Source organism: Drosophila teissieri, chromosome 2R, assembly GCF_016746235.2.
Source record: "Drosophila teissieri strain GT53w chromosome 2R, Prin_Dtei_1.1, whole genome shotgun sequence".
NCBI classification, from domain to species: Eukaryota; Metazoa; Arthropoda; class Insecta; order Diptera; family Drosophilidae; genus Drosophila; species Drosophila teissieri.
In genome coordinates, this window is record NC_053030.1 from 22,795,741 (window position 1) to 22,923,435 (window position 127,695).

At 49.1% G+C, this 127,695-nt stretch overlaps 15 protein-coding genes and 1 non-coding gene across 29 annotated transcripts in view; 6 read left to right on the forward strand and 10 right to left on the reverse strand.

Annotated features, from left to right (window-relative positions):
* Positions 1-233: 233 nt before the first annotated feature.
* On the reverse strand, positions 234-779 carry LOC122614528. Its single transcript, XM_043789091.1, has one exon. The coding sequence runs from the start codon at positions 777-779 to the stop codon at positions 234-236; it is 546 nt and encodes a 181-aa protein (XP_043645026.1).
* Positions 780-4,515: 3,736 nt separating this feature from the next.
* LOC122614261 (tubulin beta-3 chain) lies at positions 4,516-12,037 on the forward strand. 2 transcript variants are annotated; one of them, XM_043788797.1, is made up of 4 exons: positions 4,516-4,808; positions 9,630-9,738; positions 9,800-10,044; positions 10,101-12,037. In XM_043788797.1, the coding sequence occupies exons 1-4, from the start codon at positions 4,752-4,754 to the stop codon at positions 11,052-11,054; spliced, it is 1,365 nt and encodes a 454-aa protein (XP_043644732.1). In that variant the 5' UTR covers positions 4,516-4,751; the 3' UTR covers positions 11,055-12,037. The 2 variants fall into 2 exon arrangements, with proteins under 2 accessions (XP_043644732.1, XP_043644733.1); XM_043788798.1 differs by having other exon boundaries at positions 9,803-10,044.
* Positions 12,038-31,626: 19,589 nt separating this feature from the next.
* On the reverse strand, positions 31,627-34,516 carry LOC122613363 (CCAAT/enhancer-binding protein). Its single transcript, XM_043787504.1, has one exon. The coding sequence runs from the start codon at positions 33,924-33,926 to the stop codon at positions 32,559-32,561; it is 1,368 nt and encodes a 455-aa protein (XP_043643439.1). The 5' UTR covers positions 33,927-34,516; the 3' UTR covers positions 31,627-32,558.
* A 9,764-nt stretch (positions 34,517-44,280) lies between these two features.
* Positions 44,281-70,219, forward strand: LOC122614041 (serum response factor homolog). The gene is made up of 4 exons (XM_043788501.1): positions 44,281-45,478; positions 49,091-49,339; positions 69,098-69,449; positions 69,516-70,219. Exons 1-4 carry the CDS (start codon positions 44,885-44,887, stop codon positions 69,683-69,685), a joined length of 1,365 nt encoding a protein of 454 aa, XP_043644436.1. The 5' UTR covers positions 44,281-44,884; the 3' UTR covers positions 69,686-70,219.
* LOC122612438 lies at positions 51,955-52,230 on the reverse strand. Its single transcript, XM_043786058.1, has one exon. It carries the CDS (start codon positions 52,228-52,230, stop codon positions 51,955-51,957), a length of 276 nt encoding a protein of 91 aa, XP_043641993.1.
* Trnan-guu lies at positions 67,672-67,745 on the forward strand. The gene has a single exon. It is a non-coding gene; the product is annotated as a tRNA-Asn (tRNA).
* Positions 70,220-71,725: 1,506 nt separating the features above from the next.
* Positions 71,726-73,853, forward strand: LOC122614212. The gene is made up of 2 exons (XM_043788740.1): positions 71,726-72,059; positions 72,115-73,853. Exons 1-2 carry the CDS (start codon positions 71,942-71,944, stop codon positions 72,432-72,434), a joined length of 438 nt encoding a protein of 145 aa, XP_043644675.1. The 5' UTR covers positions 71,726-71,941; the 3' UTR covers positions 72,435-73,853.
* A 208-nt stretch (positions 73,854-74,061) lies between these two features.
* Positions 74,062-83,766, reverse strand: LOC122613533 (muscarinic acetylcholine receptor DM1). The gene is made up of 5 exons (XM_043787747.1): positions 83,673-83,766; positions 77,961-79,078; positions 77,468-77,651; positions 77,273-77,409; positions 74,062-75,885 (listed from the first exon to the last, which is right to left on the reverse strand). The coding sequence occupies exons 2-5, from the start codon at positions 78,914-78,916 to the stop codon at positions 74,781-74,783; spliced, it is 2,382 nt and encodes a 793-aa protein (XP_043643682.1). The 5' UTR covers positions 78,917-79,078; positions 83,673-83,766; the 3' UTR covers positions 74,062-74,780.
* Positions 83,767-86,712: 2,946 nt separating this feature from the next.
* Positions 86,713-96,993, reverse strand: LOC122612135 (serine/threonine-protein kinase 10). Of its 7 annotated transcripts, XM_043785548.1 has the most exons (14): positions 96,837-96,993; positions 95,938-96,080; positions 95,321-95,760; positions 95,057-95,255; positions 94,686-94,996; positions 94,478-94,618; positions 93,384-93,459; positions 92,962-93,317; positions 90,668-92,899; positions 90,500-90,606; positions 90,310-90,442; positions 88,542-89,522; positions 87,628-87,729; positions 86,713-87,410 (listed from the first exon to the last, which is right to left on the reverse strand). In XM_043785548.1, the coding sequence occupies exons 3-14, from the start codon at positions 95,642-95,644 to the stop codon at positions 87,261-87,263; spliced, it is 5,112 nt and encodes a 1,703-aa protein (XP_043641483.1). In that variant the 5' UTR covers positions 95,645-95,760; positions 95,938-96,080; positions 96,837-96,993; the 3' UTR covers positions 86,713-87,260. The 7 variants fall into 7 exon arrangements, 3 of the variants coding, with proteins under 3 accessions (XP_043641483.1, XP_043641481.1, XP_043641482.1); XM_043785546.1 differs by lacking the exon at positions 88,542-89,522 and having other exon boundaries at positions 87,703-87,729; XR_006325592.1 differs by having other exon boundaries at positions 87,289-87,410; positions 87,703-89,522; positions 95,321-95,719.
* Positions 96,994-97,270: 277 nt separating this feature from the next.
* On the forward strand, positions 97,271-98,800 carry LOC122613346 (26S proteasome non-ATPase regulatory subunit 7). The gene is made up of 2 exons (XM_043787477.1): positions 97,271-97,631; positions 97,699-98,800. The coding sequence occupies exons 1-2, from the start codon at positions 97,457-97,459 to the stop codon at positions 98,538-98,540; spliced, it is 1,017 nt and encodes a 338-aa protein (XP_043643412.1). The 5' UTR covers positions 97,271-97,456; the 3' UTR covers positions 98,541-98,800.
* Positions 98,801-99,733: 933 nt separating this feature from the next.
* LOC122613013 (sodium-dependent serotonin transporter) lies at positions 99,734-105,133 on the reverse strand. 2 transcript variants are annotated; one of them, XM_043786970.1, is made up of 8 exons: positions 105,000-105,133; positions 103,690-104,193; positions 103,295-103,571; positions 101,746-101,956; positions 101,237-101,689; positions 100,841-101,135; positions 100,046-100,246; positions 99,734-99,980 (listed from the first exon to the last, which is right to left on the reverse strand). In XM_043786970.1, the coding sequence occupies exons 2-8, from the start codon at positions 103,873-103,875 to the stop codon at positions 99,735-99,737; spliced, it is 1,869 nt and encodes a 622-aa protein (XP_043642905.1). In that variant the 5' UTR covers positions 103,876-104,193; positions 105,000-105,133; the 3' UTR covers position 99,734. The 2 variants fall into 2 exon arrangements, with proteins under 2 accessions (XP_043642905.1, XP_043642906.1); XM_043786971.1 differs by having other exon boundaries at positions 104,982-105,008.
* Positions 105,134-106,505: 1,372 nt separating this feature from the next.
* LOC122615318 (GPI mannosyltransferase 4-like) lies at positions 106,506-109,997 on the forward strand. 4 transcript variants are annotated; one of them, XR_006325789.1, is made up of 3 exons: positions 106,506-106,738; positions 106,799-109,022; positions 109,083-109,390. XR_006325789.1 is itself a non-coding variant. In XM_043790357.1 (3 exons), the coding sequence occupies exons 1-3, from the start codon at positions 106,582-106,584 to the stop codon at positions 109,854-109,856; spliced, it is 2,505 nt and encodes an 834-aa protein (XP_043646292.1). In that variant the 5' UTR covers positions 106,506-106,581; the 3' UTR covers positions 109,857-109,997. The 4 variants fall into 4 exon arrangements, 2 of the variants coding, with proteins under 2 accessions (XP_043646292.1, XP_043646293.1); XR_006325788.1 differs by having other exon boundaries at positions 109,106-109,390; XM_043790357.1 differs by lacking the exon at positions 109,083-109,390 and adding an exon at positions 109,394-109,997 and having other exon boundaries at positions 106,799-108,683.
* A 144-nt stretch (positions 109,998-110,141) lies between these two features.
* On the reverse strand, positions 110,142-120,753 carry LOC122615317. Of its 3 annotated transcripts, XM_043790354.1 has the most exons (18): positions 120,468-120,753; positions 118,543-118,598; positions 118,251-118,483; positions 117,977-118,164; positions 117,691-117,786; positions 116,647-116,858; positions 116,068-116,224; positions 115,074-115,599; positions 113,682-113,973; positions 113,298-113,551; positions 112,064-112,492; positions 111,763-111,981; positions 111,563-111,703; positions 111,318-111,479; positions 111,049-111,234; positions 110,805-110,888; positions 110,498-110,563; positions 110,142-110,264 (listed from the first exon to the last, which is right to left on the reverse strand). In XM_043790354.1, exons 1-18 carry the CDS (start codon positions 120,751-120,753, stop codon positions 110,162-110,164), a joined length of 3,690 nt encoding a protein of 1,229 aa, XP_043646289.1. In that variant the 3' UTR covers positions 110,142-110,161. The 3 variants fall into 3 exon arrangements, with proteins under 3 accessions (XP_043646289.1, XP_043646290.1, XP_043646291.1); XM_043790355.1 differs by lacking the exon at positions 111,049-111,234; XM_043790356.1 differs by lacking the exons at positions 111,049-111,234; positions 111,318-111,479; positions 111,563-111,703.
* On the reverse strand, positions 118,739-119,904 carry LOC122615320 (NSFL1 cofactor p47). The gene has a single exon (XM_043790359.1). It carries the CDS (start codon positions 119,822-119,824, stop codon positions 118,772-118,774), a length of 1,053 nt encoding a protein of 350 aa, XP_043646294.1. The 5' UTR covers positions 119,825-119,904; the 3' UTR covers positions 118,739-118,771.
* A 3,551-nt stretch (positions 120,754-124,304) lies between the features above and the next one.
* LOC122614253 (chymotrypsin-2) lies at positions 124,305-125,425 on the reverse strand. The gene is made up of 3 exons (XM_043788788.1): positions 125,095-125,425; positions 124,760-125,036; positions 124,305-124,704 (listed from the first exon to the last, which is right to left on the reverse strand). Exons 1-3 carry the CDS (start codon positions 125,355-125,357, stop codon positions 124,351-124,353), a joined length of 894 nt encoding a protein of 297 aa, XP_043644723.1. The 5' UTR covers positions 125,358-125,425; the 3' UTR covers positions 124,305-124,350.
* An 849-nt stretch (positions 125,426-126,274) lies between these two features.
* The window catches only part of LOC122613993 (serine/threonine-protein phosphatase Pgam5, mitochondrial), a 1,433-nt gene continuing 12 nt past the window's right edge, over positions 126,275-127,695 (reverse strand). The window contains exon 1 of the mRNA XM_043788442.1: positions 126,275-127,695. This exon is cut by the window's right edge and continues 12 nt beyond it. Coding sequence (XP_043644377.1) covers positions 126,842-127,654 — 813 coding nt within the window. The 5' untranslated portion in view covers positions 127,655-127,695 and the 3' untranslated portion in view covers positions 126,275-126,841.

Consider the following 127,695-nt stretch of genomic DNA (forward strand, 5'->3'; position numbering starts at 1 on the left):
TAATGTTTATATGTAGGCGAGAAGCAACATCTACATATCCACGCAATCACACACATTACCTAATATGAAAATCCAGGAGGAGATAGGCAGCACCCTCGCCAGCTGATGGACCTTCGAATTACCTAGAAATGAGAGAAGAATCCTATAAGTTTTACCAACTATAAAGTGAGAAGTTCCCTTATTCATTTAGCGAACTTGGCTTCATTTGAGGGAGAATGACCATCCCACTCATACTACCCCGACTGCAGGGTATCTAGTCGAGAGCAACCTTTCCTCGCAGCGAACATTTTTTGTGCGCTCTGGGCGAAATTTGAATTTTTATTGCTGATCGAAGCCTGCAGCACATTATACGACACCGCCGCCCACTTGCCTCCCACTTGCCTCCCACTTGCCGCCCCCAAATTATGCGTATTAAGGTCGTTTTGAGGGGGAGGTGGGTGGCTGAGATATCCCAGTTGCCTGATAGCTTGTTGCTGACATAAATCTGCTGCTCCTTGGGCCGTCTGTTTGTGTAAATGTGCCAAATGCGCTGGAAGCAGCCGCCCCCTCCGCCTGCCAGTTGCTCCGATATTGAGTTGACCCTTCTGCTTTGTTGTCGCGCCTTTTATTATGCTAATATTTTTAGGGCATTGCCAAGATTTATTGAAATGGCTGCGGCGGTTCGTCGGTATATATATATATATATACATACATGTAGATATATTGAATATGCCCGATATTGTCTTCAGGCGGTGGAAAGGTGCAAGGAGTCCTCGGGCTGTTTGAGCCTGCGGCCACATGGCGTATGCGCGATTTCGGGGCCATAACAATTAAATTGTCATTTGGTTGGTTTCGGTGTCGCTCTGGTTGTTGGTGTCGGTGTCGGTGCAAACGCTTGTTGCTGCTTGTCCCGCCTCGTGTTGCATAATTGGCAACGTTTTTGCAATTAAAACAACTAATTGGCAGCAAAAACTATTCGGCAGCCAGAGCAGCAGATGTTAGCTGCTCGTTGCTGCGCAGGCAAATGCGGTGCTGCCATAAAAAACTATGCGAAAAATTAGTTGCATAAATTTCTGCTGAAAGTTGCAACTTTGCGGGGCTGGCTAATTGCAGGTGGGGTGGGCAAAGAGCTGAACTCTGTTTTTCCTTTCGGAAAAGTGTCCAGCAGCGGCGAACTGCGAACCAATATAAATCTGTTTTTGGTTTGACAACTATTTGGCTTTTCCCCAATTTCCACTACCGTTACTTTCGCACAAGTAGTGGAAATTTAAGGGATGCCAGCTCGCAACATGCCGCACTTTTTAAGGGAAAAGCTCGAAAAAGGGTTGAAAGCACAGGTGTTTATGCTTTGTTCGATTCTCGTAGGCCTCGGGATGAAAGTGTAGCTGCCGGCTTTCACTGCCCCCTGCCAACGTGAATTGTTATGATTTTACAACAATATTATTTTTCCATCAACAACATCAGCAAAAATCAATCAAGTTCAATTAAAATGCTGCCAACGGCCACAAAAAGAGCCGACAAAACTCAAAAAACTCGAAAAACACGAGAAGAGAAGAAGGGAAACTCAGGCAGCCAGAATGCAATTATCCAGAATTAATTTTACATAAAAATATAAAAAGTGTGTAGAACAAAAAGGTTTGTCAGCAGCAGAAATTAAAATGCCAATTACAAATTGCAATTAAGAGTCGAAAAGTAGGCAAGAAGTGAAAATATCGCATGTCCTGCCTGCAAATCAATCAAAACCAATTGCCTGCTTATGTGCGACTATGTAAACACGGTAATAACATTTGCACTGTTGCACACGCATATATATCTATATATATATAAATATACATATATATTAGTATGCAGAATCCGTGTTGTTTTTGCTGTTTGCGAATAAATTTAACTATGGCGATGCGCAAATACAAAAAACACAAAGACAAATGCTGGCTACATTTCGCATTGTACGCATATATTTACGAGTATGTATATATGTATATATTTTGCCCAAATGTGTGGCCCCTAGTGTGCGTGTGTGTGTGGGTGTTTTTTGTGCGTGTGCGAGCCGCATTTACACAAGTGCAAAAATTCCCAAAACACAAATCCTAAAAAAACATTTGTTACTTTTTGCGGGCGGCGGGGGGTGACCACACTCGCACACACCCAAATCCACACACACAAACACACACCCCCAGCACACAGAGAATGCAGGCCAGCGCTTTTCATTGGCATTAGTGGGCTTTGTGGAGATACGGCGGTGTGTTTCGTCACGAGCGTAGTGCTGCCCAGCGAGGGGTCCTTTTCGAAGGACGTAGCTTTGGTGTTATTGTTGCCGAACTTTAAGCTGCAAGGCCTCTTGGAAGGCAGCTTAGTGCCCCAGATTACAGTATTACTATTCCACATCTATCACTAAGTCTTGATGGTGTTGGCATGGTAGTTTAACCATTTGCATCCTGTTAACCACTCAGCTAGGATCATCTTGGCTGCAATGCTCACTTCTAGTGATTCTAGTGATCTTCTCCTCTAGCTCTTTTGTTCAAGTGCCTCTTTTCAATCGATTCAGTTAGTTTCGGCACTAATTCCCTCTGTAGCCACGCCCACTGACATTTCTAGTCGGCCGACCAACAATGCCAGCCACATTTGCATACATTGTCCGCTGGTCCAGAGACCTGTAAGTCGGAAGTTGGTAGTTGGAGGTTGGAGGTGGGAAGTTCTGGCCAAGAACTGCCGGCCTCCAGTACACGAGCCTGCAGATTGTTGTCCTCTTGTTGCGCATGAATGTACAACATTTTGTCTATTCGAGCTCGTAAATTCGAGATTATTTTGTGGCGCATTTAAATTTAGCAAACAGAGGCATAGAGATATGGATGCGATGCGTTGTAAGAGCTCCGATCCGCTGCGCCATGCTTGTTTTGCCATCGAATTTAAAGTGAATTTTGCGGTTTGACTGCCGCTGAATGGAAATAGGAAAAACAGACGCACTTGAGGAGTAGAAGTCCGAGTCCGATCTTCCTCCCCACTTAGCCCCGTTTAGGCCTGCTCTTGGTATTTCAACTTGAATGCAATTAGAAAGTAAAACGACTACAAATTGTCTTGCATTGGGGCACTGATTGATTTCCGAGGAAATGGGGAAAATGACGCCGCAGATCCAAATCCAAATCCCAATCCCAATCCACGAGCTGCGAGCTGCGAGTCGGGAAAGTCGGCAGCCGAGCGGAGCGGAGTCTGTCTAAAAATACCACGTTTTCCACACGGCATCTCGCTTTTCCTCTCCATTTCCATCTCCATCTCCATCTTCATCTGGATCTGCATCTGCATCTTCATTTCGTTTTCATTTCCATTCTGCCCGAGTGCATTAGGAGCTGCACAACGAGGGAAAAACACATGTAAGAGGACGAAACATTTCTAATGACTGCGGTGACACTTTTGTGGAAGTGCACACAGTCCGCACAGTCGGAAAATGCACACACACACACACACACACTCGCAGGACTGTGGGACTCTGAGATTCAGATACATATATTTAGATGCGGATACGGAGAAGTCGGGAGTCGGGAGTCGGGGAGTCGAGTTGCATACCTGTGCATTCTGCCGGATAAAATTAGAACGTGAAAGTCGCTGCAGTTGACAGCGTAAAAATGTGTGAACTTAGGAACAGGAAAGCGACGGCGGGGTGCCACTACTGCGAGTATGCTACTATATGCCATATGCGATATATGTGGGTTTCTCTGACTTTCTGCGATTCGAAACTAATAACGAATAACCGAAAGGCGGCTCCAAATTACACTTGCCACCAACTTGGGCATGGCAGGGAGCCCAACTCCTTTCGCCAAACTTTTGCCCAACTTCCGCCGATTGACGCATAAACTTTCGAATTACCGAACATGATTGGAGACCACCCCATGGCCACCACCCCTCCACTGGGGGAGGAACATACGAGTATTTTTAGCCCAGTCATAATACAGTCACTGTTTTATTTTCATTGGTACAAAACAACATGCACTAAGCGTGTTTCATGCCGAATTCTGGCATACGAAGATATGGAAAAGCTTAGTACTAGTTTATAAACATTTTTATTGAGTTTCAGCTTCAGTGCCTCAGTCAGTAATTTTTGAAAACAATAAACAATAATGCAAATGTACGATAAAGGCTCTTGAAGTAACTTAAAATATGTTAACTTGATAGTGAAAAGGAGTGTGTCACTGGCGAGATTAGTCTACTTGTGTTTGCTCACTAATGATTAATTTGGATTAAACATAATTTCCCGCGGAGTAACCAAGAGGATCGGTAATGATGAACAAGCTTTTTAAAGTAACTGGCTTACTTACGTAATGTGAATTCATACTGCCATGTGGCAGTAGCTGTGAGTTTTGAGCTGGTGGACTCCGCATTGGCCCCACTGTGCGCGCGTGTCTGTGTGCGTATCTGTGTGCCCGCCGCTGCCTCGGTGCCTCGGTGTGAGTGCGATCGGCCGTCTCGCTCTGGCACTCGAGTCGCCGTCGACTCAAAGTCACCAGAACATCGTCGACGGACTCGAGTTGGGTTCCGCCGATCAGTTGTGTCTTGTGCGTTGTGCGGTGAAGTTGCGCCTTCGTTCTGAAACCTGAAAAGCTGAGCACCAGAACCTCTGAACATCTGAACCTCTGAAAATCTGAACATCTGAACATCTGACCATCTGAACGTCTGCGAATCCAGCAGATACTCGGACCGTGCGGCGCATCCTTCTCCAGACTGAGAGCGAGATCCGATTCCAGCCTTAGCCTTCCACTCCACAAACCGCCACTTTCGAGATGAGAGAAATTGTTCACCTGCAGGCCGGCCAGTGTGGCAACCAGATCGGCGCTAAGGTAGGTTTCGTTACTAGTCTCTTTTGCAGCTCACATTTTCTCGAGTCGGTCGGCTGCTGATTTCGGTTGATTTCGGCTGATTTCTGGTGGCACTTAATTTATTCAGATTGCCCGAAAACGTTTTTCAATGAGTTTCCAAAATGATCGATGTCGCCGCCTTTTTCAGCGCATTCAGCAATTAAAGCGAAAGAAAATTAACAACAAAACAGCGCAAGCAACAAAAAATACGTTAAATAAAAAATGAAAAAATGCAAAGTGCAAAAAGTGGACGGGCAAAGAAACTTATTCAGAGTTCGTCTGGCACTCAAAATGCCCTTTCTGCTTCGCAAAAATCACAAAAACACTGAAATCGCAAAAAACGAAGAAAAGAAAACGGGTTGGGCCGGCTGCAGATCACGAAAAGTGATTCATGGCAAACCCTCCCCGGGGAAATTGGGAGGGGAAGTTGGGCTGAATAATTGGGAGAATTATGACTGAGGCGCAAATCGGCGAGAAAACTTCGGCACTTCTGCAATTTCCAGCGGACTTTGCAGTTGGCCAAGAAGGGAAATCTCTCGAATTATCTGACCGGAGAAATCTTTTCGCTTTGCTTGAGTTTCCTGCACTCCAGAGAAACCACAAACATTGCAATAAACGAAGTAATTGTACGCAAAGAAATCTTTATAGTCGGGCAATATAACTCACTGGAGTAGCAATGGCTGAAACCGTAGATAACCATGAATATAATATACACATTAATCCGATATATAGTTAATAAATAAATAAAAGCTTCCACCTAAGCTATATACAAATATTTATAGAGGGTTCCCCAATATCCCACCGACTCGCAGCTGTTTCAATCTTTCCCCAGAATTCCGCGTAGAGTAGAGTATCCGATGACTGATCAGCAAGTAGGCGACCATAATGCCAACTACTGGGCCTTTATCAATCGAAGTGAATGAGCAACGGAAATCCGAGAACTGCCAGCGAATCGCGGCAATTAGGTTCTGATTTCCAGTGGGGCACATACTCGTATGGGGCACATGTAGGATAGTGGATAGTCCACTCAATCAGCACGCCCGAAAAACAAAGTGCAGCTCTTCGCGAAAAGGAGGCAGGCGGCCAACCGGCTTTTGGCCAACTCGGCTGCTTTTTGGCAATACCAGTTTGGGATCGATGTTGCGGACAAGTGGACAAGTCCCCGCTGAGTGCATTTTTCTGCGGCATCAATGTCAATGCCACAGATTCGACCAATCGCCGAACTGCCGCTGCAAAGTGGGTCGCATTTGGAGCGCCGTGCTGATAAAAGCACATACCCGTAGTACACTCACGCAAGATAAGCCCGCGGATCTTAATCATTTGATATGAGTCAATTTGCGGAGAACACAGCAACGCAGCGACTAGTCAGCAGCTTCAGTTTGAAAGCAAACTCGCCTGCCTTCTCGGCTTCCCGGAATTTCGGTGTTTCGGTGTTTCGGCAATCGCAATGGGGCAGTTTTATGGGGCAGCGCTCGTAGGTATATAAGTACTTCAATGAGATATGATGGGAAGTTTGTCTGGTAATTTGAGCAGCGAACCACCTCCCTCCCCTCCCGGTAATGTGAGACCCAAAAAAACAGAGAAACTGACAAAAAACCAACAGCTGAGTGGGCAAGCGGTTTCTTGAATAAGAATGGCCCCCTGGCGGTGCCAAAACCGCACAAGTGCAGCGGCAGCAGCAGCAGAAGGAGGAAGGAAGTGACTCAGCGGACCTGTCCTGTATACGATTACAGGATACCACTGTGCGACTCCCCTTTTGGCCCGAGCCACGACGATAAATGCATACTAAGTGCGCGGCCTGCGAGATTAAGTGGACTCCGAATCCAAAAGGCCGTCCAGATCGCCGAAGTCAATAAACCCGCGGCTCTTTCTCCGTCGGAATCTTATCGCCTTCCTCCCTATTTTTTGACACTCTGCAGCAGCTGCGAGGCAAGACAAAAGTCAGGAGTGGGTGGTGTGGCATGGTGTGGGGGGTCTCAATTGAGGAATTTTCCCCGTCGGATGCCAAATGCTTTGTATCTTGTGAAAATAGCACTCCCCGTCACTCCGCCACTCTGCACAGTCAGCGATCCTCGGCGGCAAGAAGACTTGGAGCCCAAGTTCACGCCCGACTGATTCCCTCCTAGACCAAGTGCAGCAGTGTGGCAGTACTGCAGTGGAGGAGTGATGGAGTGGCGGAGTGGAGGAGTCTCTGGCTCCCAGACATGCAACACTTAATGAGGGCGTCTCGATTGCCAGTCGCCAGAAGATCGCATGCTAGAGGCGTGGCCAGGGGCGGCGGTCGCAACTCCAAAGGGGGCTTAGACCAGGCCAGTTGTCAGTTTATAGTCTCTAGTCCCTAGTCTCCAGCTGAAAGCCAATTGCACGAAGTGAAGATTGGACTTGCCAACGAAGCTGTTAGAACAGATGTTGGATGAGAGCCTGCAAAACTAATTGTCAGAGAGCTTCATTCATAATAGAGACACCTTATGAGGTAAAAGAAGCATATACTCCTTAGGACATACCATCATCTCAGCCCCATAAACCATCTAGCTTGAGGCTTTTCCAGCCCATTTCCATTTGAAGAAGCAATCAACCGTAAGTCCGATTCGGCATAGATTTTCTCCAGCAAATTGAATTCTCGCCACCGATCGTGTTTGCCCGAAATAAATCTGCCCGAAAAGCCATCAATCTATAATTGCAATCTAACTGTGCGTCCGTCCATTTGTACTGCCAACTGCCGTTCACCGAAAAGGCCGACGCTTTTCCGACAAAGCCATTATCCATTAACTGGCAAAGAAAATCCGAGTTGGAGCATTAGTCGAATGTAAAAGTAAAGCGATCAGCGATGATCGTGCCCAAAGTAGAGGGGAAATGGAAAAGGGGGGCCGTGAAAAACGACTTTTCACTTCAACAGTTTTGTGTGCTAATTCGGTTTTCATATCTGTTGCTGCCGCGTGTGGTTTTGTTTTCTGTTTGCTCGGCCTTCTGAGCCGAGCTTCGTTGCTGGAGCTTCATAATTGCAGCGGCCACACTCCAATTAAATTTGATGATCTTGCTAAGATTGCAGTTGGCTGAGATTCACTTCGTTGCTGTGCCTTAAATAAACAAAGAAATGCAGACGCCATGGGTAGCTCCACTCCTCCTTCCTTCTCCTTCTCTTTAGAGTCGGATCCCCATCCCCATCCCCATCTGCATGCCCATCCCCATCTCCATCCCCATCCACAGTTCGCAGTGCCTTTGTTTATAGTCGCACACGTCAAGTTCAAGTGCCAAAGGGAAACAACTCAGACTGCCGTCTGACATCGCTAACATTTTTATTATTTCCCCCGTTTCCCCTTCCACTTCACCCGACGAAGAATCTCGGGCACTGTTGCCAAGCCACAGAGCGTTTCGCTCCGGTGGAGAGCGATCCATGCTGATGCCCAAAACCGATCCCCAAATAGTCGCCCAATGATCTCCGAAAGGCGCCCAAATTTGGTTCTTGTTAAACGCAGCACAACAATTGCAGAGCACTTCCTCAATAAATCGCCGCGATGGCTGTGTATCCATGAGATACTTCTGGTAATTTATCGCATTTCGATTGGGTCACTGGAGGGGGAGTCTCGGGAGGTGGCCCCGTCTAATGGTGGGTCATTGGCCTGCAGTCTCTAATTCTTGGCCCCCGATGAGTCAGCAGGCAGCAGTCGGAGAAGTGTATCTCTATCCCATTCCGAATCCGAATCCAACCCATCCCAAAGAATCCCAACCCATCCCATTCTGCTCTGCTCTGCTCTGCTATTTTTAAATGCATTTCTCCCCAGGAGCGACGTGTCGTGGAAATTTTGTCCCATACAGTGAGAGGGGCAGTGTTTTTTTTGTATTTCATTTTTACCAGCCCCGGACGCATTCTTTAAATTTAGCACTAAATCAGGGCATGTTCGGATGTTGGATGTTCGGCGGCGTCCAAAACTGACGTTTGAAAAACTAAACATAAATTCGGTTTTCCCTTTTTTCGGGGCAATCTGTCTCACTTTTGACTGCGCCATCGTAGGCCCCCTATATGGCCATATGGACACATGGACATATGGCCATCCGCATCCGCATTTAGCCCATATATGTACTTGTGTACTTCTCCAAACCTCAAACTTTATGGGCTGCGGCTGCGCCTTGTTGTTTGTCACATTGTCACATTGCCTCATTGCCACATTGCCACATTGAGGCATCGGCGGAGGAGGCGGGAACAGAGATTGCTAGAATGGTTCTTCTGTGCCTCTCCAGATTTTTTTGGATTTCGGGCGGATTCTGTGGCCGCGGCCATATGTCAGCGCCCAACATGAACTCTGACATGGCTGGGTGGGCACAATTACTCAACTTGATGAACGACCCGGGAATATTTAGTGGGGCTTTGTGCCGGCTAAAGAGTCCGCAATCGCCAAGTGCGCCACTGCGTCCATAAAGACATCACATGGGTGGCTGATAAGGATGAAAGATCTCCGCTTGAGCGGCGGATGAGGAGCTGCCAAGATGCGGGCTGCAGCTTCTTATCTTGCAAGCACTCTTCTGCTACATACGTATATTTGCTTCTGAGAAAGATAGCCAGTTCTCTTTGAGTAAAACATTCTTCGGCGTTCAGCAGATTTGCTAATTGGTTTAATAGAGTGAAGCTGGAAGAACTCATGCTAATTACTCCTAATCAAAGCAGCCTAATGAAGCGGAATATGGAAAGTCAAAGTTTGCACATGTATCCAATAAATATGGCTTTCCTTTATAAGCAGTCTCAGGAGTTATGATGCCTTAAGTACACCTTGATATCAGACTATACTTACCCATTACTTCCCGCAGTTCTGGGAGATCATTTCCGAGGAGCACGGCATCGACAGCAATGGCATCTACGTGGGCGACAGCGACCTGCAGCTGGAGCGCGTCAGTGTCTACTACAACGAGGCATCGGGTAACACTTTGCCATGTCACAAGATGACCCAGTGGGTGTCACTAATCGGATCCTCTTTCAGCAGTCACGCGGTCGTCGGGCGGCAAGTACGTGCCCAGGGCCATCCTGCTCGATCTGGAGCCGGGAACCATGGAGTCGGTTCGCTCCGGTCCCTACGGCCAGCTCTTCCGGCCGGACAACTTCGTGTACGGACAGTCGGGAGCGGGCAACAACTGGGCCAAGGGTCACTACACCGAGGGCGCCGAGCTGGTGGACCATGTCCTCGACGTGGTCCGCAAGGAGTGCGAGAACTGCGACTGCCTGCAGGTTGGTACTCTTAGTCCTTGGACATAATACGATGCTGATTCCATATGATTCCTTAGGGCTTCCAACTGACGCACTCGCTGGGCGGCGGCACTGGCTCCGGAATGGGCACATTGCTGATCTCGAAGATCCGCGAGGAGTACCCCGACCGCATCATGAACACCTACTCGGTGGTGCCCTCGCCCAAGGTGTCGGACACCGTGGTGGAGCCCTACAACGCCACGCTGTCGATCCACCAGCTGGTGGAGAACACGGACGAGACGTACTGCATCGACAACGAGGCGCTGTACGACATCTGCTTCAGGACGCTGAAGGTGTCCAATCCCAGCTACGGAGACCTCAACCACCTGGTCTCGCTGACCATGTCCGGGGTGACCACCTGCCTGCGCTTCCCCGGCCAGCTGAACGCCGATCTGCGCAAGCTGGCGGTCAACATGGTACCATTCCCGCGCCTGCACTTCTTCATGCCCGGCTTCGCGCCGCTCACCTCGCGGGGATCGCAGCAGTACCGCGCCCTCACCGTCCCGGAGCTCACCCAGCAGATGTTCGACGCCAAGAACATGATGGCCGCCTGTGATCCGCGCCACGGTCGCTACCTCACGGTGGCCGCCGTCTTCCGGGGCCGCATGTCCATGAAGGAGGTGGACGAGCAGATGCTGGCGGTGCAGAACAAGAACAGCTCCTACTTCGTCGAGTGGATCCCGAACAACGTGAAGACGGCGGTGTGCGACATCCCGCCCAAGGGCCTGAAGATGTCCTCCACGTTCATCGGCAACACCACCGCCATCCAGGAGCTGTTCAAGCGCATCTCCGAGCAGTTCTCGGCCATGTTCCGGCGCAAGGCCTTCCTCCACTGGTACACCGGCGAGGGCATGGACGAGATGGAGTTCACCGAGGCGGAGAGCAACATGAACGACCTGGTCTCCGAGTACCAGCAGTACCAGGAGGCCACCGCCGACGACGAGTTCGACCCGGAGGTCAATCAGGAGGAGGTCGAGGGCGATTGTATTTAATGGTGTGGCCAGAGGAATGAGGGGCGTGCGTGACGGCGGGGGGCATAGGGATGTCCGCTTTCTGCGCGGCATGCGCCACCAGCTGGCGGCCAAGCACTGCAGCATCCTGTGACCCCGCCGTGGAACACACACACAACCACAACCACACACACACACACAGTCACAGCAGACGCAGACCACACACCACAATCATCACACACGGACACCGACACGGACACGGACAGGAAGGACATGCAGACGGACAGGAAGGTCAAGCGTAGTTAGAACATCAAACGGAAATGTTCCCAATGTTCCCAATGTTTCCGAGCCCATGCTTCCGCTGCTCCCCATCACCCAGCTCATCCATCATCATCTCATCTCGCATCTTCATCTCTTTGTTCATTTTCGGCACTTGTCACCTCCGCTGCGCTATATACTATATACTTTATACTCTACCATATATACCAAGTACACTTTACACGGAGGCACGTCTATCGCATTTCTCGCAGCCATTTTCACCCGCTTTCCACCCACCCACACACCCATCACTTCATTCACCACCCCCACTTTATACTACTATTTATCATATATCGCCACGTCAGCAGAGGGAACCGCAAGCATCTAGTATTTCAAAGGATATCGAATTTATGCAGAAATCTCACCTCGAGAATGTCCAGCGTCCAGGAAGTGAGCACTCGACTCACTGGCGACACATACATATGTACGTTTAGGGCTACACGATAAACGAGCTCATCCAAAGATAATCGAACGACAACTCTCATGAGATCGTCATGAGATCGATCCTCCATAAAAGGCAATTTCAAAAGCATCCGTAATTGTATTTACATATTACATAATCTTAGGGCACAAGCTATTCACTTTGTATTCGTGTGCAGTACTTCTCTTGTAGTTTTATATGAATAAAAACATTTGTACCCAATAAACGACTAATAATGGCAAACATTTCTGACAAGTAATAAATGGAATTTATTTCAAATTTTAAATCCTGTGTTTGTTTCTGCTTGTGATGTCAGTTTATGCGATCAAGAGGGAGTTTTTTATAGTTTGTATTATTTATTTTTTGCTCTGAAGTACACATTATGTATAATCCGTTAGCTATAATTAGTAAAACATTTTCAATAGATAACTTCACTGCAATTTTACACTACTTTTTAAACAGATCTTTTTTGTTACAGCAGAAAAGTATGTATACTACGTGTAAAATGTAAATTGTAAAAGTAAATAACGTGTAGAGTTCAAAGGCGCCACTTGGAAGTCGAATTGCAATATTTTTGAGCGCATGTGGCAACGCTGCGTGTAACTGTCACTTTGTTTAAAAATATTCCTAAGTTTATTAACTTCAGTCACAAAACCCAATAAACCAAAGAATTAATAAAAAATTAAAAGATAATTTCAAACTAGTTACTCGAATAACACGGTGTATATTCAGGAATATAAACTATAGAGCTTATAAAAATTAACAAGACATAGTTTTCAGTATTTGTTTTTAAAATGGAAAATTTGCTTAAAAGACGCGTTTAGGACTATTTATTATTTGGCATTTCAGATAAAGCCATCTTTCTCTTATACAAATATTACTGCATAATTTTCTCGAAAGATCCAACCACTTTACCGCATTTTTTCCACATAAAACTCTACTTGCCACACATAATACACGACAATCTCGAGCGGATCTCAGAGTCGCACAAACCCTGCCATTAACTGCCTCTCATATAGAACTCATATGCGACAAATTCGGCGGAATTAAAAGCCATTAAAGCCGCGTTAGCGGTCTCGTGACAAAAGCAAAGCTCTGCCCAGAAGCCAGCCAACAACAAAGTCGGCTAAGAACAAAACCCAGACACACGGAAAATAATGAAAAGAAGAGGCAAGTACGTAAGTGCGAGCGAGAACCAGTTTGGCTCGGCTTTCGATCGAAAGAGCCGGCCGGCTTTTCTGAATGACGGCCAGAACCGAGAACCGAGAACCGAGAACTTTTCCAAGCCAACCGGCCAAAAAACATCGAGCGAACCACTATAACACGTTCTTCCGCTCCGTCTGGCTTCTCAGTGGCTGAAGTGACTAGAGTGCGCTTAACCGTTAGTTATTAGTTATGTCACTCCGGCGGGTCAGCAAGGGTTAACCCGAGCGGAAGTTCCCCTTCCTGAGACTGCGGCTGAGAACCCGGCTCAGAAAAGTGGGCCAACTCCTCTGGCGGAGATATCATCATCCGTCTGCCAGGCTGCCAAACAGCAGCCAAAACGAGTTTTGCGTTTTCCAATTTATTCCTACAGATCTCAGCTGTTATTATTTTGAAGATACTTGAAGGAATGTTTAATATTGGAGATACTTTTAACCAAACTTGTATTTGCAACATGTATGCCATGTTGGTTACCTTTATCTTCAAGACATGCATCCCAAATGACCAACTTGCTGAGCATAGCTTCTTTTCTTGCCGTGCAGCTAGATCGCCGGGGAATAGGCAAATGAAAAAGCAATAAATAGTTGCCAACTTACACTCATTTGGCGCCGTCATCCAACATTCAACATCCAGCAGCCAACATCCACTATCCACTATCCACTATCCAAAGAGCCATATAGTCGCAGTCGTCCGGCAGACGGAGGCAAGAAAATCCAAAATGTTCAGTCCGAGATCAGCAGCATGGAGTGGGGAGTGAAGAGTGGGAGGTGGGGAGTGTGGAGTGGGGAGCGGGGAGCGAGGGAGGCGGCACTGCAGTGATTGACCCAGTTTCCCGAGACGACAACAACCTACCTACCCAGCTATCCATGTACTTGCCAACTCCTCACTCACTGGATCGCTTGGATCGCTTGGATCTCGTGGAGCTCTTGGGGCTCTTGGGGCTCTTGGAGCTCTTGGAGCTCTTGGATCTCGGTGCAGTGAGTCGGAGATGGAGATGGAGACTTTGCCCGGGGAAGTGCATTGCACTCTAGTACGGCAGAGGAAAATCGAGGAAAAATCTTGTTTTTGCTGCTAGTTGCCGATTCTTCGGAAAGCCAAAAAACGAAACCCGCTTGAGGTGGCAAAGTGGCAGGGGGCGGAGGGGCGTGGCGGGCAGAGGGAGGGGGCATGGGGGCATGCAAACAACACGTCAATGCTCTGTGGTAGCCAAAAGCCGCCGCAAACGCCTCGACTAGTTTAGATTGGACTTAGACAACCCGATCTGCGCCGCATTTTGATTTTCAGCCATCAGTTTTCCACCACCACCACCACCACCATCAGCATTTTTTTGTGGCGGCTCGCAGACGAACACGAGTAGAACAACAATAAGCAGACAAATTGCAGCTAGGAAAATGCGCGGAGCCAGAGACCCACACGAAAATACACGCTTGACTTGGTCATTGATGCGACCGCACGGGTCCAAAAAGCCAAAAAAGTCGAAGGAAAAACTGACGAACAAACGAATCCAAAAGCGAAAACCGCGGCTCACATGTTCATACTTAATATTTCTGTCTGGCAGACGTTCACTTGCGGCGTTGCCAAGTTTCTGTTGCCAGTGCTGCTGCAGTTGTATCTTTTGCTGTTTCTGTTTCTGGGCAACAACAAGTGGCTCACTAAGTGCAGCGGAAGTGCCTCAGGTGGGTCTCCCCAACCTGAGTATGCTGCGCTGGGCTGGGCCTCCTCCGAATGCTACTTGGCCTGGCTAACAGGCCTGGCTTTCCATTGGGCAGCCAGCGCCGTCATAAGCGAATAGCAAATGATATGCGAAAAGTTGGCCCAGTACATGCAAATTACTCGTGCAAATCAAGGCACTCGACGAATGCACCACGCACTCAAGGACGAATCGGGCTGTTTGGTAATAGGCTTTGGCCACTTCCATCGATCACTTTCCGCATTTTCCAATAGCGTGTGCATTTTATGTTTATAGTTGCAATCGTATTGCATACTAGTCTTCCTTTAGTAGGTGAACTTAAAGGATACCAGAGTATCTTGAAGATACGCTCCCAGTTCAGTTGTTCGTAGTTGGCCAACTGGCTGGCTTAGACTTGGACTAAAGACTTTTAATAGGCGACTCAGCCCATTCATTTATCAATCATTTCTGCATTTGCATGCCACTGGGTAAAATATCACCCGGGTGAAGTTGCATCACACTCACCTCCCAATCGGAGGAGTCAAGTGATCCGCGCAGAATAAGTAATGCCATTCCCGCGATTCATTTAGATGGTTAGTTGTTTAGTTGGTTGGTTGCTTAGTTGGCTGGCTGGGCGTCTTGGCCAATTTCACATCACGCCTGAGATTGATGCCACAAATTGGTTCACATGGCATGCTGGCTGCAACTCCTCTGCCAAGAAAAACACACATGCAGCTCCAATCTGCTTCTGTTGTAATCTTGCGACTTTAATTTCTGTTTTTCTTGGCTTTTCCATCGCTTTTCCTCTCCTCATCTCCTTTATTTTTTCTAATTTTATTTCGTACTTCGTATATTGTATTTTGTATTCGGTGTTTTGTGTTTTGGCTAATTTCGGTGCATTCTCGCGGTCTCCGAAGTGGCGACGTGTGTTTTGCGCTGCTTGCCAAGCTCTTTTTCCACCTGGTGCCTCGGCTTTTCTTTGCTTTAGTCGCTTGAACTAGGGTTTTGCATGTGTGCGTTGCCTGATTGTGTGTTAATTAACTTTGGCATCGAATGAGGGGCGGGGCGGGTCGGGGCGTGGCATTTGTGCCGTGGTTATTACAGTGGGCACTGCCAAAGTGGCCCATTCATTGACACGTTCGGCGAAGGCGAAGCAGATACTAAAGATACTTTCAGGATTCAGATACTTCTTAAGTGGCAGCTCAGAATGCCATTTCAAAGAGAGGACTTAGTGGGTACTTGGCATCTGCAGTCATAACTTAGATACCTTAGATCTGTAAGATACTTGAGAGTAGTAGTGCTTCTTCTCCGAGTGCATTGCATAATGGCCAAAACACTTGTAGTTGGCCACTAGCCACTGACCACTGGCCACTGGCCACTGGCCACTGTTTCACAGGCCGAGATCTTGTGCGGCGCTTTTTTATCGCCTGCCAATTCGTGGAATCTCGAGTGGGGTTTAATTTTGGGCCGGGTTGGTTAACCGTTGACATTTGCTGAACGCACGTAGCTCGGCGGCGGCCAACAGTTAGCTCCATTTAATTCGGAAGACGACATACTGAAGTGCTAAAGTGCTGGAAGTACTGAAGTACTGAAGTGCTGGCAGTGCCGTTATGGCACATTTTCATTATTTTACGAGTATATTCCCAGGAAAGGCTGCGTTGGCCGGGCAATCCGGCCCAGTTTTCTGGCTTTTCTGGCTTACAAAACGAAACAGCGGCGGACGGCGGACAGCGGCGAGTGGCGATACTTTTTCTTCTTTGGCCATTTGTAATTGCCATTGCTGCAAATCAATCCAATCGAAGTCGGGCAATTTGTCTAATGCGTTGTTGCCACAGCCTGCAAGTAGCCAAGTAAATAGGTGCTAATAACTACGAATGTTGCCAATTGAATGAAACGTACCCCATCTCCCCACCGACTTGCAGCAGATTTGCGGCACATTTGCAATGCGACCTGATGCAAATGCTAATTCGATTGTGTCGCCTGTCGCCTGATGGATTGCCTTGCTCAGATACATAGCTACCTAGTTCCCCATAGATGTGCAGACACATAGATACAGATACATAGATACATAGATACAGATGCGGCAGAACCCGGTCTGCACTCTCAATCGCACTGGAATTAATGTGCATTTCGATGAGGCCGAGTGCTAAAAGGAAGCAAGTTCCTAGGCTTATCGCAGTCGGCATATATTGAACTCCCGGCTGATAAACAAAGATACCCACAGAAGCCCACTGAAGCCCACAGAAGCCGAATCTGGTGCATATTTATGAGTGCGTCATTGTAAATTCTAAACAGTGCAAGGTAGCAGCTGTGACGAATTTCCAGAAGAAACGGCATGTTGTCGGTCCAAGTGATTCCGCAAATAGATAGATTGATATGGATATAGATAGATACTTTCAATTGGCGACTGATTCATGCAGCCAATCAAATGAATGACCAGGCGTTACACTTCAAATGGGTGTGATTAGTGTATAGATCTAACCAGATCTTATAGAGCAGTTAAATCTGGAACCTTCCTGAAGAGTCCCAATAGCCAGCTAAATAAAGCTACTAATGCCCACCTTTCCCATCACCGTTTTCACCTACCTCCTCCTGCGGCGAATGATTCACTTTAGGGCTCAAAGTTCCCACCTGGTCTTTGGTTTGGGGCTTTGACACTCGGGGCCACGTTCGTAAGCTCACGTACTCGTGGCTGCCAGCTGATTGCTTAGTGTTGTGAGTGTGGTGGGCTGCACTGTCTGCCACTTTTTGTGCTTATTATTTGTGTGTACTGCTGTGGCCTTTGTCTTAAGCCAAAAACATTTGACATTTTCATCAAGTTTAACTGCATGTAAACAGCTCGGCGCGCTCTCTTTTCCCCATGATTTAATGTTTTATGTTTAATGTGCTGGCTACGGATTTTTCACTCGGCCAACGAGGGGCATTAAGCCAAATATGTTGATATGTTGAGCACGAACATGAGCACATGGCTCTTGTTTTGCTTTATGTCATATGTAAAAATGTAAAATGGCCTTTTAACGGCAGCCAATGATGCAGCATTTTCGCTGCTCGCTGGCAATTGGGCACAATAACGGATTGGATCTGCTGTTCACCAGATAGTTAACCCAGATAATTGTTAATTGTTAATGCAAATATTAAGTGTTATCCAGTGCTGCACCTCTGCAGCTGAGGCCACTGGTTTTTGGTTGTAATTAAACAAAGAGGCAAATTACTACTCAGAAAGGCCCACAGACATGGCTTTCCAATCGAAGACCTAATGATTTTCCGGCACTCATCTATCTCGAAAGCTGAGAGCAGGCCCTCTGGGATGCGCCCAGATACAAATTGAATATTTATCAACAACTTTCCCATGGCTAATGGCTTGTTGTTATTTATAAACTGTTGACTCAAAGCCCAAGGACGATGCTTGTTTACCAATGTTTACTAGTCTGAATCAGCGCGGTGCGTTTCTCGAATGTTTCTACTCGAAGTTACCCCTGCATTTTAGTTTTACGATTTTCGTGTAAGCCAAATCCGCTCGCTGATTTCTTGTGTCATATTTTGGTATCTTAATATCCGACTTTTGGCGAGCTGAACGAAACATTTCACACGCAGCCCGAAAATTGGCGATTGTCTGTTACAGCAGAATGATAAAAGCCGTTCGAGTGCAAAAAACCAAAAAAAAAAAATTAAAAAGGGGGAAAAAAGCCAAATGAAATAAAAGACATTGTTGACTTTTCAGCCAGGCTTTTGTTAGTAACTAACACTTTCTTGTCAGGAGGGAAAAATAAAACGACACAGAGACAGCGCACAAAACTCGAATTTGGGTCAAACATTATTCAAATACAGCGAGCGGCGACGCTCAACTGAATGAATGAATAGTGAGAGTGGGGCGAAGACTCAGCGGGGACTGCGGATTGGGGATCGGTGATTGGGGACTGGGAGAGTGGGGACGGGAGAGGGAGGGAACCAAAGGGGGGCTCCAACGATTGGACAGCTGACCAGCCAAGCAACCAGTCGGCCACTCGGCCATTTAGCGCCGTTTGCTGTCCCGCCCGTCGCGTCGCGTCGCGTACCGCTTCCAAAATGCATAAAGCGCGCGCTCGGGCTTTTGGCTCGAACTGAAGACAGTGTGCACTGAAAGAAAACATTTGTTTAAAATATTTAAATTATCGAAAATACTGCTATCAGTAGCCAAGGAGGTTACAGCATGTATACCTCTTATAGGATGTGCAATGCCAAGTTCAGAAGATGAGACCAAGTATCATTCCATAAGCACTGCCCACCAAAGTTTCTCCCGGTGCATGTCTTGGCCACTGGAGGCTCCTAAGTCGGTCGGCTGGTCTATTGGTGTGCTGGTCGGCTGGTCGGCTGGAGCGACTCCAGCCAAGCGACCAAGCTGTTGACCATTTGGCTGCGGCACGTCGTAAGAGTGCTCGATGATATAACCAGGCCCGGGCCAAAAGCGCTAAACAAAACAAAACCCAGCTACTAGCAAATATGTATGCCAAACGGATCGGGGCTGGAGTGGCTTGGATGCGGACTCCGACTCGGATTCGTATTCGGACTCGGCTTGGAGCAGCATGGAGCGGCATGGAATGGAATGGTAGGGGTGGAGCAGAGGGGGAAGCTCGCATACCGCCCCACAGACTGAGTTAGTGACTTAGTAGCGCCTAGAGATGCAAGCGATTCGTCACGGGGGCGGCCAGTGGGTCGTGATTGGCGAGAAAGCAGTCACGCAGTCGCCAATTTGGGTCACAACTGTGGACCAGCTATTTGTCTGCAATTTGTCGGGCGATTCAATACGCCAAAAGCCAATCAAAGAGTTTATGCGGAAAATGGTAACAAGTCAGTCAGGCAGTTCAGTTGAGTCAGTCAGGATGTAAGAAGGTTATTAGCTCAGTTCCTTCTATAAATAGCGAAAAGAAAGCGAGAGTTATTGCAGAATTAGGAGCTAAGAAGTGATCCGTGTCACGGGTCCATCGCCAAACGGTGACTGCGACTGTGACTGCGACTTGGCTGGTCTGTGGAGTATCTTCGGGGCTTTCGCAACTGTTGGTTTTTGTGCATTTTTGCAGCGCTTCGCTGAGCTTAGCAGCCCAGCCAGTTAGTCCAGCGCTATATTGGTCGACGGTTGCTTCTTTGGGGCTGCAGTTCTGCCCACTCAGACACACAAACACAATCGCAGATACAGATACAGATACAGATACACAGCTATAGATGCACAGATACAGATACACAGACGCATCGCAGATTTGTTTGGCCTAATCAGGGGCCGTAATCTTCCACGCGCTTTCTTGTTTGGGCGTGGTTTTGTGGGTTGTGGGTTGTGGGCTGTGGGCTTTGGGGTGCCTATCCTTAACCGGTTGCATAGCTCGTTTGTGTGTTTTGGCGGGGGCTGCCTCCAAAACGGAATCCTACATGAGCGCCTCACCCCCACCGCGCACAGCTCACTCAAAAATGCGCTGACCATTTGGCCAGTGATTTTGGCCCAAAGGCTGCGACTTCAGCTTTGGCATCAGCTTTAGCTTCTCCTGCCGCCTCCCTTTCGCTTTGCCGATTGTAATTGCCTTGTCACGATTTTGATTGTGCTGCTATGGCAGCTAAATCGGGGGAATCGGGTGAATCGGGCACTTTTTTGATTCCCTTTGTACTGCCGTTGACATATTTATCTACTTGGCTTCCCTTGCATTTGTTTTTATTCGGGGCACATCAATTTATGGCCCTCTCAAAGGCAAACAGTCGCCAAACGTGCGCTAATTTCCACATGGAATGGATTTTCGGTACTTTTGGCCAGCCTCGAATACATTTTGCTATGTTGCTATAGGACCTGGCTGGATCGATTGTGCAATGTGTTGCCTAGACTAGTCACCGGTGGCATCTTGGATCCGCCAGCTTATCGAGGGTCTGAGGAGGCGGCTGCCATGGCGTATACGTAATGTCTTTGCATTTGGCAGATTATGCTTGTGATTAGGGATTTGGCAGCCATGCCATATCGATGCATATTTTAAACTGCTGTTTTAAACACTTTCCCTATCGCTTATTATCGTTTTTAAATTCCAGCGAGTCAGCATATCATTTTGGCCTAATCAAGGAGTTATAAAAACCTTAACGACCTGCCCAAATCCGAGACCTCTTCGCGCAGCCCACTTGATCCAAAGTGTGGTGTTATGTGATCTGTTTTGATTAATGCCTGCAAAGACCATTAAAATGTATAGTAATTGTTTTGACTTCGGTTGGCTTTGCTTTGGAAAGGGCCACCCAAAAGTGGAAAAAGGTTCGAAAGCAGCGCTTTTTATTATTTTCACCCATTTTGGCGACGTGCGTTTGATTTGTGCCTCCATTTCGTATGCCTCCCATTTATTTATTTACTTACTTATGCTCGCTCGCAGTGCCGCGTGCATAATTTTCCCTAAATTATAATTCATTTGCCCGCCGATCGCCCTTCTGCCTCTTCAAGTGGTTGTTGTTGTTGGTTGTTGCTGCTGGCGTCGCTGTCGACGGCGATTATGTGATTTTCTTGCCGCAGCTCGTTCGTCATAGCCATTTTATTGTCGTAGTCGCCGCTGCTGCTGCTTCGTTTTCACTTTCTATCGCTCCCCGCAGCAACAGCAGCAAAAGCAGCAACAACAGCGCAGCAGCAACAACACAACACAGCAGCAGCACCGCAGCAACTTACATGTGTGCATATATTTGTCGACACGCTGACCCAGTTTCTCATACCAACACCAATACCAATGCCCATACCCATACACATATCCATACCCATACACATACCAAGGCGATTGGAGGCGCACACTGGAATTAATATTATTATGGTTGGTTCGCTTCATTTTCTGGCCGCTTTTCGTGCCGCGGTCTTTCCTCCGTCCCCCCCCCTTTCTTGCAGCCAGCGATGCCCCCCTCCGCATCCAGACACACGTACTTCCATTATCAATTATCGACCGCCGATCGGCCGATCGCCCGATACGCGGCATTATGCAGCATGGCCCACATGCTGCCGCGCTGACAAATAGTTGAAACTGAAGCTAAAAAATTGAAATTGTAATTGAAATTGAACTGGGAGTTCGATCGGGAGCATCGGTTATGCATTTGCCTCCATTGCGCGCTCGTCGGAGATCCAAGCCGGCGAACGTGGAGCACATGGCAGCCGTAAGGACCGTGGAGCCCAGTCATCGTGGAGTTGGGGACCCACTTGATGGGGAGGGGGCAAGTGGGGGCACTGGGGGACTGGGGCCGACTTTCTGCTTCGCTGATTATGTCTGCAACAAAAGCTCTATTAACTACGGAGACGAGACGCTCGCTGGCGATATCGATCAGAATCACGAAAATGTAATGCACATTAACTAAGCATTTTGGACTGCACTGACTGAGGAGTCCATTGGCTTAGATGCACTTATCTGGTCATAATTTATGGGTTGGTACCATTAGCATCGTGTATGTTGGAAAAACCCTTGACTCATTGGGAAGCTAATCCGCGATCTTAAATCGCTGAAGATTTCTTTAGTAGCCCAGTCTGTTTTATGTGACTCACTCTGAATCACTGACTTGGTAATAGGGCTTACCGTGTTTGGTACTTTCAAAAGCTGTGTCCATCTATCCAACTTTTCAGTAAACTCTGCGCCTTAAGATAATCTCAGTGTAGTGTATGTACGTATTCGGTGCACTCTGCAGTTTCTGCTGGCCGCTTTGCTGTGGTTGGCTGCTGCTGTTGGTCTATTCAACTCTTCGACTATCCGACTATCTGACTAGCCGACTATCCGACCATTTGGTATCCAACTGCCATATTCCTGCCCTGCGTCTGAGCCACTTCACGCGTCAATGAAAGCGAAAGGAAAACTGAGTGTTGGAGGGAAAAGCCGGGCTGGCTCGGTGAGGAAATGGTAAATATTGGGCAAAACGCGGCTATTTGGCAACTGGCCAACACAGAACCACAGTCAGAGCGGCGTGACTTTTTCGGGGGGCAGGGGGGAGAAATTTGATTGAGCTGCTCCTCAAATTCCGCTGGAATCTCGGGGAAGAAATTAATTTATGCCCCTCGCCGAGTGCAAAAATTAATGTCATACGCATAACGGTGAAGTGATGTAACCGCTGTCAACTCAAAAAACTTATGAATTTAGGCGGATGGTCGGCGCTTCCCATTTGCATATACGTATACGACCGCACACACGCGCACTTGCAACCTGGCCAAAAGCGATTGTGTGTGTGTGTGTGTGTGAGTGTTTAATATGCGGGCAACAACAAAAAGCGGCACAACTATAAACAAGTTTGCCTATATATCTGTTTTTTTTGTTCGTTTAATAAATAAATGAAATTTGTTGCTGCCTTTGCGTTTGTTTTTTTAGGCGAAACATGTTAGCATGCAGTTACAAGTGTGTGGCTGTCGCTGGCCCACTCCCCATTCACCCCACTCACCCCCCTCCCCACTTTTCCACCCCTTTGGGTGTCCCGCCTGTAAGTTTGCCTGTCTCGCGGTTGTCGATGCTGTTGTCGTTGTTGTTGCTGTTGTTGTTGTTCCTGTTTGTTTGTTTGTTTGTTTGCTCAAGACAACACTTCAACACTTGAGTTCAAGTCTTTTTCTGTGGCGCTGGGTTTCCTTTCCACAATTTTCACACTGAGGCACTCCACGAAGTGCACTTTTCATCGGCTCCAGCGGGAGTTATCAACTGCAGAGTCTCGTATCCACAAGATATTAAATGGTGTGCATAGGAAAGCTTTTCCGAATATTAACTGATCATCGCAGTTTCCCAGTCCAGATATTACAAGTTGAAATCCAAGTTTCATCTGGCCCAAATCCAAATCCAAATCCAGATACGACCTACAACTTCCGCTTGTGCGCGGCGCATCCGTCAGATAAACTTGCCGATCGCGGTCGCAGTGCTAACGCTTTTCGAATCGGCTTACGTAACTGACCTAAGTCAGTCGCCGTTGCGTCGCCAACTGCTTAGCATGTCTTAGATAACCGCTAACTAACTGCCGTTAGCCGCTTGGCCCACTGAGCTGCATCCCATTCATGATTCTGGCCCAAACGCACCGCCAGTCACCACACATGGCTATAAAAGATACAGTATCTGCTGCTGGTTTGCTTGAGATACTTTATTTGTTTCTAATTTTATTCGACGTTCGACTTCCGTGCTGTGGGTCACATGCGTGACTCGCTGTCTTTCGCTGTCTTCGTGCCGCGCTTTTATTTTATTTTCTTTTTTTCCTTTTCTTCTTATTTTTATTTTTATTTTGTATTTTGGTTTTGTGTTTGTGTTTGTTTTTTGTTTCGACCGTATTGACAACGGTCGAAGCGTTTTGATTACGCGGCCTTGAAAGTGAAAAGGTGTCGACTTGGCCCGGCCACTTTCGCTTTTTTCTGTTTTTGTTCAGCCAAAGGCGAGGGAAATAAATCAAAACAAGACTTTCCGCCTTTCTGTTCCTCTGATTTCTGATTTCTGTCTTTCGGGTTTCTGCCTTGCTTTCAGTGCACTGACAAAGGGAACAAAGGGGTGATTGGTACTACGAATCAATCAAAGATATATTCTATAGATGTGTATCTTTCAAATTCCACTCTAAACATCCCAAAACTATCTTTCAAATTCCACTCTCAACATCCCAAAACTACTGCAGCTCGACTTGCTGTCCGCAATTACGAACTCAAACAGCAATTAAAGCCGAGTGCTGGTTCTGACGCCTTTCGGAGCTGTTGTTTTTCGGTTTTGGCCCTATCAAATGCCAAGTATCTCTGCCCACGCGACACCCACTGAAGTCGGTCTTGGGCTGATTTGCCTTGCTTCCTTTGGAGGGTAATGCTGTTTTGGAGGTGGCCCGCTCTTTGGGGGCTCATTTACATAAAAGTCCGGGCAAAAGGCCTGGCCAACTGCGAGTTAATTGTCGAGGCAACCTCATTTCATAAGCAGTTGCATTAACAGTTAAAAACACATTTTATTTGCCGCTGTTTTTTATTTTCCTTCGTTTTTCTCGTTGGCTGGCGGCAATTAAATAACACGGGGCAGTCATAGCTAACAGGGCGAGCGATACATAAGCGATACATAAGCGATATATAAGCGATTGTATAAGGCCTTAACTACCCCGAAAATATAATCGTAATAATATTATGTTACATACTCGACGCTTATGCATTTTCCTTTAGTTCGCCTCGATTGCAACAGCCACGCTTAATTGTTGTCTTTCCCCTTTTAGCCAGATGAAGTCAAATGAAATCAAATGAACTCAAATGAAATGAAATTTGGGTGCCCCGAACAGCAACTATTTCTCCTGCGGGTTCCGTGCAGTTTGCCAGTTCCGTTAACGGTTATTAACTACGCATAATGCCATTGCTGCCACAACAGGTGAGATGAGCTGGGATCCGCCGCTAAATGGTCTTTGGGCCCACTTCGCCGCTCTTCGCGTAATCACAAAGCCGAAAACCCGTCGTCGCCTGCGTCATCGGTGGCTGTGCCAGTTACATGGACTACATTTCGAGATGGGACCCCAAAACCACTCTCATCGGATCGGATCTCCATCGCCATCCAACCAGTTAGCCAGTTTGCTGGTGAGCCAGTGAGCCAGTCGTAAACCGGAACTGGCCCGCATAACGGTAAGCAGACAAAGCGCGATCTTCAGACCCACTGATACCTGGCCTCCCCTCCTCCGCCCCCCGTCGAAACTCTCACTCTCACTCTCACTCTTACCTGGGAGTCTCCTGCATTATTCATCCAAATTGGAGGCAGAGGCAGCAGCGGCAGCGGCAACATCCACGACCACATTGTTGGGGCATTTTCAAAGTCTTCCTCTTGACCTTGGACTCGACAACACGGCAACTTGTCGTCGTCGTCGCTGTCGGCATGTTGCAGCTGTATTGGTAGTGGTACTGGTGGTAGTAGTGGTGGTAGTGGTGGTGGTGGCGGCCACCCAAGCCAAAGTGGTTGGAAAGCAGCGCCAAAAGCGTGTGCCACAAAAGAAAGCCAAACCACTTTTACTTTCAAGCTCAAGCCGGCGAAATGAGGCAATGGCATTGCAAACTCGGCGGCTGCGGACTTATGATTTTGGCGCCAAAATCAAGTGCACACGAAGTAGGAAACGAAATAGGAAACGACTTGTTAACTTACTTACCAATCCTAATCGATTTCAACCACAGGTTGTAAGAACCTAAGAACATGCATAACCCTTTAAAGGGTATTCTAAAAGTAAGAGTCTGAATTACTTAGCATTAATTAGCACTCCTGCGCTGCAAATCGCAGAGTGGAGAAAGTGAAATCTTCAGGGACACGCCATCCTAATAAAGTGACTCAGTTTCACACCTGTGATTCACGCAGTGACTGCAAACTGCCTACAGGAAGCCATCGAGTAATTGACCCACTTACACTGCACAGAGTAAATAAGCCTTATTGTTCCCACAATCAGCCCTTTTTGTTATCGCAAACCACAATTCTCCCTTTACAATGTCCCAAGTTCCCAAGTTCCTCATCTCGGCAGCCGAAGAGCCCAAGAACACGCTCCACTTCCCCACTTCCCCAATCGCAGTGATATGAAGACTATTGTGATCTTGACATGTTTAAGCATAATATACAACACATGATTTCACGACTAGGTTGCAGATCTGAGTACATATACTAATTACAAATGTAATTCATTTTATTTCATTTCAGCTCACTTATTTATTTATTTGTTGGCAGCCCGCGGTCCCTGGCTTTCTGGCTTTCTGGCATTTTGGCGGCTGCTATGAGAAATGCGACGCAGAAAACCAGAAGCCACACATATTTATGCCCCATCCTATTGTTTTCTTCTCTGGGTCGCAAAGAACCTTTTTTTGGTGCTATTTTTAAGCGAAAACAAATGGGATGCCCTGTAGAGCCAAAGAGACAATGACAAATTCGTGAAATGGCCACAGATACGCATGCTCTAGGTATACGAGTATCTTTCGGATGCCTATGCTCGTTTGCAATTGAAGTTGAAACTAAGATACTTTACCCATGGTGCTCTTGATTTCAGGGGGTATATCCACATCTGACTCCAACATTTAATGGCTAACTCATCCAATTCCATTTTGTATATTCCACATATTCCTCTACTTGGTGTGTTTCTGGTAGAGATCCATCACGATGCCAGTGCTTTAAAGAATCATTTCCATTCCCATTCCCACTCCCAATTGTTTTATCTCCTTCCGCATGGAAAGACACATTTTATGAAGTTGCTGCTGCATTGTTTAGACATAAAGGCCCGAAAAGCGTTTCTTTTCGCCATTACTAGCCCAGAAGTTGCAACACACTGGGGCAAGCTGAAAGATACTTTTGCTTTTTCTTGTTTGCCAGCCTCATCGCTGCATCAGCTGCACATGATAATGAAAACTGCTCGTGGATCGGGCCATAAGTGCTGACCTACTTAACAGTGGGCCGCGGGTGGGCGAATGGCAAGGGGGGGGGCGGGGCAGGGTGGCCGGAGGGGGGAGGGAAAAGCTAAAGGAAAAGCGAAGGAGAAATAGACACCGTCTAAACAGCGTCAGATCGCAGATACACACATCCAGACACATTCCACTGCCGCAAATGCACAAACATTTCCCTCTTTTCCGACTTGATTGGCGCGGTGGGTGGGGGGAGGGGCAGGGTTTCTCAGGGGGCGGGGGGAGGCCCAGTCTGGTGGAGTCTATTTTACAGCTGCTGACCCACTTTTCCCAAAGTCAAGAAAATGTGTGTTGCTCTGTCTGCCGTTGTTCCTGCCGCATGGAACATAGAACATTTCTCTCCATGCGCCCAATCAAAAAGTGCCCGAAAATTGAAAGTGAATTCTGGTGTTGGGCTGCTGCAGCCCCTCCCCCAACCACCCAACCCCCCGCACCCCTTGCCACCCCCCTCACCACCCACCGGCGAAGAACTTAACAATGCCACTGAGCAAACAACAAACAGCACCAGCAACAACAATTAACAACAATTCAGTTTTAGGGGAGCATAACACACACACACTCACCCGCATTTACACGGAGAGAAAGGGGTTGGCACTTAGCAGAACTTACATCTCTATAATAATAGTTTACAGCTCTATAGAGATAGATAAGAGCCCAGCAAAGAGTATGAGTTTGTAGTGCCTTGTTTGTAAGATTTTCTCTGCGTGCACATATTTCTTTATGACTTCGGGCGCATATTTGGGTTTGTTTGTGTGCTTGTATTTGTATCTGTATCTGTGTGCAGTAAGGGAAAAATGTTCGAAATTGGGTCAATTGTTGTTGCTGCTCCGTTTTGCTCTTTTTTGTTTTTTTCTTTTTTTTGGTGGGGCGTTCTGCTTGCAACAAGTGTCTGGCCCTTCGCGGCGGCAGCCATCTCTTTCGCTCAGCGGACGCGGGTCTTGCCCTAAGATAAGTAACCCCTCCTCGTACCGCTCCCCCTGCCCCTCCCCCAACCCGTCTCCAACCCCCCGGCAGATTGATAAAGACGGCGACGCCAACGCGCAGCTGAAAATAGAAGAGCGCGCAGCTTTCTTGGAAGACTTCGTTTTTTCGACTTTTCGACTTTTTCGAAAAGGGCGCCCCTTGTAAATTTGGACGCACCAACACACAGATACGCGCTGATTAGCCATGTGTGCGTGTGTGTGTGTGTGTTGGCGTTGAGATTATTTTCTAGCATTTTTTATATTTTTATTGTTGTTGCTGCTGCTGGGCCTGTAAGAAAAGTAGGCCAATGGGTCTTTGGGTGAGTGGTTTAGATTTAGTTTTGTTGTGTCTCGCCCTCTTCCTCTTCCTCCTGCTCTCGCTTTCTTTTGATTTTGCTATTTTATTTGGGCGGCCTTTATTCTACTCACTTCGTATGCGTATTACTTACTTACTCAGTGCACCTGGTTGTTTTCGTGACTATCTTATAATGTTCCATTAACTATTTGATCTTCATTCATTGTAGGGGATTACCTTTAAGTTGCTATGCATTTCTGATCTGAATTACCCTGAAGATATTGCACTAAGTTCTTTCCGCAGTGAAGGTTTCTCGATACTGGCCAAGAATTAGGCTTTACTTCCAGTTAAGAGATACAGTAGTTAGTCAAGGGTAAGACTCCTTCGTTTTGAAGCCTTCCTTCCACTTCCACCCAGTAATACCCAGTGGTACCTAGTAGTGGACCAGGCAGGCCCATAAATTACTTTTAAATTCTCTAGGGTGGGCCACTTTTCCCCAAATACATACTTTGCATACTTTTACTACGCGCAGACTTACGAGTATTTCTCTTTAATGGAGCTGCGTAATTGTTTCAAATGGCGGTGCCGACTGATTGGACCGAGAAAAGGTAGATGGATGGATGGATAGCATTTCCACTCCGCAAGTTGCGTAAGGAGAGTTTGGGAAAGGGCGAAGAGGCGAAGGGGGGTGGGGTATCATTTTCGCTGTGGGTCACTGTGGCTGCACCATCTACTTGATGGTTTGCCATCTGGCCAACGCGGCAAATGTCTCTATTTCGCGTGGCTCGCTTGATTTATAACGGAAAATTCGTTTAGGCAAAACTGAAATGCTGAACAATTTTTGTGGGCCACGTTAATAAGCGCAACATAACGAACATAATATCTTAACTTGGTCATCAGGCAGAGCAGACAGCCCAACAAAAGAAAAGGCATCTTTAAAGCGGCAACAACAGCGCTCGGCTTGGCCCATTACATAACCCCCACACTCGGCCAAAAGAAACAGCTACAGCTACAGCTACAGATACAAATGCAGATACAGATACAGATACAGATACAGATACAGATACAAGCCGTGGCTACGCGAGTGGAGCCGAATCTCAGCCAGAGCCTCAGCTTTTGGACTCTGCTCAACTTGGGCCAACATGGCGTATGGCGCATGGCGTCGTCGAAAAGAAAATAGTCGATGTATTGTGGAAGGAAAACACAAAGCGCGAAGAAAAAGAGGTGAGCGCTACACTGCGAGAAGCGGGGATACTGTGAATATTTTTGCATACTTCAGCTGCTAAGCAAGTAAATCTCCAGGGTAAGATAACAGCTTCCTGGTGTACAGATGTTTTGGTTTAGCTATTGCAGTTCAAGGAGCATGGTATTTCGCTGAGTGCAGCTAGATGGCCCATTGTTGTTGCGGCGGCTGTATTAGATAGCAAAAGCAAAAGTCTGTCTGCCTCCAAGTCGGAGGCGAAGTCGGAGGCGAAGTAGAAGTCGGCATAGAAAGTGAAACCACCGCGTTGGCCACACGATCGTCGTTGGCAGGCGAGGCGAACGGCGGCGCAGAGGGGAGGGAACGAAGCCCGGCTCTAAGATATAAGCCAAACAACTAACTATTACTCAATCTGTGCTAAAAAGGAAAATGGAGATAGATGAATAGATGTAAAGTTGCTCTCTGCATCTCTCTCTCTCTCTTTCTGTCTCTCTCTCGCTTTTGCTTGTGGCACGAAAATAAAAGTGAAGTAACCCACTTTTTCCGTTATGGTTTTTAAAGTCGCTGCAGCTAAAGACGAGATGAGGAGCCGAGATGTTGGAGCCACAACAATGCGGAGCGGACAAAGTGGAACTGGAGTGTGAAAGATGGATTGGATGACAACGGCATCGAGATGGATCAAAACCGGGATCTGCAGCTGGAGATGGAGCTGTAGCTGGAGCTGGAGCTCATTGGAGATGCAATCTGCCAAGCTTTGGCTCGATCATGTAACCCATTGATATCCATTCACTGTGGCCTATGATTCAATAGATTCTGTTTGATTGTTTGAAAGCAGACGATAGATGGCCAGCATCTTTGTTAATTCTTTAATAAATTCAAAGTGCCCACCCATCGTTAAGTCTCGCAGCCTTCTTTCTTGGCGGCAATTAGCATTTATCAGGTGAGACAGAGAGAAGTGTGCTGGCTGCCTCGTCTGCCGTTGCAGTTGGAAGTTGCGAATTTATCACTTCTCGCGGCCGCCGCTCATAACTCATACGCCTCGTTGCCGCGGCGCCTAGTTGGGCAGTAATTGTGCGGCGATTTCTGAGCGCTTGCCAAAACGCCAATGCATTTGGCTGGGATGGATGCAGGGGGGGGCAACTTTCACTGTAAGCTGCTTAGAACCCTTATCAAAGTCAGGCTTAAATTGGGATTTTCGACTGTGGCTGTGGCTGTGGCAGTTGCTGTGTCTGCGGTTTGTGGCTACCGAGCGACACCCACGAGTTCGAAGCAATTTCACTTTTGGGCCCAGAGTGCATGCGCAATTAGCTTTCATCAATCAAAGTACTCAACAATGCAGCTAGACAAATTGGGCGCACGCAGCAGCAGCAGCAGCAGCAGTTGGCCAAGATACAGATACGAGCTACAGCTACAGCTACAGATACAGCTGCGGATACAGATACGGATGGAAAGAAAGTTTTGACCAAAAGGGCTTAGCCCGAGCCCAAATGTCTGTAAGTGATTATCTGCCCCAGGTCGGCATGCGTTTTTCTGTTTTTGGCTCTTGGCTCTGCGGCTTTTGTTTGGGCTTTCTCTGTGGCGCGTTAATTTGTCGGTTTCTCGAGTTGCATTAATTCTTTTTCGCTTTGTCGTTTATAAATTTGCTTTTCGTTTCGGGTTTGTCTTACTGTCAAATTGTGTCAACACGGCCGCCTTGCGATTGTCTGGGCTCCTCCACTTCTGCCCCTCTAATCGGCCAACTGTCGCGCCTGGCAGCCCCAAATGCATTGCCATGTCGTTTATGTCGCATCTGAAGACGGAGGACAGAGGACGGCGGGTAGAAGACAGTGACTAGAAGACAGCGGACAGAAGACAGCGGACAGAAGACAGCCCAGAAGAAAGACTGCCCTCCGTATGTCCCTCTGTCCCTTTCGGCCAATGGTGCGTCTCTTTCGGGCCTTCTGGTCTTCTGCGTTTGTCGCCTAAGGATGGCCGACATTTAATTAGGCATTTTTTGGCAGGGCTTTTACATCGAATTGTGGCTAGGAGCTGGCTAATTGCAGATTGGTAGCTAAACTGTGGAAATTAACGTGCAAGCTGAAAGCAGGAATCAAATCAAATCAAATCAAAAGGAAACGCAACTCAAATCGCTTTTGTGTATATGGTAAATTTTATTTAATTTATTTAGATTTGCTTTACAGTTTTCTTGGTTTGTGTATATTTAATTTACGAATATATAAATTAAAATGAGAACATTGCGTTGGCCTTACAACTAATAGCATTCATATCTTCTACGCTCTCGGCAGCGAACTCGTGGAATTCGCCAAAAACTATTTGATTTTGGGATGGACTCCTTTTGGGGCTGGTGCTGGTAAAGCGTTGCTTGATGCTCCGACTTAAGAACTAGAGATTTGCTAATGTTGTGTGTCAAGCGGGGCTGGGCGTTGGAGTGGAAGTGGGCGTGGCATCAATGAATCAATGCAGCAAGCCATCAAGGCATCAAGCAAAGGGCGAAGCCGCACACCATCGAGAAATGTACACATTTGAATTAGATGTATAAATAGTTAATAGGTTTGATGTTTGTATTTTCGTTCTTCTTTCCTGCGTGTTATTCTCTTTTTACATTATTATATTTTTAACATTTTTCTTTGGCTTAACTTTATGATAACGTATTATGGTAACGTATAAGATTATGTATAAAAAACGTGCGAAATATATGTTACAGTCGTTAAGAATTAAGTACAAAAATATGCTTTACAGTGATAACAAGAAATGGGGCTAGAGTAAATGTACAAAGGAATGCCAGAGCGATCGGCAGAAGAGTTTTGGCCGCCACACGATGCAGCGGCCCACCAACTGCGGCGACCGCTTCATCGTCTACGGCCAGAAGACTGAAGTCTGAAGACAGAAGACTCAAGACTGAAGAGCGAAGAGTGAAGAATGAAGAGCAGGAGGAGAATGGACTTACGAGCTACCCACACAGCATTTGAATCTTTGATTTAGCAGAGTCTCCTCGCACGCACACACTTGCGTGCTGGAGCACACACACTCGAGCAGTCACACACACACACAGAGATACACTCACACAGACACACATGCACACAGGACACAGGACACTAGCTGCGCGGCAGCTACAGCGAGTGCTCGTTGGTGTTGAGGAAGCTGCGGCAGACGCGACTGACTTCGGGATTGGCGTGGTTCATCAGCTGCATGTAGATCTGCTTGTGCAGCTGCAGCTCGTTGGTCATCTCGCCCAGCTGCCGGATGAGCGCGTCCTTCTCCTTCAGCAGGCTCTTCACCCGCTCCTCCACCTCGCGGGAGCGCACCTTGGCCTTCTCGCGGCTCTTGCGCACCGCAATGTTGTTGCGCTCCCGCCGCCTGCGGTACTCGTCCGTGCCCTTGTCCACGTGCTTGTTGCTGTGCTTGCGGTGCTGCTGCTGCTGCTGGTGCTGCTGGTGCTGCTGCTGCGCGTGCAGCTTGCTGTGCTGCTTCAGCAGGTTGTGTGCTCCTGCGGCGGCCGCCAGGTGGGGCAGGTTGTGGTGCGCCAGGACGTTGGCCGTGGTCAGGTTGGTGAACTGGCTGCCGTTGCTGCTGCCCGTGCTGCCGTTGCTCCCATTGCTGCTGGGCGTGGTGTTGCCCCCATTGAGTGGGTTGCCGCCTCCGGACAGCCCGTTCGTCCCCGATCCGTAGCCGTTGTAGAGGCCGCCGCCGTTGCCCATGAACGCGGCCTGCTGGCTGGCCGCCTCCTGCAGGTGGCGCCGGTACTCGGGATCGATGGGCTCCTCCTTGATCGTGCTGGAGTCGGAGCCCACGGAGCTGTTCTCGTCGCTGGAATTGTTGTAGGTGGCGTGCACGGGCTGCGGCATGTAGGCCAGCGCGCCTCCTGCCCCCCCGCCGCCGCCCCTGCCCCCGTAGCCGTGCTGGTTCCGCAGCGTCTGCTGCTGCAGGACCTTCGCCGCCGCCGAGACCATGCCGCTGGGCGGCAGAGTGGCGGAGAGGCCGCCCGGACTGGTCACCATGTCGCTGAAGATGCCCAGCGTTTCCGTGTCCCTGAACTGATCGTCGATCAGGTGCTGCAGGTCGAGCGTGATCTCCTGGGTGGTCAGCTCGTCCAGGTCCGTCTGGGTGGTGTACTGCTGCAGCATCTGCTTCTGCAGCAGGTTGTTGTTGCTGCCCAGGGCGGCGACCTGTTGCATCTGGTGCATGGCGTGCTGCTTGACCAGCAGTGCCGCGTCCTGGGACGTGTTGTTGTTCGCATCCGTGGTCTGCTGCTGTGGTTGCTGCTGTTGCTGCTGCTGCTGCTGTTGCTGCTGTTGTTGCTGCTGCTGCTGCTGTTGTTGCTGCTGCTGCTGTTGCTGCTGCTGCTGCGCCGTGGACATGGCCGTCAGGGTGATCTGGCCAATGGTGGCCTGCTGCAGCGGAGGCTCCTTCTTGAGGTCCAGCTGGGCCAATGTCTGAACGGCATCGGCGTACATCTGCGGCGACTCCATGTTCAGCATTTTCAGTTGCGCGAAGGAGGGTAGAATCTTGATGCCTTGTAGAGCGTTAATTTTGGCTGCTTTTTAGAGTTCTGATTTTGGAATAAACTTGATGGGTTTGGCGCCTAAAGCATTGCACTGAGGTAAGTGGGTCTTTGGAAATGTTCAACGCGGATATCTCGCTAATCCGTATTCGTATCCGTATCCGTATGCTTCATCTTAGGCTGCCTAAGTGGTCACTGCAGCCGAGCATCGTAGCTTCCGTAGTTTCCGACTTTACGAGTTTACGACTTTCCGACTTTTTGACTTTCCGATTCTTTGCGCAAAATATTCAGTTCAGTTCGGTTTATGTTCAGTTTAGTTTGTTTACTTTTGTTAGGTTTTTGTTAACTCGAAACTGCAAAACTGCACTTCTCGGGCCGCACGCGTTCGAACGACTGAAGTGCCGCAGCAGTGATGCAACAGATTTTATACGAGACGGCCTGACGACTGCCGTTCGCTGTGTGTGTGTACGTGTACGGGTGTGCGTGTGTTGGTGTTAGAAACGCTCCTGAAGAACCGTTAGCTGAGCGAGCTTTTCTTTGATTTTCTTGGCCAGCGGAGGAGAGCGCGCGTCCGTCGCCGACGAGTGGTAAATTGTAACTGTGACAAAACGCGAACGCGAACGCGGCAAAGTGAATAAGTGAAAAAGTCTTTGGCGCAGCGACGCAGGCGAAGAAAAAGAAAATGAGCGGCCAGCGCATGTAACACACACACACACACACACACCGCATACCGCACACCAGCACACGCTCGTACCGCTCCCCAGCGAAGCCGAAGCCCCAAAGCGCCGACGTCGCCGTTACAGCAAAAGCAGCACAGCTCCGCACAGCACGAGCAGAGCAAAAGCAAAGCAAGAGCAAAGCACAAGCACAAGCAAACAAGGCAACTACCTGTGGATGAGAGCGAGAGCCGCGATCAGGTAAAAAAGCAAGAGTTTTCCCAATCACTTTTACTCTCGTCGCAAGGCAGTTCACTTGGCCAAGTTCTTGTGTTTGCCGTTTGCTTTTCGCTTTTTACTTTTTGCTGCTGCGGGCCAAAAGCCCCACTGCAAGCCACTAACCAGGCAGCAATGTGCAGTTGGAGCCGAGGCATTCGTGATTTCTAGAGGTAATTCTTCAGTTTCTGGAACTTGATATTACAGGGATTTAATGAGAATTGGTTATAGAAACATAAATGTTATTATGTTTCTTATTTCACAGCTTAACTTTAAAAACAAATGCTGATCAAAAGGAGTTGCTTTATCCAGACGCTTTTTTAGCACTTGGTGCCAGTGATAAGCTGATGCACGCAGCGCATTTCGTGAAAAAACTCAATGCGATTCGCCGATCGCGTGACGTCACACAAAGGGAGCCCCCAACGGCACCCACACCCACACAAGCGCAAGCGAGCACACACACCAACAACGAGCGACGTCGGCAGCGCAGCCAGCGCTTTTTATTCCTTGGCTCTCGCTTTCATTTTCATTTTGGTGGCTTTTCGCTTTTCGCTTTTTGCTTTTTGGTTTTCGGTTTTAAGTTTTTGCTTTTTTGGGAGAAGAGCAGCAGCAGCAACAGCAGCAACAACACCACGCCCGCACACACCGGCACTGCGCTGCGTAGCCCCCCGTAACCCCCGACCCCCATGTATCCCCCAATTTGGGGCCTTGCCCACTCCGATTCGTGTTTGGGCTTCGCCTCGCTCTTTCGCCTTAGAAATACAGAAACGCAGAAACGCAGAAAAGCAGAGATACAGAAAAGCAGAAACACAGAAGTGCAGTTGACTTGGAGCTGGGGATTTGGGGATGGGGGGCTTGGGGATGGGAGATTGGGGCCTGTTTTTGGCGCGCATGCGTGACTTCGCAGTCGGAACGCAACGCATCGGGGAGCTTTCACGTAATAGGCAGCGATGTCTTATTAAAATTAAGACCGTGTTATGAAATTCATCAAAATTAGCACGCCTCGTAGTTTTGTTTATTTAAATGCAGCGATTTGTGAAGTCGCCTCCCTCGGCGCTCTTCTCCACTGGCGCTCTTTCTCTGCTCGCCTCCCGGGTTTTCGAGTCTGCAATTTGGGTCAAGTTGTCGTTTACTTGCCGAAGGTGCGCCCCTCTTTCGCCGCCTCTTTCGCTCCCCCTTTTTTCTGCCTGTGTATGTACCTTTTGTTTACCCGGACCTTATTAATCATACGCCCCGTGCGCCGATGCACGATAAGAGGGTATTCCGCCGTCGATGACAGGACAGCCTCTCTGCCGCGCTTATCAGTCATCAGCTATATCAGCTATTGCAGCGAATCGGATTCGAATATCGCCCATATCGATGACTCCATCGAGATTGTGCAAAAGTGCTTCCTTGTGCGTCCACAAAGATATTCGTATTTCAAAACGCTCTCAACTGCACCCTTATTGTTCTTGGGGGATTGCATTGTGGGGTGTTCTTGCCCAAGAACTGATTCCACATCGATTGATAGCGGCTCCGTCAGCTGGGAAAGGTGATGAAATCCGCCATTCAAATGAGGCAAGATCGATTCCTGTCCGCCTTATCTTATCAGATTGATTATGGGGAAACTACTGGTTTATTGGCTTTGGGATTAAAGCTTATTTACTGGCTCCCCTTATTAACTGAGAAGATCCAAGGTTCTTAAGCTACATAGATTTATGAAATTACAAAATATAAATGATTAGAATAGCAATTTTGAAGAAGTCCACAATCGTTTTTAAATCTGTATATGTAAGTTAAGATAAACACTTAAAATTAATAGTTTCTTTTAAAGATACAAGATAGTTTTTTTCCTTTAGGTGAATATGCCAAATATGAGCCGTGATAAGATTAGAAATGCAAATGCTATGCGCCCCCAGAAATTTCCCTTTGTTTAACTTGAGTAAGAAACCATAGATGCTGGCACAAATCATAAATATTTACCCATTGATACTAAACTGGGAGAAAGTCTAGCAGATAAAACACCTCTTTATCACCTTGATCTGTTTAAGCGCTCCCCCAGCTGGCAATCGTAGGCGTGTTTATCTGCCGTCGACAACGACCACGCGCAAAGTGCCTAAGAGTCTTATTTATACTCGTATATTTTGGCAAACGACTGATAAGGCGGCCAAGAGCCGCGAATTCGTAAACAAAACAAATACGAGGAGTAGCGGCCACAATTCACAATTCACAACTCACAGCCAACAGCAAAAAGCAAAAAGCCAACTGCCGTTCGTTGCACTCTGCAAAAAGTCGTCACAAAGTCGACACATGCGAAAATCCGAGTGAACTGTGTTTATAACTTGGGAGTTTTGGCCAATGATTTCTAGACGGCGTTGTGCTGTGCTGTGCTGCGTTTTGTTTTGATTTCATTTTATTCGCCAATATCAGTCACCTTATCTCGATGACGCGTAGCCAATTCTACAATTCTACGCTGCACTTCCTTAAATTCGAGCCCCAATCGAAGTGAACTCGAGTCTTTGGGTTTGGGGTTGGGTTACTCACTCGTTCTTTTCTCACGCCCCTGTTTATGAGAAAGACCATCCTATGAAGGTGGTTTGTTCTGCTGCATTTAGTTTTGATAGAATAGCTTTTCAGTTCCATGACTACGCTGCTGCATTGACTAACCGCCGCAGATGAGTTCATACTTTCGACAAAACCCAGTTAGCGAAAACTCCGGCGATTTCCACCTAATTGCAGTGTACTTAACACCATTTAAAGTGCAGCCAGTTCGACGACCCCAAACTCTTTTCCAAAAGGGGATTCTCGTGCTTTTGTGCTTCACCTCTGTAATTCTGACTCTACTTCCACTGAAAACGAGCCCGTTCCCTGTCACCGTGTGCTGATGAGTACAGAAATAAATAGCATTTAATGCTGATGCCAGGCGATTCGGCAATGAAAGTCGGCTCTTCGGCGAAAACTTTTCGCTGCCTGCTGCTTAGAAAAGTCTTCCCAATTAATAGGAGCGTGAGAATAAAGCCCGCGAGCCATCGAGCTCAACCAACGACTCTAAAATATTTCAATGAATAATATTTTTAAAAATAAACGTTTAAAAAGTAGCTTGTAAGTTTGTTTTATTTATCTTAGAAAATTTAAAAGTTAAAAATGATAGAATACTTCACATACGTTAGCTAACTGTGCTCTTGCTACTTTTGCTGCTAATTTTCGAAGCAATTTTCAAACTGTGCGTTAATAGGTAAATTGCGTTTGAAAACTTTAAATTTGAATTCAAAAAGCTGTTACAAACTCAACTAATCGATAGGCGTACAAGCATATTCAACTGCTTGCTAAGCAGGTTGTCCGATAGCTTGTGTGGCGCCATCTACGCAAGCAGTGTATATGCGGTGGTTTACTGCTTGCGAGAGGTTACCTGCTTGTCAGTTGGCGCCAATTCGTGCAATTCAAAATCAGAAAATATGGCGAGTAATATAAGAAATCATTCGCATTAGAAAAGTAATACTTAGTAAACAATAAATAAATACCAAAGTATTTTGTGCAGAATCGAAAGGAATTTGTAAAATTTCATAAGTAAATTGTAAGCTGAGCGTTGGTATTTATTGTTTGCCTCTCACCTTTGCGCCCATTTCCATGCCCATCGGCCGAAACTCGAAAATACGACGAAAAAGCATCCCGATGCCCAATGCCCAATGCCCGATGAGCCGACAACTCATCCTATGGGATGCCTAACTACCTTTGGCATGCGATCGATGGCCCGACGACAAACGCATTGATTGAAATAGTTTATTTGCGGGCCAGCGGAGCTCGGCTCTTGGGCCCTCGATTGTGCTGCCTTTTTGTGGCTTGCTCATATTATTTGTGATGTTGGCAGAGCGCAGAGATAATGATGACGAGCTGCCAGCCCGGCCAGAGGCTAAGGAGCCTGGCCAGGAGCTGGTCCACCACCCCCTTTCGCAGTCTGGTGGGGATCGGTGGGGCACGACTGATTGGGATGCCTGGTGAAGCGACGTGCGCAGAATTGACATTTTGTGTGTGCATTTGTGCATTTGTACATTTGTGCATTTGTGCACAGTGGGCGCGATAAGGTCGCACAGTCCGCTTCCAGGCGACTCCGTCCACTGCTCTGATTTCCAGGCAAAAGTCAAAGCCGGGCACAAATTAAAAATGCCCCACAATTGCCGGCGAACGCGAACGCGAGATCGAGATCGAGAACGAGATCGATCGATCGACAGCACTGGCCTCTGCCAGTGGAATTTTCATATGAGCGCTTGATTTCAGCAAAATTACATACTTGTAATTTTAAAATGCTGCCGAGTGCCGAGAGAGTTGAGCAGCAGCAGCACAAAAAACGCCAAGCCAAGCATCGCCAAGTCCAGGAATTTTAACCCCAAGTCGCACTGCCAGTCTGAATCTCAGTCCGAGTCCCCATCCCCATTCCCAACCCGATCCCGATCCACAGTCATCGTCTTCGAACTGATCACTTACGCACATTTTATCACAGCCAAACTGGAGACATCGCTGAGTGAGCCTCCTCCTCCTCCAACTCCTTCGGCTGGCTCCAATCCCGATCCCCTCATGCCCTCTTTGGCTTCTGCGCAGCTTGACAATAAGTGGCTCCCAGTCAGGTGGAGGGATGGGGATCGAATAGCGGCTACCTGTTAGTTTAAGGATCTTTACAAGTTGTTGCAGAATCCCAGCTCCAAACTTCTGCAGAATGAAGGACATATCACTGGAGTACTGATAGATACTTCGATATAGGCGATTTCTTCCAACTTTAAATGAGCATTGAAGTGTCATATTATTTATGTCCGGTCCAAGCTACCCCACATACCCTCTAGTTAGCGGGGAGGAAAAAATAAGTTACCGTTCTACGCGCTGAAATTTGTTGTGCCATCGACGATCCATCGACGAGCAGATCCCAAGCTGCTGTTCTCCACCGTTGGCAGTTGGCAGTTTGCAGTTTTCAGTTTGTTTTCCGTTCTGATGGCCTCAGCCTCAGTCCCAGCCTCAGCCTGGGACGGTCCTCCGTCTCCTTGTCTACCGTTGTTGTCAGTTGGAGACCGAGTACAAGCAGCCGTAGATCGCTGGCAATCGATCAAGTATTTCGCGTACATTATCCGAGATGCGTGGGATAATTCTGTTCTAATTTGTAGAGGCTCCGAGTGGCAGTTTGACTTTGGGCTTTGGTCTTTGGGGTTTGGTCTGGACTTGGGCCAAAAGCTGCTCCACCGAGAAGCCCACTTCCATGCGAGGCACGCACCAATCTGCGCAACCTGCCTTTTGATTTTCATAATTAATATTGGGTGAATTGAAATGCGCGGAAGGCGAGGAAGTTGGAGCTGCGCGGTGGTCGGGGGCGAAGAACTTCCTGCACTTGTCACTGGTCGCCGAGAAAAGACACACACCACGGCACCAGCTGCATGCAAATGAGGTGGACTACCGGACTACCGGTAATCAGGTGAAGCGGTCACGACCTGTTAATCGTTTTATGATTGTAGCGGTGCTTTTGTTTCCTGTGCGCGAACGGTACTTGCACTTCGGCCCAAAAGCACCTCTCGAAACCAAAACCAAAACCAAGACAGGGAACCGAAAACCGAAAAAGGGAACGGGGATCAGGGAACAGAGCACCAAGAACTGAAACCCGCAGCTTTTCCTTTTGTTTTCGCGCAGGCAGCCGCAATTTTATTTAAATTGTAACACAAGCGGCCAGACAATTGCCCCGAAGCCTCGATCCTGATTTCGATTCCGATTCCGTTGCCGATCCCGATGCCGATCCCAATACCGGTGCCGATGCCGATTCCCAGCCCAATCCTTACTCCCTACTCCTTATGCGTTATTCATGAGGCAAAAACATTGCGATCGCCTGTACCAATTGCCAATTGGTTCGACTTTTGAGCTGGCGTTGGCGGTTTTCTCTGCCGGCTTTGTCAATCTCTGGGCTTTGGCTTAGTGCGATGGAGTTGGAGCTCCAGTTGGAGTTGGAGCTGGCTTGGTTAAGTGGTTCATTGTCACCCCAGCGCCCAATTAGACACCTGAGCTGCTCAGCCACTCGCTTTCGGGCGATCATGCGTCGCACTCATGTGCCACGTTCTTGCATTCAATCAGATATACTCGTATTCATTGGCCCATCTGTATAAGGAGTGTGCTCGGTGGTTTGTAGGTAAAGTGTGTAAATCAACCAGCTTGCTGCGCAGATAATAGATATTCTATTTTAAATGATACCTGGGGAGTTTTACTTACTTTGCTGAGTTTGCTCATTACACTTCTATTTGGTATCTCAAGTGCATCTTAGTCAGTCATTCGAATGACTGTCAATACCAAATACCATGCCATCCGAATCTCAGTCTTCAATTCGAATCCTAACACAACATTTCGCAGATACTTTCCCACATGACCAAACTGAAAAAGACAAAACAGCAACAGAAATTTACATATTTCGACTATTTAAAACACTTTGGCTTTGGCTTAAGGCAAATGCCCAAGTAGCGCTATAAATAGTAAAAAAGTCTATATATATAAAGAAATACACATATGCGGCTATGGCTAGCTGCAAAATCAAAAGTTGTTCGAAATCGTAAATGGAACAAACCGTTCCTCTCGAGTTATAAATATATTTGGGAATGGGAATATACCTATGCCATCCCAGCGCCTAGATGATCTGTCCACCGTTTTGAAGGTGAACTCTGCAGGATTACATAATGCGGATTCCGAGGAGCAGGAGTATCTCCCTTATCCATCTCATCCCTACTTCACTCCTCTGGAATAAGTGCACGTAGAGCGGCAAGCGAGCGCTGGCAAATAATTAAGTATTAGAAATGTTCAGCTGAGGAGAATTCCGCGGAAAGTGCGATGGCAAAAACTACAGCATGTTGCAGTTGTTCCCAGCTGGCCAGCAGGCCTCCTGGCCAACAGTTCTCCTCCAGACAGGCTGACGATCGCCTAGAAAGACAGCCGCACTGGAGCCAGCGGACTGCCGACTGCAGACAGCCGACTGCGGAGGAGAAAGGGGCGGAGAAAGGGGTCTAGATGGCTGCAGACTCTGGAAACCCCAGCATCAGTCTCAGCATCAGCCTCAACCTCAACCTCAGCCAACTAACCAATTAGTAAGCGCTGCACAGAACGCGTCTACAATTGTGAGAACCTTAGACCAGGCTTGCAGGCCAAGAAGCCAACAAGCCAAGAAGCCAACAGCCAGCAGGCCGTGTGAGTATGATGAAATGTCAGCAGGACCAGGAGCTGCAGCGAACTGCACTCGGAGAAATACTTGGCAGTACCGAACTCATCCTCAGCTGGCAACTCACAACATAAATAAAAGACGAGGTAGAATATAATACAAATTACCAGTAGAATGGTTAAGAGCCAGAGATGCATATGTCAAATGGCTGTGATGAGCCATCCTTAACTCTAAGGCCTGTTGTGAGTGTGCTAGGTTTGGGGAAATCGGAATGCAAGTTGTTAAGATATATATATCCAAATCCCAGTGACCTAGGACATCCATAATTCGACTAGAACGAAAGCGGCTGCCGTTTTCCCTTAGTGTCTGCAGATCGGGTGCCCGCTGCGTGGATCGATCCTTATATGATCCGCTGGCAGCGGCAAACGTTCTATTTTGACAGTCATTATGATTAATTTAAATCATTAGGCAGCCCGGGCAGGTAGACAAACCATCGAGTTCCTATATTCCATCTAATTAAATGCGAGAGGAGCGGAGCAGCCGCTGGCTGTGGTCCTGCTCCTGGATCGGAGTCGGAGTGGGCCTCGTGGAGCTGGCCACGGGACCTGGACTGGTGGACTGGTGGACCAGTGGACTGGTGGACGGGAGCCGAAGACCTGGCTTATTCGCGGAAGAGACAAGCTGGCGACAACGACACCGATGGCTGGAAAAGGCAACGATGACCATTTGCAGCTGGGGAATGCATCATCTTCGATCGCGGATCGGGGCGCAGTGAGTGTATCGATTTATCTGCGCTACTACTGTATACTACTACTATATGTTATATCTGCTGCTATCTGCTAGTCGCTGCACGTGGCCATGCCCACTCCGCCACCGCGCCACACCGCCCCTTGCCCCTTGCCCCTTGCTCCATTCCGCGAACCTCTATTTAAGGACATGGCGAAATACTCGTGCTCCTGTGTACAAGTGGGCCCACCACGCAAATCCTCTAGAGCATTCTGACCATATTGGCGGGCCCAAGAAATTCCAGGCATAGTTCGAGTGTATCGCTTTTTGTTGCTTCGGCTGGGGACTCGAGATGCTGAGCAAAGCAGGGGCAGAGCCAGAGACACAATGTCGAAGAAGAAATTACAAAATCAGAAAATCAGAAAATCACAAATTAACTAAATTAACGGCGCTGATAAGCACGCAGTCCGCCCAAAAGGCCAGCCACGTAATCACCGAGCTCAGCCACGAGTTTCCAAGGGGAGGAGCCAGCAAGCCAACAAGCAAACAAGTCATCAAGCCACCCAGTCGTCTGAATCCCAAACCCACGATCTATGCGCATGCGCAGCGAATGGGTATGCATATGGGGGCGTGGCCATCTAATTAATTAAGCCATAAAGCCAGCAAAATGAACGACGGCAGCACGAAAACGATGGAGCGATGAACGGGGGGGCCTTATTTTTATATACTCCGCACTCTTTGGATGGGAGCGAAGAGAGCACAGTGCTCTTTCGAAAAGAGGAAACCGGTTCCCCAAGTTTGGAATATCGAGCGAACATCGTTGGTGGAAATACGCTGAAGTTTATTAGGTATTTGCACGCCATCTGAAGAACAACGAACGCCAGCTATCGATCGCAAGCGCAAGTTTAGACCGTCGAATCGTTTCGAATTCGTATTTGGAATGAACCACAATAAAATCGCCACAAATAAAGTAAACAGTCCAAACAAGTGCCTAGCGACATATAAGCAAACCAACTGCAACGCATACGGAACAAACAAAAACACAAATATTTCCCATAACTGCACCAAATCCACGAAGTCGAAACAAAGTTAAACGTTTTTTTTACGAGACAACTTAACAAATTTTCCAAAAAAACGGATATTAAAGCAATCACTTCGCGACAAGGAGACAACCAGAGGAAGACTTCAAGATCTGACAGCAACTCATAGAGGCCATAAAAAGGACAGCAGGAAGCAAAGGAATAAAGAAGAATAATCAACCAGATGAGAAGGGAACGTCTTCAATGATAAACTTTCGAAAACGTTTAGAAAATAACAAACATCCTAATACACCACAAAAATTACAAAAACGCGAGAAAGGATTTGGTAAACCATCCAAAACCTAATTAACAGCAGTTCGACAAACATAACATTTATAGTAAAAATTCAATAATACAACCCAAGTTTTAAAATCGCAACAATTTAATAAAAACATTCAAAACCATTCTTAAATAAAATAAAATAAAAGAACTGCAAGCAAACAATTAAACAGATTTAAATGAAAAGCCACAAAGAAACTTAAAGCCATTGGAAACCAGCCGTACAATCGATCCAGAACTCAAAACACAAGCACAAACCAAACAGCAACTCCACTCTTCGCCCAAAATTCAAATTCCCCGACAAGCGAGCACACTGCGCAACACTCGAGCGCTGCATCCCTGGACTTCCGCCGCATTCCAACACTGCAGGACTGTCAGCTGTCAGTTTTCCTGTGTGTGTGTGCGCGCGTGAGTGTGTGCGTGCACTTAAGAAACTTAAATTCGCGTTCTTGGCCAAAAAACCCGGGTTGTTAATAAGTTATAGCGTTTCCCTCGACTGAGAACTTGGCCCCCAGGCAGCCGGGCACGAAAACCGCCCCAGAAACGCGTCCGCCGCAGCCGAAAAGGCCCAAAACGCCAGCGAAACGCGCGCGTTGAGTGTTTTCTGTGTGGTTTTATTTTTGGAATATAAAGCGATCTGATCTGAAAAGTGTGCCGCGGCCGGATTCTAGATATTCAGATTCCCAGCACCCGAAACCCAAACGCAATAATAGACGCGCGCGGTGCCTTGGATCTCTACGGCTCCACGGTGGAGAACTTTTACCTCAGAATGGATCCGACGCGAGGTGACTCGCGGTACAATCTCAACTACTCGATGAGTAGCATCGGGCTGAGCCTGGCGGATCCGGCGGACATGTACGGCAACCCGGCCCTGGGGGCGGGCCGTCCGCCCTCCGGCGGCCTGCTCCAGAACATGGGCGGGGTTCCGCCGATGCAGCGCCCCAATCCCGCGGCAGGAGCTCCCCCTGCCCCCCAATGCCAAACGCTCCACAGCCCACAGCACGCCTCCCAGCAGCAGCAGCAACAGCAGCAGCAGCAGCAACAACAGCAGCAGCAACACCAGCAGCAGCAGCAACAGCAGCAGCATCCCCAGCAGCAACGCGGCCTCAAGCGCTCCGGCAGCGACTGCTACGAGGATCACCACCGCTCCTCCGGCGGCCTCACCCTCCAAGGACTGGACAGCGTGGCCAGCGGTGCCGTCGACGACAGCGTAGACAACTACAACCCGCTGCCCAACAAGAAGTCTCCGCCCGCCAACGGCAAAAAGACAAAGGGACGTGTCAAAATCAAAATGGAATACATCGACAACAAGCTGCGTCGCTACACGACCTTCTCCAAGCGCAAAACGGGCATCATGAAGAAGGTAAGATCGCTGGAGAACGCACCCCTAGCCATCCCCATCCCCATTCCCATCGATATACCCATTCCAACCCCAAAATCGAAACCGATCCCGGTGCCCATCCCCATACCAATCCCAATCCCAGCCACGATTGGCGCTGCAATTGGGATGTTGACATTGGGCCACGTTTCCAGCGCATGTGCAATTAATAAATGCTTCGGGGATTCGGCTGCGACGGAATCCAGAAGTTCCCCCACAGCTCTGGCATTGTTCTGCCTCCGTGAAGAGCGGGGATTTATTGCCAATTGGCCATCGGCACAGTGGTCGGGATAGCTGGCACAGGAGGAGCACTATCTCGGAATATCACTGCAAGTAGCCACTGATTAGAACTCTGGAGCGAGCAAAGACAATCCACAAGTTCCAAGTTGCTCATTGGACCATTACAAGTTCTAATTGGAAATTGCTTATAGGCTAGCTGTAGGTTGGAATCCTAAATGATTTGATTGGGAACTCCCTAAGTTCTATATTGTTCAGAGACTCCAGAACCCCAACCACTGTGCCCGCGAAGTTACCATGCTCATCTCCAGAACAGTAGCCTCCTCCGATCCTCTGCTTTTGGCCAGAACGCGTCTGTTTGGCCAACTGCTTGGCCAACTGTTGGGCCGCTTTGGCGGCGTTGTGTAAGCGCGGTAGCCCACGATTCCGCGTTGCCTTTGTTTTCGGCTTCATAAAATGTTAATTTGCCGCCGCAATTGCATTCAAAGGAGGCTCTCCTGCCCACGGAGCACTCCTCCCCCGACAGTGCACAATTGATGCGTGCTCCTTGTGGATTCCGGCCAACAAGTCTCGTTGCAACTGGCCGGCCACGTTGCCCCGTTGCCTTGGCATTTTCAAATGACCAATTTTCACACGCAAACTTACATAATGCCACTGCATTAGCTCCTGCCGCTTTCCATCGATCTGGGGGCCGCATATGAAATTTTTCACATTTCTCAAATAGACTTCCCTGGCCACTTGCAGCAGCACTTGGCCAAAACCAAGCCCCGATCAAAATCAGACAAAAAGCATCAACATCGCGGCGCTAAATCACGATCTCAGCACGATCTTTGCCCAAGACACAAAATCTTATGAAATATTTGACCCAAGCAGGCCAGAAACTGAGACGTTGCAGCTCGTAAATTTCAAAGGGGATATTTGAGAAAATGCTAAGCTTGATATACTCTAGAATGGCACTTAAAATCAAGACTAAAATACATCCATTTAGATTCTGGCAAAGCCACAAAGTAATTAAGTATGATTCCGTAGTTCAAAATGTCCTTGAGTTAATGCATCCCAGACTGGATTCTCTTATGAAAGCGATCAGTAGCCAATCTCATTTGGTGCCGGATTGGTGCTTGGTTATCGGTGAGGGTATCCAAAACATTTGACCCCTGGGACATGGGTTCTCGGGTTCTCGGGGGCCGAGCTTATGACAGGCGCACGCCCGGGACAAAAGGCCGCTTCCATAATGTACGTTCCAAAAAAAATATCGTTTTGGTGACTTTGATGCGGTCCCTCATCGATGTCCAGCCGGCGGACAGTTGACAGGCAGACAATGGGATTTTGGCTTGGCGCTACCAGCGGTAGCTGCAACAAGCGGTAGCGCAGCGGCGATGTGAGGCGATCTGCAATCGGCCATTCCCATCCCAATCCCAATCCCTACCAGCCAGGCGACCAACAAATTGCGGCCAATGAACTTGGCCCAGAGAGTTGTCGCGCCAACCTGCTGGCATGCTTTCCACTGGCCAATTTTGGTCATTTCGATCTGGCCGAGAGTCGGGGCTTGGATTGGGCGTGGGTGGCGGTGGTCAGAAGGCCAAAAAAGGCGACGAGAGTGAAAAGTGAGCTAATGTCCAGAAGTGATCTCATTTGTTGGCCAGCCTAATTGCGTGGGCCGCATCATCGATGGACTCGCAGCTTTCGCTTGTGACTTCTGGCTTCTGGCTTCTGCATAATGCACAGCCATCGAACAAGCCATCGACAAGTTCCCAACAATTGGCCATGGCTAAAAGGGCAGCCGGGCGCAAAATGCCGCCAAAAGGTGTTAAATTGAAATCACGAGGCCTGGGATTGGGATTGGGGACTGGGGATTGGGCCTGGGCTTGGGAATTGTTTGTTTCGGGGCCAGCTTGCAGCACGGAAGCTTAGCCCGCTGCCTCGTCGGCAGATTGTGCCCAGATAAGCCGCAGAAAGCCGGGCCAAGAGGCTCCACGTCGGCTCGCCTTTTGGCCACATGCAACAGGCTGTGGCCTCAGCCACATCGGGCAACAATCGGCTTCTAACAAATGACTCTCCATCTGGACGAAGCGGTCGCGGTCTCTGGGGCTGCCTTCTTGTCCTGTCAACGCGCTCGTACCCCAATCCTCGCCCGAATCCGAATCCGAGTCGTGTCCTTTTGTCTTTGTTCGAAATTCAAATTGACATGAATTGTTGGCCTGCGCGCGGTGCCCAAGTAGCCTTCCTAGCCACACAATCGACACCTACTCAGAACCAGAAGCAGCATCAGAATCGGAATCCGATTTCGAATCGGAATCAAAACGAGAATAATCGGAATCCGATTCAGATTCCGCTTTCGGACCGTGTCAATTGTTTGCATTTACACATGTTACACATAAAATTGGCAGCCAATCGATGTCTGCCAGGGTTCGGGGTTGGGGTAGCCCAATCCAATCCAATCCAATCCAGTGCGATCCTATCCGAGGCGATGCGATGCAATGCGATCCGCCGTATCCACTACCAATACCCAATTCGCATCGCAATCCAGGCAACAATGTGTACAACAATTTCATTAATATTAATAAATGTTCTCGCAGCGTTTGCTTCTCGGTCGGCCAGTTATTTATGCGCTGTGTTTTTCGACTCACACTCACGGCAGCAAAAGTGGCGGAAAAGTGGCAGAAAAGCAGCCGAAACTGTATCCAGCCAGACCGACTCGACTTTATCGCTTTTATAGTAATTACGAGCTGTTGATAGGCAGCTTAGGCTACCGTCTAATGTGCAGCAACACGGTCCGTGGCCCGGGGGCCTATCCACATCCAGCATGGAGCTCCGTCGCTCCATCGCGATGCTTGCGTGACTTTCGGGTCTTTTGCGTGGGCGTGCTGGTGGAAAAAGTAGGGAAAGAAGGGCCTGACTTGGCGATTTCTCTGGCAGAGTAGTCGAAATGGGTTGGCTGTGATCGGTCTGGTTTTATTGAAGATTAAAGATGTTTACAAAACGCACACGATTGCTTATGTGACGCCAGGCAGTAATATGGGTAACTAGGTAGTTAAGTAGTGCAACATTAAGTTATAGTAATAAATTGGCCTTTCTTTTGGTCAGAAGGGAGATTTGTGTTTGCATAATGGTAAAGTACGGAACCAACCTCTAGTTTAAGTGGCCAACTCACGCCGCCATCTCTGGTAATTTAAAGTCCGGCACATTCGGGATCCCGCTTAACGCGCCTTATCGCTGCAACATAATCGCATAGTTGGTGGGGAAATTTATGTGCCGCTCGGGGAACAGGCACACACGCTTCTCCAGTCCGCAGATACGCGATACGCGATACAGATAGCATCGAGTACTTACCACGATCCTCTGCTCTCCCTCCACTTTCAGGCCTACGAGCTGTCCACGCTGACCGGGACGCAGGTGATGCTGCTGGTGGCCAGCGAGACGGGCCACGTGTACACATTTGCCACGCGCAAGCTGCAGCCGATGATCACCTCGGAGGCGGGCAAGCAGCTCATCCAGACCTGCCTCAACTCGCCGGATCCGCCCAGCGTGGGCGGCGGCGACCAGCGGATGTCGGCCACCGGGTTCGAGGAGACGGAGCTCAGCTACAACATCGCCGACGAGGACTCGAAAGTAAGACAATTGATATACGGTCACCACGGGCACGCTCATCTGGGTCACCCGCCGGCGCCGCCCTCGCACTACAGCCTCGAGCAGAGCCTGATGCAGTCGGGCTACAGCGGCGGCCAGGCCTCGCCGCTTTCCCACGCCCAGTACGGCGGACACGGGCACCACGCCCACGTGCCGCACGTGCCGCCGCCGCATTCGACGCACTCGCACATGTCCCACACGCATGCGCAGCGCTAGGCTTCTGGCTAGGATTCCTAGGCAATATCCGGGACTTGGTTTTGTGCGGTGAGAGCGGAGGGGGTGCTGATCCCCTCCAGGCTACAGCTTTCTTCATCAGTTCCTCTAAGATAGGCTTCTAGGATGCTATGGTCCACTGGGCTTTGTATTCTGGCTCTTACTTTTCAAAAGTGAAATGAACGTTTGTAAAGTAACTGCTGGCTTACGAAGTTCGATTAGGATCACTCCAAAATGACTCCCTTTTGAAATTCTGCATAGTTTTCCCGGTTTTCCCGCACTAAAACCAAGCCCGTTTAGTTAGACAGCTCATAGACAGTTCATATGTTTAGCAGATCCAAAGTGCAGCAAATGGCTTGATCGAACTTCGATACTTCGTATTTCGTGTTTCGGATCCATGGCCAATACGATCTCGCCGCTCGTTTTGTTCTTGTTTACCGCAGATAGCAGTGTTTTGTGTTTATTAATGTGTATTTACATTTACATTTACATTTTTTGTATACTAGTCAAGACTCTACTTAAAGGCGACTGTGCCATAGCAAGCTACAGCCCCTCCCAGTACATCGTACACCCCATAGACCCCATAGACCCAATAGACCCAGTGCCCCCAGCTGCAGCTTCCAACCCAGTGCCATTCTACCGAACCACGAGACCACTAGACCACTAGACCACAAGGCCACTAGAAACACATCGAGACACAGCCGAGACTGCTTAGTTAGTCCTTAAAGTTAAGCCATAAGTGCAATACCACACACAACTTAGCAGAAGCAGGATACTTTCCGCAAGGATTTGCTGTACAGAGTCTAGAGAGTAAACAGCTACTGTGCGTTTACGAAACTTACACTTAGTTTAAACAAGTTGATAGCAAATAATACGAGTATATGTATGTTAAAGCAATGTCGAAGGCGCCGGCGGCCGACTTCCTGAGTGTGAGTGCGTGTGCGTGTGAGTGCGAGTGTGTGTGAAAGGGTGTGCGTGTGTGTGATGAGCGTGCTCCGTAGAGTTAAGCGTACTTTCCAGATGCGTTAGCCTAATGTTAGTTGTATTACCGCGCTATAGTTATGTTTATCTGATCGATCCGATTGGCTTTTACTGACCCTACTAACTGGAGTGTTGCATGAAGAATCGCTCTGAATCGCTCAAAAAGAACTAAGTTGCAAGTTGCTGCGTGCAACATGGCCACTTCCTACTCACATTTGAGCTGTTTGCTTTTCGCCTTTCTACTAATATTTATTGTACCTATACTTAAACCTAAATACCAAATTAAAACAGCTCAAAGCAAGTTCTCTCGTATCCGTTTTAATTGTATTTATAACTTTATGTTTACTTCGTTAGTGAAAATACTCAACCACACGTAATTTAAAAAACGAAACACACGTTTCTGTCAAACAGAAAGCCGAGTAATTTCTTAAATACTAGTTAAATTTATTATTTAATTGATCGTGCAATGCGCCGAAGCGGAGCAAAGCAAGCGACGTAAATCGAATAACCCTAAAGCAATTTACCCAGTAAGCCTAAGCCATCAACATATGTTTAAAGACACCACAAAATAGTATCTACATACCAGAAACATAAATATATATATTATTTAGCGCAATATTACGAAATAATAAACATAAAACGAACAAAACCCAAAACCGCAGAACCCCAACATGTTTCCAGCTGTTTCAAGAGCAAGGTTAAGAGCACCGCGATAAGACCGAACCTACCTCCAGCCTACCCAGTTGCCAGCCTGCCCACATCTCATCTAGCATCTATCAGCTAGCAGCTAGCAGCTAGCATCTATGTAGTAATAATCCAATCCCACTGGCGAGTGGGTCGTCGGCTCTTCATGAATGAATTCGTAACTGAATTTCTGTCCGTTTCGCTTTTCCTTCGATGTTGCAAAGAGCTTCCGCTTTGTGGCTTCCAATAAAAGAGTTTCGGCTGCGGGGGCTCTGTGACGTCATGACAAGCAAACCATGCTGGCGACGAGTTCATAAATCGATCAGAGCCACCACCACTGGCTCGTCATGCACCACCGGCCAAGTCAGTCAGTCACTCGCTCTCCTCCCCTCCCCGCTTGGCATGCAAATCGCGTTTCTGGCTCGTACTTTTCAATGCCAAAAGCTTGGCGTAGGCCCCACTGGCCTCTTGGCTGCCCCGATGACGTGTGCCACGATCCAAGCCCCCGCCCCTCAGTTCCCCCTCTTCCAATCCAGTCCGATCCAACCCAGCTCAACTCAACTCGACTCGGCTCAGTTTTTCCATTCAGCATGGGCCGATGAATGAAAGCCAAATGTTGTGGGTGTGACACCAACGCCGGCTCAGGTCATCAGTTGTTGCTCTACACACAAAGAAATGGCTGGCGTTTCCACCGAAAGTGAATGGGACTGGGAAATCGTTCAACTAAGCCCTTTCCACATGTAATGGCTCTTTGGAGCGTGGTCAGCACGAATGGCCAAGAAGTCCCTCATACATTCAGCATTTAAGACACAATCTCGTTCAAGTGGCCCCGAATTCTTGCAGTGTTGCCGTTGGTAGCTGCCTGCCAGCTGACTGATAAAACAAAATCCATAACTCGTACCGCTGCTGCTGTAGGTCGTTCTGCCGCCGCCAACTCTTTGTCCAGCCAAGGTTAATTGCCGACTTGCAGTGGGCCGCTCGCTGTTTGCCAGCATTTGCTGGCTCACTAGCTAGATACGTGCCTATGTAGCTGTGTGTATCTGATAGATATCTGTGTGTGTTTGTGTGTGTGTATCTGACTCCCATCGAGAGTGCGATCCATCAGTCTGCGCGGGTGTCTTGGCTACACGGATCGCCTTCTATGGTCGCTCACCTGCGCATCATCATCCCAGCCGCCCACGAAGCCGGAGCAGTAAGAAATGCGAGTTTGTTGGCTTCTACGACTCGTGTTTATTTCAAAACTTTATTCAAGATACATTACTTCAACTTTATTTGTGTGTATGCTTATTATACAAATGAAATTAGCCGCTTACTGCGCTACTAAATACTTCGTTGTGATGCTTTCTGCTCGAATCTAGTGCCGTGAACCTTGCCCCCCAATTCCTCATCATTAGGTATAGAGAAGCCAAGGAAGGAAACAAAGACCAAACCTCTGGCCCTGGCCTCCTCCTCCTCCACCTCCTCCTCGGCAGTGGAAGCGGGAGCACGGGTGCATATCAGTTTGAGAAATTAAAAGCATTTTGCGGTTTCGCTGACTATCGAAGCTGCGTGCCGCTCGAGCCTCTAACGACATTTCAATGATTTGCTGCTTGGCTCTGGCTGCAGTTGCTGCTGTTGCGGCTGCTGTTGCAGTTGCTGCTGCTGTTGCGGCTGCTGTTGCGGCTGCTGCGCCTGCAACATGGCCACGTGCGCAGCACAAGACGCAGGCGGCGGAGGACACAAGCATTTGCAATGCTCGTCGATTACGTACGAGGGCGACCTCTGTCAGGCAGCGTCCAGCTGTCCGCTGTCCAAAAGCCACCAACAACGCAGCCACGCAAGGAATCTCCTCCGCGGATTTTGTGTTTAAGCCGCCGCTGCGAGTTCTAACCGCATGCCGCCACAATGTCCTCTTAATTTCCTAGCCCGCGCTCACCACGCGATGATATCGCCGACGATCCTCTGGAAGCCTCCTCCCTGCGGGCCGAGGGGACTCCATCTCCCCCTACTCATCTCCATCTCCATCTCCGTCCACAGGCACATCCCCAATCCGAATCCCATCCAGACGTCGTCCTCTGTCTGTGCGCTCGTTTTTTAATTCAACTGATTGTACTGCGGCTTCTGGAATTCGGCATTTCTTAAAGCCTTTGCTTTGCGCACACACATTGTGAGTCGGCAACTTCTGGCGACTTGGATGCTGGGTACTTGGTACTTGGTACTTGGCCACTTGGCCATCGACAACCTCCAGCTCCTGATGCCTCTGCTCCTCCTGCTGCTGCTGCTCCTGCGCCGCCGCCTTCGCAATCTGAAAAGGTTAAGAAATGACAATTTGTGAGCGTTTTTTCTTTTCTTTCGTTTCGTTTCGTTTCGTTTTGTATTTCTTTGTATTGTTTTGGTTTTGTCGTTTCTTCGTTTTTGCCAGTTGGCCAGTTGGCTGGCTGGCTGGTTGGCTGTCTTGCTTTTGCTTTTGGCCCTGTTGCTTTCATTGTGATTATTTAAAAGCCAGACTGAGACCTTAACGAGGCGCTTTTGGCCTTTCAGCAGGACTCACATTTAGTTAAGCAATTATTGGGCCGCAATGCAAACAAATAATGCGTACATTGTGTGCCTCACAGTCTATCTGCCTCGGTGGCTCCCCTCCCCTCCGAATCTCAGGCAGCCCCAACCCCAACCGAACCGACTTACTCCACTGATTTTCCAAGTTAATCAAAATTCTTGGCTATCCACGTCGAAATCTCTGCGACCTTCCCCGCCCGACCCCCTCCCTCCTCCGTGGCTCTTCTAGCGCCGCCGAGCCACGCCCATGCAACGCCCCTTCAGTGGAGCGTGGCGGAGGCAGCGATTTGGAGGAAACTTATGGCTTTCCGCCGTACCGCTCCCGCCATGGATACTTATATAGGCACAGGCAGCTCCGCTTCACTGACCAATTTATGGCTGGGAATATTTCTTCTTTGCCAGTCTGGTTGCCACATAGCCACACAGCCACATAGTGTGGATTTTTCAGCGGAGATGCTTGCCTAATTGTGCCAGGAAATGTTGGGTGAAATAGCTACAAGTTACTAGGAAGGTACGCAGACTCGTAGTTGTTAAGCTTTGATTTGAATCAATGTCTAATCTCCCTTGCCAACTTTTATTTCACCTATCGCCAGATATAAATACATCCATATTTATAGCATCTATTACTCCGAAATGGTGTAAAGTCGTTTAGAAATAGTTGTGAAAATTGCTAAGACCTCCGCTTCTAGTTGTTTGCTTAATTAATGGCTTTCAATGATCTGCCAAATAACAAGCTTGGCCAATAAAGTGTTGACAAATATTTTTGAAACTTTTCAAGCTGACTAGAAACTTTGCTTCCTTCTATGTATATCTATCTTCTATCTATAAATTTGAAGCAAGTTCGAGCAGAACTCCAGGAAAACTGTACTTTACAAGAAGAAAACATGTGTAGTAGCCAAAGTCTGTAGGCAAAACTTTGAGCTGGCGATTGCGACTGTGCCCATCTTCCATCTCCCGAATCCGAATGCTATTCCACTTTCAATTCCAATTCCAATTCCGATTCCGATTCATTATATAATGAAGCACATGCGGACTTCCCACATGAAACGGGGCAACAGCCGCCTCTGCCCACAGTCCGCACAAAAGTTAACAAAAGTTAACAACAATCGATGTTCGGCTGGCTCAGCTCATTTCCTGCCCACAATAAAATGTTGAAATCTGGCGAGATGTATGTGAATAGTAATTCGCATATAACATTCTCTTAGACCTGGGCTTGTTGGCCTGGCCCAGAACTAAGCACTAGTAAGTACCACGTTGCCACTCTATGTTGCTGCGCTAATGAAAGTGCCATAAATTTTCAATTAAAGACTCAAGGCAAACCCTCTGATTGGCAGCGATTAAGTTATCCAGCGAGGCTCACTTCGCAGCTCGGCTGCAATTATTTGCGAATTAACATTTATAACACTTGATCCTGTGCGTATCCGCTGAAAGCTGGGCTCTTCGCCACTTGACGCTTCAGCGCATTTAAAAAGTATTTTTGTGCCACTGCCACAACAACAGCAGCAGCAGCAGCGGCAGCAGCAACAACAAAGTGGCAGAGTGCAGCGGCAAGAAATATTTGCCGCATTTTAAGAGACTCGCAGCGTCCGTCCCTCCGTCTGTCCGTCCCTCTGTCCGTTTGTTGTATGTCTGTTATGCGGATTCATTGCAACCGCAGCCACTTGTTGCGAGTTGCTTCTGCTGCTGATGTTGCTGCTGCAGTTGCGCTGTTGCTGCTGCAGCTCCTGCTGCTGTTGCTGTTGTGCTAAATTTCACACCGACAATGAGCGCGAGCCAACAATGAATGAAAATTACTGGGCCCAACCGAACTGAACTGAACCGAAGTGACGGACTGAGATGGCCAAACGACCGCAGGCTAAATCGATACCTTAATTCAAAGGCACGCCAGACCGCATTTTTGGATAATATACTCCAGCTCCATCCGCTCCAGTGAGCTGATGTGCCGCTGCCACTGCTGCAACTGCTGGTGGCACGCGTGAGATTTCCTGTCTGCAGTTTTGGGACATTTCATATCGGATTTCAGCCAAATTTGGCGTCCTTTGTGGCACGCGGGGTACGCACACACATAAACATCGATTCGGCGGGCTTATCGGCCTGGGAATTGTGGCAATGGCAGCGGCGAAGGCTCATTGTTCTGGCCGTGTGTTGCCAGCATTGCCAGCGTTTCCAGCGTTGTGCAACGACTTTAAAAAGCTGTTAACATGCGTTGTCATCGCTGCCATATGTTGCACGACAGGCGACTCCTGGTCGCCACCAGCAGCCGTACTCCATCCACATCCATATCCACATCCACCGCCACCGTCATCGCCATCGCCATTGATCGGCGATCGGCGATCGCTTTTGGGGCAGCTGAGCCACCGGCGACGGCGACTTGTCAACCACCTGGCACAACTGCACCACTTTTGTGGCGGTTGCATCAACGGGCTGAACTTCAAACCGGCGGCAGGCGTTGGTTTCCCTCGAAATCTACGCGAAAGTGGAAACGCCAGCGATTTGCGTAGCCCGCAGCGATAGTTATAGCTTCCTCAGCTCACATGTGCCGTCCCTTATTTGGAAGCTTGTGTGCGAAGCGCAACAATTATACTCGTATGTGCGGCGCGGCCTGAGCAGACTCACACAGGCGAGCGAGCGCGAAAAAAACCAGCACAACCACATCGGTGCACTGCGAGAAATTCCCATGATTCGGCTTGGCCATGCGCCAGAACATCAATACCCAAGGTAAATGGCAAGGCACTCGAGCGTGAGAAAGGAATTCGATTGGGAAGGATTCATTATATTACTACGTGTGACCCACCCTTTTCGCGCAGTGTAGCGTCGGCGGCCGAAAGCCGCGTCGCGAGTTCAGTGCGAGTGCAGCGGAAAGGAGCAGTCGTCGCCACATTGGCTGACTTATGACGAAAATAATTGCTGGCTATTGCTATCGCCAACTGGCGATCGCGTCATCATCGCTATCGATTATTCGCAGAAAGCCCATCGCAGTTAGCCCGTTTTCATTAGCCCGTTACACGCTGCGTATGAGTAATCAATAATAATTTGACCGCCGTTCCATTCCTATTTCCACCATTATTTCCCATTTTCCCATTTTTCCGATTTTCCCTCGTCAGCGAGTGTGTGTGGTCCCCAAATCGATTGCCATAATAATTTCGCGCAGATATAGCAAATAGCACGGCAAATGCAGGCACAACCACTTCGCCGGCGACAATCAACGTACTGAATTGTAATTTACTTAATTTCGAATCGTTCTGAATACGCAAATTTTGCATTTTGCCCAGCGGGGAAAAAAGTGGAAGAAAACATTGTCCGTGCATTAGTTACATGTCTATAAAGTCGCGCTTGTTTTCGCTTACTCGCTGTTATGAAAGGCGACTGCGCGGCGTCTGTTTTGCCTGCTTTTTGGTTGTTTTGCAGCTCTGCTGCTTTTCTGCTGCGTTTGATATGCAAATTGTGTGCTTTTACAAAGAGACGCAGAATTATCGTATCTGTCGACGTTCGTTGTTGTTGTTGTTGATGTTGTTGATGTTGTTGTGGGAGCTTTGAATCGGGGGTTCCATATGGTAATTCCACACGCTTACTCCAGCGGGCTAAGCCCAGAAAATCGGATATTTGGTGGCCTAAGCTTCACATTTAAATTTAATTTTTATAGAGTCGATAGCACCTTTTTTCCGTGAAAGGAGGAGGAAAACTTCTCTGGATTTGGCCAAACTTCCTGCTGCAGGGAAAGCATTTTGGGGAAACCTGCGGGTGCCACACGGCGTATGCGCAATATTTGCGTAAGATCTTTGGACATCAGCAAGCAGCTCGGACTCGGCTTTGTTTTTGATTTCGATGATGGTTGTGGTTGTGGTTTTGGTTTGGCTGCCACTTACGCGACAACGCCTTGACATGCCCACACGTCCGGGGACAACAACACCCAACAAGTTTGCAACATGCCACAGCATTTTGGAATGTTTTGCCGCTGTTGCGGCGTGTGAGAATTCACGAGTGTGTCCCTCCGTCGGTGTGGGGGCAACCCTTAATAAGGGAGCCCAAATTTATAATGTGGCACGCAATTAATTCACTGCCACAGCCACAGCTGCCAAACGAAGGCGCAAAAATTATCACACCATTCAAATGACGCTCACGAATGTTTTTTTTTTTCGAGTGGCGAATGTTGCGGGATTGGCTGGCCACCAGCGAGCGACTTGCAACATGCAACAACTGGTGGCAAGCAAAGTCGACACATTTTGTTTGTTCCGAACCGTTCTCTTTGGCGGCAAACATTTAACAAGCATCGCCTGTCCGCTGGTCGAGGATGCCACCTAGAAAGCTCACGCTAGGCGTCCAATTGGCTGCAGTTGCCGCCGATCATGGTCATGCCACATGGTGCCCACCGTCCACGGCGTCCACTGCCTTGCGCCCAATGACTGCTGACTAGTGCCCAGTGGCTGGTGGCTGGTGCCACCAAGTGGACAATGCCCGCGTCTTCGGCCGGTGGTCCTTTGTCTCGGGAGCGCTCCTTGCCGCCTGCCTGTCAGTGCTAATTTGTGGCTGCTCGTGCAGTGCCACTAAAAATATAGCCATAAATGCTGATCGTCAGGGAGGAGGCAGAAATCTGCATGTCCTTAATGCCGGCAACGTGCGAGTTTTACAAATTACGAAATGAGCAGTCGAGCAGTTGAGCAGTTGAGCAGCCAGGCAGTCGCAGTCCACTCGTTTCCACTTTTTCCCACGTCTCATTAAAATTGCAGTTTAAATTCAAGATGCTGCCTCTGTTCTTTTACTTTCTATCATCGTCATCGAGTCATCCAGTCACCGCGTTACCAAGTCACCGAGGCAGCGGTGCAGGGATGCAGAGATGCAAGAGATGCAGAGATGCGAGCCAAGACGACGTCCCATCGTCATTATTGTCAACTCTCAACGAGTTGCCAATCGTCTGTCGTCCGGCTTCTGTCTTCTGTCCCGGCTATCTTTCTGCCTGCCGTTTCTAGATTGATGTCTCTGCAGTCGGGCAGACAGTCAGTCAGTCGGTCCACGAGTCCATGGGTCCATCTGTCCATTTGTCCATCTGTCCATGTGTCCCGAGTCCGGCTGTCCGAAAGTCCCGCGGAATTATGCGAGGCGGTGGTGACCGGGGGAGGGAATGGAGCTGGAGCTGGAGGTGGAGGTGGAGGTGGAAGTGGGGGAGTGGGCAGAGGCCAGCTTGGCACAGTTTGCGCACTTCGGCATCTCCACTGCCCCTCGCCGGGATGGAATTTTGGGGCGGAGATTGCCCAACTTCGAGATAAGGCACACAATTTTCATTTGCGAGCTGAAGAATTTCGGGGACTATATGTGATATGCGTCGAAAATGTATTTATTAAACGTGTGTTTTCGCATGGCCTGAAAGACTGCTTACGTTTCACATACGAGGATGAAATGATGGCATTCCTAAGCACAAAAAACTCTCAAGAGGAACGTTCTTTTCAATGCTAAGTAATTATTACAACTGTGTTCTATTCAAAAGTAAATCAATTTCTATTATGCTATTCAGATGTACTTTAGATACCTAATGTATCTACCTAATCTAACGTCTATTCTAATCGTAGAACATGCAAAAAGGACTTACATGTCCTTCTGCAGACTGCTTCTTATCTGTCCTAAGCAAATGCCAAATGCAATCACTTGATCAAACCGATTTATTCGACAGTTTTTGAGAGCTGATGACTGCCAAGTATTTCAACAGAAAGAACTTCTCATCCGATCCGCAAGTTCGTTGAAATTGTGCAATTCTTTTGTTTGATTTGGCCGCTTAGTTGCGACGTACTTTCAGCTCTGCTGCCCACGATGTGGATAATTGTTTAGCTGTTATTGTTGTTATTGGACGTTAATATACATTTGATTCTTGTTATACATACGAGTATACGAAAAGATGGAGTGTGTGTGCGCCTTAATTAAAACCGTGCCCGCTGCTCGTAGGAGTTAATTAGACTGCGGAGGTGTACGGGCCCAGTTTTCAGTTTGTAGTCTTTAGTTTTCAGCTTGCAGCTTTCAGTCTCAGATCCGCCGATCCGGCGATCCGGCGATTCAGCGATCGTTCGCTTTCAAGTCAAGCCCCAGCTATTAGTCGCTCAATATTACGCGTTTGGCGGACAACATTGTTCTTGCTTTTTGCGCTCCCCGTGTTCTGTGATCTTGACTTATCGACGGTACGGGATGGATCGGGTTGGGGCTTGGAGTTGGGGATGGGGATGGTATAGGGGACACGGGCTGCTGCTGTTCACACGCTGCTCATCAACAATTGCTGTCACGAATTTTCCACTCGGCGCTTTTTGCGCGCGCTACTTGTTTGTATTTTAAAATTTATTTATTTGTGCAGCCTCCACAGTCTCAGATGCTCAGAAGTCTCAGAAGCTGTGGAGCTCTTTAGCTCTGGATCTCAGAGGCCTCCACACACACGGCATCGATGGGGATGCTCTCGTGGAGTGAAGTGAAGTGGGGTGGAGTGGAGTGGATCGTACGCGCGTAGTGTGTGTGCTCCTCCTGGAGCGCACTGAAGAATGCATTTGATCAGATAATGTAATTCGCATTTTAAATTGAGGCGCATTCCCAGTTATACTTCTTCTCACATGCATTTACCTGGCCGTCGCAGGCATCCTTCGATTTGCGAGGCGGAGGAGTACGACTGCTGGACTGGGCTCCACAGCCACATCCACATCCAGCTCCAACCTCATCTTCTCCAGAGGAGCCCCACGAACATTGCGGGCGTTGCATTATTACGCACAAGTAAATCATCGAAAGACGTGGCTGCTGTCCACTGTCCACCGTCGAAAGCCAACGGCTTGTTAAGTAATTTAGTTGGCCTTTTTTGCCAACTCTCTGGGCGCATTTTGCTTTTTCTATATGGCATTTGGCATATTTGTTTAAAGAGCTTCTTGTGAGCTGAATTTGTTATTGTCTCTTTAAATGTAATAAATTGGCATTCAATTAGGCCAAAGGTGTTTTGTTCTCTGGTGGGTAGAAGTGCTCCTTCGGCTTGGCAGTTGATCAGTTGCTCAGGAAATGTGATCGGGTGAAATGCGGAGGACTTTCGAATAAATAACAAACTATTTGTAATTTATTCACACTATGAACTACCTTATGTGTCTGCTAGAATATATATAATTATACAGTTTAAAGATCAGAATCTTCTTTCATTTGGATTTGCTATAATTGCTTTTATTCTTTTTCAATTTATATTCCTTTTTGTGAGCAACTTGCGACGCCTTCACTTCGATTTCCTGATCCCCAAATCTGGTGGCTACCTGGCCAATCTCGGTTCGAGCCAATCTGGCTGGCATTAGCATATCGGTCATAAGATCTATAACTAAACTCGACGGACAGTTGACAGTTTACTCCGCCCCGCCCCGCGGAGACGGATCGCAGATTGGATCGGACGGTACGGGATCACATGGCATCACATGGCAGCACATGGGATCCGTCATGCGAGCCTCTGCTCGTCCTGCTTTCTAACGATGGCATTTTTGATATTTGTGACACGCAGATTTTCCATCAGTGTCAACAAGGCATTGTTTGGCGAACGTCAACGTGGTTGGTCTCGCTCCTCCGACCTCCCGTCCACTCCGGCCATCCCGATCTCCCACTCCTCCGGCTCCAGACTCCCCACTCCCGACCACCGACTCCCAACTCCCGACTCCCGACTCCTGACTCAACTGACAGACTCGATCGGCCGTCCGATCGTCGTCGATTTTTCAGCATCAGAGCAAAGGCAGGCAAAGTCGGGCCAATGCAAAACCGAATGCAGCGCGTACATTTGCATAGACACAAAATTATATGAGACCAGGACCGAGACCGAGAGCCGGGCCCGAAACGCAGCTCCCTGGTCTTTTTGTGTCTGAAATTTATGTACCCACACAATGGGGTAACAAAACAGTTGGAGGAGCTCGGTCTCCGCTGCTGGGGAGCCGTGGGGCCCGTGGGCCCGTGGTGTTGGCCTAAACACCATTCTAGCGGTTCGTTTAGCTTGTTTATTGGCATGAAAATCTATCAAAAATGCATCATGCACTTTATATTTATTGTACGTAAATACAAAAATAATGTGCTTGACATTTGACCCGGCCCAAACCACAGCGACAACAGCGCTTTGGCCGTGCCACATGTTGCCCATGGTCTCTTGCCAATGGCCAAGTTGCCAAGTTGCCAGGTTGCCTGCAAGTCTGCAAGTCCCGACTGATTATGAAACTGGCTGCTTTGTCGGTGTCCGGGGATATTTGGTTATTGTCTTCGGACTTGCATTCTAACACAAATCAAAGCGGGCAACAGCAATCCCAACACTCGCCACTTAAACGCTCGTTTATAACGTTGTTAAAATACAATAAATAGCCAGGACTCGCAGCAGGCGGTTCTCACTGCCTCTCCGCCGACCCGAGCCCATTTCCATTGCTCATGCTGATTTATGAAATGTGGACGCCGATGTGGCGGCCCACAAGCCGCAAACAGAGCCCCCCCGCCACCACCCTGCCAAAGGCCAGCTTTCTGGCCAGGCTTAGACCCGGCACTGGGTACTGGGTAGTGGGTACTGGGAGCTCGATACTCGGTACTCGATGCCAGGGGCCTCTAACTGGGCAAAGTCGGCAGGGGTGAATGTGTGTGATTGTGGGCCCGTGATTGAGTTGTCGGCCTGCTGGGCTACTGTTTGCAGTTCGCCGCGTGGCTTATCTTGCGGTGCATCGCAGCTGCTCGACCAGCCTCCACTTATCACGGCCTGGCAGGAAGGGGTCAAGGATTACGGCTGCACTGGCACACCGAAAGTGTTTGAGTCGGAAACTCGGCCGCCATCAGTGCTCCACTTAATGATGTTTATTGTGCGAGACAGTGCTATTAGCCCAATCTATCTAATACCCAATATATCCTACATGGTCACTCCTAGCCACAATTGCATTACTTAGTATGCCGTACTCACCCATAAGTAGGTGCCAGCTGGTCTTGTCCAGATCTTCCAGCTATCTCCTTCCCAGCATCCGCGATCTCCCCGATCAGGTCTCAAGTATTCAAGTCACCATCTTCCGATGTGTCCGTACGCTTTTCTTCACACACTTTCCAGTTTCAGTTCTCACTGATTGATCACACTGTTCACGTCTTTCAATCACTGAACTCCAGAATGCCAGAAGCCAGTAGCCAGAAGAAAGAAGCCGAGGATCGCTCCTCGATCGTCGTGCAGGTCACGCAGTTGCTCACAGACTGAAAACGTAACCCCAGCGGTCGGAGCTCTTGAGTCCCGAGCCGGAGCAACCCGAGGAGAAACCCGTTTGGAGGGGCTTAAGAGTAGCACTGCGATCCGCACTGGAGGGATGGGTGCGAGAGGGAGGCCACATGCGGCCGATCCGCTTGCACCTTCGGGCCGCTCTCTTCGAGCCTCTCTTAAGCCGCCTATTAGGCACCTATACCTTGTATATAGTCCTCCATGTAGCGCCGAGATGTGGGCGGGACTTGTATTAGATTTTATAGACCCGCTTGTGACTCGCTCACCAATTCCATCTTGGGCCGGGCCCATGTACATTGGCTGCGTGGGGACAGATGGACACATGGACACATGGACAGATGGACAGATGGGTAGATGGGCACACAAATGAGTGGTCCCCGGCCGCAGCAGGCATGAAAATTCAATTTACACCAACCTGCTACAAAATGACGTATCTCTGCATGTATTTACTGCGATTTATTCACTCCTATATGAGTATATACTCGAATGAATATCTGCAGCGGGTACTTCGCTGTTGGGTGTAACCAGTTCTCGAGCAACAAATATGAAATCAGCGATTGAATATTTTGTATTCCGCTTGTGGGCGTGGGCACGCTCCGGTCCTATAGATGGTCTTGGCTTTGTTTTTGCTCATTTTTGTAAAATGACACAATTTAACGATTTCCAAACAGTTCTCGGCTTGGTCTTTGACTAATGATGAAGGCGCTGGAACTGATTTGTCAATTAGTTTTGGAGTCGGCTCGGCTGTGCTCGATTTTGGTAACGTTTACTGAGGGGTTTCAATTAACGGATTCAGTTTAGGTTTATATATATGACATATATCAGTTAAAGCTGTTCTCATTCTAAACATAATCTTAGAGTTTACAAATGGGAAATTACTTTTCAATTAGTTTTCAATACGGGCACTGAAACAAGAGCTATTTGAGACTGTTTCTTGGACTTCAAAGTTTAAAATGACCAATGTCATTATGGTGTTTGGCAACGCTGTACCATCTATCCAATTAAAATGAGTTTCTCAAATGACAAAACAAACGCTTTAAAATTGATTTATAAGTCCCCTCCGCCACGGAACTTTATCAGAGCCACCAAGGCACGCATTCAATGGGTTGCCCAGCATTTAATCGCTGTCAGGGGCTCCAGATTGTTTGCTCAGTTAGGGACCTTCTGCGACTTGGCATGGCTAAATCTAGCCAAACATCGAACCCAGTTGCCAGTTGGCTGGGCACCCACATCAGCAGCCGTCCCCTTGCAGCCTTCCAATCGGAGGCACTTAACATACGCCGAGTTGAGATCTTGTATTCGTATAATTGCAATTTCCATTCAACTGTTTGTTCGCCGCCGCTCTGTGTCCGACTCCGTTTCATTTGTTTGGCTAGTTTTGCGGTTGTTAGTGCCCATCATAAATTGCAGAAGCGGCCAGGGGATCCCCTCCAGCCACTGGGCATGCGGACCAGGAGGAGTGGCCAAGTGGAGCAGGGAAAGCAGAGGGAAGCAGGGGGAGTAGAGGGAGCGGCACAGGCTAATCGGTGGCGTTTCATCTGCGGCCTGCTGTCCTGTTGTCCTGTTGCCTCTTGTTCGCCTGTCGGCGCACGCATAATTAGGCCTGAGGACAATCGTTTGGGTCGCTGCACTGCGAGAAACTAGTGCGACTGATTTGCATATGACACAACAGAAACTAGATACTAGATATTGGGAAATTCACAGTCATATAGCCCTAGAGTGATATAGAAGCGTGATTTATTCTGAACTCATATTTCCTGTTCATTGTAATAGAGCATATGTTAGCTCTACATATCATTTAGCTGAGTGCACTAGTGGCAGGTTACCCCGCGCAATTTGGCCAAATAATTGGTAACCGAAAACAATAAGCTCGTTTCTCGTACTCCCAACCAATCGTGGCATCCTAATGCGGTCCAGACATTTAAATAGATGCTAATTCCCATCATAACTGACTGGAGACCTCGTTTCCCGTTCCCCGTTCTCGGCTCCAAATGAACTAATGAATTTGAACCCGCCACTCGATTGTGGCAGACTCACGACGAGGCGATTGGAGGCGACTTGCAACTTCCTGCTGGCCGCTTTCTTTGCGCGTGAATCCGTGTAACCGCAACCAGCAACCAGCAACCCGCAATCCGCAACAGAGAAAAGGCACAAAACTGTGATTTGCCCAAAAACAGAAAGCCGGCCAGAAAGCCTCGCTTTGCGGATATAAACGCTTTAAAACTCCATATTGTGGCCTGGCCCGGATGCGACGACAATTGTGAAGACGACCGACCAAATGGCCAAATCCGACTCCCAGTTTAGCTGGCAAATGTCTACGCAGTGTTGTCGCTTCTGCCGCTTTTGTTGCCCTGCGTTGTTGCCTGTTGCCAGTTGGTTGTTGCCAGTTGGTTGTTGGTTGTTCGCTTGTTGCCGCTCCGTGTCAACTGACTTTTGCCTCAGCTTTCGGCTTTTGTTTCCACCAGCCCCAGCCAAGCCGCCCCATTTTGCTTAGCCAGCCAAGCCATCCCATAACATTTTCCCCAGCGTTTCCTGCTCAAAATGTTGCCGCTGTCCTGAGGTTCTGATTGTGTGATTCCTCCTACGAAATCGAGGGACAGTGGTTCACAAAGATGTCTTACTTGAACTGCAAAGATGTCACAATGAATGGTTATCATATGTTTTGAATATTCACTATTCACATTTAGATTATTCACAAGAGGTCCCAAGTAAAGGTTATAAATACTTTAAAGAACCCCCGACTTTCCAGCTACTTTAGTATCCAATGAACAAGTATACATTTTTTATAGAGACTGCGATTGTGTTGTTGATTTCAATGATGTGCCGTTTGGGCAATAAACACAAGAATCGGAGCAACCCAAAACCATTTCATCTCGTATGCAAACCCCTTTGTGCCACTGTTATCCTTTGGCCTGTTCCCTGGGCAATTGTGCGTTAGATTTAAGTGCTTTCGTTTGCCAGGCTTAATTTGCATTTTTATTTTTATGTTTTCATTGAAAGCGCCAGCATCAATGGAGCCCGCTGGCTTCGGACGCTTTGGAGGCTTTGGAGGCTTCGGAGGCTTTGGAGGCTTCGGAGGAGAGCACATTTGGCTATTCCTTTGTTTTGGGCTCAAAGTTATCAGTGTCGGTAGATGTACACGGCATCAACGGTAGCAGCAACATGCAAAATGCAAATGTTTATTGGCCAAATGCTGAACGATCTCGGCCAGCTGAACTGAGAACAACGGTCCTTCTGGCTTCGCCTTCGCCTCCGTCTCCGAGTTGCCGGGCGATTGGAGCGGCGGGTGCTGACTGCCACAAAGTTGTCGCCTTTTGTTGTGGCAGCAACCATTTTGGTAAAAACAACTAATCAATTGGCAAATGTGCCATCCGTCAATCACGCAGTCAGTTGGCGGTGGTGTAGGTCACACGACACCACTCGCGGCGGCTGCTGCTGCTGCTGCAGCTTTGGTTGCAACTTGAAGCTGCAACTTGAGCTGCAACTGCAACTGCAGCGGCCACCGAATTGACTCGCATTCACTTTTGGGGCACATAAAATGCCACCTTGGTTGTGAATGTCAGTTAGCCAATTTGAAAATTCATTCATTCAGCGCTTTGACGACTCGCTGACTGACTATTGCCAACATTTATTATTAGCCTTTCCCAAACTGACTATTTTTGGAGCTGCCGATGGCCACACAGCAGCAGGCGCAGTAGTCGCAGCAGTCGCAGCAGTAGATGTAGTAGATGCAGCAGCCGCAGCAACAACAACATGCCGCACATATCACAGCAAGACAAATTTCTATATAATTGCATTTGTCGCAGGCTCTCCGAGCCTCGAAGTTCGATACCACTGGCGAGGCCAGATCGGCCAGACAATGCCAGGCATTATTTTTATATAAATTGCATGCCATTGGCCCGGCCAGTTGGCATTCCATCCAGCCAATTGTCGTTGGAGAGTTGAGACTCGAGAGTCGAGAGTCGGGGCAGGGTTTTTCGCTCCGATTGTGTTTTTGCCTCGCTTTTAGCCGGGCTCAAACTCTAATTGTCATTTAATGAGACACGCTCGGCATTTGCGCACGACACACGACTATCAATTTGGCAAGTTGCAGTTGCCCGCTGCCAACAGTAGCATCAGAATCAGAATCAGAATCGCAATCAGAATCAGCAGTAGAAGAAGCCACCGATGAATCTGTTGGATTTGCTGACAAGCCAACTTGTCACAATGCATCGATTCTGCAAGTTAAATGCATCTAGCATCTTCACCAAAAGATACGCTATTTAAGAGATAAGCTCAAAAGTAGCTCAAGATTATAACCACTCAAATCCCTTTCTAATAGCATGTACACTGAATAAGCGTATTAGATGTGTCTAATAAGTATGTATTTATAGATTAAATTTCTTGGCATGCTGCATGCTTGCCCGGTATACGAAATTGTTGTCTTTGCAGATTGCTATGTGCAAATATCAAATGCCAAAAGAATAATTTCTAATTATATTTACCTTCGACCAATTAAGATGGTATATTATAAGGTTTTCTGGCGACATCAATCCCTAAATCAGTATATACTGATATAGGCAATGGGAGTAAAACCTGTTAAATAGTTTAATCGGATGATAATGGAATCACCCCCAAGATGATGTCATATGAGATAGCTGCGCAGTGAGCAGATGAGGGGTTTTGTTCCCGTCGAGTTTCAACAGCCTCCGTGGCGCAATTGGTTAGCGCGTTCGGCTGTTAACCGAAAGGTTGGTGGTTCGAGTCCACCCGGGGGCGCATCAAAGAAATTTTTTTGCTTTTTTACTTTTAATTTAATAAATAGCTTCCCTAATGTTTTTGGGTTCATAAAGCTTTTATTTATTGCTTTTGTGTGGCGAATTCAAAGTGTGCAATTAGTAGAGGGAAATCGCACACGCTGTGGGAGGTCTGCGAATGAATTCCGTGAACACAAAATTTATTGGGCAACTGAAAAGAACGACGAACGAACAGGCGTATAATTTGATTTTTATTGAGCGATAGCAGCGCCATTACCAGGATTACTTCAAGCCTTATACGTGTGTGCTTCAGCTGCAAGCCTGGGCACAATGTAACCTTTACGCGAGCAGCTCCACTTTCAGCCGCCTTCTGGTTTGCTCACCGGTTTTTTTCGCATCTGCTTGCTGCTTGCTGCAACTGACTGAAAACCACGAGCGTAACAACAGTTGCACATGCAACATGCACATGGTGGGTTGGTGTCGCCAGCAACGTGGCCAAGTGTATCATGGTAACTTGGAGACAGTTTGTCGTCGCTGGTTTTGCTAATTAAAATGTCTTGGTGCTGTCACTCAAAAGGCGGTCGCCTGATCCACTGCCCAAGTCGAGTCGAGTCGAGTGGAGTCGAGTCTCTTGGTTGGCAGCGGACGACGGCGACGGTGACGGTGACGACGATGACGACGCCCATTTTAGTCGGCAGTCAGCGGCAACAATGCGATTTTGCCTTTCGCGAAATGCTGCCGCTGCTGCCTCTGCTGCCTCTGCTGTCTCTGCTGCTACAATTTCATTGGAAGTCCGCTGATGTCTGATGATGTGGCAGGGGCACGCGGCGTATGCGCAATGCGACTGCGATCTCCCTCGCACAAAATGGCGATCGCATTGTTACAGTTTGCAATTATTTTGATTTATTTTTTGTTCGTCCCAGCGCTCGAGCACTAATCAAAATTAAAATGACGCGCTCGCTGCCATCCCATCCCATCCAAGGCGATGCGATGCGGTGCGACGACAACGACGATGATGGCCCCGCACCGATCACCCCACCCCGCTGGCCGGAGAGCCAGAAATCAATATTCTAAATTCTTTAACGCGTGTGCACATTTAAGGCAACGCCAGCTCATTGAGATGCGTGCCGGCGAACAGCCTGGCCAGCACTTATACGCAATTTCGCGCCATATTTGGGCCAAACATATTGGATTTTTTTGTCATCTCGACGTCTCCTTGCTCCCTGCACTTGGCCGGCATATAGAACAGCGCACCGGGCCACAGACCACAGATCCCAGCCATCCTAAGCTATGCTCAGCTTAACTGCTTGAGATCAGCCTGCCAGACTGTTTGTCTACTCCACTAATCGGGTGTCTTGGCTTGTTTCTTTCCAGGATGACCGATCGCCTACCTCGTCGGGCAACGAGTCGGATGATTCGTCGGACGTGGAGATGCCGTTGGAGGCGGCTGAGGTGGCAACCAAGTTGCCGGCCAGCAAAACAGAGGTATCAGCGCCTCCAGCTGCCTCCTGCTCGGCGGCTACCGCGTCCTCTGGCCCCAAAACCATGCCAGCATTGAACTATCAGACTGAGACCAACAGCGGACCCTCGACGTCCACGGCCGCCGGAGGAGGAGCCTCGGCGGACAGCAAGTACGTCTACTCAGCTGCCTCGATTGCCAACATACCGCAGAAGATGCTGAGGCAGCTCATCCAGTCGGGCCACTTGCAGGTGCACGCCGAAGAGGGTGAGTAGCACTGAAATCCCTAAGTGAAGCGCCAATACTAAACAGACACCCATACCCCACTTACAGATGGCAACCAGTATGTGACCATACCACTCAGCTCCACGGCAGCGAACCTGATAAAGAGCAACAAGCTAACAGCCTCCGGATCGGGAGCCCCAGGATCAGGAACGCCCGTCAAGAACGATGCGAGTGCCAGTGCCGACAAGCCGTTGACCATCAAACAGGAGTTCGATTAGCCCCCAGCTACGCCCACTGCTTATCCACCACTGAGAACTGCGTTTATCCACACTTGCCACACACCATCTGGAAAATCATCAGCAGGAGATTACCATTACTCCATACCACTACGTCATACCCACTACTCTCTTAAAGTCTATCCAAAGTTTTCGCGTCATCGGCCGGGGATGACGATCGCCTGCTACGTCTAAGTCATACTATATCTACTATACCGATACTATTTTTTATACCTATACAAGAAGAAGTGAAGTGAAGAAGAGAACACCCTGCGCTGGTACCCAAGATGCCAGCGGCATATCTACATACGTAAGTTTTAAAAGTTTTGCAAGTTATACAACAACATACAACATACGTACAGGCATCTGCTGAAATCGAGATGAATTATGATCGATGATTGTATGAGAAATGGAAAACGAGGATGATATGGATGTTCCTAAATCGCAGAGATCATGTTGCTTTGTTACTAGTTTATATTGTTTTATTATACAATACATAAATACATATAAACCAACTTTTTTTGCATAAAACCAAAACGCCAGTGTGTTTCATTCGAGGTGCAACCTGCTTAATCCTTTAAATTAAATGATTCTTGCCAATTTGCAGGCAACTAAGCCAGGTAATTCATGGCTCAATCAAGTGAAATGACACTTAAGCAGCTGAGAGCCCGCCCCAACGATTATGGACACCTACCTGCTAGTATATATACTATACATAGTTTGTATCTACGAGTATGAGAGTGCTTGGATTAAGCACACTCGCAAAAAGAGCAACGGAAAATGCCTTTTGGTATTTTGCCGCTTGATGGATGTGTCCGTGGTGGGTATTGTGCAATTGATTGATTGACGACATAATCTTATTGACACTTAACCTAATTAAACGTCGCTCATTACCCGCCGGCTCAGGTAGTCGCACTCACACTCACACTCGCACTCGCCGTCTAGCACCTGTTACCGCTTATGGCCCTCGATTGGGGCTAAGGAGCCCAGGTCCCCGTCTTCCCATTGATCTTTCTGGCCGGCGGAGCGGGGCGGGGAGAAGGGGGTCGAGTACTTCCGCTTCGACGGAGGCACTTTGCATGCAGGAGGCCCACAAAAGGCCACAAAAGGCGCAACGTGTGGCACATACTAATGCTTGCCACTTACCAATTGGAGTACCATGGGGATCATTAACAATACTTCTCAATAAAATAATGGATATGCAAGTGTTGGAACTTTACAGGTGGAAAACTAGTCTTTGCTCTTAAGATAATAACTTGAAGGCAACCACTATACTCACCGCGTCTTCTTGTCTTAGCGTAAATAAGAACCACTAATTCTTAACCACTCTCCTTACTCGAGTTCCAAAATGATTTAACTTAAGGCAGACAGTTGCACTTCAAGTATTTCCACTGTACTTATCCACCGTGTGGACAACGGACTACCTGGGCGGTGGATTGGCACGCGCCGCGGTTTCCGTGGGCTTCGGTTTCGGTCTTGGTCTTCGACTTTGACTTGGTCTTCAGCCGGAAGCCGTTAGTTGTTTGGGCCATGTGCGCTTTAATGGCCGAGTGTTGACGGCGGAGACAGAAATCAAAGACTACGGCCACAGCCCACATGCCACATCCCACTCGCCGTTGGCCCGGTCAAAGTTGAGTGGGTCACTAAACTCGGATATCGACGGTGTTTGCGAATGGAACCGCAATTAGCGTTGATTATGGCCAGCAGAGTTGATTGACATTTTGTGGGCAAGTCCGTGCTGGTCATGTGTGCATGTTTGTCTGTCTGTCCGTCCGTGTTTGTCCCGGCTAGCCGCTTCATTATTAACCGCACCCACGCGAAGCCATGTGAATATTGATCCTGGTCCGCTCTGCTGTCCTGCCATTCCGACGATTATTAATAATGGTCACGCGCGCGGAAAACTTTGCATTGCAATTTCGCAGTAGTCTCGGCAGTCCAAGTAGTCAGTTGCCATCGCGTTGTGCCGCCAAACGGCTGTGTCCTGGAGGACTAGGTTACCTACGGAAAATCCAATCCTGCGAAAATCAATACTAATGAGCCATTAAACGTGGCCCCAGCTGCAGTCGGCCGTAGTCTAATGAGCTGAGAGCTGAGCGGCGGCGGAAATTGAATGTTGGCTCTAACCAAGCAAGCGGCTGCAGCAGGAAATCACATCGGCATCGCTCTTAGCCATCTCTCCGCCGAACGGAAACGCTAAAGGTAAAAGTATCGGAAGCACTAAAACGGAAGTCTTAGGCGTAATGCCTTGCGCCTGAGTGGATGCGTAGCATGGGCTGCTCCAGTTCCAAGACCTCCGCCCCCGTAGAAGACACCAACTCATCGAAGCCCGGTTCGGCCAAGTCCAGTGCAACTAAAATGGACGCCAAGAAGGAGTACCGTAGGTGGAGACATAAAGCCGATTACTGCGAGTTTCACCAGGAACCTTCTTTCAGCTGCCTCTGAGGCCTTCACCATTCCGATGGAGAGCGACGACAATCCGGAGATGCCGCTAAACGAGACGGTGCGCCAGCCACCGAAGAGGATTCAGCAGCTGATGCAAGAGGCGGCCAGCACGGAGCCACTCACCCTGGAGGAACTGGAGGAGAAGCAGCTGAAGGCCGAGCAGCGGCGCCAGGAGCTCATGCAGCACAAACTGGAGATCATACAGAAGAATGCCCAGATGCTCATGAGGCCTCATGGGGAAACCGCTGGCGAAGATGAAGGTGAAGGCGACCGGAACGAAGACGAGAAGGAACAGCCCGAAAAGGTCTAACTATACATGCGTATACTTCTTTTTCATTCACATTTTTATTGTTAGCTTTAAATTATATATGTATTACTATATATCGTAGTATATTTCCAAACAATTAGATTGTATGCAATTAAATCTGCTCTCATCGTCAAAATGCTGTCCATCTGTTCTTGGTTGTAATCCTATATGTCAAACCTTTTCTCTTGGTAGTCAAAAACGTGATCTATTTGTAATCGAGTGTTAAACATGTACGTCTAAAGGCTAAATGTAGGTATTTCGGATTTCTGTTTTCTGATTTCTTATTTCAGATTTCTGTTTTCAGATTTCGGTTTTCTCGACTCGCGTTGGCTTGGGTCGTTTAGATATTGATTGCAGTACTATATGCTTCATTAGGATGTGTGTGCGTGGTTGTAAATCATGTCTTTTGGGTTAGTTGGTTGGTTGGTTGCTTGGTTGTTTACACTTGCTCTTGTTGCTCGGTATCGTTAGTTCATATTCATATTAAACGTCGTATTCATATATATGTACTTGTATATATCGTATCGTTAGGTATAAATATGCGTACTTGCGTACTGTGTCACAGACACTACAAATGTCGCTTTGATTTCGGCTTGATTCGCACCAGGCCCCGCGTCCCTTCGATTCTCTGTTCTCGATTCTCGAACTGGGGCCAACAATTTGTTAATATTTCAATTAGTTACCTACACACTCATTAAAAATGTTCGCTCCCCCGATCGCATCGAATATATCGTAGTACCTGGATGTCGTTTGCTTACACTGTATGCTATGTTTTTGTTTACTCTCTCATATGCCTTGAATATGAATATGCTTGCGGTTCACTATTAGTTAGTTACTGGAATTGGTGCACTTCGAAGAAGCAATTGGCTAATAGCTATGAGTGGTTGCTATGAGTTCGGGATGCTGCCCAAAGAGATGGTCCGCCAGTCGACGGATTGGCCACTTTCAGCACAACCTGTTGATAGGGTTACTAATACTATCCGTCCAGTGTCCGGGTCCTCGCGATCCTGCTCCAAGATCGTAGATCTCTGATTCCAGATCTCAATGATACCCGCCCCACGTCCGTGTCTGTGTCCTGATCCTCCCCAACTGGGCCATCTCTTCGACACACGTGCCCCAAACATATTGCTTGCGTTACTGTTGTTACTCTTGGGTTAAGATTTAAGATCGTCCCGGTTTTTCGGGGACATTTTCCACGTCAGTTACAAAAGGTTTGTTCTTAGTTGTCGAACCATGGTGGGTTGCGTTCTTAATACATACAAATAATCGTTATTTTATACATACATATTCCGATATATTAGCAGGTATGTGTCTACAAATTGATTTGCACGGTTGACGCTTGTTCGCCTTTGGTTTGGTTTCTACACACATGTACAAAAAAACAAACTTTAACTATTGAAAACGAGCAGTACAATCACAATATTCCCCCTACAATTAATACATGTCATATCCCATTTCCCCCCATATCATATCCCCCACCTACACAACGAAAATCGTAAGGAGAACAAAACGATTCCATTGGTTGGCCAAGATGCAAGATGCATTCGCATTCGCATTCGTTGCCCGCGGAACTTAATCCTCCTACTTTGAACTTGTATTAAAGCTTCTTTGGTTTCTGCCTCTTTCTGCCTACAACTTTCGCCAACAACTTAAGCTAACTCATTTGCCATGTGTATAATAATAAATATACTGTATATCTTATATATGTGTATGTATGAATTGCAATCGTAATCCATTATATTTGTATTAAATTCATCTTGCATCGAGCAGGTGCCTACCTAACAGTACGTAAACGCCTAACAAAATGGAATCTCCTCCTCCCGGGAGGATCCTGGGACCGTGATCATCGTGATAATTCTGCTGTGATCAGGTGCTGCGGAGGGTTGCCTCGGGAACTAGTCTAAAGATACCTTAATGAGATCTTTGGCTTGCTTGGAAGCAGTTGGTCGAACTTCATGGGTTGCAACTAACTTGGCTTGGAAGAGGTAAGTAGGTGGTAGGTAAGTTCCTGCCTAACCATATCTTTAGAACTTTAAAGAACCTTGTTTCCGATCTTTGAGAGAAACACTATTGCACACCGCAGAAGTTCCCTTCTGAAACTTACTTAAAACTTATCTTGACACCGCGCGAAACCTCAGTTCTGGCAATTATTATTTATGGCAACCCTCCCGGAATGGTGATGCGTGTATATAGTCGGGGGCTAGACATCAAAAAATCAGTACTGCTTGTCAATGGGTAATCCTAAGCCTAGTTTTGGTTTTACTGCCTCCCAAAAGTTCTAGCACACAACACTTATTGCAACTACTAGTAGTTAACCGGCCAGATGATGGGTGATTAAGTATTAATTATCTAGTTGTAGACGCCGCGCACCATGCCCTCGCGGTTCCGGGTGTGCCACTTGCAGGTGAGGATGCGGACGTAGGTCCGCCGGAAGGTGGCGTTGCACAGGGCGTAGCACATGGGGTTGATCGTCGAGTTGATGTAGCACAGGGCGTAGAAGAAGTCCCACAGCTCCGTGGGTATGCAGTCGGAGCAGGTGGTCAGCGGCTTGATCAGCACCAGGATGTTGTACGGTGTCCACGTGATGATGAAGCTCAGCAGGATGGCCGACAGCGTCTTGGCCGCCTTCGACTCCTGCCGCTTCTCCTGCGATTTCTTCTTCTTCTTGGCCGCATTGCGGGCGTTCATGAGCGCGTGGGCCCCGCCCACTCCGCCGCCCACTGCCCCGGCCCCAGCCTTGCCCAGCTGCTTGGGTATGACCTTGGCGTTCAGCAGCCTGGCATCGTGCTGAGCATGGGACATCCTCCGTCCGAGGGGCAGGCTGAACTCAGAGTCTCGCGAGGGCAAAGGTCGTCGAGTGGCGGCTGCGGCGCTTGCCAAAGGAGGAGCCGCCGCCGTCGTCGTGGGCCCGTCCTCGTGTATCATCTTGATGGAGGGCGCACAGTCGCCTTGCAGGCTCAAGGCTGTGGAGGCAGCTGCCCCGGCACCGGCGGCACCTCCTCCTCCGCCTCCGTTGGCCGCATGGCTGGATGCTCCGTCGGATGGCAGGCGGATGAGTATCGTGTACACGGAGTCCTGGCTCACCGACCGTGAGTTAATGCGATTGATAACGGGCAGGGTGCGCGAGTCGCGATGCGTCGCATTTCCGGTTGTTCCCAGTCCGATTCCACTTCCGTTTCCGGCCCCGTTGCCGTTCACTGCGCCATTCCCGTTGTGGCTGCTGTTGTTGTTGTTGTTGAGGGCGCCATTGCCATTGCCATTGCCACTGGGATTCACATTCGCCGTTGTGCTCGCCGCAACCGCACTCATTTCCTGCAGCTGCGAAATGGAGGCGAGCGGTGGGCGTGGCAGCGGCGTGGGCGAGACATCCGACAGCAGAATGCTGGGCGGCCGCACGCCGCTCACGCTGCCGCCCATCGAGTAGTTGTCCCGCATCACGTTCATCGAGGTGCATCTGCGATGTGGAGGAAGAGAGAAGACAGGATGTGGCATTGGGTTAGCATTGAGTTGGCATTGCGACAAACACACATTAGAGTGGACCACTCCAACGACACTGACAGGCAACTAGAACATGAACAACAGCTCGGGCCAAAATCTGGGTGCAACTGTGCCTCCGCTCGTCCAAATGGACAGAAAGGACACAGAATCACATCATGCATGTGGGCAGTGCATTTGGAATGGAAACAAGTGGCCGGAAATCGCAGCTTAAATCGATTACCCAGCCGATGCCCGATGCCCGATGGCCAATGGCACACATAAATTGAAACAAGTCCAGCGGTCAAAGAGATACGTATCTTTAAAATGCATTTCTGGTTGCTGGCACTCGTTTCAATTATAGCTATCGCGTATGAAGTGGCTATCCTACACATTTTTGGGCTGGCCTCAATGGCGGCACATCGCGGATTCATCCAAAAAGCTCATTTTCCCAACTCGTTTCTATGCTAATTCAGATTCCACATGGATTTGCACATTAGCGAATTATTTGACTGTTTATATTTGCTAATTATTCCCCACTGATCTATGCGACCAATTTGCACGCGGACTGTGAATTTATTCACGTCGAGAGAGCTTAATGCAGAAATTGAACTAAGCATTTCTGCTGAATTGGACAAATTGTTGAACAAATTTTAAACGAAATTAACTATATGAAATATTAGCTTGATTTTAAAGTTAGGTTAAACAAATTCTTCGCTGTGGAGAATATGAAATTTAGAAAGGGCTCAAGAGCGATTTGTAACCTAAGCTGCAACTATCACTTGTTCAAATCCAATCCCATGAATTAATTACAGCCAGCGGAATGGAGAAACTCCGGGCACAGTGGCCAGCTCCAACTACCTTGGACTGTAAGCCGCAATTAGTTTCCATCCCGATGTGTGCAGTGGTGCAAAGCCTTCCATCTACGTGGATTACTTTAGTGCTGGATGGACTTTGATGGATTCGTGTGTGGTTGGGTGCTGGGAGTGGTCGCGGGGCAGGGAGAGGGAGATGGAGTGGGATTGGTGCATCATGGTGGCCAGTGGAGAACGGGCTCAGGCTCCTCCTCCTGGACACTCTCCACCACTGCCACTTTGCGTTTGTGTGCACAGGCATTGGATGGGAAATCGAAGGTATACAAGTATGTGTGATATATTTGGGTGCAGGTTGTTTGCTGTTTGTTTGCCACTCGAAAAAGTGCTCTGGGTGCAAAGGAAGCGAGTCATACGCATAACTGGGGGTGAGAGAGTGGGTGCGGTGTCGGCTTACTCGAAATATAGACGATTAAAGTTCAGAATTTTGATTGTTTTTACTACCTGGAGACGGAGCTTTGTAAAGGAGTTTCAATTGTTACTGGTGTTGCATACCCTAAATCAGAAGGCTCCTCCTGCTCGTAGGCGAAGTCGTCGGAGTCCTCGCGACCGGAGTGCCACCACGCAATGCACCACTCCTTGATGCTGCCGAAGCAGGTGTACGATTTTTTGATTGTATTCGTGCTTTTGATCTGTGGATGGTGTGCATTAGTAACCAGAAACAGGGAAAAGGAGATCAAATGATCCTACGCTTGACTTGCGCGAGTGCATCCCGTGGTAGCCGGAGTCGATGACCATGTTGGTCATGTAGACACTCTCCGCGTCCGCCGAACTCTCGGAGCGCGGTCGTCGCCAGGTGTCATGGTCGTTGCCGCCCACCTGGGCGAAGGCCAGCAGGCCGCCGGAGGCGTGATTCACCACCGTGTTCTCATCACTGCAAAAGTCACAATATTCCATTATTTGCCTAAGTGCTTAGTTATATATTTAGAAAGGCCAAACAAAACAAACTTGTAAGTTTGTGGGTGCAAAAGGATACTATACTGTAATCAAAGAAAACGAATCAATGAGCTGTGAAATGGAAACTGTTTCTGCATTCCAAATACAAAATGATGCAGCTCATTGGGTCGCCAAATAAGCACAAGATATTCCAACTCAGCGCCTAATCATTTGATTTTACTTTAAGGTACTAGAGGAAGTAATATTGTTCTTCCGCCTACTGAAGAAATACCACGCTTTCCCTCACCTGCTGTTCGATCTCTTGCTGGAGTCCTTCTTGCCAGCCTGCAGGTTGGGCAGGTCCTTCTGCCGCTTTTTCGTCTCGCGCCAGATGCGCCAGTAGAGGAAGCACATGATGGTGACCGGGAAGTAGAAGGCGGCCAGTGCCGTGCCGAAGGTGATGTACTGGTTGGTCTCGATGAACTGGATGTAGCACTCGTCCTTGGGCACCGTCCGCTTGCCCTCGATGTAGGGCCAGCTGTAGATCCAGGGCGGCCAGAGGAGCAGGCTGATGCCCCAGGCGGCGCCAATCATCACCGCCGCCCGATTGGTGGTCCTTTTGGCGCGGTACGTCAGCGGCCGAGTGACACTGAAGTAGCGATCGAAACTGATGATCAGCAGGTTCAGCACCGACGCATTCGACGCCAGGTAGTCCAGGGCCAGCCAGGTGTCGCAGACGATGGGACCCAGGGGCCAGTAGCCCAGGATTGTGGTCACCGCAAAGAGCGGCATCGATATCGCGCCGATGGCGAAGTCCGCGATGGCCAGCGAGAACAGGAAGTAGTTGCTGATCGTCTGCAGCTGCTTGTCGATCTTGAAGGATATCATCACCATGACATTGCCCGCCACCGTCACCGTGCTCAAAATCGCCGCCACGAAGCCCATGACCACCATGGAGGCCAGTGAGTACCGCGGTCCCTTCGTCTCGAAGCCCATGGTGCCGTTTGTCTGGTTCCCGTACATTCCCGCATAGGGATCGTATAGCCCGCTGGCCGCCGTGGACGTCAGGTTCTCGAACAGGGCGGTCAGGAGGGTGGTGCCCGGGTATCCTGGCGAGTAGCCTGCAGGACTCGCCGTCGTCGTCGTCGTGCTGGTCGTCGTGGTCGTGGTGGTCGTTGTGCTCGTGGTTACGGTCTTAAACAGCGGCTCTAGTATGCTGGGCGGGCCATGGGCGGCCAATGCCAGACTCATGACCGGCTCCATGGCGTATACGTGATTTTATGTACTTTGCAGCTGTAAGGATTACGATGCTCGCTGTCGCGCGCTTTCTCTCTCTCTGTGTTTGGCTTGTCTCTTAGTTGAGCCCCATCCGCTGCTTATCCTTTTTACTGCACCCACGCAAGGCGTTGGCCATTTTCGCAGACCCTGAAAGGAAGAAAAACGGGGATGTTAGGTGGGATGTCAAATTGTCCGACCGGAAAGCAGCCTGAAATAATTATTTTGATATAATGTTCTACATTACTATTCTAACTGTTGTTCGTTAATAGCTGCATGTTAACTGGATTGAATTTAAGCACGAGTTTTTTAATCCCACAAGCACACTTTACTTTAACCATTATGTTTTCAGTGCAGTATCGGAGTACCCAAGCTGAAAACTCCTTTACTGCCTTATAGTTAACCGTTCGAAGATCTCGTAACTTGGTAAATTTACAGCTTTCTGAACGAGCGTAATAAATTCCACATAGATGCCGAAGGATGTGCTGCAAAGTGGCGCCGCAGAAATTTATTAAATTAACCAGGAAGATGTGTAAATGTCAGAAGATGTCAGTGGGCGTAAGGAATAAGAGCGCGAGATGCGAGAAGCGCGTTTTTCGCATCCGGATGCGGCGATAATTATGATGGGCCAACTTGGGCGGCTAAGCAGCGTAAAATACTTGAGCTTAGCGGCTATAATCGACTTGAGGCCTTCAGGCTCCAAGAGTAATTGCATGTTGGGCTGGCAAATGCATACAGTCACACCATTCCCGAATGTCCAAGTCGGCGGATGGCCAAGAGGCATGAAAAGAAGAACGGCGAGATTTATGAGAAACTGTCCCAGCAGTGGCCTTTGATATATCTCATCTTGGCAAGGAATCCTGGGAAAGGAAGCAGAATAACATATTTACAATGCCAGGGGCCGACTGGCTTTGTGCTTTCTGCAAAATGACATTTTCTGTGTGATTTGTTTTAATGGAAATGAAAACGTAAATGTACATGTATATGTATTTGTATATGTAAATGTAAATGAAAATGAAAACGGCTTGAATGCGTTTCCTTGGCAGGCCTCAGCCAGCCCATTTGCAGCCGTTCAGCCATTTCAACCATTTCAACCATTTCAGCCACACCCACAACATTTGTTGTTCGTTTATTACTGTTGCCAACAATGGCAGTGGCAAAAACGACAAAAATAACAACAGCCGTGCAACAGTCGAGGAGGAACTTGGCTCGAACAAGGAGCATCGAGCTGCGAGTTGCGAGCCCCGACACTTTGGCACGGAAATGTTCCAGGCGGCTTCCTCTGACACTTTTCAAAACTATTGATGTTGTCATTGGCCATATGCCTATAGATATCTGGCCGCGGGGGTGGGGGCTTGTTCATTTGGCAGCCATTGTGCGCGGCGACTTTGATTTGGAAAGTTTTTCACCAGCTCGCATTGAAAAGCCACGTTACGCATACGCCATGGCTGCCAGCTGATTGATAGGCCACGATACGTGGCGAAATGAACAGGCCACAATGAGCTGTCCGTGATTGATTCGCATTCAATGGATGCGAAGTTATTGTGCGCCGAGCCATTGTCGTTGGTCAGGGCGGTTTCATACACATCAGGCCACAAAAGGGTCAAATTCCAGAAAACTAATTTACGTATCTTTTGCAGAAAACCTATTTAATATTTGATTTTCGGCAGTTAGGCGCTGTTATCAGCGCGCAATCACTACTGTAATCTTAACCACTATTAGCTTGTAATTAAACGTTATCTACGTGAAATAACACACATCATCCAATTGAACCGCTGTTTCACCCGCTGAACTAAAATAGCACATCTTGTTAAATGGATTAATTTTCCTGGAAAAATATAAGTTCTGTGAAAGCCATTAAAAACCATAACCAAATGAATTATCCGAACAGCAAATGACCTGAATAGACATACAGTTTTCCAACTAAACCAATTAACTTGTAGTTGCCAGTTGTTAGAACCCCTGAATTGCAAGAAAACAAGCCGAACGGGTGATTAATTGGCCTTTAAAATATCATAGCCTACTTTCAGGTCGCATAACAACATACACACATATGCGGTCGAATGCGACGCCCAATGCAAATAGCATCAATTAACGAACGAATTGAATTACCACGAATCATCACTAACTGAAATGTGCACGTTGACGATTCAATTGACCTTTGTGGAGCTCGAAAAGTGCGTAATTTGCAGCGACTGTGCTGTGTCCTTGTTTTTGGGCTATTTATGGCTTTAACTCCAAAGGATGCCCAATTAAATGCAGCGTTAAACAATAAATCAATCAAAATCCGTCTGTTTATCTCATTGAAAACACGCACACACGTATAAATCAATTGCAAAACAAGCTAACAAACTGGTGAGATGGGCAAAACCAATGGGGCGCCATAAATTGAGCCGACGTATCGTACTGACAACAACAAGAACAACAACAACACGAAAAACAACAACCTCAGCAACAAATGGAGAGGGCAGAACATTTCCAATAAGTGAAAAAACAAATCGCTCGTGTGACTCGCTACTTCTCGGTTATCCCCATGTGTGGGGGCTTCTCCTCAGAGACCCAAGTAGTTGGAGCGCTATTTCTCTACGCTGCGGCTACGTGATTTTGACTTGGCCACGTCAGATTACGGCCTCGTGGGGCGGAACTACACCGATAGAAACTGATACGACAGGATGCTCCTTTCTAAGAAATTCCGGATAAACGAATTCAGAGAATTTTTGAAGGGAAAACTTAATACCATTTGACTGTAAACTATACATTTTCCAATGATAGCATGTATTGGCATTTTTCGGGGAATGTAGTTATTGGTAATCAGCTGCCATCGGCTGTCCGCTTGTGCTACATTCAAATTTATCAGGCGACCGCTCCTTCGGCAAGTAATCGAATTGAGCTCCTTGTTGCCGTGCCTCGCTTTTTGGCTGCCATAAAAAAGGATTTATGGATTTATTATCAAATGCGTCGGGCGCAAAAACACAAGTAACCATATACCATACACAACACACAACACGAGCATACCATATACCACACATACACACACACACGCTTATAGCTGAGCAACCTGCGACCCGCGAGGATTTGTTTTGCCATTTATTAGGCTATTTTTATGACACTGCCACGAGCTGGTGGAACGATGGGGTAAGCACAGTGAGCCCACCAAGCAACCGCTAATCAAATCACACTTCACTTTTCAGCCATGGGAACTGTGTTGTGCCTTGTAGGCCGCCAGTCTGGCCCAGATGTCTATGGCCAGATGCAGTTTTGGCAATTGTAAATCTGCCTGATTATCACAGCCGAGTAAATTATAACGCCAGTCAATTAGTGGCTCACTGGATGATTGTTACATTGCCCTTATCAGGTGCTTACAGGCCATCAGGTGACACAGTTCTTATGCGTAAGCTCCTGGCAACCGTCGATTTAATGAAGAGTGAAGTATTGACTAACGCCTCCCATTTGTAATTATTCAGTGATTTAAGTAACTTGTTTGGCAGTCCCCTCAATATATTACGACCTCACCAGCTTTTGTGGATCCTTAGACACGTTTGCCAGAAAGTATGCAACAAAATATTCCTTAAACGGAAGTGCGACGCTTTTGAACACTGCTAACAACAAAGGACTTTCTCGTTCTCAAAGTTTTTCGCTGCATGCGCGCAAATTATCTTCCCCTATTTGCCGAGCTTCACTGTCCTCGAAAGTGTATATTTTTGATCAGCTCATCAACAGTCGGCTTTATTTTGCATTGGTTATTCTCGTTCTGGCTCGCTTTTTATGCGGGCTCTGTCAACGCTCACACACACTCGCTCACGCCTATTTAAACACACCCACTCGCCCACCCACACACGCGCACACACACACACGCACGCACGCACTTTGCGAGTAAAGAGGGAGGGGAGAGGCTGCGAAAGGAAAGGATGGGCAGGCCAACTAGCTTGCATACTTTCGAGCGCCCTGTCTTTCACTGCGCCCATTTCTCCTTTCTTTTCTTTTCTGCTGGCTTATGTTAATTTCGCGCGAGTTTAATTGCTTGCCACATGGCTGCTGATGCCAAGCGGATGCCGTTAGCTGTTGACTGCTTTCTGTTCTGTTGCCTGCTTTCTGTTCTCTGTTCTATGTTGCCTGTTCCTGTGCTGTGCTGCCTGCTTTTCAGCGTTTCCTTGGACCGAAATGCGAGCTGCTTTGCCTGGCTTGTTTGCGGAAATTAAATTGCTGGACTGGCTTTCACCTTATGCTCCGACTGTCCGCTAAGCATATTGCCCAGCGAAATGCGCCCACACATAGAGAAAAACTGGTTGCCTTGTGGCGGAGAATTGCAGTTCACATTCTTTCTAATCACATTATTTCACTGCCACTTCATAGATTGTTAATAATATATCTATATAAATAAAAACTTTAGACTTCACTTTCGAACAGTTTCACCAAGCTTGCCATGTGAATGCTTGCATGTGAACTTTTCAAGCCAGCTCTTCACACGAACTACAACTAATGACTGTGCTGCTTGCAACGTTTCTCGCTGTGTAGACTCGGGTGAGGTTGTGCGAACTGCTGGGTTGTAGGTCGAGCGGGTGGTGGCGCTACAGGGCGCGGGGCGGGGGGGTTGGCTGAGCCGCGCCCCACCGACCTACTCGCACAAAGTTTAATCAAAACGAGAGCACTGGAAACGGAGAAAGCAGCGCTGCCGACGCCGCAGTCGACGGCGACGCCAACGCACGCACACACACACACACTGGGGAACTGAACTCTCACTTACGTTCTCGCTCCCTCTCTCGCTGTCGGAGCTCTCTCGTGGCGCTCGCGTGCCCTCTTGCTCTAACCTATTGCTTATTTGGGAAGGTTCCGTTGTAACGGTGACATCGCTGTTGTTGTTGCTGCTGCTGCTGTTGTTACTGGCTTTGTTTTTGTTTTTGTTTTTGGGCTTAGAGATGCTGCCTCTGCTGGCGTCGCTGCCGTGGCGTTGGTGTTGCTTTTGCTGCTTCTGTTGATTTTGGCCATTTGCCGCTCCCAAAAGTATGCTTTGTAATTTTTTGTATTGTGCGCGCACATCTTCGCTTCTGCTTTCTAGTATCGTATCCTGCCGCTCCTGGCTGCCCCGCCCCCAGCGCCTCCGCCTCCGCCTCCTGCTCTTTGGATCCTGCTCAATTCATTTCGCCTTTCGCCAATTTTATTATACACAATGCGAACTGCGACGCCGACGTCGGCGACTTTGCGTGCTTAAAGTTAGCACATTTAACATTGCAACTGGGTTTGTTTTACTCGCTATGCGGGCACAGCACAACTCTAATGACTTGCTTTAACTTAAGTATTTAATTATTGCTCGTTGTAAAAATTCCCCCGACACCGCTGACAGCTCTTGCACGCGTTTGTTTTCCACTCGGTTATTGTTGCTACTACTTTTCAGCGTTTCGCGCTAGAGAGGCTGTAGCGCACGTTGCCAAATCTCATCCGGGACTGAAGCTGAAAATTCTGGCCAAGGTATATAACGGTACAGAGCCGAGGAGCGGAGAGCCAGAGCCGAGCAGCAGCCGAGAGAGGCGACGTGGACGTGGAGAGTGTGGGCGACGCGCGTTCCTTATGCTGGAATTTGTGTTTGTTGGGCAGCATGGCGAGCATCCTTTTACCAACACCCTCGCACAAAGGACATACGGAAAAACGGGCTGCGGCTGTGTGTGTGCGTGTTCGTGTGCGTGTGCAGCCGAAAATGTGCTGGCAGCGGAACTTAATGGATGAATATGAATGAAACGCCGCAACAGTCCAACTGCGCGACGACTGAGGGGTAGGCTGTAGGGGGCAGGGCGGACTTAGGGATACGGGGGGCCAGGGGATAGAGGCGCCCAGTGGGTGGCAGGGGAATTCCAGGTGGCGAAGACAAGTCCGCACGAGGCCCACGGGCATGGCTCGAGTGCCATCTTGTGTAGCAGCAGCATCTACGACTGCCACATCTGCAGCAGCATCAGCAGCAGCAACAGCAACAGCAACAGCAGCAGCAGCAACACTAGCCACTTTTCAATGGGACTCCTGGCGCACGAGTGTAAGCGTAACGCATTTGTGTGAGTGCCGCTGCGAGGGTGTTCGTGTGAAGTGGAAGCGCTGGAAAAGCGCATTCACATTTCAATTAAATAACACCAGCGGCGTACGGTCACAATTGCCAGTTCAATGGGCATTCCGAGCTTGTGAGGAGAATAACCACTTGGGCTTTGGCGGAATTTCGACTGGAGGGTTTTATACTCAGAGCGTCAAGAAAGGTAAGCATAGCTGGGGTGCTGAATGCTCAAGAATAATGATGGTCAATAAATATTAAAGACCTTTCCTGTGTATTAGAGATAAGTGACCATATTACTAAGTCTACAATTTAAACTAAATTCCTTGTTCTGGCTAATAACTAAGGAACCCCCATGATTATTGCCCATCCTCGAGCTAATTACATTACAGTACTTTCACTTCGAACCCTTCGTCCATGGCGAGCGGGTCCCTCAAGTGCCTTGGCTTTATTAATAGCAACTCATGTTGCGTTTAAACTGGACAACAATGGAACTAACGCAGCGGACATGGCACTGGCACTGGCCCCAGCGACCCACACCCAGCCCACGAGCAGGAGCCACCCGAATCCTGGCCACCGACAAGCCCGCACCTTCCCTTGGGCTTGGCATGTGCTGAGGTCTGCGAGTGCGGATACTTCTGTGTGCTCGTCATGCCAGCACATGTGCACATGTGATATAAAAATACATAAATGGACAATGCAAAAGGAAAGATGAGTAAGATGAGTAAGAGCTCTGTGCCGCCGGGAGCAGGAGGATGCAGATGGGGGATGGGTGATGTGAGAGGAGGGCCAGTCCGGATTAGGGGCGAATTGATTGAGCGAGTGGACCGAGGGTGTGGTCCCGAGAAAATCCCATTCCAATACCTGCTGCAATAGACGGCCAAAAGCGGGTGCTGCGGCGGGGGGTCGGCTTTAGCAGTGGCCAATGCATCCACATGCTGGAATTTGGTAGTGACACCGCACGCTCTCGAAAGCCGGAAAATTCTTTGCAGTGCCACCGCCACCACGTTGCCCATACGCACCGTTGACCATGTAATCGAAAGGCACAGCATGCCATCGCCCAGCTAGAGAAATGCCAGGCCCAAGGGACGCATGCCGTTGCCATTGCCGTTGGAATGCTGGCGAGAGTTTGGCCATTTTTGGTACTGACATATTTTCCAACGCTCAAGCACAATTTCACTTTGGCTTCCAGTCAAGTTGAGTTACTGCAGTGAAGCCGCTGAAGTTTCGTCGGCAAAGTTTCGCTTTTAATCTTGCCAAATTGAATTTATCTAGCGGCATGGAGAGCAATGGAGAAAATAAGTCCCGTGTAATTGTGAAAGGCGCCATACAACCCAATAATAAGATCGTTATTTGTCTTTTTTCTTTCTTTTAATATTTTTTTGTTGAATATTGTTTTTGTTTATTTTAAATATATATATATTTATATAAAATATATAAGCATAAACTTGTACAAATATAAATATCTTTACTGTTACCCGACGGCCCCTCATTATCGATCTGCATATCTACGTCCGTCTGCAGCCCGAAACTCGAAACTCGAGCGAGCGCTCACACAATTTGTTTCATGGAATCCCAACATCTCACATATTTCTGATAACTGATAACTTTGCGTGGATGTGTCTCTGTCTCTAGTGTGTGTGTGTGTGTTAAGTTGCATAGCTAAGATACAAGTATTATAGATATATTTACAATAGCGATAAGGTCAACAAAAATATTTGTTTGGAGTACGTATGTTTGTCCTTTTGTTTTGTCTGCGGGAGTGTGAGTGGTGTGTTAAGCGTAGGTAAATATTAAGTAAATTTAATTCTGCCTCGACGGTTCTCGCATACATAACGTATATGTATATACATGTGGCATGCATATACTCGAAGATATGGTATATGGTATATGGTGTAAGGTATCATAACGCGTTGGATTTGGATTTTCGACAGATCGATAGGCATGTACAATAATAATAATAGAACAATAGGCTAACGTACACTGAAAGATAATAAAATTAAACTTATGCAATACATTTTACGACACAAAAACTAAGCTTGACCCGACGCGCTGCTTGGCACGACTTACATACATACATGACCATCTAAAACATATATACTCTCTCTCTTATATATATATAAGCAAGGCAGAGGCGCTCAATCTCTGGCGGAAGCCTTAATGGATGGCTGACAATTGTTTCGTTACGTTCTGCATAGCTGTCATAGCTGCCGTAGCTGCCATAGCTGCTGCCGCTGCAGTTCCTTTGTTCGCCGGTTCGACAGGCTGCTTCCCGTCCCCGAGCACGGTGATTTCTTGGCCTCAGCCCTCGGAATACGAGCTGAGGCTGCTGCGCGTCGAGCCGGTGAAGTGATCTCGTTGCAGCGTGTCCGAGGGCATGGACACAATCAGGGCGCCGCCGTACAGGGTCTCCATCTCGTCCAGCTGCTGGGCGAAGGTCTCCTCCAGGCGCTGGTGCAAAACATGGGAGTATCATTAGTATTTCACAGAGCAACGATGCACTTTACTGGGCAACAACAACATACAATCTCAATCTATACATCATCTATACAAGTTAGAGAGTAGAAGGGGCGGGGGAAGTTAGCTGAATAGCGCATGCATTAGTAGGACACTTAGAGCTGAATAACTATACATAGAATACACAGTGCCTTCCGGAACCATCGGATACGCGAGCTCCAGTAGCTGGGCCCTGAGCCATATCGAATAGTTGGGAAGCACACTGGGGATAGATCAAAGGACTAACCTCTTGTTGCAGCCGTTGCTGTAGTTGCTTTACACATTACGAGAAGAGGAGAGCCGGCAAGAAAAGTTTTTGGATACAGATTTTTGATTCGGTTTGGTTTTTGTTTGGTTTGTTTTGGTTTGGTTTGGTTTTCGATAGCAGCGCGTTGTTGTTTGCATGTGGGTGTTTATATATAAGAGTGGGTGTGTACAGTGAAGCATCATGAAATTTGCGATATGATAATATTTATTTGTAAGTATTTCATAGTTGTAAGAATGTTTAGAGTAAGATATGGCTACACAAATGCTTGGCATGTTGCTAAGTGGAATGTGGATTGTATTATCTTTATCATTCATTACACTCGTTATACTCTTTTTCACTTTCGTTTACTAAGTACTTCGATAATACTGCTTAAATGGAATGCATTTGGAGGCGGAGGGCTGGTCCAAGTCAAGAGAATACTTTAACATTAAAAATAGGCAAACAATTAATCCACTTTCGTTCATTAAAATAGCATTTCCAACAAACAATCAACTTTGGCAAGACAGAATGTATGGCATTTTCCGTTGCAGGTAAATAGGTGAGAAAAGCTTTACAAATTCGGTTAGCAGGATGAAGAGTTTGGGGAAGGGGGGACTACGAGGGATGTGCAGTTAGCCAGCACCAGCGAGGAATGTAAAGCAGGTTGATTCGGTGTCAGTAGGTGTGAGTACAGGTTGATTGGCTGGTTAGTATAGTAGATGAGGTGCAAGCGGGAAACTGGCTGCTGAAACGTGGCAAGTGCTGATCGCGATGATCTACGCGTTTGTCTTCTAGATGGCCGATGAGTCTTCCTCGCAGCTGTGCTGCCGCTGATTGACTCGCGGCAGTCTGTACTGCGCCGCAAACAGATCGTAGTAGATATCCTCGGAAGAGGCGGCGGAGTCAGCCGAAGCGACGCTTCCATTGGTGCGACTGTGTCCTGGCTTGACGGAGGACCGCAGCTGCGGCTGCACTTCGTCCAGCAGAGCGGCTGCCTTGCGTCCGGAGTCAAAGATGAGGTCCGCATCGCTGGCGAACCGCGTGGACAGCTCGTTTATGTTGTACATCGACTGTGCACTGCTCAGCGACGATCTGCCGCTGCTCCGGCTGGCCAGCGAGGGTCGCTTGATAGCAAAGGAGGTGGTGTGCAGGAGCCGCTGCGTGTGGGCGGTTAGCACTGGGCCCTCGTGAATGCGCAGCTCCACGCCGCTGGCCTCCGCCGCAGCCTTGGTGTCCAAGCGGCTGAATCGATTGGTGACCAAGCCCAGATCATCTGGTGTTTTGGGCGGCGTACTGCCTCTGAAGGTGCTCATGGCTGGCTTGGAGTTCACATCCTCCGCGCTGTTCAGTGGTGGGGTGGAGGTCACTACCTTCACTAGCTCGTTGGCCGGAAGCTGCGTAATAAGACGAAGATGGTTTTGCGCCGGAAGCGTGGTGACGCTGGCTCGCTTCATCTGCTCGCTCAGCATCTGCTCCTCGTCCTCTTCCAGCACCAGATCGCTTATCATCTGCGATCTCTGTTGTTTGTGCATGATAGGAGTGCTGGGCACACTGCGGCTAAGATCTGGAGCTGATCCGCGGAAATTGGACAGTCGGTTGCCACCGCCCCCCATCATTAGCAGCGAGGAGCGAGAGCGCGGCATGTATTGAGGATCGATAAAGGTGTTGCGGGGTAGCATGCGCGAGGATCGCTCGTTGTAGATGTTGCGCAGATAAGCGGGCAGCATGACCTCCTGATCCTCGAACTCCTCGCGGTTGGCCACAAGGCCAAAGCGCTTTTCGTGCTGATCAATGGCCAGCGTGATCTGTTTGTTCAGCTCCTACGCTCGGTTCAATTTGGTTGTTAAACACATGCATGACCAAATCCGTTGATCGGTTGGTTGGTTTTTGGTTAGTAGTTGGGAAGCACAGCGGTAAGCATTTTTATATTTTGTTTAATTTTTATCAGTTATCAGTTATCGGTTTTGTTTTTTTTTTTTTTGGTTTTGGTTTTGGTTAAGTTTTGTAGGTAGTAGTAGGTACAGTAGGCCACCAAAGTGAATGCATTTGCGTGGGTGTAAAGAGAGAGAAAAAGTTGAAAAAATAATTGGATTAAGTTCAGCCTTGGTTCAGTCAAGTTGCAGCGGTTTGAAGATGAGCTAGGGGTTCGTCAGTCATAGTCCCAGTTCTCGTATCAGCAGCAGACACGCCTTTCAATTGAAAATAGATTAGCTAACTGATGATTCATTGCCTCTTCTCTGGCATTATACAAAATGAGTCACAGCCGTTTGACTGAATGACAAGTCAGTAAGAAAAGTGGGTAATGAAACTAAACGACCAAACGTTATTCCGCCTGGAGAAATCACGTCGAATAATGCTCATCTACAAACCGCACAACATTGACGGAACGGGTTGGGATGGGTTTCAATTTAAGAGGAAATAGGGAGCACAAGACACCACAGTTCACCGTAAACCAATCAATATACAATAAGTATCATTACCAAGTTATATCAAACGAGTTGATCTACTTTGTACATTAAAAAACACATAACACCAACGAAATAGGGCGGAGAGCATTTGGCTGAGAGCGCTCTTGGGAGGATCTCAAACGGAGATTTGCATACACACCTGTTTACGGGGCACCAACTGTTCGCGCCACTCGCGCAGCTCCCCCTTCAGTCGCTCATCGATCTCGGAAAGCTTGGAGTGTTCGTGCTCCACCAGAGCCCTTCGCTTTTCGTTCTGAAGTTGTTCCAGTTCTCTGTAAAGGGAATCGAATGAGTATAGGCTGAGGGAATCCAGTTGGCCAGCTACTCACTTTATGGCGCTTTCACGTGTGGCGCGCAGCTCTTCCAATTGCTTTTGATGCTTGACTTCGAAGCGTCGCTCCTCCTGCATATACCGCTTCTTCTCTTGCTCCTGGAACTGAAGTTGAAATAGTGATTAGTTTAAGTGATTCTGTCATTAAACCAGAAATTTGTCCTACCTTCTTCAAGCGATCGCGTTCGATTTCAGGATCTAGGTTCGTGGAAATGCGCAGGGACTCACGGAACATCAGATCTCGCGCCTTGCGCTCCGCCCGGATGCGCTTGGGCAGCGCCCGCTTCTCCATCGTCTGCTTCTTGACCATGTCCTCCTCCTTACGCTGCAACATGCGCTTCACCTGGTCCAGTTCCTTCTCGTGCCGGATTATCATTTGATGTCGCTGCATGAAACATAGTTCCTTAACATGCCGCTTGGACAACTGATGTCGTTCGTGAAGCTGCTTCTCCTCTAGTTCCCAGAGAAGTGCCTCCCGCGTCCTCATGGCGTTCTGTTTCTGCTGCAAAAAGTTTCGGTTGATGGTGGCCAGGTGGTCCCGGTGCTTCTCGCTTAAGCGCCTAAGTAGAAGTTCATGCCTCTCCTTTAGAGAATCCAGGAAGGCGCGTTCCTTCTCTTCGTGGTCCAGATCCATGGCTGAACGTCGCTGCTTGAACTCATCCTTGCGCTTGTCCTTGGGAAACAGGTCAACTTCCTGCTTGAGCAGTCGGATCTCCTGCTTGAGATTCTCTCGGAAGATCTTCAACTCTTGCTCCTGCTCGGAGCGAATGCGTTTAGATGAGGAGCGCAGCTCGTTCTCCTGCGTCTGCTCTGTCTTTTCCACCAGCTGCTTGTGCTGACGCGCCAACATATCCATGTCCGCCTCGTAGGTCTTTTCCAGCGAGGAGCGCTCCTGCTCAAAGCGACGATCCTGCTGTTCCTTGGCCTGCTGCTCCTTTAAGTGCAGCTCTGTCTGCTGTTTCTTCTCCTGCTTCTGCAGCATCTTTAGCTCACGCAGCTCCTGCTTTCGGAAGTCGTGATCATCGTAGATTCGTCCGTTCTCGTCATCTCCGTAAATCACTCGACTTGTGGTTGTTGTCATTTGCACGCCATCAATCTCGAATTTGCGGGTGCGCTTGCGTGTCTTCTTGCGCAGGTTGCGCAGCTCAATCTCTTCCTTGGTGAGACCTTGAGAGTTTGCAGACTTAACTACGGGGGGAACCCTAGCCTTGGGCCGGATCACCACCTCCTCTTCCTCATCAATGGTCTCGTGATTGTGGTTATTCGTCAACGAGGGAGGTGGTGGAGGCATCAGCGCGGCCGCTGGATACTGCTGCTTGTTGTTGTGATCCGTTTCGTGCCGGCTTTCCTGACTAGTGTTTGTGCCAATGCTGTCCACGTCAGATCCTCCGCTGCCGCCAACCAGCACCTCAATACCACGGCGTCCGCGCACCGAGCCATTCTCGCTCAGCGAGCTGTCCGGCGACCGCTTCTCGTGCTTGAATCGGTTTACAATGATGTTTACGTCTTCCGGCACTATGCCAACTCCATTGGGCTGGCGCTTGCCCAGCTCATTGCTGCTGTCCTTCACCTTGACTCCCTCATCGCCCACGGTGACCACGGAGACGTGGCTCGTGTCCATCAGATGGTCACTGTGATCATGGCTATGACTGCCAGACGCAGTGTTATAGGCCGAGTCATCATCCGCGTAGGACGGACTCACGATTAACACCTCACTTTCGTCCAGTTTGCGGGCGTGAACAGTGGAAGAAGTTTGCGGTTGCGACGGAGGAGCAGGAAGCACCCCTGCTGGCTCGTTAACAGCCAATATCATTGAGGATTGCTTGTGGGGCGGAGTGCTGGCATCGCCCAAACTGTCGTCCAGCGATGGAAAATCGTCGTCCGTCGAGGATTCATGCAGGTGAGTGCTCTTGTTCAGATCGTTGGACACGATGATCACTTCGTTTTGCGGCGGTACCACCGAGTTGTCGATGATCACCGGCGGATGGGTGCTAGTCACGACTGTAATCTGACTCACCGACTCCAAGCTGTTTGGCAAAACCAAGTGCTGCGGTTGAAGCGGCAGCGGTTGGTGATGCTGCGGTGTGGGTGGATCGCTGTTGATGGTAATAAGGGAAGTGCTCGAACTGAGAACAGCATTCGAGACACTGCCCGAGGAGCTGGAGGAGGCCACCGATTGCACTGACACAATGGAGGAGGCTGTGGGCGAAGGCGGCTGCGGTTTCGGCTCCATCGCTTCTTGGCCAATGGCCACCTCAATAGCCGTGGTGACTGGAGAAGCGGGTTCGGGAGTGGCCAGTTTCTTGGGAGACGTCTGGGAATCGCTGGCAGCCGGCTTGGCATTTGCAAGGCCCAATGGTGACGGCGGGGGCGGGGCCTTACCCTTTTTGACAAAGTGCTATGGGGGGGGGAGAATTTCAATCAGTTTGCAATATTTAACTAGATGAGTTGTGTGTTTACCTTCTTGTCGGAATCGGTTTTTTCAGATGTTTCTGCAACAGCTACCACATCCTCGGGTTTCTTTTGCAGCACAGCCGCTGTGGTTTGGGCTGGTGGTGTAGGTGGCTGCTGAACTTGCGGTGGTGGCGTTTGTTGGGACGACGGCGGCGCTGGAGCAGGCACTTTGGTATGCGGCGGCTGCTGGGCTGCCGCTTCAGCATTGTCATCCTTTGTGTTGTTTGGTCTGTCCGGAGTGGTTGCTTTAGTTGTGGTTGTAGCTGCTGCTGCTGCAGTTGCCGCTGCTGCGATTGGTAAACTGCTACTTGGTTGGGACTGCTCTTTGGCATCCCGCAAAATGGATGTAGGTGTACCTGGAACTGTAAAGAGAGTGTATAACGTGAGCAAGGTGTAGAAAGAACATGCAACAAAGTTCGGAAGCTTACGTTTGTCAATGTCTTGGCTCTGCAGCGAAGCAGAGTCATCGTCCAGGTCGAGCTGGAGCGCCGAGTTGCGGGGTTCCTGGGAAAGATTAAATATAGCTCATTAGCATGTTGATAATTAATGTAGTTCCTAAAGAATAGCTTCTCAGCTAGCAGATCTACTTGTCTTTTACTACAATAGCAAATCATACCACAAAACTATGCCTACATTCGGCATGCCGAATTTGCATCCTTTCATTTTTATAAATACCACCGAGATTAATTGTATTTGTGTACCCCAAACAAAACAGCCCTAAAAGAATTTGTTTACATCCGATTTCGAGCATGAAACGCATTGTTCGCAAAGTCTATCTGTTATTGCTCCATAATCAATATCTAGGTCTTAACGTAAGGAGCTTATAGATAGTGAAACTGACACGTTTGTCAGCTATGTGCTGGTCAGACTGTTTAGTAATTTAAAACCATGTGTGATTGAAAGTGTGCTTCCTATAATTACCACAAGAAACCGATAGCAAGGGCTTCGGAGAAACCCAAGTACAATAACAAACACAACGACCGAAGAATGCCTCCGGCAGAGGAGCTAAGTGATAAGCGGCATTTGGCAATGCTGATAAAATGAGTAAACTGAGTAAATTGTGGGTCCGCTTTTGGAGGACAGTGCCTGGGATGCAGAAACGGAGGAGGGGAGGGGTGCGGGTGCCAGGAACGGACGGAGCACGGACGGCTTGCTGTAGAACGACTTACCAACCCTCTGATAGAGCGAGCGCCGCTTCACTTGGCGTTTAAGCTTCTATATCAATTATTTCCGAGTAACCACATACAAATGATAAGAGCAAACATTGCGACATTTTGGCGGAACAAAACAGAACGTAACATAAACGCAAGGCAAAGAATAGTCGAGAAAAACGAAGATAAACATATAAAATAATTATCGCGCGGTGCGATTTGGTTGGGTTTTCAGGAGGCAGCGTGTAAGAGAGAAGAAAGAGCAGTTGGAGAGGTGAGAGAACGTAGAGATTATCATCACATCTAGCAGTTGGACTACACGGGTGCGGTGCAGGGCACAGGGTATTCATGGGCTTCCAAGGAGCACTCACCTCGGTCTCATCATCCACCACCTCTTCCACGACCTCGGCCTTGTACTCAAGCAGCAGATCCTTGATGGGCTTGGCGTCCAGATTTCTGTTGATGAAGGCGTGCTGCATCAGCACATCCGTCGTGGGCCTCACTTGCGGATCCTGTTAATCAGAAATATATATGAAGAGTTAGAATGGGTAGCGACTAACATGTTTTAGGGTTACCCACCTTGACTAAGGACTTCTTCAGGAAGTCGTTAAACTCCTTGCTCCATCGAGAAGGCTGCTCCAGCTTGGGCGGCTCGCTCTTTTGGATTTTCAGGAGCACTCGCATGGGCGACATCTCGCTGTTGGGCGGCTCCATCTGCGCCAGCTCGATGAGCGTGATGCCCAGTGACCAGATGTCAACTTTGTGATCGTACGGGTTGTCCCGGAACGTTTCGCAGAGCACCAGCTCCGGGGCCATCCAGTAAGGAGTGCCAATGAAGGTGTCGTGCTTCTGCATGGTGTGCTTGTTTTTGGCAGAGACGCCAAAGTCCGCTGAAATGAGTTGATTTCTCTTTGAGACGATGGCCAGCGAAGAGTGTACCGATAACTTACCCAATTTGACGCCACCTTCCATTGTGAGAAGCACGTTTCCTGCCTTTAAATCACGATGGATGACTTTGTTGCGGTGCAGGAAGGTAAGACCCTCGGTCATGTGCTTGCAAACATAGGCAATCTGCGGCTCAGTCAGGGGCTTTTCCAGCTCCACCATAATGCTATCGAGGGCTCCTCCATCGCAGTACTCGATGAGCATCTGGTGGGAATTTTAAGAAATGACTCATAATCTGAATAAATCGAGAAATACTTCTAAATACTCACCCACAGCTTATCATCGATGGAAAAGGCCTCATACAGCTCCACAATATTTGGGTGCTTGATCTCCGAAAGAATATCGATCTCGACCATGTGATCGCTGAGGTTCTCCTCGTCCTCCAGCTGGCACATTTTGGCCGCAGCAAAGCGCTTCTGCTCCTTGTGCTGGGCCTTGTACACCTTGCCGAAGGCACCGTCGCCGAGTTCGCCGACCATTTCCCAGAACTCCGCCGGATCCGTGTCCATCTTGATGTTGTTGTACAGGCGCTTCTTCTTGGCCTCACCCCCGCCGAGGTGGAAGACCTTCTTCAGGTTGGTGATAAACGACATGTTGGCTCTCTTGTAGATTTCCCCTGCTTCTGCTGACGATGATGATTTCTTGGGTTGAGTCTACATAGTGAGCTCCTGGGCGAGAGTCCAAGCAGGAAAACTAGATTTGGTGAAAGCTGCGGACATTGGCAAGCGTTTATTGATCGGACAGGCAGGTGTATATCACAGACTTGGCAGGGTTTCAAGTCTGGATCTAAGTCTCAAACTCAATCTGAATTGGAGTCGGAGTCCGGGGTGGAACTGCCCCGTTCTAGAACGCAGAACATAGCCCAGATATCGTGGCCTAAACTCACCTTCTTTGCAGCACTCTCTCCTCGGTTCCTTCTCTTTTCTTCAGCGAAATAGGCCAAAAAGCGGGGATTGTGGGCTTGGTTGGCCCGTCTTTAGCGCTTCTGTGTTCTGTATGTTTTATAATTTAATTAGCAGCTAGCGAGCTCTAATATTTGTAGAAAAAACACGTACGAATGGGAGGGAAATGATTACAAACGAGAAAAAGTCAAAGACGTAGACAAAAGAGCGTGAGTGTGTGTGCGTGTGTCTCTGCTTGCGAGTGTTTGTGAGCTGGTCTCTGGGCTTTTAAGCCCCTCCCCCCTTTAAGCCCCTCTCCCACAACCGAACACCTATTTACGCCAAATTTGCAGCGAAACCCGCGGATTTACGGATGCGAAAGCTGACCAATTTGTAGTGGCGCCTTCACTTCGCACTGTGCAGCTCGTAATTCGTGAAATTTGTAAACAACACGCGCACTTTTAACTAAAATCAACATCCCATTGATGATTACGGAGCAAGTATAGTCGGCGAATGGGCGTGAAACTTGAGGACGCACGCAAACGGAATCGGGTATTACCTCATTCGCACACAGTCACTTCCACGGCTTTCGGCCTTATCAATCACTGCACTATCGCTATTTCGACTGTTTTTGCCGCACACTAAGCCATTTAAGGCGTATTTTACCCCGAAAATGCTTAGAAATTTCTCTCGCGCAAACGCTTCGTGTTGCCACTGAGCTGCAATTGCACCCTGTTTGGCGATCTGGCAGCGCCGGCCAAAAATGGCCGTTTAGGTCATCTGTGCCAGAAGAGAGCAGCACTATTTGCCTTCGCCAAGGGCAAAAACAGAAACAACACACACTTATGCAAACACACACTCGGGCGGGGAATATAATTAATTCAATCGGCTGTTGTTTAGTTACTTTGCTTTGTAGCTGGTTTTCGCCAAGTGCAGACTTAGCAAACGTTCTTTTTCGCACTTCCGCTGTCCGATTGCGCACTTTCTAACTGTTTGCACGGCGCTTTTCCTCTCATGATTTTTCCACCAGCATTGTGTGGCCGTTCTACAAAACTGCAAACATACCGAATTTCGGATGAATTTGCACATCCAGTAATGCGGCCTTCAAATACCCTTCTTTTTATAACCCATTTGGCCAATACAGTTCTTATTTCACGGTTATAAGAAATAGAAAGCAATTCATTACTTCCAGGAATCCGACTAATTTATTTTAGAGAAGGTAAGTGCTGGAAATGTGAGTTAAGCCGTGTCCCGCCCTCTCCGAGTGTGACCAGTTGATAGTTTTTGGAAAATTGCGGTCCTTCTGGCGTTGTGGTATTAAAAAACCAAAGTGTCGGCCACACTGTAAATCGTTTCTGCTTGTCATTTTGGCCTGAGTTTTTTGCCGCAAATTGCAGGTAATTTTGCGAAAAACAGGAGTCGCAGGAAGACAAACACCTCAAAAAACAAAGCAGCCCGGTACTTAGCAATCGGTGCAGACGTCATTGTAAAGCCCCGAGTCGAAAACCCAGAAAAAGCACAAACATGCCGTCGCAGGAGGTGAGCGTAAACAAAGTGATAGTGCATCCATTGGTTCTGCTGTCCGTGGTGGATCACTTCAACCGGATGGGAAAGATAGGCAACCAGAAGCGCGTGGTGGGAGTCCTTCTGGGCTGCTGGCGATCCAAGGGTGTTCTCGATGTGTCCAACAGCTTCGCAGGTTTGTATTGCAATTGCATATCCATAGTCAGACCCATGAAACAAAAGAATCCGCTTCCGATTTCCAGTGCCCTTCGACGAAGATGACAAGGACAAGTCGGTGTGGTTCCTGGACCACGACTACCTGGAGAACATGTACGGCATGTTCAAGAAGGTCAACGCCAGGGAACGGGTAGTGGGATGGTATCACACGGGTCCCAAGCTCCACCAAAACGACATAGCCATCAACGAGCTGGTCCGGCGCTATTGTCCCAACTCCGTGCTGGTGATCATCGACGCCAAGCCCAAGGATCTGGGCCTGCCCACAGAGGCGTACATATCGGTGGAGGAAGTCCATGACGATGGCTCCCCGACCAGCAAAACCTTCGAACATGTGCCCAGCGAGATTGGCGCCGAGGAGGCGGAGGAGGTGGGAGTGGAACACCTGCTGCGTGACATCAAGGACACAACCGTGGGCAGCCTGTCGCAAAAGATCACCAACCAGCTCATGGGCCTCAAAGGCCTGAATGCCCAACTGCGCGACATAAAGCAGTATCTGCAGCGCGTCGGCGACAGTAAGATGCCCATCAACCACCAGATTGTCTATCAGCTGCAGGACATCTTCAACCTGCTGCCCGATATAACCAATGACCAGTTCACGGGCACGATGTACGTGAAGACCAACGACCAGATGCTGGTCGTCTACCTGGCCTCCATGGTGCGCTCGATCATTGCCCTGCACAACCTGATCAACAACAAGCTGGCCAACCGCGACGCCGAGGAGGGCAAGAGTGACAGCAAGGATGCCAAGGAGAAGAACAAGGAGAGCAAGGATAAGGACAACAAGGAGACCAAGGACAAGGACGGCAAGAAGGCGGAGGAGAAGGCCGACAAGGGCAAGGACGAAGGCGGCAAGGGTTCGCGCAAATAGGAGCGGAAGAAAAAGCGCAAGCCCCGTCGCAAGCGAAAGAAGCAGGGGCCGCAGGACTAGCTGCTGCTTCTTCTGTTCTCCAGGAACTGGAACACATCTGCAGACCGTACGGCGAGGGTGTGCAGTGGCCTCAGAAATCAAACATTGCTACCGTTCATCGTTCATTGTCCCCATGAAATCAAGCTCCCTCTTTATAATTTCGCGTAACTAACTAATGGCAAGTTTATGTAATTAAAAATTAAATAATTTAAATACTCCGATTGTTTGCTTACCTCTGCTGGGATCAGCAGTTGTTCGCTGCTTCAGCTCAATTGAAAAAGCTCAGGCTTGTGTTTTTGTATTTCGTAAAACCGAAATTATATTTTAAAACAAATTGAGACTCGCTGGAGAGGCAATGTAAATGGCTGAGCTACGATTGCCTCTCCACGAGCACGAAAACGGTTGAGTAATGCATTGTACAGGGCGTTCTCTATCTTAGAGCAGTTACTACTTAGAAAGCATTTTACCAAATTTCACTTGACTTACAGCTGAGCTAGTTAACGCTTACGAACTAAGGCTAAGGTTCCATTGCCAACACCATCGATGGCTAAACAACTAGAATACTTAGGTTCACTATGTGCTTGCAAAGCAATCAGAAACTAGATCAAACATTGAGTTCCTCCCTTTTCCGGATGGAAGCACTTTACACTGGAGCCCTGCAAAATGGCTGCTTTGCAGGACTCCGGTGTGGACTGGAGGCTTCCCTTAGACCAGCCACTCGCTGGCCAGCGGGAACTTGAGCGGCTGGCAGCTGCTGAGTCGCAGCGAGCAGTTATTGTCCTCGGCAGCAAGTGGGATCCTAGTGGACGTCATGGGATTGCTCTGCACCGAGCAGAGGCTTAAACTATAGCTGTGCGACTGCCTAAGACTAGAACTAACGATATCGCTGCTGATCCGATGCTGATGCTGATGATGATGATGAAGATGCTGATGCTGACGATACTGTTGGTGGTTTCGGCTTCGATGCTGATCCTCCGACGGGCAGAAGTGGTTGCAGTTGAGATTGTTTGAGTGGAAGGCGGCCTGGCAGCTCCTTCCCTCGGCTCCTGAGGTTGTTGGTGACAAGCTGTTGCTGTTGCTGCTGCAGTTGAGGTTGTAGATCTTGATGCTGGTGCAGCTGTTGCGGATGTTGAGGTGTACCTGGGCGTGGTCATGTCACACCGAGGTGCCCTGCTGGCCCGGCACCACCGATCCGCAGCTATCCTCCGGCTGGAAGGACTCCTGCAGCCTCTGGCGGCATCCGCCCTTCGACGCGAAGCAGAACTTGTAGATGATGTACATGGGGATGCAGAGCACCGACGAGCAGGTGACCGCCCAGCCCACCTGGTAGCTCCAGTCCGGGTAGTAGTACTCCTCGCCGAGCATCTCCTTGTAGCCCATGATGGAGAAAATGAATATGGTCTGTGCGAATGGGAATTTCGAGGTTACTATCTCAACTTATCCTTAACCCTTTCTCTTCTCCTCACCAGCAGGAACACAGGACTAATGTACGTCCAGCAGATCCGCCAGAACAGGCCTGGCTTGCTGCCCAGCATCTGTTCCACATCCGAGCTGAAGCGGTCCACTCCGTAGAACCAGAAGACTCCGGCTGCCTCCACGAAGACCACAAAAAGAATGGCCAATCCCGGTCCGTAGACATTCAGGAAGTTGACCAGCACCACGCCGCCCTGGAGGAAAGGGGCAGTTATTTCATTTCACAAAGGAAGGGGTGGAGCTCTAGCCTAATAATGAATAAGTTGGAAGTCCCTATCATAGCAGTCAGATCTCCCCTCAACAGAATCTCCCTTAACTGGCACTGATTAATGGCCGTGGGCTGAGTTATTGAATAGCTTGATCCCTTGACCGATACTGGTCACTCCGACCAGGCCGGGCGGACTTGGCCAATTGGCCAAGTGACCAGGACAGGCAGGCATAAAGAAGGCAGCGCATTACAATTTCAAATGTAATCAGATAAAGTGGCGGGAGGGAGACCTGCTGGTGGTGGTTGTGGTTGCTTGACCGCGCTGAAGGCAAACAAGTCCACTCGTCTTGACAGGTGATAAAAATGCAGGAGAGGAAGGGAGTGAGTGTGTGGAGATAAACTGGCGGACGATAAAAAGCACTTAACACGGCAATCCATCGACTCCCATAGCTATAGCTGGCATATTTGAACAGGGGCTGCCATCAGCCAGGAGGAGCGTTAAATGGCCCACTTGGACTGGCATGCATATGTATGGGAAGTGCTTAGGAGTTAATTAACCGAATCCCAGTCGAGCACTCACGTAGGTCATCGTGGGCAGGGCGCACAGGAAGATGAAGGCCAGGAGCAGCAGGACGAACAGCTCCCGCCGCCTGCCAATCACCCGCGGATACTCGTCGCAGAGCGCTGTTATCATCGCCTCCAATCCGCCGAAGGTGCTGTCCAGTCCCAGGGTAATCAGCATCAGGAAGAAGATGATGCTCCAGAACACCGAGCCACTCATCGTGGCTATGGCCTCCGGATAGACGATGAACACCAGCCCCGGACCCTCCAGGCCCACCTTGTCGATGGAGGTCTTTTGGACGTAGGCCATGTACCTTTGGGAGATGGTTAAGTATAAGAAGTCACAGTGGAAGAAGTAAGATCTCAAAGTTGCAGGAACTAGTTGTTGGGTTACTTAAAATCTGAAGAGACTCACCCCAGAACGGAGAAGATGACAAAGCCGGCCAGGAAACTGGTCAGGCAGTTGATGCTGCTGGTGATGAGGGCATCCCGATAGCAGTTGTTGTTGAACTTGTTGTAGCTGGACAGGGCCAGCAGGGTTCCGAATCCGGGGCCCAGGGAGAAGAATATCTGCGATGCGGCGTCGATCCAGACCTTGGAGTTCTTCAGCTTGTGCCACTCGGGGGTTAGGTAGTACTTGATGCCCTCATCCGCGCCGGGCAGGGAAACTCCTCTGACCAGCAGGATGATTAGCACCACGTAGGGAGCCAAGGCGGTGACCCACACCACTTTCCCGGCACTGCGCACTCCCTTCCACAGGGAGAAGTACACCAGCACAAAGACGCCGAAGACGCAGAGTGCCAGCGTCGGCTTCACCGGACCCATGAAGTCCAGCCCATTGCCCTTGTAGCTCTCGAGAACTTTCCGCCTGCAAGTCAGTCGCTTAAGGACACGAATTTAGGTATATCTTGTAGGGGTACCCACTCGAAGAACTCCTTGGCTGGCGAGGTGGCCAGTTCCGTGAAGTTCTCACTGGTCACCTGCATGCAGTTCTCCGTGTTCCAGGGATTGTCGCACGACGTCCACGGCAACTTGGAGGTGAACGAGGCGAAGAGGTAGTACACCGCCCACCCAATGATGGTGTTGTAGTACATGCCCATATATATGTCGATGAGGCAGATCGCATAGCCCACGCCTGCAAGTTTTGAGTGGATTGTAGGGACCTTAAAAGTTCGATGAGAATGCCAGTATCTGTCCCCAAGTCCCCAAGAAAATCCCCTAATTGCTCGCCTAACAAGGCAGCGAAGATGCAAATCAACAGGTTGCTCCTGCAGGCAGCTCAACTCAACTTGGCCAGGAGCGCCAATATCTGTGATTGAAAACGGCCAACGGAGAATCGGCAAAGCAATTGGAATATTCCCGCGTGACAATTCGCAGGTTTCAGCTTTTGTACAAACCACCCCCAGAAGTCCGCCCGTCACTTATGAGGCCAATAAGACACGTCACGTGATTTTCCCCCGTTAAGTTTTCCACTCGCCTGGCTTTCCGCCCTTCTTTCCGCCTTCCTTTCAGGCGCTTTTCATTTCGAGTCGCTCGGCAAAAGGTTTGCCAAAGCAAACACTTGTTGAGCAAATGATGACTGCCGCAAAGTGGTGTTTGCTCTTGGACTTTTTACGACTTTCTGGGCGGAAGGCGGATGGGGTGGAGGCTCTGGGAGGTGGAGAGGATTTGGCCTAGACAAAGTGACTTGGCAGAAGTTGAGCGGTCTCTAAGCGGGGCGCAGATCCAGTGGAGCACCAGCAGCTTCAGCAGCAGCAGCCCATGCATTTTGTTTGTCACCTAATGGAATTATCAACTCGATATGCAAAACTTTGAATGGGACTTCCCCTTCCAGCGGCTGGCTTTTCATCGCTGGTGTAAATCAATTTGGAGCAATTTAATTAGGGCCTTCAGCCCGGATGAATGTCCTGATTTGGGCCTTGTGCGTTCCGCTTGAATGACTCGTTAATTGTTGCAACAAACGGATGCCCCTTATCCATCTGGCTGCTTGATAATGTCGCCGGCACACACAATGGCTTCCTCTTTTTTTTCAAAGGCCCCAAACTTTGCTCCTTTGAGGTCCTGTGGCCCACAAGTGCGGGTGTCCTCGGAGCCTGGCTGAGACAATAATGCTCGGCCGAGCGTGAAATATCAGACATCAACAACACACGAGCTTATGTTCAGCTTATGTACGCTTTTCGCCGAGCCACGCAGCGTATACTTAATTTCTCATTTCGCGTTACAAAACGCTGGAGCCTCGGGCTAAACCTGTGCGCAAATATTGAATGGCCTATATGGATTCCAATTTGCAATCAGGTTTTTTACGTTTTGCGACTAAAACTCAATATTTGGTATTCATTTAAATTGCCATTTAATCTGAGATATGTTCGCAGGCCCCAGGCTCGTCCATGTTTATTTGCCCATCATTTTTCTAGACCCACACGGCAATTGAATACCTTTGGCTAGGGAAGTGACTTCTTGCTTTTACACTCACCTTTTAGGGCCGGACAGATGCGCTTCCAAATGCTGAGGCAGCCACATCGGTGGAACTGGCCCAGCGCCAACTCCATGTAGAAGAGGGGCAGTCCGCCGAAGATGAGGAAGAGGCAGTAGGGAACCAGGAAGGCGCCGCCTCCGTTCTGATAGCAAATGTACGGGAAGCGCCACACGTTGCCCAGATCCACCGCGAACCCAATTACGGCCAGGAGGAACTCCGCCTTCTGTCCCCAGGTCTCCCGAGTTCGCTCCGTCACGGACACCACCAAAATGCGCTGGATGGGACACAAATAGAACAGAATATGGAATAAAATATATTTTATATCATCTCTGATTTCAGTTCTATCTATTCTTTAAGTGCATATACATTAGAGCATTGGTTTTGAGACTCACCTCGTTGTTGGCCAACTTGGGGGCCAGTGGATCGGTGACCTTGGCGGGCGTTGAGTGGTCGCCATCGTCCTCGTTGGAGTCGTCCTCGTTGTTGGGCGACTCCTTGTCGTCGCTCCAGGGCGCGGGATTCGAGCGGCCCGTCGTGGCAGCTGCTCCTCCGAAATCGGAGCTCCCGCTGCGGTCCATCTTGCGGTGCGGGGGGCGTGACAGGGGCGGGGGCGTGGTGCCTGGAGGCGTGGCAGTGTACGCCGATCGCGGCACGAGCTTAGCCAGCCGAACTCTGGATCTGCACTCAGTCCGGGGCCAGAAAAAGCGAAATCTGCGCTCTACCTACGGCTCTTCACTGCTCTTCTCTGCTCCTCGCCCACCTGCAGTCCCTAGCTTTACCGCTTTCCCGCTTTTCCGCTTCTCCGCTTTTCCGGCCCGTTTAGCGCTGTGCTGGTGGAAATTGCATTTTCCCACGGCTCGTCACATGCTGGCCTCGCTGAATCGACTGGCAATTAACTGCAAGCGGAGTCAAACAATCGCATTAAATGGGGCTTGGCTAACGATGGCCATTTGTTACTGCCCAGGGGAGGCATTGGAAGTAACAGATTCTGCCATGTTTTCCGACAGATTTGGGATGCATCCCATGAAGTGGTAAAATAATATTTAAGTGCTGCGGTCAGGGGCACTGCATTCCAAACCGCTGCAATGGCCCCCAATGAAACATTCAATGCCAATGCCGTGAGTTACAGCGATTTCGCTTCACTACTTTTAGGGCCTATCCTTGGTTCACACTTTAAATTTCAAATCGTACACCACGGCGTATGCTTAACGAGACACCCAATGAAAACAACTGCAGCCTTGATCTTCGTTCAAACCCCTTTCCGCTCTCAACTTTTTAATTGCCATTTAATTGTGGCCCACACGCGAAGCCAAACAGCAGATAAAGATGAAGAAAGTGGCCACATGTGCCGACGGAATTTCCTAATGAGAAGCGTTGTGATAAGACAAGTGCTAAAAATACAGGCCCGAAAGGCGAAATGCGAAGCAATTAAAGCCCACTTAGAGATATGGAGGCCATGGAGTTGTTCTCCAGATGCTTCACCTCAGATATTTAAACAAATGGAAGTTGATTCATATTCAAAATTATTCAAACAAAAGAGTTGTCTCAAACAGCACCAAACATTAATCGCACTTTAAAATAATTTAATTACGCTTTTAAAAGAATGCTTTTTTAAAATTCTGAATATATAGTGAATATATACTCGAATTGGCACAAAGCCCGTTTTTTAGAAACTATTACTTACTTTTTGGATCAAACTTACAGAAATATGAATGAACACACTTTGAATTAAGCACTTTGCACAACTTTTGAAGGATTTACAATAGTTTTTCAGTATTTATGGCTTCCATGCGTCCGATTTGAGAGACGCGCGCCGCTCCTTTGGGCCAACTGCTGCGTCCTGGTGCCGGATGGCTCCTTTTATACGCTGGATGCGCAGGCGGGCGCCAATTTGTCGTCGGCAGGCCGAGTGTCCTTCGGCTGTGGCCAGCGTATCCTTTGGGGTTGGAGGCTTCCGAAGCTGGCGCTCGACAGGTGGCAAAGCGTAACTTAAATTGCGGCAAACTGTTGCTCATCGAACAAGTTGATTGAACGCCCGGCCCGCCCCCTGCCTTCGCACAAGTGGGCGTTGTTGTGGGCGTGGCCCATTAGGAGCGCCTAGCTTGCCACATTACTATCCTGACCAGTCGATTGACAGGGGCACAAGTTTCATTTCACTAATTCAGTTTCGAGTTGGTTTGTATAATTGCGTAAAAGCATATAGTAAGTATGCAATTGAAGTCACTAAAAACACTCAGCTTCACAAGTTATGTTGTAAATTTAAAGTTGTAAACTTCACTTCTCACTTGACAATTAGATGTTCGACTTTATTTAAGAGCTTTGAAAAGTATTTATTTAAGTTCGCGTGGAACTTGAACAACATTTGCAGTTGTTTACCCTACGAAGAGCTGGAGCAATCTGATTTTGAAACTCGTGATGCTTCCATTGGATCACTCGATTTGACTGCGGTGATTAGGCGCTTTTTAGCGTTGAATTGAACTTTTTGCTTATTTATTTGCTAATTATTATTACGTGGCGCGCACACTCGACTCGACTCGAATTGCCAAGTGGGCTAGTCACTGATTCAGCGTAATTACGAATGGCCAGCGGCACTGGAATTCGCGGATCGTGGCTCGGTGGGTGGGGGTTGGGGGTATGATCATCTGGAGTCCAGATGGGTAGCACACGTTCTCTGTGGTTGGGGTAGGCGGGCTGGAGCTGTAGAGGAGCACACAGACTGATTACTCTGCTGTTAGCCAGAGTGTCTGCGGTACGGAGCGATACTCGCGCACTGGAACACCCTGGGTATTATTCACCGGATGATCGCTGGGTGTGCGTTGCTGAACTATTTGGCCGCAGAGCCGGCATAACATAACTGTAACCCGACATCGAATTTCCTAGCCAAGCCGCAAACTACGTCATTGGCTCCACACTGCAGTAAACTGCAGTAAACGGTGGGCGCGATATTTGAATGGATTCATCGCGCATCCGCGTTGGAAATGTGCGCTGAGCTTATCGCAACGTCTTGTGATTATAGAATTCAGGAAAAACATATAGTTATAGAATAAATGCTAGCATCACTTTGAAATCAAATTTAAAATGCGCGCGCACTTTGCTTTGCATCATACAAGTTTGAATATACTGCACTTTCACATTCAGTATTTTTGTGTCTTCCCTTTTTAGTATAAGATCCGATTTGGTCACACTAGGGTGCCATTCGCACAAATGCGTTAGCAAAACAAATAAATTGTTGTTGAATTGTTAGAACTTAGGAAACACAATTAAGTAACTGAATTATCGAGGCAATGCGGCTGACAAAGCTGTGGCAGAACCGCTCGCCCGGCGACCGCCACTTGAGCACATATTTCTGCTTTGCGGCAGTGCGCCTCCTGCTTGTCTTTGTGCCCCAACTGGGCTACGTGCATCCGGATGAGTTCTTCCAGAGCGTGGAGGTGATGACTGGTGAGGATTGGCTGAGGATCCACCGACAAAGGTAGCTTATCCACCTTATCCACTTTACAGGTGATCACTTCCGGCTGGAGCACACGCGCACCTGGGAGTTCAACAACTCGCTGCCGGTGAGGTCGATTGTTCTGCCCTTCGCCCTGCTCCGGATTCCCTGGAGCTTCTACGAGTTCCTTGCCGAGTGCCTGAAGGTTTGGTGGCAGCTGGAGCTGCTGGGCACCTACACCTATGTGGTGTTCCCCCGGCTGATTTACACCCTGATCTCCTTCAGCAACGACTACTGTTTGTACCGCATTTGCCGACTGTATGGACTCCGATTCGAAATCCGGCTCTTGGCCATGGGTAGCTCCTGGATTCTGCTCGTCTTCGGCACCCGCACCTTCTCCAACAGCCTGGAAATGGCCATGTGCTCCTGGCTGCTCTGTTTGGTATCCGAATGCATGCTGCGCACGAATACAGTGGTGTACAAGAAGGAGTTCCTCGAAGAGAAGTACGACAAGGCGGAGTCCATCAGCGAAAGAGTGCGCATTTGGAAGCTGAAAAACTCCCTACCGGCGCACAATCTGCAGCACCTTATGGCCATGTCAACCATTTGCGTGGCTGGAGTGTTTAATAGGCCTACATTCCTGCTCTTCGGAGCACCCATGGTCTTCTTTTGGCTGCTGCGCGGCATGGGAACCAGGAGCATCACCTTCAGGGACTTTAATCTGCGCATTGCTCTCTTCTGCTTGTGCGCCCTGCCTGCGCTAGTATTCTTTATATTCTGCGACTCGCTGTACTACCAACACTTGACCCTCGGAGAACTGCACATGATGCACTTGAGCATCGACAACTTTGTCTTCACGCCCTGGAACTTCATTAAAGCCAACCTGGATTCGGCACAGACGGCCAGCCACGGAGTCCACCCGTGTTATGTCCACCTGATGGTCAACATGCCAATGCTGTTTAACGTCCTTGCCTTGGCCTCGCTGGGAGCCTTTGCACAGCTGCTGCTCAGATTCTTCCGGGCGGAGTACCAGGTGCTGCCGCGCTTCCAGAGCATCGTGTCATTGATGTCGGGGGCCATATTTGTGCCCCTCTTCTTTCTTTCTCTAATCAACCACCAGGAACCCCGCTTTCTGTTGCCAGTCACATTTCCCCTCATTCTGCTACATGCGCCCAAACTAATCACCGGATTTAGTGCAAAGTATCCCTTCCAAAAGGACCACCCGCTCTTACGCTTGTTCTACGACAAACTGCTGTCCAGCAAAGCTTCTGGTCCCTACCTGCTGAAGATCTGGTACGTAAGCAATGTGGCGCTGACCCTATTCTTTGGCTTCATCCACCAGGCGGGCGTTTATCCCTTGGCAACGGACATTTCACATGTGATTGCCACTAAGCCGGCAGCAACGCACGTTCATCTTATAACATCGCACATATACAGCCTGCCCTTGCACCTGATCAACATTCCCAGCTCCAGGGTACTGCACTTCAACCGCCAGACCCACCAGCGTTATCGTCGCCCAAGAGACTTCTATATGTACGAGTACGGAGGCCTACCATTGGAATCCCTGCTGCAGAAGGTGAAACTCATCAGTGGGAGCTGCGAGGTGAAGCAGTCGGGACCAAGTCGGCGGCGCTACAAACTTTACTTGGCCATTCCGGCGTCACTAAGTGCAGAACTTCACGAGGCTCTAGTGCACTCCAATGCCACCAGCTACCTTAACTTCGAACTGCTAAAGGTGTTCTACCCACACCTCTCCACGGAGGCATTCCCCCGACTTCAGGGCAGGCATCCGTGCGATGTGGATGCTCCTCATTGGGCGTACGATGATCTTCGGGGCACTTGTGCCGCAGAGCAGCTACCCGCGTTTAGTTTTGCCTACCTAAATAAGCAATTCAGCTCCTTCGTCCATCAACTAGGACTGGCGCTCTACGAGATCGACGTGACGCGCAACAAGCCTCGTTCCGTATTACTAAAGAAAGCTTCACTGACGGAAACGCCAGCGTAGTGTTTACTCTTTGGCCAATCCAAGTGCCTTATACCAAAGTTCTAGGCTAAGATTATTGTAATTTAAGTTTCGTCGAGCACAACTTTCGCAAACAAAAAACCATTGTAAAGCTTGACTTTTGTAAACATTCTTAATATGTGCACAACGAACATGATACCTTAAATATGGCTAGTCATTACCAAATATTCACTTGATCTTAAGATCCATTCCATTAACTAACATATAAGGACAATAAGGGACAGAGTGACCACAGATAAATAGAGCAGCCAAGCTTTAAATCCTATCTAGAGGTGAGTTTGATCTTCGCCAGAAAAACACTAAACATGAGCCATCTAACAATCAGTAACCAGAATCGTAATTCTGTCCATTTCAGTTGTCGAGCGCTGGGAAATAGTAATCCATTTGACACGCCGTTGGCTCTTAATTCCGAACAAACATCTGAGGCGTGGGGCGCGGCATCCGCGTTCATTGAACGTTACCCGGCAGAAATCTCGTTGCGGACGCAATTGTGTTCTGATTTAGATTTGGTGTGTTTGGGCCGCCTAAGCCGTAAACCCGTTTTGGCAATGAGGCGACAATTGGCCTATAAAATGCTGGACCATTTTGGCCAACAGCATCAGTCTCCGACGAACCAACCAAACCAATCAACAAAATCAACATGAAGGTATGTTACACTTGCCCATTCGGGATGTTCAACCACTAAAGGATACTCTCTTCCCTTCGTCCAGTTCCTCATCTGCTTGGCCCTCTGCATCGCCGCCGCCCAGGCTGGCTTCATTGCCGCTCCGGTGACCACTTATGCCGCTGCTCCAGCCTACGCCGCCGCCTACACTGCTCCCGTGGCCACCTATGCCGCTGCAGCACCAGCCTACTCCACCTACGCCGCCGCTGCTCCTGCCATCTCCACCTACGCCGCCGCTGCTCCTGCCTACTCCACCTACGCCGCCGCCGCTCCTGCCTACTCCACTTACGCTGCCGCCGCTCCCGCTTACACCGCCTCGGTGTACGGTGCTCCGGCTTACACCGCTCCGGTGGCCACCTATGCTGCTGGTGCCGCGTACGCCGCTCCCGTCACCACCTACTCGGCTCCGGCCATCGTCAGCCCCTTCCTGAAGAAGAAGTAAACGCGCACCACCATTCAGACATCCAAACGATCCGATAAACTAAATAAAACGCCAATCTAAGCGAGATCTTACAACTAAACTTTGTACTAATCAGCGGTCTAAGGCCATCTGAGGGTGGAGAAGTTTCAGGAGTAAACTTCAGTTAAATTGGCTACAGATAGTTTCTTTATTAACGCCTGTTAAATGCCCTAAACATATTGAAACGCCACTATAGCTACAGTTTTCTTAAGATCTAAGGAGTGCTACAAGCGAGATACAAAACAAATCGCATATTCGAGATGTGGGACACGCGATGTTAGATGGGCTCAATGGAGATTGTGGCTCAGATACATGGGACTCTTCGGCGCGTCGACCTCCTCGAAGTCAAAGTCCTCGGATTCGTCCTGGTTCCAGCGCACCGTGCGATCACTACTGAATGTTTTCGGATCGGTGGAGTTGCGGGGAGAAAAAGCAAGTTCAGAATATATAGACTTTGTCGCTGTGAACACAATAAGAATTTGTGTGTGATTGGTTGGTTGGTACTCTGTCCCTGGCATGTGCTCAAGATTCGATCAAATTAATCAAAAAACCAAATCAAAATCAAGTCAAAGCAAAAAACAAACTCATTGCCAACAGAATACGGTTAATAACGTTGGTAGAACCTGTTCAAGCCGGCCGCTGGCGGAGGAGGGGGCGGAGGGGCGCCCCTGGGCGGCGTGCGTCGGGCGCTGCAAGATGGAGAAAATCGTTAATCGTTGTTATTGGGGGAGCTCCCATTAGCCCATTGTTTGAGGTGTCACAGAAATCTCAGAGCTTATCTCTGGTTACTTTGATAAAAATAACTTTTCTGATGAATCACCTTCGTTATGGTGCCGATAGATTGGTTTCTTTCATTCACAGATTGATGTATCTCTCGCATGATCTCGAGATTTCTGCTACACACCCACATCCGAAGTCCCACAGACTTACGCCGCCACGTCCGCATCCAAATGGCCTCCAGCACCGTATGCATCGCTATCGTCCAAGTCGAACTCATCGGTGCCGGTGCGTTGGCTGCGTTGGTGATACAAAGTTGGTTAGTGCTCTATGTCAAAGCAGAATAGCTGAGCTAATGGGTTGGGTGAGTAGTTGGTGGTTGGTGGTTGAGTGGGTGGTGCAGTGGACTCTAAACTGGGTGGGGTCTCTTTCAGGGTTGCGGGACTGAGGCACTCACAGGCGCTGATTCCGCTTGTTGACAATGTCCTGCACAGCTCGGGCGGTCAACGACACCTTGCTCTTGAGACGCATCGGCGTCCGGGGCATCGGAATGGCGGCCGGAATGTCCGGATTTACGCTGAGCACGGGAGTTATGGGTCGCCGGACCGCTTCACTGCTAGCTCTATCCGCATTGGTACTACGTCTGGCATGCACAGAGGGGGCAGAGAGTGAGATTGGGGGGCGGACCTCGAGGAGGATCGTTCGGGATCGTCAAGCGGCACTTACAACTTCGGCTTAGTACGGAGATTGGAGCGGAGGCTGCGCGGATCGGGCCTTTGTTCGGGACTGACACTGGACTGGTTCTGAACCTGGTTTTGGGTCTGCGCTTGCCAGCCCCTGTCGTCGTGGGCATCCTCAAAGTCGAACTCTTCAGTGCCCTGGCGGCGACTTTGAGTAAGTGCGGCGGAGGGAGAGAGAAGTCAGAAGAGCTAAGAGCCACTAAGGTGGGTGGGTGAGGGACCTTGACTTACAGGGGCGTCTTGACCTTATTGCGCGACTGCCAAATATTGAGTATCTTTCTAGTCTGACTGCTCTCGCGCTCTCGCTCACGAGAGTTGGCCCTACTGGGTCCGCTGGATGAGCCCCAATTGTCATCCTCGGGATCGTGGCGCCTGACACATGCAACGTGGTGAAATGAGATGCGGTGGCTCATCCAACGATAGCTACTCACAGTTGCTGCCGACTGCGGCTGCGCACCGGCGTGTTCATGGCGGACGCATCGCGGCCCCGGCTCAATTCCCGCTCCCGACTGCGCTGGTCCCGCTCTCGCACCCGCTCCCTGTCCGAGTCCTGGCGTCGCTGTGCCGGCGGCTGCTGCTGCTGTTGCTGTCTCGCCGGGCTGGAGTCTTCGTCAGCGAGGTCAAGGGTTTCCTCAGTGGCCGTCCGTCTTCTGCAAGGGTAAGCAGTTGCAGTCAGTAGGGTCATAGCTTGGGTTAAGTGCCTAGGAATCCATCGAGAGGCATCCCACTTACAATGGTGGCTTCGGTCTCGCCGTACTGCTGGTGCTCCTCTCCCGGCTCTGGGCCCTCTTGCCGCTCCGTCCACTGGTCGCCGAACTGCTCGTCCGCTGCTTCTTCCGGCCGCGACTCCCGCTCCGCTGCTCCTGCTCCGGACTCCGGTCGCTCCTCCGGTGCCTGGCCTTGCTGCGCGACTGGGCCGCCTGCATCACATTCAGCCGTGTCTGGACCGTGATCAGGTTGAGGCCCACCGGAGTGCCGATGGCCCAGAGGAGCAGTGTGAGGAAGATGAAGAAGGACAGGCCGTTGATGAAGTCCACCATGTTGCGGCAGAGGAAGGTGCGGCTGGCGTCGAAGGTGTCGTAGAAGGGTCGGCACTTGGTGGTGGTGTCGCCCAGCTGGGACTCCATGGTGGCCTTGCTGGTGGTCAGGTAGGCCTTCATACTGTAGCCGGAAAATACTTGTGAATATTCGATATATAATATGTTCATATATATAAAGCAGTCAGCCTTAAACAAAACTTTGAATGGAATTTATTTAATGTGTTTAAGTATTTAAAATATGCTCAACCATTGCTTTTGAATAGTATCACTGCCTATTATAATAATAAAACACTCGAAATACAATTGTATTGTTTATTTGGCATATCGCCTGAGGAGCTCAGTGCTGCTTAAGTGGCTGCAACAATTTTGAAACTCAGTCCCAACTGCACAGGGAGTCCAGTTGGCCTAAGAGGATAAAGGACGAAGATAAAGGATATTAGGGCCAAATGCTTAGCATTCCTGCCCCAACATTTCAGCTATCATAAGTGAGGTTGAGTGTTCGTGTGGCAGACGTAAGTGGACACTTGGAAAAACACTAAAAATGCAATCATGACACTTGGCAAACTTAATCAAACGATTAGGACTTTCAATTATCTGATAAAGCCGGAAACTATGTGCTCTGCTCCCGAGTGCACAACTGCAGTTGTTTGAGTTGTTTGTTTATCCGCTGGTAGGGAAAGAGCAACACAATAATACAACTCAAACATGCAGACACACAGACAGACAGACAGACAGAGGATTCAGCACAATTCAGCAAGAGCCGCAGGCGTTCGCAAGGGCAAAGTGGTTAAATGGCAGACTTTCTAAGGGGGAAACTATCGGGCCAAATTGCTGTGACTTGGCCGCAATTAGGAACAATAATTCTGGGTCTCTATTTACAAAATCAGTGTTAGTTAAACTATTGAAATGTAGAACTACTATCTCACCGATCCGTGTAGGCCCGCGTCATGTTGTGGCAAATCTCGCCGGCCTTGTTCTCCAGGTAGCTCTGGATGCTCTTGAGGTGGTTCAGCGTCTGGTTGACCTGCTTGGCCCAGGGATCGCGCTGCAGCTCCAGGGCCGTCAGGTGGTAGAGGATCTCGTTCTGCAGGTTCTCCAGCGGCTGAAGTATCGAGGCCTGCAGCCGCTTGGAGCGGCTGCCCAGTGTGGTCATGCGCGAGGAGGTGGCCACGTCCTGGATCTGGCGACACAAAGCGGATAAGTGAGTGGATATGAATGCGATATTATGCCGTTCACGTAGTCCTCGCACTCCCACTGCCCAGCTACCCAGCTCGTTTTAATTGAAACTAATCAGGGGGTGGCGCACTCACCTGCAAGGCCACCCGCTGCATCTGATCAATGAACGTGGCCAAATCCTTCTCGGGCGTGGGCGCACCCACGCTGCTGCGGTACGTGGTCAAATTGAACGAGGACGTCTGCAGCATGTTCTCCAAAATGTTCTGCACGGACTGCGTGAGCGAGAGGAGCGTGCGCCCGGACACGGAAATGGCATCGATGGCGGTGGACACTTTGGGGAACTGCCTCAGGTCGGCGATTTTGCTGGTGTTCACGAACGCATCCAATTGAAAGACATTGTACGATGCTTGATTTTGCTCGCAGCCCCTGTGTTGTGTCAAAGAAGCGTCAAAAGATTGGCCGGAGCTGGTTTGTTGGGTCCGGAAACCCCGTTTATGCCCACAATGTCTACGGGGTGGGTGGGTGTGAGGTTGGGTGGTGCAGGGTGCAGGGTACTGAATGCAGGGTGCAGGATGCGTCCCTGCAAAGTCGGCAGTTTATGCCCCTAGTCTATCTCCGCCTCCACAGCTCCACATCTCTGCCGCCTGCATGTGCATTTTGTAGCTGCTCGGATAATTGGAATCGTGCTTAAAATTTGCGGTTACAAGTGGGTGGCAGTGGGTGGTGCTGGGTGGCAGAGGGTGCTCGGTGGTTGGTGGTTGGTGGGTGGCGGTCGAGTGGGTGGTGCGTGCGGCTGGTTGAATTGGCATTGGTGTGTTCCCTGCAAAATTGAGTGCCATGTGGCTAGCAAATTTCACTGGGCTTTCAAAACTTTGTGGCGCAGAGCCGACTGCTCTGTTCCCTGGCCCTCGCTCTGTGCTGGGCCGGACCCTTGAGTTCCCAACGGAATGGATGGGGCTTGGAAGCCGAGCAAGTTGGAGAGCAAGTGCGTTGCGGTTGTCCAAGTTTCAGTTGGGAAAGTTTGGGAGTGGCAACAATAATCACAGAAATGGGTAATCACAGTGGAATCGATTAGGAGCTTTTGGCAGGCACTCGATTGGCTCACGAGGAGATTCCGCAAAGTGCAGTCCAGCGTTTCGGAAAGGGAATAATGGAACCCAGAAATTAAAGAAACCCAATATGGCTTAAAGAGGGAACAATGAGCTGGAGTTTGGGCCTAGTTAACCATTTTAGAAATCCCAGAGAACTCGAGATTCGCTCGTTAAAAAACATTTTACTCTGCCTGCCTAATTTCCCTGCTAACTGCGAATCGATACAACCATAAAAACTGGCGAATGTTCAATGTTCATTTTTCCCACGGAGAGCAGGGAAAATCGGTCTCTGGGGGCAATCAAAATTACAGGCACGTACAGTATCAAAGTAATTGGATAGCCAAATTCGTTACTTCGACGCTGGCATGCTGGGCTTTAACACTGACTACCTGGGAACTCCGGATACACACGTGTGGTTAGTGGACTTGGACTCACCTGAGGGCCTGGCCCAGACCCACGTTGACCACCGACCGATTGACGCCGACAGGACGCAGCAGCTCGCCGATGATCCCGGTCTGTGGCTCCCGGGCGTATGCGTAACCCGGCTTATCCAGCAGCTTACCCAGCATGCTGTAGTCCTCGTCGTACAGAGATCGGCAGACAAAGACCTCGGCATTGCCGCCCACGGCCAGGGAAAAGACCCCGAAAATGGTGAGACCAATGCTGGCCAGACAGATGAGCAGCACGGCGATGAAGAAGACCACGCCGGACTTGGCGTTCGACTCGCAGAGGAAGCAGCAGTAGGACATCAGCATGAAGAGCATTACCCAGACAATCACCGTGCCGGCAATCCAGCCCACGCTCCAGTAGGCGTCCGCCCACTCCTTCAGCTCGTTGTAGGCGGGCTGCAGGGAGGACCAGGTGCCCTCCAGTCGCTGCAGCAGTCCATTTACCGTCGAGGTCAGCTGCTGGGCATTGACAGTCGTCCGGTGGCGAATGCTCGCCAACTGCTCCAATGTATCTGCAGGCGAGTAAGAGTAACGTAAGAGCCAATTCAATTAGCATCCACAGACCAGAACCCGATGACACTAATTAATATTGGGCGCTAGACTTGAGCAACTTATGTGGCTACACGGAGAGAAACGCGAAGTGCACTTCTCTCAGGAGGCCTGCCAATGTTATTGTATGTATAGACCTATGAAATATAAAGCCTTTATCTAGCAAGCAATTATTTCTTAAGTCATGGATCTATATAATATTTTCATTGCTATTTTTCCTGTGCACTCAGCTGAATGTTTAGGAAATTGCATTGCCGGATTCCTGGGGCTGCCGAGATGGGGGACAGGATGGGAAGGCCGACACCTGTGCCATTGATTGAATTGCACACTTAGCCAGTTGGCATAATTGAGTTTGGGCCCGGTCACAATATGGATTTAGATGTAGGGCGGGCGATTAGGCGGCCCCCTTTTGTTTTGATTGCTGTACTCACAGTTCCGCTCATAAGCCGTGTCATGTTTAACTTGTTGCGGGAAATTGCTGAAAATGGAACGTGACACGCCAACTTCCGATGTCAGATTTTTGACAGTGGCACCGAATTCAATTTCGCCCAAGTAGCGCATTCGGAAGATGCTCTGGTCCTCTTGCAGCTGACAAATTGTCGGCGATGTCGGCGATGTCGGTGATGTCGTCGTGCCGTTGTCCAGGAAATGAGATATGGCGGTTGGAATTAGAAAAACAGTGAGGTCCGAGGGAAAACCGGGAAAAACCCGGGGGAAAGGAAGTCGGAGTACAAATTATTTATACGTTGAACTAGAAAGAAAGGCTGGCCGCGGGGCACCGAGACTGCGAATACCCTTGCAGAGCACTCACGTGGCAATAAGTATGAACTGGAGCATGATGAAGGTCCTTCAAGAAGTGGCACATATTGTAGCATACTCTTGAACAGCCTTCAATCATTTTTATGAGCACGTGATTTCCATGAATATTGAATATTCTCCACACACTATCTGCAAGAGTATCCACAATCCAGGAGCAGCACAATGGAGCGGCACAGAGCGAGGAGACTTACAGTTTTCAGGGCGTCGACGACGCCGTTCTCCTCGAAGCTGCGTATACGCAACGTGTCGCAGAGCGGGCGGTCGCGGTACGTGCACTGGCGCTGCAGCACGGACAGCTGGATCTGCAGCTCCTCCATCCTGGCGGCCGCCTCCTGGGAGAGCTTCAGGGCCCTGCCCACCGTCTCCTGCAGCATGAGCACGCGGTAGATGAGCTCCGCGTTCGCTGACAGCGACAAATGCACGAAAATATTATTATTTGCAGCGTTATTGTAGCGTCCTTTATTCGGGGATCCGTGGGTGGATAGCAGGCTTGGGTTTCAGCTTGGATGTGGGTTTGGGCTTGGGATGGGTGAGTCAAGCAGTAGCTGTAGCAGGAGCAGGAGCCATTCCAAATTACACATTGTGTTCGATGGCGAACATAATGGAGTTGTCATCTTGGCAATTGTGTAGGAAGACTTTCGCCGGATCCGGCTGCCTCCGTTTGCATTCCCCTAATGAAATTGGGCGCAAACAATCGTTTTCGCCGAGAAACCGCTGCCAACTTATTTACCGATGGCCTGCGTTGCGGGACTCCAGTGGGTTTTGATTTTTCAGATTGTTTGTTCCCGAGTGGAGGCCACTGCAGTTTTGACAACAGCCATGTGGGGATAATATGATGTATACTCTCTATAAATTAATAACATTGCTAGCTTTTAAAGACGATTAGGATTTCAAGCTGTCCGCTCAACAGAGCGTCCGTTCATCACCGAACTTAGCAAATGCGCTTAAAATCAATGACACGCAACCACGAATGAAATTGAGGGGGAATAGTGGATTGTTTAAGCCTAAACTCAAAGGTCGCACCCTTTTGGGCCGTAATTTATTGTGGCTGCTTTATTGTCATGTTTGGCCAATATGGGTGGTGGGTGGTGTTTGGTGGTGCGTGGGCCTACTGACCATGCACCAGCGGCGGAATTTGGGTCAAGTCCGCAAGCAGACAATCGCATGGCCATCGCTTCGCAGAGCCGCACAGGGCAGCGCATGGGGAGCACTTAACCATCCGTACTCGTACTCACCCAGGCTAAGTGTCGTCAGTGAATCATACGCCAGCTCGAGGCCAGTGTGTGCGGATATTTCCGATTGAATCGGCTCGCCAAGGAGAACATCCACGTCTGCGGGAGAGAGAGGCGCACAATAAATTCAGACATCTAAATCGCAGTGCGGGAAAAGTTGCAGCATAATGCACGGATCGAAGGCTATAAAATGGGCGGGAGTTCGAACTCAAGTGCTCGGCGACACAAAGTTGGCCAACTTTGCCGACTTGGGCGACTTTGCAGACCGACTGTCTGAATGACTACTGACCTTCCAGGTCTTTGACGACCCGCTCCACGGAAACGTGGAAGCCATTATCCAGTTTCTGCTTGATTTGTAGATGCGTGTCCTTCAGGAAGACCTCCACGTCGTGCACGGCTGACTTGACCATCTCGGGCGTCATCTCGATTCCGGCGGACAAGCGGCTGTTGGCGTAAAATATGCTGAAGTCGCTCAGCCTGCAAAATGGCCAAATGGCAAAATGGGTTTCCCCGGCATTTACTCTCCATTGCCCCCAAAAGTTAAGCACCAAGTTTGAACGCACGTCAGCAGGATGAAGACGATCCACAGGGTGACCAGTCCGGCGCTCTTGCGGCACCGCAAGCTCTCCTCCAGCGACTCGTCGCGGATGTGACAGGGTGCATTCCGAATGTGGTCCACCTCCTCCTGGGTGGAGCGCCGTCCGCAGCACCAGGCACACGTGGCAATCAGGGGAACCAGGGCCAGGATGGCGAACACGCTCATCAGGGCAATGAAGCCGGACTCGATTTTAATGGCCTGCGATGGGAAAGAGAACTCTTAGGATTTGACCAGGACTCGGCTATACAAGCACTCACATTGGAGGCGAAGTCCAGCAGGCTGGTGTTTTTGTGTAGAACATCGCGTATGGAATCTGCAATGTTACAGTCGTACAATTAATCATGGTGATACCCTAGTGACCTAATCTGCCTCTGGATAAAAACTATCCCTGCCTGACTTGCATGTAACCCCAACTCCGCTCATTGTTCCATATAAAACACTACGTACAGAAAATTATAAATTTAAGCAATACATCGCGGCTGCCGTTTATTGCAGGAGGGGCTCTGAAGCATCGCTGGACAACGGATCCACCTGCTCCTCGTTCAAGTGCTGGATGACCACCACGTTGCAGAGATTGGCCTGCACCAAGGTACGGGTGTCCGACTCGACGAGCTCCTGTCGCGGAAAGGCGGTCATCAGGACGAAGCTCCGGTCGGAGAACTCGGGTCTGGCCAGTCGTGCATACCGATACAGATCCCCCACGTTGTGGTCGACATTGAAGCGTCCGGCCACGCGACTCCCATCCGCCATCCTCAACTGCACGGTGGTCGTGGCGGCCCGTTCGTTGAGCTGAAGGCTCTGGGGCTCAACGGGCATGGGGCCAGCGACGAATGTTTGAGGGGAGGGGCTGTTCAGCGGTCTGCCGGGTCCCATGAACTGTTTCCGGGACAAGTGACGATAGGACTCGTTGGTGTGATCCTGCACGCTCAGCTGCACTCTGGGCACCCGGAGCATTTCCTCCGGGAAATCCCCCCTCAAAATGGCGCGGAGAAATCGCTCGTTCTCGGGCAGTGCGTACAACCTCAACGAGCCATCGTCCAGGGAGAATCCCTCCGACCAGAGGTGCAGGACCACTATGGTGTGCTCGTCGTCCGTTGGCTCCGTATCCGAATCCTCGGTCGCGGATCGCAGAGGGGGATTGATGGGATGGGCGCTGCCCAACCGATTGCCATGGCCCCAGACCCGCAGACTCCGGTCGCTGTCGTTGTTGGTCAGAGCCGGCGTGGAGCTATTGATGTTCACCCGCCTGCCCGCCGCCGTGTCGTGGTCGGAGCTGTCCGATGCCTGGTAGCCGTCATGGTCGCCCTCCTTCCGCCGGGATATCTCGCTCAGCAGCGAATGGAGATCCCGATTGCTCTGACTCGACTGCGACTGCTCGGAGGACTTTTCGGGCTCCTGCTTTTTGGAAACCGCCTCCGACTCGTAGGAGCTGCTGGCTACCTCCAGGGACCAGTCGTTGGAGCTCAGGTACTGACGGGCCACCTCCTCGCGCACCCCATGCCGTTCCATGAAAGTGCTCAGCTTCTGCTCATCGGTCATCTGGGCAGGACGGACAACTCTGGGGCTGTTTCGACGGATTGAATTTAGAAACACATGTCGTCCGAAGGGCGATCACTTTAACTAGGCCGACTGTGTCTTTGGCTCGTTCCGAGAGTCCTTGTGGCAGCCACAGCCTCTCGCCCAACATGCATTTTTAATGGCCAAAGGGTCAGGGACGAGGCTGTGAACACTTGGGGATTAGTGCCATTGGAACTATTTAAGTCCTGCTTGTTTTAAACGCAGTACAAAGCCTTTGAGCACTTGGAAAAATCGGTATCGGTAAAACTTCATATAAAATGTCCTTTGCTTGTATAAGCCATTAAAGCATCATCAGAACTCCATTGCTTATAAAGAAAATCCGATAAAAGAGCTAAATCGCTGAAATTTATGTAGACACTAGTTTTTCCCTGTGCACGATTTATTTGAGGTCTTCCGTCTGTGCTGAATAACTTGCCCACCTATCAAAGGCTCTCCTGAATTTACATCTCTAATGCCTTCATTGTCGGCAAGCAGACGTCCTGAATACCAGACCACCAGCCCACCCAGCAACCCTTTCCCCGATGTCCTTCGGTGCCCACACAAGGATGGGGGGCACAAGGATGCAGGGACACGCCCACTGAGGAGGCGGACATGGGGGACTTACCCAGCGGCAATTCCTCGGGCGTGATAAGCGATAAAAATTCACTAACGTAGGTGAATATAAATGGTCCTGGCGCAATGTCCATGCCTGGTATGCTGTAGGTAAAAAATGTGGCTGGCGTCGTTGTTGGCGGCGCCGTTGTTGTTGTGGCTAATGCTATTGTGGATCCGGCCAGGGCGGACGTGGTTGGTCCTCCAAGGGATGCGAAGCCCGCCGCCATCGCTGCGGATGACGAGGACATAATTGTTGTTGCGGCTGGCGTTGGCAGTGTTAGATTGCGCTGGTCCATCTTCGGCCGGATGGCTTGGTCCTCCGCCCTGCGAATGAATTAATGCGGAACAGGCATGGCCATGAATAGTCGGGAATGATGCGGATGAGCGGAGGAACGGAGCGAAGCACAGCCGTATCGGGCCAAACAAAAACCAAACACTCACATGGGGCCCCCCGAGAATGCTGTAAAATATTCCCGGAATTTTATGTTCCAATTATGCATTCATATGTATGTTCCTACGCTTCGGGTTCGGGGCTCCAAAAACACCCAAGTAACTAGCCGGGCCCCTAGTAACTCAGCAAGATTATGTGACATTCGCCAAATTAATGAATATTGCAGCTTCGTGGGGAATGCTCGCATTTTCCCACACAAATTGTTTCTGCGGGACCCAAAATGTTGTTTATTAAATACAAAGTGAGCTGACCCCATTGTTCGCAAGCTTTCAGCGCTCTGCCAGTAATCTCCATCAGATTACGTATACGCCGCGTATGCTACACATGCTGAAGTGTTGTATCATCAGGATAAGATATACAGATTTTATTAACTTGGCAACAAAACTGCTGTAAAACATATAAAATATTTGTATAATTCACCAATATTGATTACCTCTCAGAACAGTTTGGTTTGTTTTATTAACAGCATTCCCGCCAAGGTTCTGTTCCATTTAAGTGCCGTCCCTGAATGTCGCCTTGAATGCAATTCTTCACCTCTTAATTCTATTAATTTTCATTTTATTTTCGCTTTGTTGCAATCTTGTGCTGTCTTTGCCCTTTCCCAAGCTGTCAGCACACAAGCGAGCTGAAAATCGAGCTGACAATCGAGCAAACTAGCCACAGGCTCTCTCTTTCACCTCCTACAGTGCACATATCAATGGGTAATGACTTTCAAAGACTGCGAAATTACTCTTTCAGTGCTCTTCTCTTTGCCATTTCTCGGTTCTGGGTTCTGGGTTCTGGGGCAGACATCTCTTTGGGGGCCCGAAGAAGTACGGAGACCCGGGCAGAAGCCCCTCAAGTGGCCGTTGCAAACCCAACTCATTTGTTTTCCTTGACAATACCACGTTCACCGTTCTCCGTTTGCCGCCTTTCGCCTTTATCGCCCATTCATGCTGGCCAATGGCCATACTAATTGCTCTGCCAGGGGACTTTCCGAATTAGACCAAGCCAATACAGATGGCTGGCCGAACCTAAACAGTCTTCAGCTGGAAAGTGGGTCATTAAAACTCGATACGCCGCTGCATTGGCTCCCCTGCTCGTTCGCATATATGCATGTATGTATGTCCGTATACCCTGTACGATGTACCCTGTGTGTGTAGCTGCATGTGCGATTATGTTAGCCAAGTTAGACACGAGTCAAGGCGCTCGAATGTGCTGGCCAAGCGCTGCGAAGGCAACTCGATACCGATACGCAATGTGTGGACTTCTTGTCGGCTATTATCTCCCTATTATTGTAGCCATTTCTCCGCTTGTTAGAAAGATATTAGTGAAAGCCGTTCAATGATAACAGGCGGAGTATTATGCGGCGAGGTGGCAGAGTTCAATGCATTGGGTCACGCCGAGTGAAAGGCTTTCAGAACGGCTTAGAGTGGAGCTATTCACGTAACTCAACAGTAGGGTGGATAATAAAAGATGTTCGATAATGGCTGTTCAGCAGCTCAAGAGTAAAGTGGTACTTGGATAGTACAATGTATAGTCCAATCTATTCATTAAAAGCCCAAGTGAAGTGCATTTTTGTAGCGATGCACTGGTGTTTGTATACCCTTCCTTCACCTTGCCAGAACTCTTTGAGTAACCTCGCATACGACTTTCGCCACATTTAAGACCAACTCGAAGTCGGCAATGGGGATTAAACATAATGAGTCAGACTTAACGCTCCAGTTTGTGCTAATGCATTTGCATCCGCATTCGATTAATTAACGAATTGCACGCCAAACGAACTTACGCACCTCGTTCGAGATCCCAATTAATTGATTGATGTTGAATCCGGAGCCCTTTCTCCTTTCCCTTCCGCTAAACACTTTCACACACTTTACACGGGCAAATATGGCGTGATTATGGGCTTGGCTTTGCGAACCATGCTTTTAATTGAACGTTATTTAAATTCGATTGCAATTAGTTTGATATGTTGATTCGGTTCGATTCGATTCGATTCGATGCGGATTCGATTCGTTTGTTTGAACGTTTCGTTACCGAAACTCGAAATTGAGCTGAAATCGGTTAGTAATTGAGCGCATTGGAATACAGGCTTTGGCTCACGTTTATTGACCGTTTGCGATTTTGCGACAATTTTTCGATGTTTACATTGCGTGCAATCAAGCCGACAATTATCACCCAATTAATTATACATTTTCACATAATTAGTATGAATAAGGCATGTCCTGACTCGCTTTCCACCGCGCAATTCAACCACAAAGCTCGACCAGCGCCGTCCGACGACTGAACGGTGAAAAGGTTTAAGGCCCAAATAATCGGCAAAGAAAACTTAGAAATTTTTCCCTGTTTTACTATTTGCATTAACCGCCTAGCCCAGCGAGTGAAAACGCATGGTGAGGCGCATGGTGAGTATAGACCATTTCCACTTTCCCGTTGCCCATTTTCTTTGCCCGGGGGAAAAGCACGTGCTGCTGAGGCGGGAAAACTGGAGGCTGAGGTGAGAGCGAGGTGAGTCCAACACAGTCATGGGCATTCGCCAACTTATTCGGATAGCTTATGACATATGCAGAGTTGCAGATATCAAGCAAACAGTTTTATAGAATATTTATGGGTCTGCGAGGATACGGCGAGACTTAAGCCCGCTTTAGCTGGCAGGTTATTCGGCACGGCCTGGCTAAAAGCTCTTTAGTTTTCGTGGAAATGCCAAATATATCTCATAAGAACTAACGACCAATTTCGCAGTTTGTGTTTGTGTTGGCGGCAGGCGCCTCGAGCTTTGCATTAAGTAGACTTTGCTTTAAACTTGCATCAACGCCAAGCCAGACAAAGTTTCGCCATCGCTGAAAGCCGAAAGCGTAGCAGGCTAAAGTTAAGCACCACGATGACGCGAATTCGGGAAGAGGGTCGTCATTTTCTCCCAGCTTCTCGCACTTTCCCCAACATATTGTCAGCTCTCGCAGCGGGAGGCACCCTTGACAACGCCAACGACAACGCCAACGACAACGGCAACGACATCGAAAACGACAACGAAAACGAAAACGATGAGGACATCGCCTGGGCGCATCCGCGGCAGAAGTGCCTTTCATGGCTAAAATTCAATTTGCCTATGATTTATGCATTTTGCGTCAGATTCGCACGCCAGTCCCCGCGAGAGGCTTTCAAACTTAAAGTCATCCATGATGGCCCCAGTTCGAGTTTCCAAACCGGAAACATCCGCACAGGTGCATCTAGTTTGGTAGCGGCGATATCACCTCGCCGACTTCCGGTCCCTCGGGTTCCTTGTGCGCATTCGTCGTCGTCCTTTGTTCGGTGTATCAATGTCACATTTGGTCACAAATGACTCCAGCTGAAAGGCAACTGCGGTTCCTTTTGGTGGGGGACCACCACATGTATTACCATCAGATGTCGTCAAAGGAGTCTGAATTCAGTGCGATGCAGCACCTTCTTCGCTTTACTTTGTATATCAAGTTACGAGAATCAGTACGAAGGGTATAAGAAAAAGCCCACTTAAGGATACTCTAACCCCGGAGTCGGAAAGCGATTGGATGGTGACCAGAATCCAGTCCTTGTAGTACAGAAAGCTGAGGAACTTCATCGCCTTGCCGCCCGCGCATCCCATGTGGCCGCCAATGAGCCCGAACAGAGCCCCCTGGCACAGCAGTGGTCCGCCCATGTCCCCGGCGCAGGTCATGCCCGCGTCCACGGGCTCGGTGCACACGTTGTGGTCCGCGGTGAAGGTGTCGTAGTGCTCCTCGCAGAGCGAGGGCGGCCTCAGGATCACGTCCAGGTACACCAGTTCGTTCGAGTAGGGGCCGTGCTGGCAGGGATGGCATTACTCCGTGGCAGTGACTCGAACACGGGGGCTGGCTCACCTGGTATATCTGCCCCCAGCCGAGGGTGATGCACGTGTCGCCATAGGTCACGTTGGCCGTCTTGCGCAGGAGCAGCGGGAGGACGTCGTGGTTGGAGCTGTGGATGCGCTCGGAGAGCCTGAGGATAGCCAGGTCGTTCTTCTTGTAGCGCTCGTACTCCGGATGCACCACCAGGCGATCCACGCTCCGGTAGTCCGGCTCGTCGTAGAACGCCAGCCGGGCTATGTGTCCGAAGACCACCCGTATGCCCCGCGGGTTCATCGACGCCTTGTACCGGCTGTGGAGGATTGCTGGGTTACTCGGAACATCCGGCTGACAACTTGGCTGGAACTTACTCCGTCAGGCAGTGGGCGGCGGTCAGGACAGCGCGACTGCTCACCAGGACGCCGCAGCAGAAGTGATTATCTCCGCGGTGGCGGACGTAGTTCTTGGTGCGGATGGAGACCACGTGGCGGGACAGCCGGTTGCTCTTGGGCTTGTAGCCGCCAGATATCAGCATCTCGAAGGTTTCGTCGCTGATGTCGCCGATCACGCCCATGTCAGCCTCGGATAGCGATGAACTCAAGATTAGTCCCAAAAACACCGTCAGAATTTGCATAGTTTTTTCGATTTTCAGAATTGGAACAAAAGTGTTGAAGTTTGGGGAAATGGGTATATGTAGAATGACATATAGGTAGGTCTTGACAAAATGTGGAGAATAAATCCAGCTTTTTAATATACTTGGATATCCACAGATGTGGTTAATATCACAGCCCGACAAAGTATCTATACAGAACCAGTTGTGGATTTGGTTGAGGTACAGGAAGTGGACTCCTTATCTGTGCTCCTAGGGATCAATCACTTCGGAGCATTTCAAATCGCGAATGGTAGGTAATCCTACTTCAACACGAGTGACTAGTGGTGCACTATCATCGATATGAAGAGTAAGGCGGCAAAAAGAACAACTAAGTAGTCGTCTGCGGTGCAAAGAGCCCATTATCGATAAGAACACTTTGTAATCAGACATTTTTATTGCCCACCTTGATTAGTATAGACAGACATAATCCATCCTATCACTTGTCAGGTTAACTATATAGGCACTGCACACAGTAATCAAAATCGAATTCGGAAGTTACTGCTGGCAAAGTGATTTCTGTGTGAAGCACTTAGCATCGACTATCAGATACCCGTTACTCAGCTAATCACATTAAACAAGCTCGAAGTTAAATAACTAGTAACTATTAGTATAGTATTAGAGTTACAGTATATATGCGCATGATAGGAAGTGCCGCCACTATCCTATGATTTTCCGATATACCCATCCTGGCCTGGCCATATTATAATGCACATTCGCCGGACGTCAAGGGCCATTTGGAGGCAGCCAACCACAACAGCAATAACAGGGGCATAAAATAAACACTTGCCTTTTTTCCATGTGCTCCAGAATTTGCGGCGAGGCAAATATTTAGCAGCTGACACTCGTGGTGAGTGGCAGTTGAGGATGTGGGGGATGGGTGGATGGGTATAATGCAATATTCAGCCCCCAACAAATTAAATTCAAATTGTGGAGCGATGCAAATTTAATGAAACGCCGGCGGCAAACGGCAACGGCAATGGCAACGCAAAGGCAACATCGTCGACGATGGCCAAAACCAGAGGCGGAAAACCGAGACCAGAAACCAAAACCGAACCGAACAACATGGGACAGGCGCAATAACCAAAATTAAAGCCGCACTAATGAGCAGAGACAATCCCGAAAGAGTTGCGCAAATGTGCCAACTACCGGGTGGCCAGAAAGTGGGCGGCATGACCGCTTTGGGCGTGGCAGCCGCTGGCATTGTGGCCACTGGATGTGGATGTGAATGTGGATGTGAATGTGCATGTGAATATGGATGTGAATGTGAATGTGAGTGCGCTGGCATGCGGATGCAGATGCAGCTGGCAGTGTGTTGTTGGCCAAGTGATTTTGGGCAAAGTTAAAGTGGTTTTCGCCCAGTTGCGACAAAATGTGCATGAAGTCACGATCCCACTCGTACTGCGAAATGAGCTAGTCCCTCGAGTCCGTGCCCAAGACGCATCCGGGAGTATGCCCCTAATCGTGGGCTATTTAGGCCTTCGATGGGTGATCTCGGTCACCGGCATGAAGCCGGAGTCACCCAAGCAGCGCAGGGTCACATAGCCGGAGGGCCACACCGTCAGCCAGGTGATGGAGCCGTGGTTCAGGTTGAGGCGCGTCCAGGCGGCCGGAGGAAGCTGCAGAGCGCGCAGGATCAGGTAGCGGATCACATTCGAGTGGCCCACGATGAGCAGGTACGAGTCGTGCTCCTGCTCCGCGCTGGCCCTGAAGAAGTAGCGCCTGAAGGCGGCCTCGATCCGGGGACCATCCCTCTTGTAGGCCAGTTCCAGGCTGCGGGCACTCCTCTTGGAGGGCGGATCTCCTGGGTACGGAGTGCCTTCCGGCAGCAGGGTGCACCGCTTCATCTTCAGGGGATCGAGGTTCAGCTGCTTCAGTATGATCATGGCCGTCTCCTCGGCACGCGGCATTGTGGAGGCCACCACGTGGTCCCAGGTCAAGTCCATCTCCCGCAACCTTTGCCCCGTTCGCTCCGCCTGCCGCCGACCCAGTTCCGTGAGGTGGCTGCCGTTCGTGGTCCTCGAGTACTCGCCATGTCGCACCAGGATAATGTGTCGCAGGGCGGAGGCCTCCTCGCCATGGGCCACCTTTTGCAGCTGCGGCTTGTCCAAGTCCCAATGGTGCAGCCAGGCGCCACTGGCCAAAGGTTCCAGCGCCCGCTTCTTACCTCCACCTGACAGCATGGAGGGTTCCAGGCTGTCGAACAGCCGGATGGCCAAGTAGGTGACCAGGGATCCGCAGCTCATGGCGCCCACCGAGCGCCAAAGGGCGGAATACCTCATGGCAAACTTGGCGAAGTGATGTATCGAATGTATATATTCAA

What these genes read in the sequence shown, in the direction of transcription:
- LOC122614528 (XM_043789091.1), bottom strand. Translation starts at nt 779, where the DNA reads ATGTGGCCGCAGGCTCAAACAGCCCGAGGACTCCTTGCACCTTTCCAC.
- LOC122614261 (XM_043788797.1), top strand. Translation starts at nt 4,752, where the DNA reads ATGAGAGAAATTGTTCACCTGCAGGCCGGCCAGTGTGGCAACCAGATC. An exon ending in CTACTACAACGAGGCATCGG is followed by an intron (nt 9,739 to 9,799) that starts GTAACACTTTGC and finishes ATCCTCTTTCAG; the next exon opens with CAGTCACGCGGTCGTCGGGC. An exon ending in AGAACTGCGACTGCCTGCAG is followed by an intron (nt 10,045 to 10,100) that starts GTTGGTACTCTT and finishes ATGATTCCTTAG; the next exon opens with GGCTTCCAACTGACGCACTC.
- LOC122613363 (XM_043787504.1), bottom strand. Translation starts at nt 33,926, where the DNA reads ATGCTGAACATGGAGTCGCCGCAGATGTACGCCGATGCCGTTCAGACA.
- LOC122614041 (XM_043788501.1), top strand. Translation starts at nt 44,885, where the DNA reads ATGGATCCGACGCGAGGTGACTCGCGGTACAATCTCAACTACTCGATG. An exon ending in TCGCCGACGAGGACTCGAAA is followed by an intron (nt 49,340 to 69,097) that starts GTAAGACAATTG and finishes GTTTCTTTCCAG; the next exon opens with GATGACCGATCGCCTACCTC. An exon ending in GCAGGTGCACGCCGAAGAGG is followed by an intron (nt 69,450 to 69,515) that starts GTGAGTAGCACT and finishes CCCCACTTACAG; the next exon opens with ATGGCAACCAGTATGTGACC.
- LOC122612438 (XM_043786058.1), bottom strand. Translation starts at nt 52,230, where the DNA reads ATGCTGGCAAACAGCGAGCGGCCCACTGCAAGTCGGCAATTAACCTTG.
- LOC122614212 (XM_043788740.1), top strand. Translation starts at nt 71,942, where the DNA reads ATGCGTAGCATGGGCTGCTCCAGTTCCAAGACCTCCGCCCCCGTAGAA. An exon ending in GGACGCCAAGAAGGAGTACC is followed by an intron (nt 72,060 to 72,114) that starts GTAGGTGGAGAC and finishes ACCTTCTTTCAG; the next exon opens with CTGCCTCTGAGGCCTTCACC.
- LOC122613533 (XM_043787747.1), bottom strand. Translation starts at nt 78,916, where the DNA reads ATGGAGCCGGTCATGAGTCTGGCATTGGCCGCCCATGGCCCGCCCAGC. An exon ending in AGCAAGAGATCGAACAGCAG is followed by an intron (nt 77,652 to 77,960) that starts GTGAGGGAAAGC and finishes TGACTTTTGCAG; the next exon opens with TGATGAGAACACGGTGGTGA. An exon ending in GAGGAGCCTTCTGATTTAGG is followed by an intron (nt 75,886 to 77,272) that starts GTATGCAACACC and finishes TCCACATCGCAG; the next exon opens with ATGCACCTCGATGAACGTGA.
- LOC122612135 (XM_043785548.1), bottom strand. Translation starts at nt 95,644, where the DNA reads ATGTCGTTTATCACCAACCTGAAGAAGGTCTTCCACCTCGGCGGGGGT. An exon ending in TGGTGGATGATGAGACCGAG is followed by an intron (nt 93,460 to 94,477) that starts GTGAGTGCTCCT and finishes AATCTTTCCCAG; the next exon opens with GAACCCCGCAACTCGGCGCT. An exon ending in AGTTGGTGCCCCGTAAACAG is followed by an intron (nt 89,523 to 90,309) that starts GTGTGTATGCAA and finishes AACCGAGCGTAG; the next exon opens with GAGCTGAACAAACAGATCAC.
- LOC122613346 (XM_043787477.1), top strand. Translation starts at nt 97,457, where the DNA reads ATGCCGTCGCAGGAGGTGAGCGTAAACAAAGTGATAGTGCATCCATTG. An exon ending in TGTGTCCAACAGCTTCGCAG is followed by an intron (nt 97,632 to 97,698) that starts GTTTGTATTGCA and finishes TCCGATTTCCAG; the next exon opens with TGCCCTTCGACGAAGATGAC.
- LOC122613013 (XM_043786970.1), bottom strand. Translation starts at nt 103,875, where the DNA reads ATGGACCGCAGCGGGAGCTCCGATTTCGGAGGAGCAGCTGCCACGACG. An exon ending in CCCTGCCCACGATGACCTAC is followed by an intron (nt 100,247 to 100,840) that starts GTGAGTGCTCGA and finishes CCTTTCCTCCAG; the next exon opens with GGCGGCGTGGTGCTGGTCAA. An exon ending in TTAGTCCTGTGTTCCTGCTG is followed by an intron (nt 99,981 to 100,045) that starts GTGAGGAGAAGA and finishes CCATTCGCACAG; the next exon opens with ACCATATTCATTTTCTCCAT.
- LOC122615318 (XM_043790357.1), top strand. Translation starts at nt 106,582, where the DNA reads ATGCGGCTGACAAAGCTGTGGCAGAACCGCTCGCCCGGCGACCGCCAC. An exon ending in GAGCGTGGAGGTGATGACTG is followed by an intron (nt 106,739 to 106,798) that starts GTGAGGATTGGC and finishes TCCACTTTACAG; the next exon opens with GTGATCACTTCCGGCTGGAG. An exon ending in GACGTGACGCGCAACAAGCC is followed by an intron (nt 108,684 to 109,393) that starts TCGTTCCGTATT and finishes AAAATCAACATG; the next exon opens with AAGGTATGTTACACTTGCCC.
- LOC122615320 (XM_043790359.1), bottom strand. Translation starts at nt 119,824, where the DNA reads ATGACCGATGAGCAGAAGCTGAGCACTTTCATGGAACGGCATGGGGTG.
- LOC122615317 (XM_043790354.1), bottom strand. Translation starts at nt 120,753, where the DNA reads ATGGACCAGCGCAATCTAACACTGCCAACGCCAGCCGCAACAACAATT. An exon ending in TGCTGGACTTCGCCTCCAAT is followed by an intron (nt 118,484 to 118,542) that starts GTGAGTGCTTGT and finishes TTCCCATCGCAG; the next exon opens with GCCATTAAAATCGAGTCCGG. An exon ending in CACGGCTTATGAGCGGAACT is followed by an intron (nt 115,600 to 116,067) that starts GTGAGTACAGCA and finishes ACTCGCCTGCAG; the next exon opens with ATACATTGGAGCAGTTGGCG.
- LOC122614253 (XM_043788788.1), bottom strand. Translation starts at nt 125,357, where the DNA reads ATGCAAATTCTGACGGTGTTTTTGGGACTAATCTTGAGTTCATCGCTA. An exon ending in GCCGCCCACTGCCTGACGGA is followed by an intron (nt 125,037 to 125,094) that starts GTAAGTTCCAGC and finishes AATCCTCCACAG; the next exon opens with CCGGTACAAGGCGTCGATGA. An exon ending in GCTGGGGGCAGATATACCAG is followed by an intron (nt 124,705 to 124,759) that starts GTGAGCCAGCCC and finishes CATCCCTGCCAG; the next exon opens with CACGGCCCCTACTCGAACGA.